The sequence below is a fragment of the Hippopotamus amphibius genome, chromosome 16 (genome assembly GCF_030028045.1).
Source record: "Hippopotamus amphibius kiboko isolate mHipAmp2 chromosome 16, mHipAmp2.hap2, whole genome shotgun sequence".
In the NCBI taxonomy this organism is placed as follows: Eukaryota; Metazoa; Chordata; class Mammalia; order Artiodactyla; family Hippopotamidae; genus Hippopotamus; species Hippopotamus amphibius.
In genome coordinates this window covers 59,043,684-59,174,438 of record NC_080201.1, presented here as the reverse complement: position 1 = coordinate 59,174,438, position 130,755 = coordinate 59,043,684, and the positions used below count along the sequence as shown (strand labels likewise).

At 57.2% G+C, this 130,755-nt stretch overlaps 10 protein-coding genes across 19 annotated transcripts; 5 read left to right on the top strand and 5 right to left on the bottom strand.

Annotated features, from left to right (window-relative positions):
* The first annotated feature begins 5,636 nt into the window (after nucleotides 1-5,636).
* Nucleotides 5,637-29,806, top strand: LRRC4B (leucine rich repeat containing 4B). The gene is made up of 3 exons (XM_057712783.1): nucleotides 5,637-5,746; nucleotides 7,892-8,223; nucleotides 27,876-29,806. Exons 2-3 carry the CDS (start codon nucleotides 7,927-7,929, stop codon nucleotides 29,721-29,723), a joined length of 2,145 nt encoding a protein of 714 aa, XP_057568766.1. The 5' UTR covers nucleotides 5,637-5,746; nucleotides 7,892-7,926; the 3' UTR covers nucleotides 29,724-29,806.
* Nucleotides 29,807-33,046: 3,240 nt separating this feature from the next.
* On the top strand, nucleotides 33,047-35,633 carry ASPDH (aspartate dehydrogenase domain containing). Of its 3 annotated transcripts, XM_057712641.1 has the most exons (7): nucleotides 33,047-33,170; nucleotides 33,511-33,655; nucleotides 33,910-33,994; nucleotides 34,087-34,236; nucleotides 34,319-34,539; nucleotides 34,609-34,763; nucleotides 35,212-35,336. In XM_057712641.1, exons 1-7 carry the CDS (start codon nucleotides 33,116-33,118, stop codon nucleotides 35,253-35,255), a joined length of 855 nt encoding a protein of 284 aa, XP_057568624.1. In that variant the 5' UTR covers nucleotides 33,047-33,115; the 3' UTR covers nucleotides 35,256-35,336. The 3 variants fall into 3 exon arrangements, with proteins under 3 accessions (XP_057568624.1, XP_057568625.1, XP_057568627.1); XM_057712642.1 differs by lacking the exon at nucleotides 34,609-34,763 and having other exon boundaries at nucleotides 35,212-35,633; XM_057712644.1 differs by lacking the exon at nucleotides 34,087-34,236.
* A 116-nt stretch (nucleotides 35,634-35,749) lies between these two features.
* Nucleotides 35,750-39,667, top strand: JOSD2 (Josephin domain containing 2). Of its 2 annotated transcripts, none has more exons than XM_057712259.1 (5): nucleotides 35,750-35,878; nucleotides 36,484-36,643; nucleotides 38,162-38,287; nucleotides 39,071-39,265; nucleotides 39,376-39,667. In XM_057712259.1, the coding sequence occupies exons 2-5, from the start codon at nucleotides 36,498-36,500 to the stop codon at nucleotides 39,473-39,475; spliced, it is 567 nt and encodes a 188-aa protein (XP_057568242.1). In that variant the 5' UTR covers nucleotides 35,750-35,878; nucleotides 36,484-36,497; the 3' UTR covers nucleotides 39,476-39,667. The 2 variants fall into 2 exon arrangements, with proteins under 2 accessions (XP_057568242.1, XP_057568241.1); XM_057712258.1 differs by having other exon boundaries at nucleotides 35,785-35,920.
* A 7,544-nt stretch (nucleotides 39,668-47,211) lies between these two features.
* LOC130839292 (proline-rich protein 36-like) lies at nucleotides 47,212-51,455 on the top strand. Its single transcript, XM_057713420.1, has 2 exons — nucleotides 47,212-50,857; nucleotides 51,026-51,455. Exon 1 carries the CDS (start codon nucleotides 49,067-49,069, stop codon nucleotides 50,147-50,149), a length of 1,083 nt encoding a protein of 360 aa, XP_057569403.1. The 5' UTR covers nucleotides 47,212-49,066; the 3' UTR covers nucleotides 50,150-50,857; nucleotides 51,026-51,455.
* Nucleotides 51,456-54,482: 3,027 nt separating this feature from the next.
* EMC10 (ER membrane protein complex subunit 10) lies at nucleotides 54,483-60,899 on the bottom strand. Of its 2 annotated transcripts, none has more exons than XM_057712793.1 (7): nucleotides 60,742-60,899; nucleotides 59,695-59,767; nucleotides 58,686-58,795; nucleotides 57,661-57,765; nucleotides 57,112-57,293; nucleotides 56,853-56,946; nucleotides 54,483-55,623 (listed from the first exon to the last, which is right to left on the bottom strand). In XM_057712793.1, the coding sequence occupies exons 1-7, from the start codon at nucleotides 60,853-60,855 to the stop codon at nucleotides 55,513-55,515; spliced, it is 789 nt and encodes a 262-aa protein (XP_057568776.1). In that variant the 5' UTR covers nucleotides 60,856-60,899; the 3' UTR covers nucleotides 54,483-55,512. The 2 variants fall into 2 exon arrangements, with proteins under 2 accessions (XP_057568776.1, XP_057568777.1); XM_057712794.1 differs by lacking the exon at nucleotides 54,483-55,623 and adding an exon at nucleotides 55,828-55,929.
* Nucleotides 60,899-66,138, top strand: GARIN5A (golgi associated RAB2 interactor 5A). Its single transcript, XM_057712795.1, has 5 exons — nucleotides 60,899-61,264; nucleotides 61,440-61,560; nucleotides 61,900-62,030; nucleotides 65,069-65,336; nucleotides 65,974-66,138. Exons 1-5 carry the CDS (start codon nucleotides 61,197-61,199, stop codon nucleotides 66,028-66,030), a joined length of 645 nt encoding a protein of 214 aa, XP_057568778.1. The 5' UTR covers nucleotides 60,899-61,196; the 3' UTR covers nucleotides 66,031-66,138.
* A 497-nt stretch (nucleotides 66,139-66,635) lies between these two features.
* On the bottom strand, nucleotides 66,636-89,712 carry MYBPC2 (myosin binding protein C2). Of its 2 annotated transcripts, none has more exons than XM_057713009.1 (28): nucleotides 89,621-89,712; nucleotides 88,503-88,592; nucleotides 87,906-87,992; nucleotides 87,608-87,756; nucleotides 87,173-87,290; nucleotides 86,322-86,370; nucleotides 86,076-86,135; nucleotides 83,702-83,895; nucleotides 83,324-83,456; nucleotides 80,884-81,008; nucleotides 80,687-80,792; nucleotides 79,395-79,567; nucleotides 78,167-78,332; nucleotides 77,015-77,121; nucleotides 76,706-76,735; nucleotides 76,371-76,510; nucleotides 75,245-75,404; nucleotides 75,050-75,154; nucleotides 74,422-74,610; nucleotides 73,838-73,972; nucleotides 72,502-72,669; nucleotides 72,268-72,356; nucleotides 71,972-72,167; nucleotides 71,521-71,660; nucleotides 70,321-70,480; nucleotides 69,778-69,914; nucleotides 68,088-68,274; nucleotides 66,636-66,759 (listed from the first exon to the last, which is right to left on the bottom strand). In XM_057713009.1, exons 1-28 carry the CDS (start codon nucleotides 89,637-89,639, stop codon nucleotides 66,749-66,751), a joined length of 3,423 nt encoding a protein of 1,140 aa, XP_057568992.1. In that variant the 5' UTR covers nucleotides 89,640-89,712; the 3' UTR covers nucleotides 66,636-66,748. The 2 variants fall into 2 exon arrangements, with proteins under 2 accessions (XP_057568992.1, XP_057568993.1); XM_057713010.1 differs by having other exon boundaries at nucleotides 68,157-68,274.
* Nucleotides 89,713-91,306: 1,594 nt separating this feature from the next.
* SPIB (Spi-B transcription factor) lies at nucleotides 91,307-98,344 on the bottom strand. Its single transcript, XM_057712931.1, has 6 exons — nucleotides 98,322-98,344; nucleotides 97,230-97,257; nucleotides 95,579-95,651; nucleotides 95,081-95,292; nucleotides 94,525-94,675; nucleotides 91,307-93,297 (listed from the first exon to the last, which is right to left on the bottom strand). The coding sequence occupies exons 1-6, from the start codon at nucleotides 98,342-98,344 to the stop codon at nucleotides 92,999-93,001; spliced, it is 786 nt and encodes a 261-aa protein (XP_057568914.1). The 3' UTR covers nucleotides 91,307-92,998.
* Nucleotides 98,345-99,210: 866 nt separating this feature from the next.
* On the bottom strand, nucleotides 99,211-122,028 carry POLD1 (DNA polymerase delta 1, catalytic subunit). 5 transcript variants are annotated; one of them, XM_057712928.1, is made up of 27 exons: nucleotides 121,984-122,028; nucleotides 114,499-114,701; nucleotides 114,027-114,140; nucleotides 111,917-112,063; nucleotides 111,706-111,831; nucleotides 111,452-111,620; nucleotides 111,285-111,366; nucleotides 111,054-111,183; nucleotides 110,369-110,535; nucleotides 110,007-110,111; nucleotides 108,557-108,697; nucleotides 108,367-108,477; nucleotides 107,838-108,029; nucleotides 107,652-107,740; nucleotides 107,456-107,572; nucleotides 107,166-107,279; nucleotides 106,695-106,842; nucleotides 103,972-104,067; nucleotides 103,719-103,856; nucleotides 102,441-102,616; nucleotides 101,986-102,138; nucleotides 101,744-101,846; nucleotides 100,774-100,906; nucleotides 100,574-100,687; nucleotides 100,163-100,215; nucleotides 99,982-100,079; nucleotides 99,211-99,394 (listed from the first exon to the last, which is right to left on the bottom strand). In XM_057712928.1, the coding sequence occupies exons 2-27, from the start codon at nucleotides 114,698-114,700 to the stop codon at nucleotides 99,289-99,291; spliced, it is 3,324 nt and encodes a 1,107-aa protein (XP_057568911.1). In that variant the 5' UTR covers nucleotide 114,701; nucleotides 121,984-122,028; the 3' UTR covers nucleotides 99,211-99,288. The 5 variants fall into 5 exon arrangements, 4 of the variants coding, with proteins under 4 accessions (XP_057568911.1, XP_057568910.1, XP_057568912.1 ...); XM_057712927.1 differs by lacking the exon at nucleotides 121,984-122,028 and adding an exon at nucleotides 121,095-121,364 and having other exon boundaries at nucleotides 99,222-99,394; XM_057712929.1 differs by lacking the exon at nucleotides 121,984-122,028 and adding an exon at nucleotides 121,095-121,364 and having other exon boundaries at nucleotides 99,222-99,394; nucleotides 110,405-110,535.
* A 2,224-nt stretch (nucleotides 122,029-124,252) lies between these two features.
* On the bottom strand, nucleotides 124,253-130,292 carry NR1H2 (nuclear receptor subfamily 1 group H member 2). Its single transcript, XM_057712964.1, has 10 exons — nucleotides 130,149-130,292; nucleotides 129,890-130,023; nucleotides 129,283-129,344; nucleotides 129,079-129,201; nucleotides 128,472-128,762; nucleotides 128,127-128,389; nucleotides 127,734-127,913; nucleotides 127,211-127,310; nucleotides 125,103-125,311; nucleotides 124,253-124,807 (listed from the first exon to the last, which is right to left on the bottom strand). The coding sequence occupies exons 3-10, from the start codon at nucleotides 129,323-129,325 to the stop codon at nucleotides 124,661-124,663; spliced, it is 1,356 nt and encodes a 451-aa protein (XP_057568947.1). The 5' UTR covers nucleotides 129,326-129,344; nucleotides 129,890-130,023; nucleotides 130,149-130,292; the 3' UTR covers nucleotides 124,253-124,660.
* Between the last annotated feature and the right edge of the window lie 463 nt (nucleotides 130,293-130,755).

The following is a 130,755-nucleotide window of genomic DNA, read 5'->3' as shown; positions in this document are numbered from 1 at the left end:
ACCAGACTGCAGGTCCCTCCGCCACTGCTCCCCGCGGCGTCTGGGGTGCTGGCTCGAGGGGGTTCCCCACCCACAAGCAAAGATTGGGGTTGGTGGGGAGTCCTGTGTCCAGGGACGGCTCTGTTCTCCTCCCCCCAACCTCCTTCCCTGCCCTCTTCCCTTTCCTGGCTTTGAGAATTTGACCCCCAGATCTATAAGAACGTGGCCCCTCCCGCTCTGCCTCATCTCCGAGTTCTGACACTTTTGCACATTTGCGGTGTCTTTTCATTCTTTTCCTCCTCTTCACCCCTGTGGCCCAGGCCCCAGCCTCATCCTCTCCCCCTGGACCTTTGGCCCAGTTCTTGCCCGACCTCCAGTCTCTCCCAAGAATCCACTCAGAGGGATCTTTCCAACCCAGAGCTGCCCCTGCCCCTCCCCTGTCACAGCCCCCCACCCCCAGCGTCCAGCACCCCGCCTCACAGCCCGCTGTGGAGGCAGGACCTCCTTGTTACTGAGCTGGACTCTGCCAGTCCCCCACCCGCACCTGCCTCTCTGGCCCCCAGGCTTTTACACACAGGGGTCCCTCTGCCCGACGCGCCCTGTTTCACCCGCGTGCCTCACGCTGGTCCTTCCGCTCTCAGCTTTGCCATCACCTCCTCCCGACCGGGGACGGTGCCCCTCGGAGACGGTCCAGGGCCTCCACCCTGCGTTCACCCTCCGGCTCAGCCTTTGTACGTCTCCCCTCTGGACCACTGACTCCCTAAAGACAAAAGCAGGTGTCTACCCCTGAGCCCCCGGCGCCCGCAGGGAACCCGGCGGTAGGGGGCGCGCGTTCGCTCCTTCTTTCCGCGAGTATTAACGAGGCTCTGTAGGCGCCCGGAGGGTCCTGGACACCAGAGATGCAGCCAGACAAACTCCCTGCCTGAGGCGCTCACCTTCTAGTGGGGAGGCAGACAACAAGCAGAACCAGTCGTTCTCCATCAGATAACGTCGGGCCGGCTGATGAGAGTTGTGAAGGAAGGGAAGGGAAGTGTAAGGAATGGCCTGGGGGTCGGGGGGCAAAGGACCCCCCCCCCAGAGGTGGCATTGGAAAAGGGACCAGAATGGAGACAGAGAGAGCCACTCAGACCCAAGGAGGACCGCTCCAGGCAGAGGCAACAGCAGGCGCAAAGGCCCTGAGGTGGGAACGTGCCTGGTATGTGGGCGGAGCCTCGGTGTGGTGAAGCCACTCAGTAAATATTTGCTGCATGAACACGTGAAAGACCAAATCAATGACCCGTCAGTGCTTCTCTGTGGGGAGTTGGGAGAAGACAGCCCCCTTCACCAAGTCAGCCCTCCCTAGCCCACCCCTGCCTCGGGAAGCCTGCGCAAGTCGTGAGCTGAGCCCCCAACTGCGTTTCCTCCGCAGCAGCTATGAGGGGCCTGGGCGGCCCTTTTCCCAGGGTGGTTCTGTCTCAAAAGTTAGGGGACTGTCAATGCTCGGGGCTTTGGGGTTGCTTTTATTTTAAAAGCGTTCGGGACACGGACTGGCTCAGAGGGACACACGTGTGAAGTTGTTTCATCCATCCCTGAAGCCTATGCCGCCCACACCCTCCCCCTCCATCCCTACCCCCCCACCTTAACAGCGCCTGGCCTTGCCTGTATGACAGACATCCAGAGAGAGAAGTGTTCATCTCTCCCTGGCTTTGATGTCTCTCCACCCTCCTGGCTCCAGGCTCCACTTCCGCCCCAGTCCCTCACAGTCGGGAAGTGCTTCTTCAGATCTAACCTCCATCCCTCTTGCTGCGACGGCAGTTAATTTCCTATCTTTTCTCTCACCTCCTGAACTTCCCCCAGAAAAAATGAGTACGCCTGACAAGAATGTTCCCTGCCTCCCTTTTCTCCTTGCCCCGCCTCTCCTGGGTCCCTGAGTTTCCGATCTGCCATCTGCCTGAATTCTCTCAGGCATGATGCCCGAGAACTCTCAGAACTTGGGGAGGATGGCGAAGCTTGTGAAGCCTCGGCCCCACCCCCAAGCACCTGGGTCTCCAGGCCTCCGCCTTCCCCTGGATCTCAGCTAGCTCTCTAGCTTCCTCTGTTCCCCCTTAAAGCCTGTCTCCCTTTTTCCTGCCACCTCACGGGGCTCCCGTTGGCCTCTGTCTCTGGTTCTCTCCTTCGCTCTGTCTCTGCCCCTTTATGCCTTTCACACCTCTTCTCTCTGGAGCCTTTCGCTCTGGAGCCTGTGTCTGCTTGGTCCCTTGCACCAGATGGGGGCGGCGGACCCTCGCGTTGAGGCTTCTCACAGGGCACTGGGGTGAGCGAGGCAGCGTGGTGACCTGGCCCAGGGCTGGGCCTTGGGTTCCAATCCCAGCTGCCCCGCATCCAGTCTGTGTGACCCTCGGCCAGTGCCTTCAGCCCTCAGGATCTGCTTCTCCATCTGGAAAATGGATACAGCGACCGTGCCCTCCTAGGGCCACAGGGAGAAGCCAGCAGCTTGAGGCGAGGGCAGCACTAAGCATTGCACTGGGCCCATAGTGAACGCTCAACAGAGCTTCCCGTCATGATCGGGGTGCGCTGTGGCCATTGAGGGGGTCACGGAAGGCAGGTCATAGTTCAACAGGCCCCCGAGGAGACCTCCAAGGAAACTGTCCCTGCTCTCATGACAAGCTTGAGGGTCTATGGGGCCCCTCGGCTCTAGGGAGACTGACCGGGGAGGGGCCCCTTCCCAGCTGTGTATTTGGCCTTGAGCAAGTGACTTTGCCCCTCTGGGCCTCAGCTTCCCTGTCTGTGCAGTGGGAGTAAGAGCAGTCCCCTGTCAGAGGGCCAGTGGGAGAACTACAGTTAATGCAAGTCCAACTCCCAGAACGGTTACCCAGTCGTTGCCAGGTAAATGGTGGACATTACCATTACTGGTGGTGGCATTATTCAAGGAGTTGGGATGAGTTAGGTGTGTACACAGTCCCTGGCTTTGAGAACGTGCTCAGAAGAGAATGGTTAGCCAACACCCCTGTGAGCTGTGTTGGAGGGGGTGTATCTGGGGCCAGGCATCCCCTCGGCACACCGGCATATCCAGAATACAGCCCACACAGGTGGCACCTGAGGTGCGGCTCCCCTCAAAGCCTGCATTTAGTGGGGTGCTTGCAGCTGCCCTGGGGACCTGAGGTATAGTATCCGGGACCCATCCAGCCAGGTGGCGCCATGCTGTAGGTGCAGAAATTGAGGGGAAGGCAGTTGTGTTTGTGGCCTATGGATGTGCTGCCTCCACCAGGCTGGCCTCCTGGGATGGAAGGGGACGTCTGGGGGGTGAGCCTGAGATGTGCAGCTGGGAGAGTGTGTCCTGCACTGGATGTGCAGAAAGGGGCATGTGGCTGAGTGGGTGCATCTCTGTGTGACTGCAGGAGGGAAGGCAGGGGAGCTGGGGAGGGATCTATATGATGGTGCTGATAAGGTATCGCTAACGCCTCCACCCAATGTTCGTTGAGCACCTACCTTGTGCCAGGCACCATCGTAGGTGCCGGGAGCCAAACCGTGCACAAAACAGACACAGTCCCTGCCCTCGGGGAGCTTACACTCAAGTGTGTGGGCTTGTAAGAGGTCCAATGTGACACAGACAAAGCAGAGAAGGTTCTGCTGTGGGACGGGGGTGCTGTGTGAAGCAAGGTTGTCAGGATGGGCTTGCTGAAAAGGTGACCTCTGGGCAAAAACCTGAGGGAGGACACAGGCGCTTGAGGATGTGTGGTCCAGGCAGAGGGACGAGCACATGCAAAGGCCCTGAGGCAGGACTGCTCCAGAAACAGCAAAGAGACCAGAGTGGCCTGAGGTGGATGAGTGAGCAGGGGAGGAGCAGCCCAGCCTGGGGAGAGGGGTCTGCTAAACCTCAGTGAAGTCTCTGCCTTTACACCCAGAGAGAGGGAGCACAAGGGTTATTGAGTGGAAGAGGGGCTGGATCTGACTTGGAAGCTGTCAGGACCCCTCGGGCTGCCTGTGGGAACAGTCTGGGAGGGAGGGCGAAGGTCAAAGTGGGGAGACCAGTGAGGAGTCGACTCTGATCACCCAGGGGAGATGGTGACGGGGATGAGAAGTGGTCAGATCTGCATTTATTGTATAGAGAGAGCCATTTACTGAGCCAGTCAGTCCCCCAGGGGCCCCATGAGGTAGATACTATTATTACCCCTGTTTCACAACATTTTTATGCAGCTCAGAAAAATGAAGTCACTGGCCCGAGGTCACACAGCAAACCAACAGCAGATCCGGGACTCAAACCCAGGCCCCCTGGAGCTTGATCCATGTGCTCTACTATTGCTACTTATCTTTTGGGGCCTGTGGATGTCGGGTTTGGAGGGTGGAGAAGCCTCCGGGCATTTGTCAGCCTCTACACCAGTGTCTGCACATAGTAGGGACGCGGAAAATACTTGTTGGATGGATGGATGGATTTATCGCTCGATTGATGAATAGAACGAATGGGAGAGGCTGCCCTGCCCATTTTGCAGAAGTGTATCAGGAGGTGGATGCAGGATATGGCTGAGGTCCAGGGGAGAGGGCTGAATCTGGGGGTGGGTTTCTTTGTGGCATGAGCAAGGAGGGGACCTCTGCTGAAGGAACTAGGGTGAGAGTGACGTGGGCCCAGGTTGGCTGGTATATCAGGGGTGGAGGTCAGAGTACATGGCTGTGCAGTGTGGTTGGGGGCTTTGGGGAGCTCCTGGGGTCCTGGAGGGAGCGCCTGCCTGCAGAGGAGCCCTCACTAGGTTGTCTGCCCTCAGGCTGGGGGGCAAGTGGGGAGGGGTGGTGTGGCCAGTGTTAGGGGCGGGGGGGGGGGGGTGGTCAGCGCTGGCCGGGCCTGGTTATGCAGTCGATGAGGTTGTCTGTGCCACGAGGCCAGGCTTGGCACAGCCCAGACCCCCCCTTTTCCCTGGGCAGCCCAGCCTTCAACCTTCCTCCCCCGCTTCTCCGACCTTCCCCGGCTGTCCAGAACCAATGGGTTAATTAGATAACAGAGCCTTTGATTAGCGGGGGAGGGGGAAGCCTCCGGGCGCAAGGAAGGGGGGGCCGAGGAGGAGGGAGGAGAAGCGCCCTCCCCGCTCAGGAGGCGAGAAAGAAGGAGGGAGGGGGGTGGGGCGGGAGAGAGCCGAGGCTCAGCTTGGCTCTGCACTGCCGTGTGACTAGAAATTGTAATCGCGGAGAGAGAGAGAGACAGAGCCCCGCCAAGGGAGACCGAGACAGACGGACAGACAGACAGACAGAGAATCTGACCGAGACGGGCTCCCCGACCTACCTACCAGAGGGTGATGGGGACGGACCGAGAGTGAGGAGGAGATGGAGGAGAAGGAGAGGGGGGCCTGGCGGTCCCAAGGGCAGTGAGACAGTGGGGGGGGGGGGGGGCCTGAGGAGGGGGTTGAGGCCTGAGGTGGTGGGCGGGGACCAGAGGCAGAGCGGCAGGGAGCGGGCAGGGGGCTGGGGTCAACCGGGGTAGAGAGAAGGCTGGCGGTGGGGGGAGAGTGGAGGTAGCGGTGGGGGTGGGGGCAGGAGACCAGAGGAGGCGAGCTGGGAGGGGAGGAGGAGACGGTTGCTGCAGTGGCCTAGACGGGTCTCCCCGGGGGGGTGGGAAGGGCGACAGGCGAGGAGGGGGGGGCGCGGGGAGACCCAAGAAGCCCCTGCGCCCCCCCCCCCCAGCACAACCTCGACGGGAAACCCTGGAGAACTGGGGAGGCAGAGCTCCCGGCGGCTGGAGGCATGTGGAGGGGGGGGCCTGGGGCGCAGGGAGAGGCCCAGCGGAAGCGGAGCCACTGGGGTGAGTGTCCCTCGCTGTGGGGGGAGCCAAGGACGGAGATGGCTGAGGGCGAGAAGGGAAGGGGAGGGAGGCCCAGGCGCTGCAGAAGCCGTCCTGGGGGTGGGGGGGGGGGGGCGGGGAGGGATGCGGGCTGGCAGCCGGCGAGATGGGGACCAAGGCGCTGGGAGAGACACAGCGGCAGCGGGTCTGGACCTGGGGCGGGCGCTGCGGGCTCCCACCGCCGGAGGGGCATCCTGGTCTGTGGGTCCTTCCCCCCGCCTCAAATCCTGGCCTCCTTGGGCTGTGGGGTCCCCTTGGCTCCGAGGTTGTGGGCTGGCTTATCAGTCTCACGAGAGGTGGGAACGGGACAAGGACAGAGAGTAGCACTCCCTGTCACACACAGGGATGCAAAGACCCCACCGCTCTCACAGGACACAGAGATAGAGGCGCTTGCAGCGCCCAGCCCTTCAGGCAGAAAAATGAGACCGCGGTGTAGACACAGGACCAACCCTCCCCCCATCCCACCCCCAACTCTCTCTGTCTCTGTCTCTCTCTGTGCCTGTCTCTCCGTCTAGCTGTTGCTCTTCCCCTCACACACGCGTTCAGGCACACGGACACACGCACACGTCTTTTTATCTGAGTCAAAACGATGCTGGAAACCGCGGGCAGGGAGCGCGTGGGCGCGTGCGCGTGCGGGGGCGGGCGGCCCCGTGTCCGTGGGTCTGGGAGCGCGAGGGCGCGCCCCTGTCACCGCTGTTGCTGTGCGTGTTTGTGCAGACGGCTCCTCTTTCCCCCCGTCCTCCCCGCTCGTGGGGAACTCTTGGGTCAGCCGCGTTGGAGCAGAGCTCGCGGGCGTGGGCGCGTTTGTGTGCACTCGAGGCGGAGACGCTGCGTGGCACGGAGGCTTGGGAGCCGGAGGGGTAAACCCAGGACCACAGTCCCCGTCTGCCGCTACCCAGCCAGCTCCGTGCTCCTCGGTGGCCGCATCTTTCAACTGGGCATCCTAACAGCTTCCTCCTGGGGCTCCCAGGAAGCTTAAACGAGCGTGTACAGGGTCTGGCGCAGAGAAGGGGCTGACACGCAGTTTCGGCGCTACTATTATTACTGCTGTTACCACCGCTACTGTCGTAACTAGCTCATCCCGCCCCTCCTCATCCTATGGCAATGGGGGTGGGAGGACCTGACCCCACACTGCCCACTCCCCTCCCAGAGCTCAGGCTCAGGGTCCCCGGCCCCCCAGACCCTTCCCCAGCGGCAGGCCCCCTCTCGGTCCTGCGGCAGCTGCTGGCGCAGACCCACCAGCCGCCACGTAGCCGCCAGCACCTGCCAGCCTCGGCCTCCTCCTCCCCCATCACCCATCACCGCCTCCGTCTCCTCCCTCCCAGCCTCACCTGCCCACGCCCAGCACCTCCCCACTTTTCTTGTCTGGCACCTCACCTTCCCCTTCAAGGTCCCCCTTTGAGTCTAACTCAAATCCCTCCAGCTGCTGCGGGCGCTGGAGACGCACGGGGCCTGGACAACGTCAGGGAGACAGGAGTCCCTGGGTGATGGCAGGGAGTCCGGGTTGCTGGGAAACTTGGCCTCTGCAAACACTCCCTGGAGGGTGAAGTGAGGTGAGGGGGGTCCAGGAGGCCGGTCCCCTCCCAGAGGTGTGTGCAGGTGGCGAGGGGACTCCGGTGGCTGCTGGGACTTCCCTGCTTGCTTTTTCACCTTTTCTCTGTCGCGTATATCTTGTCTGTCTCTCACTCCGTCTCGACCTATTCATGTCCCTTTTTGAAATCATGCAAAGAATCAAGTGTTTAACCTGTCTGACATCTCCGCTTGCCAGCCAAGTGCCCCTAGGCGAGCGCCTCTCTCCCCCAGGCTCAGTTTTCTGTTCTGTGAAATGGGCATAAAGTCCTCCCAGCACAGAGAGGGTGAGATGAGTGTAGGATGCGCAACCAGCCCTGCTCTCTGCCTCCCTCGGCCTGCTGGGCCCTCATCATCTGAGATGTCCTCTCCCCCCACAGGCGGGCTGTGGGAGGCTTGCCCCTTTGGGTCCTGAGCCTGGGAAGGGAAGTGATAGTGGTGGCAGCAGCGGCAGAGAGCTGCCTGGGTGTCGGGGAGGAGCTGGGCCCCTCAGGGTCCCCATCCCTCACTGAGCACCTCCCTCTCTCTCCCCAACAGCCCCCCGGCGCCCACGCAGAGCATGAACATTGAGGATGGCACGCGCCCACGGCTCCCCGTGCCCCCCACTGCCGCCCGGTAGGATGTCCTGGCCCCATGGGGCCCTGCTCTTCCTCTGGCTCTTCTCCCCACCCCTGGGGGCCGGTGGGGGCGGCGTGGCCGTGACATCTGCCGCCGGAGGGGGCTCCCCGCCAGCCACCTCCTGCCCCGCGGCCTGCTCCTGCAGTAACCAGGCCAGCCGGGTGATCTGCACGAGGAGGGAGCTGGCTGAGGTCCCGGCCAGCATCCCCGTCAACACTCGGTACCTGAACCTGCAAGAGAACGGCATCCAGGTGAGCCGGGCTAGCAGCCCGTTGTTGGGGGGCACGGGGGAGGCACAAGTGGCCCTGGCAGAGGGGCACAGGGGGTGGCCGGTGCCTCCTCCCTGAGCTGGCAAAGGCCTCCTGGGGGTCCCCACCAGCTCTTCACGCCTGCACTTATGGGATGCTGTTTGCATCCTAGTCACTTGAGCCGAGGCTGTCTGGGTTTTCTCGGCACGAGGCTCTCTGTGTCTGTGCCAGCACGCTGGGGCCCTGGGGCAGCACCACCTGCCCGCCCCCCACAGCACAGGACAGATGAGCCCTTGGCCCGGCCCTGGAGCCACAGGTCGTGCTGGGAAGGACCCTTCCCTGAGGCCCCCATGCCACCTGCGCCGCCACCCCCGCTGCGTGGTGTTGGACACACATGATACAAGACTCTGCACCTCCGTTTCTTCATCTGGAAAATGGGGGTTGGTGCAGCCCTGAGGGGGTGGTGCAAGGACGGATGGGCGTCAGACTTGTCAAGGATTGAGAGTTGCTCTGCGCTCATTTGCTGTGCAGGATGGGGCTCGCGTCCCCGCGTCCTGGAGTTGGTGTGAGAACGGAGTGCTCCAGTACCTGGCTGGCACTCAGATGGGGCGATTGCCCTCTGGTTATTATTGTGATTAAGATGGGCCGTAATGACGCTTGGGGGCAGAGCTGTGCTATTTTGAAGCAGGGCCTCTCCCCCTCTGCTCTGTTGATTTGGGGGCTGGATCACCCTTGACTGGGGTGGGGGTGCGTCCTGTGTGCCGTGGGATGTGGAGCAGCGTCCCAGGCCACTAGATGCCGGTAGCATCCTGCCCCCCAGTTCCAAACATATCTCCAGATGTTGCAGATAGCCCTTGGGGAGGGAGGGAATCCCCCTTGATTGAGAACCACTCTTTATTTGTTCTTTGTAACCCGGGTCACTGCAGTGAAAGCACCCAGTCCGCACCACTGGACCACCAGGGACTTCCCCTGACCTCTGCGTCTTTAAGGCTGCAGCTGGCAACCCCTCCTCCTACAGCCACCATCCGCTTCCCCCATCCAGTTCCTTTCCCCACGGCCCTTACCTTTTAACCAAACGCCCCTTTACATCTAGACAGAGGCCTGGAATGTGGGATCAGGGAGGGCACCTCTGGGTGTCACCTTTATTCACTGATGTGTCCCAAGTGCCTAGACTACAGCCTCCCACGTGGAAGAGAACCGAGAGATACTGAACAGACGGAAGCGTTAGGGGAAGGACAGGGATGTTGGGGGCTGTGGGCCCGGAGTGGAAGATGGTGAGGGGAGGCTCGCCTGCGGGACCCCAGGGCCTGAGAGAGGCATATTCAGGCAAAGGGATGGTCTGAGCAGCTCCTCAGGGCTGGGAGAGCAACTGGTTGTCACAGAAGAGCCTGGACTTCATTCCACAGAGTCCAGGGGCCTCTGGAGGGTTTTAGGCAGGAGGCACCATCAGGCTTGTGTGGTGGCCCCTGGCAGGATGGGTTGAGTGTATGGAGTTAGGAGCTGGCGGACCTGGGGCACTGGTGTTGCTTGGTCACTGTCACATGTCAGTGCCCTGCACTGGACAGGGGCGGGGGCGCCTAGTGCAGGGCCGGGGGCACTCAGCAGCTACTGGTGGGACTGAATTGTTCCTTGAGCTCCCCAAAGAGAAAGCGATCCAGTTCCACCAAAGGGATGCTGCTGGCGGCGTGAATTCAGCGGCTCCTGTCGCAGACGCAATCCCTGATGTTCTAACCTCGCCACTTCCAGCTCCCACTTCCCAGTTATCCCAGCCTGACATGCCATCCTGTTTGTGGGCTGATTGCTTCTTCCCTTCTAGAACATAAGCCGCCCAGGGGCAGGGAAGGGCTTTGCGGGTCTTTGGCCCAGAGCTGGTGCTGGCAGCATCATCTGTGAACCGTCACATGAATACCCGAAGGACAGATGGAGTACAGGGAACAAGGGGGCAGGTGTATGGTGAGAATGAAGGGAGGCTGTCGCCCCCTAAAGGGAGACACGGACAGAGCAGCTGAGACTGTACCTTGATGTGTATAAGGCAGACTCAAAGCGCAGGAGTAGAAAAAGTAGCCTCTTGGTGGAGGTGGCTGATGAGGTGGGCCTGGAGCCTAGGGACACAGTCCGGCTGGGGCAGGGGTAGGGGGATGTGACCCAACCCTGGCTTCAGTGGTGCTTTCCCCACGGCCATCCAGGAAGGCACACCCTTGCCTTTGGCAGTCCTCTTGCCACTGACCCCCTAAGAGGTCCCCTCTCTGCCCCAGCAGAGGGAGGCCCTGGTCCCCGGCTGTCCAGGACAGTCAGATGGGGGCCCTGAGCCCTTCCCCTTCCCCAGGATCAGACCAGGATGTGCAGTGGAGGAGGCTACATTTAGCTCTGAGTCCTCTTCTCTCCTGGCTCTACGGGCTGGGATAGGAGAGGCCTGCATGGGGACAAGGGATTGACCAAACGCCTTTAAAACAGTGGTCCTCTGGGAAATCCTTGGTGGTCCAGTGGTTAGGACCCAGCATTCTCACTGCCAGGGGCCCGGGTTCCATCCCTGGTCAGGGAAGTAAGATCTGGCAAGCCATGAGGCTTAGCCAAAAATAAATAAATAAGGCACGGAGGTCAGGGTGGCCTCGTGGAGAAGGTGACATTTGAGCAAATGTTTGGAGGAGGTGATGGTGGGCACCTTGTGGGACATTCCAGGAGGGGGGCAGCAGATGCAAAAGTCCTGGGGTAGAGCCTGCCTGGTGTGTAGGAGGAATAACCACAAGCCTGGCGTGGCCGGCACAGAGTGAGCCAGGGCAGAGGGCACGGGAGTGAGGACAGAGAGGGGACAAAGGGGCCTCCTGGTCACGGTGAGGACTTGGGCTCTTCTCTGCATGAGACAGGAGCCAGGGGAGGCTCTGAGCAGAGGACAGATGGGCTCTGACTTGGGTCTCACTCTTGCCAAAGTGTGGGGACCGTAGGGGCAAGGGTGACAGTGGGGAGGCCTGTTCGGAGGCTGGTGCAGAGCTCAGGAGAGAGATGCTGGTGGCCCTGCTCAGCCCGGGCTGCTTGCGGTGGAGGTGGTGAGAGGCGGACAGATTCTGGGTCTGTTTTGAACTTGGAGACCACAGGATTTTCCAGCAAAGTGGATATGGGAAAAGGAGAGAAGATGACTCTGTAGGTCTGAGTGGACCCCTTGGTTGGACGATCTGCTGGTGTGTCTCTTACCCCATCTCCCAGGTCACTGGCCTCCAAACCATGTGACCCACACTCCCATCAGAATATATATATATATGAATTTATTACTAAAGTCATGTAAAGGTCTACAGCACCCATGGATCATGTATATTATAAAGCTTACCCAAAAATGACCATCGTCAAAGGATGGCAAGCATGTTTTGAAATCCTAACACTTTTGTTTCTCATCCTTGGGGTTTCTTGCGCCCCTGACTCTGCAGACCACTGACCCCCACACACTGCACGTACCCTGAGGCCAGGGAATGTCCAGTCCACAAAAGTGGACGATTCTCAACGTTCAGTGGAATCTTCCTCCCTCGGCGAACACTCACAGATGGCGGGAGGAGTAAGGCCACCATTAGAGGTGTCTTACGAAATAACTTTTTAATTATCCAGATAAAAAATGAACAAACTCACCCCTAGCCCCACTACCTAGATATACATAGCTACTGTTTACACTTCGTTTTAAAGCCTTGCTGGCTTTTTTCTGTACTTAGGTAAACGTGGTTTAAAATTATTTATTATAGAATGAATACAAATTAATTTAGAAAAACTAGAAAAGATACCTAAGTAAGAACACAGGGACGAAAGCCAAGTGTAATCCAACAACCACAGGTAACTCCCGTTAACACGTGGCGTCTTTTCATTCAAAGACTCTGCACGCAAACCTCTATGTGCACGACAGGCTTGGGTCTCTAAATGGGTATTTTGCGTTTTTTTTTTTAAAGAAAAAATGGAATCACCCCATTTCATACTGGTTGGCAACTGGCTTTTCGCACCTAAGAGTTTAACCATGAATGTCTTTCTCCCTGATTCTGATACTTGTCTGTTATGTGGACTTTCATGACTGCATCAGATTCCAATGCATGGGCATCCCGTTAATGAACTAGTCCCGTCTTATTTCCAATGTTTTAATTGATATAAGCAACACTGCAGTGAACAGCCTCAGTGCTTGCTCTTTGTACTATTCTGGATTCTGTCCTTGGTATAAATTCCTAGAAGTGGGATTGTGGGGTCGGAGGCTGTGACCGCCCCAAACACACTTGCACGTGCGCGAGACCTGGCACCAGAGCTCCGCAGAAGTGCCCTGAGTTGTGGAGATTTGAACGCAACCCCGCCCCCCAGGTCCATGGTCCCCTGCTTGTCATCTGACTCCCGCACAGTCACCTCCACGAGGGTAGGGACTTCGCCCTGCTCCCTGTTGCATCCCCAGCACCTAGACCAGAGCCGGGTGCACAGCAGGTGCTCGGCAGGTATATGAGAATGGAAGGCCAGCCCCAGGGAACCCAGCAGAGACCCGGGGACCCTCCGTGAGCGGGAGCAGTAGGCAGTTGCTGCAGCGCCCGCCCTGAGAACTGGGGGCAGCCCTGAGGTTCTGTCACCTGTTCCCACTCGCCCCTGGCCTGTGGTCCAGCAGCGTGAGGACCACACGGGGAGCTCAGGGACTCTAAGTGCATGTGGCCAAGTGGCCTCAGGGACAGAGGCCGAGCCTGCGGAGACGCCTTCTAGGTAAAGCCCTGGGGACTCGCCTTCCCTCTGCCCTGCAGGCCCGATGCCACTCAGGCCGGGCACATGCATCCTCCAGGCAGGCCCAGGGATACCCCTGTTCCCTGGTGTCCTCTGGGTCCCTGCTGTGCCCTTGGGCTGGGCTCAGAAGCTCACCTCACCTCAGCCAGGCAGGGGTCCTCCCCAGACCTGCTTCCTTGGTCACAGCCTCGTCTCCTTGTCCCCACTCTGCTCCACTCCCCCCCACCGAGTCAACCATCCTCATGTGTTTACTCTGGATCTTTCTGCGTGTGTGTTCTTGCAAAATGCTTATTGTTGCTTTGTGCGCGTGTATTTTTAATTTATGTAAATGAAGCTGCGTTATAGATGGCTTTCTTTGTCTCACTGTTTTCACTCAGCCTGGGTTGTTAAGAGCTATCCACGTTGGTCTGTGTGGTGTGGTGTGTGTGTGTGTGTGTGAGTGAGAGTGTGTGTGAGTGTGTGTGTACTCCGTTGTGTTAACTGCTGCAGAATCCCCCTTGATGGGCGCTCCCCGCCTTCTGCGCTACCCCACCCCCAGGAGGCTTCGAGCTGCCCCCACCAAAAATCCTCCTTTAGGAGCCCTTTGGGGGCTGCGGCACGATAATGTCTTTGGAACGTACACCAGGGGGATTGCTGGGTCAGAGGACATGATGTACTTAACCTCACAAAGTACGCTGACCCAGCCAGGCTTTTAAGGGGCTGCCTTGGTCCCTCTGGGGGTCTACCATGAGGTCCTGTGGGCAATGTGTGTGGAGTTACTTGACAAGGAAATATGCTTCCGTCCTAAGAAACAGATCAACCCATCCTAAGGAGATACTCAGAGGTGCTCAGAGAGTTGTGTTGAAGGCTGGAGGGCCCTGCAGCCAACACGTAGAAGCAGCCTCGGCTCCTGATGGTCGGGGCACTGGTTCAGTGAATCACTGCACATCCTTAGGACAGAATATCATGCAGCTATTTAAAATGGAATTTCGAAGACTATTGAAGAACACAGGGAAACGCTTAGATCACACGGAGCTTTTCAAAGGATGCAAGGAGTATGTCCAATGTGTCTTTAAAATTTAATTAAAAAAAAAAATTCAGGGACAACCCAGACACGTTAACAGTGCCTTTTTAAAATTAGATTTATGTATTTATGTATTTATTATTTTTGGCTGTGTTGGGTCTTCGTGATGTGTGCAGGCTTCCTCTAGTGTGGCGAACGGGGGCTACTCTTTGTTGCAGTGTGTGGGCTTCTCATTGCGGTGGCTTCTCTTGTGGAGCATGGGCTCTAGGCACACGGTCTTCAGTAGTTGCGGTGCGTGGGCTCAGTAATTGTGGCTCATGGGCTTAGTTGCTCCACAGCATGTGGGATCTTCCTGGACCAGGGATGGAACCCATGTCTCCTGCATTGGCAGGCGGATTCTTAACCACTGTGCCACCAGGGAAGTCCCAACAGTGCCTTTTTTTTTTCCTTACCTTTTTTTATTTTTTGACCGCGATGCACAGCTTGTGGGATCTTAGTTCCCCAACCAGGGATGGAACCCAGGCCCTTGGCAGCGAAAGCCCCAACTCTCAACCTCTGGACCACCAGGGAATTCCCTTAATTTCTTCTTTATGTTTTCTTTATTCTCTAAATTTTCTTCCGTGAGGGCACTTAATACCTTTTGTAACCGGGGGAAATTAAACTTAAAAATAACAAGTACAAAATGTTACATGAGCTGAAGAAAAAAAGTCTACGGTGGGATTTGCTCACTTTCCCTGGAGAAGGGAGAAGAAGCGACAGTTTGTGGAGGATTTGCCCTGACTCGTTTGTTCCTGGGACGGCGGGATCGCTCGCATTTGACGGATGTGTTAACAGAGGCACAGGTGGCTGGTTCACCTGCTTGTCCAAGGTCGCCCAGATGGCAGGGACCCCGATGGCTTGCCCAGGGCCCCAGGAGCCAGCGAGGAGAAGCAAGGCCCTGCCAGCCAGGGTGCAATTTCAGGAAGTCAATCTGTTGCAAAGAAGAACCTACCATAGTGCACGACCAAGGCAAACACCAGAAACGGCTTTTCAGTTACGCACTAGTTTGCAGTTTATCCAGATCGCTGATCCCATCAGCCTCAGGAAATACAGGAAGTTTTTGACCGGATGGACTTTTCCCAGCCAGAGCCTTTGAAGGAAGGGAACAGTGGACTGAGGGGTGCGGAAGGGTCCTCTGGAAGTCAACAAGGGCAGCCCCACCTGCAGACCAGTGGACTCCCCAGGTCACCTGGGCAGGAAGGAACAGCCAGCCTCAGGGCCACACCCAGACCTCCAGGACTGGATGCCTAACTCGACCTGTCCAGCTTCCATCCTGACTCTGATTTCCTCCTTCCTTCCCTTGGAAGCACCCACCCCCCAGAACCCTAGATCGTCCCATCACCCCCTCTGGCACTCAGTTTCCACACCTGTCAGGTGGGACTCCGGATGCCTTGTCGGTTTCTTCCTGACTTATTTTTATTACGACATGTAACACACACGCAGAAGAACCTGGATGTGATTGTCCAACTCAAAAGATCATCAGAAAGAGAAGCGCCACGTAAATGCCGCCAGGGCAAGAAATGGAACCTAAAGAGCCCCTGAAGCCCCCGTGTTCCCCCTCATTGCCTCCCCCTTCTCCCCAGAGACAACCCTTCCCTGAGTCCTCACTCCAGGCAAACAGAATCAGGCGCCTACGCTCTTGCACGTCTTCTGCTCCGCAAGCTACTAAGACGCATCCTTGGTGTTTCCTGTGGCCGTGGCTTTTCCCCTTTTTCCTTTTGTATTGTTGGATTATACTCTATCTGATGCAGATACCGCGATTCCTTTACGCATTTCTGTTGACGGGCATTCGGATTGTCTCCAGTTTGGGGCTCTCACGCTGCCTGGTTTTAGATTGTTTTCTCGAGCCGGAGATGTGGGTGGAGCCCCTCCCCCGTTAATTCCATGAGCGTGGCCTGCCTGCCTTGGGCTGGGGCGGAAGGGAGGGGGTGGCACCAAGGCCGCCTCAGACTCTGTTGGTGAGCAAGCTCAGGAAAGCATGCTACACGCCTCATGCCTCACACCTCACGGGGCGAGTCCAGTGCCAGCGAGCTGGTCCGCTTCTTTGAACATCAGACCCCCAGGTGTTCCCTCCGGTACCTACCCTGATGCAGGCTGAGTCCTTCAGGATGTGGCCCCATCCCTCCCCACTCCAGTCTCCTGCATCCCAGGCGTCACACTAGCCCCTTCCACCCCCTCCTAGCTCAGGGCCTTCACACGTGCTTTTCCCTCTTTTTTGGAACGCTCTTCCACTCTCCCCCTCACCTAGGTAACACCAGCACTTAGGATTGTAGCGGGCCACTGAAGTTTGACTCACAACTCCTTGGACATATTATGGAACCCATCTGGGCCTCGGTTTTGTCATCAGTTAAATGGGGATAATGGTCCTTCCATCTTAGGGCAGCCGAGAAATTCCATGTCTTTAACCTTTGGACCAGCATGTACTGAGTGCCACTGCATACCAGGCAGTCTTGGGGGCCCTAGGCACTCAGGGGTCCCAGCAGCTCAGATGAGGGAGGAGGGGTTGTTGAGTGATCAGCTCCTGAGAGGCCCGGTGAGTGTTGATAGTGAGGCCGTCATCAGGGTCGGTCACCGTCATCAGGGTGGGTCACCGTCATCTTTCTTGACTCAGAAAAACATCTCAGGCTCAGAGGCGTCTTCTCTGAGCCCCCAGCCCGGTCCAGCCCACAGGTTCCTCTGGCACCTAAATCTTTTGATCACCCTTGTGGTTGCTGCTGGTGCCAGCACTGGGCATGGAGCCTGACAGACTATAGGTCCCAAAACACAACTGTTAAGTTAATGAATCAGAGAACCGCTTGCTGTCTTACAAGAGCTGTGTGGCCTCAGAACCTCACAACGGGCCCAGATTTCACCCCCACTTCTCAGTTGAGCCCTCTGGGGACCTCAGAGGCAGAAAGTGGGGAATGATGCATGTGGCCCCAGCGCTGCTCCAAGCCTTTCCCATGGCGACCCCATGAGCAGGGCCAGTTCTTATCCCCATTGTACAGATGAGCAAACTGAGGTGCAGGAGTAAGTCTTTGGTGCAAGAAGCCACAGTGAGTGGAACTGAGACTTAGCCCAGGCAGGCAGGCTGCAGGAGTGGATTTCTTCAGCACCATTCCTTTGATCTATATTTCTGTTTTTGTGCCAGTACCATACTGTTTTGATTACTGTAGCTTTGTAGTACAGTCTGAAGTCAGGGAGCCTGATTCCTCCAGCTCTGTTTTTCTTTCTCAAGATTGTTTTGGCTCTTCAGGGTCTTTTGTGTCTCCATAAAAATTTTAAGATTTTTTTTTTGCTCTAGTTCAGTGAAAAATGCCATTGGTAACATGATAGGGATTGCATTGAACTGTAGACTGCCTTAGGTTCTTCAGTGCCATTCCCGACGCTTCCTAATTTGTAGCTACTGGGCTCTTCGCCCCGGCGGCCCCAATAACAGAACACTAATCAAGTCCCGACTCCATGTCCGCACAGCCCATCCCTGCTCTGACCTGACCTTGCCCATCAGGACACTCCCCCCAGCTTCCTCTTGGCCACCTGGCCACAGTCTGTCCCCCCATCTCCATCCAGAGTCACCACATCATCCCTGGGCTTTCAAATGGCCCATGTTCCCCCAAGGGAAGACCCTTCTCAAGCTGGGTGTCCCCGTCCTATCCACACCTCACTCTAGGGTGCCCCCTCCTGGGCTCAGACACCCTTCCTGCCCTTTGGAAAAAACCCTGTCCCTGAGTAGCCAAAGTCACTTTCTGTGCTTGCCCACTCCTGGCCCAGGTCTGATCCTCATGATGGCACTGTGGGGTCTCCCCCTAGAAACAGGCTCCAAGTGGGGAGCCCAGCTGAGACTCATGCGTCCCTCTCCCTACACTGCCCGTCCCTCCCATTTCTGACCGGCCCTGGCTAGTCCATCGCCCATTTCATATACCTGATTCATTTATTAAGCACCTACTGTGTGCCAGGAGCTGCTGTAGGCACAGTGAGCAGGACAGACTCACGTCCCTGACCTGGTGAAGCTGGGTGGAGACAGGGACAGCGCAGGAGGCACACAGCTCAATGCCGTTGTTTTTGGCCATGCCACCTGGCATGTGGGATCTTAGTTCCCCAACCAGGGATAGAACCATGCCTGCTGCAGTGGAAGCACAGAGTCCTAACCACTGGACCACCAGGGAATTCCAATGCTGGTGTGTTTTATTTTATTTATTTATTTTTTAAATAAATAAATTTATTTATCTATTTATTTTTATTTATTGGCTGCGTTGGGTCTTTTTTTTTTAATTTATTTATTTTATTGGCTGTGTTGGGTCTTTTTTGCTGTGCGTGGGCTTTCTTTTAGTTGCGGTGAGTGGGGGCTACTCTTTGTTGTGGTGCGCAGGCTCCTCATTGCCGTGGCTTCTCTTGTTGTGGAGCACGGGATCTAGGCGCATGGGCTTCAGTAGTTGCAGCATATGGGCTCAATAGTTGTGGCTCATGGGCTCTAAAGTGCAGGCTCAATTGTTGTGGCACACGGGCTTAGTTGCTCCATAGCATGTGGGATCTTCCCGGGGCAGGGATCGAACCTGTGTCCCCTGCATTGGCAGGCGGATTCTTAACCACTGTGCCACCTAGGAAGCCCTGCGTTGGTCTTCATTGCTGCATGCGGTCTTTCTCTGGTTGTAGAGAGTGGGGGCTACTCTTCCTTATTGTGCGTGGGCTTCTCAGTTCTGTGGCTTCTCTTGTTGCAGAGCACAGTCTCTAGGTGTGCAGGCTTCAGTAGTTGTGGCACATGGGCTCAACAGTTGTGGCGCACAGGCTCAGTTGCTCTGCGGCATGTGGGATCTTCTCTGACCAGGGATCGAACCCATGTCCCCTGAATTGGCAGGCAGATTCTTAACCACTGCACCACCAGGGAAGTCCCAGTGCTGGTGTGTTTTAGATGGAGATGAGCTGAGTTAAACAGTCAAGCAGGAGAGGGAGGTGCTAGTAGGGGAGAGGGCAGGGCCTGAGCCTTCGCCTAACCCCACTTCCCCACTTCCCATACCCACCACCTTAGGCAAAACTGGGGTGCACTTAGCAGCTGGCACCCCCCTCTTGTACAGAGCTCACCCCTGCATTATCTGCACCCAGGTTTAGACACCCATCTGGGCTCCTGGGTTGAGGGGGTAAGGGCATCCACTCATGAATCCTAGGAGGTAGATCTTATAAGCCCCATTGTACAGATGGGGAAGCGGCCCCAGGAGGTCTAACATTTGCCCCAAGTCACAGAAGCAGTAAAGGGCAGTGTGGATCAGGACTCCGGCTGTCTGACCCCAGAGCTTTAAGCACCAGGCCTGCAAGGACAGCCAGGAAGGGTTGGGGGACGGACGGGGACGAAACAGGTCTGTCTGAGCACAGTAGTTGTGTGGGGAGCTGAGGACCCTTGGAGGTCAGGCTCTCGCCTCTCTCACTCTGGCCAGAGCCCTCCCTGCCAGCCATGTGTAGCCGAAGAGGGTCGGCCCTCCCGTGGTAGAGGCTGAGAGGTTGGTTCCAGCCACCCTTGTCCAGGATGGCTGCTGGGGTGGGGCATGGAGACTCTAAGACCACTCCTCCCCTGTTGGGGGGGTGCCTGGCATGGCCTGGAACCTCCTAGCAGGGACAGATTAGGACTTGTTGTTGGCGGTGAGGGGGTGACGGCAGTGATGGATTGGACGCTGCATTCTGAGTGGCCACCCTGCCCTCAGGCTGGGCCGTGTTGTCGTGGTACATGCTTGTTCTCACTTAGTCCTCAGGGCCCCTGTCCCCACATTACAGAGGAGACTGAGGCCCCAAGAGGCCAGGTCTAGGCCTGGGGGTGCTCAGTGAGCAAGGCAAAGGCTCACACTGGTCCCCACGCTTGCCTGGCTTTGGCCACATTCTGGCGGTCAGAGAAATCCCTACTGAAAAGTGATGTACAAGTCCCTGATCTCAGAGAAGGAAGAAGTATGAGGAGTTGTCATAAAAGCAGTTGGTATGGGAAAAACAAACAAACAAACCAAAACAATGTCTTAAATTATGAAAGTAAAATAATTAACGAGAAAAAAAAACCAACAGTATTAAGCTTACTAAACTTTTGTTATCGGTTCATTACATTCAAAACCTATAAAAACAATTTATCTTAATAGTGTTAAGATGAACAGTTCACTTCATCATTTTCCAACCACAGTTAAATTTTTAATAAGGGATTTCCTGACAGTTTATTTTCTTTAAAATCCCAACAGAACACAGTGGATTTTTTTTTTCAGCATTAGTAGCATTTACCTGCCACAGCTGAAGTGGGAAGTCCCCTAAACAATAGGCCAAGTTATAGGACGGAAAGAGAGGGGAGAAGCCCCCGTTGGGGGTGGGAGGTGGTCATTGATGGGACCACATTCCCTTGCCTGACTGGTGTCTTCATCCTTGACAATCAGCACAGAGCCAGGCATACAGGTTGGGGAGGGCTTAACAAACGTGGGCTTAAGGAGGGAAGAGACTTGGGGACTCGGGTGGTTAGGACCCCAGGTCCAGCTCATCCTGCATCACAGGATTCACCGTCTCATGAAGCCAAAGATGTCAGGCTGGGAGGGCAGGGGGATTTGCCTGCTCCAAGAACCAGTCCCCACCTTGTCCATCCCACTCTGTGTCAGTGGCCACAAGGGTGAGGCGGCCCTTGGCATCAGAGAGGGTTTGAGATGACCTGGTCTAGGGGGTTTCAAATTGTGCTGTGAAGGGGCCACAGGCCTGCCTCTCCCCGTGCAACCAGGGCAGTTCCCAAGATCTGTTTACACCACTGCCACTTAAATGATCATTTGCATAATAATATGTTTAGTGTCTCTCTTCCCCTCTCAAGTTCAGGCTCTGGGAAGCTGGCTGTGGCTGTCTTATCCACGCTGGATCCCCAGAGCCTGGCATGATGCTTGACACAGAGCAGGCACTCAAAGAATATCTGTCAAATGAGCAAATCGCCGCATGGGTAATGTTTGAATAACGAAAGGGTGCTGCAACTCAAAACAAAATCGAAACCCACAGACAGCCAAACCCTCTCGGTATAGGTGGGTGAGCTTGGTGGAGACTTGGTGTTTAGATTCAGGAGAACAAGACTTTGAGTCCTAGTTCTGCTACTTTGGAGCTCTGAGACTGAGGAGCAAATGACTTTACCTCCACAAATCTCCATTACCTCGGCTGTAAACCATCATATAAAGAGGGAAGGTAGGCACATGTGGTTGATAATCTCCATGTGACAGGATTTCTACAAGGATTAAAAGAGATCATGACCTCAGAGTGTTTAGCACAGGGTCTGGTGAATACTAGGCACTTAACAAATACTGGCTCCCCCCCTTTTGCCTTATTAGGAACCTGCCCTGGATGGCACTTTGTCAGAGTCAGAGATCAGCCTTGTATTGTTTGGAAGAAGAGGAGAGGAGTGATTGGCTTTGGTCTTTAGGTATGCATGTTAAATGTTAAGGGTAACCACTAAAAGAAGAGAAAAATACAAAAATTCTAAGATGGTAAATGGGGGAAATGGAATAAGAAGCTTGATCTTTGCAAAAGGTGATAGGAAAGGGGAAAGAATAGGCTGCAAAAAAAAATCAGGACAAATAGAAATCATGAAAAAAGATAGGGAGAATAATTCCAAATAGATTAGGAATTGCAATAAATGTAAACAAACTAAACTTCCTGTCAAAAGACAAAGATTTTCAGACTGAATTAAAAACAAAATCCAAGAAACATAAAGACAGAAGGGAGGAAAGCAAAAGTGATGGCAAACACTAACCTAAGGAAAGCTGATGTGTCTTTAATAATATCACACACATAGATTTTAAAGCAAAAAGAAGAATAAGTTGGAACCAGAACCAAAACCAGAATGCTGGTGCTCTTTCAGCTCCCAAGTCCTGTCACTGAGGGTTTCAACATTTGGGGTGCTGTCACCCAGGCCAAAACCCATGCAGGCACGTTGACTCACACAGTGGGTGTTCTCCAAATGTGAACCTTGTCCATTCTGAAGTCTACCACGAACTAGGCCTTGACCTGAGTGCAGGGAACATGGAAGTGATTCAGATGGAGTCTCTATTCATGAAGACTCACAGCCTAGATGAGGAGACAGATGCACTGAACCAGTGTGATAAGGGTCTGATAAGAGAATGCCTGTGATGAGTCAGTGAGCAGGAGGCCAAAGAGACCCTCCTGGCAGAAGGCGCTTGGAATGTCCCAGAGAACTAGGAGGAAGATGGCATTCCAGGCAGAGCGCACAGCCTGGATTGCAGAGGCAGAGAGGCTGAGCAGAGCGTGGCAAGTGTGTAGAACCCCACACGTCTCCCTGTGGCTGCAATACAGGAGAGGCCAGTGGGGCAGGTCCTGCCGAACCTCTGATACCATGGGAGGGCCGTGAGCAGGGATGTGGCAGGGTCTGAACTGCATTTTAGTCAATTCTGACAGCTGATGTAGAGGAAAGAGGCTGGGGAGGAACCTGGAAGCCCAGAGGCAGGACAGTTGTTAAAGGCCACCATCAGCTACATCAGCAATTCTAAGGTGCGTACAACGGCCGGCCTGCCGAGTCCCAAGCACTCACTGTCTGGTCCAAGCCTCACAACAGCCCCGCAGGACCTGCAAGGAAAGTGGGCTCAGGGACGTTAGGATACTTGGCCAAGCTCACGCAGCTGGTCAGCAGCAAAGCCGTGACTCACACCCAGCCCTGACTCCCCCCTCCCCAACGACTAGGCTGCTCCCCAGGCACTCTGCAGAGAGGAGGAGGGAGAAAAGACTGGAATCTTGTTAAAAATAAAGGGACTCACTATTTAAAGCAACCCTACAGCACATCCTCAATAAAACCAGGCTTCCCTTCTCAGCAACACCCCCAGCCTGCTTATTCCCAAGTGCATCATTAAAGTGACTGGCGGGGGGACCCCACCCACTTTGGGATGCCCCTGCATCTCCCTTCACACACCCCCTTCCCATCGCAACTGGGACAAAGCACGCGGGGCAGGAGCAGCCACAGCCTCGGGCTGTGCCGGGACGCACGTTATGGATGTGATGCAGTTTCAGTTGTTTCGTCCAGAGGACCAGGGAGACCTGGGCTCGACTCCTAGCTGGGTGCGTCCAGTTCTCACAGGCACAGTGAGCAGCCTTGCTCAGTCGCTTGACCTCGCTGAGCCTCGGTTCCTGGTCTCTGAAACGGGGCAGGATGCTCGCCTGTGCACTGCCCAGGTTCAAACCCCTCATCGCAGCACCTCGCTGAGGTTCCTTCTGTGAAAGTGAACTAATGACACCTGCCAGGGGGCGAGGGGGAGGGGGACAAGCTGAGCTGAAGGATGAGGATGCCCAGCCCAGAGCCTGGCATTCATCCTGCAGCTCTGATGCCACCTGCGAGAGCCAAGCCTTATACTGAGCAAATCTCACCGATTACCTCTCATCCTCGCAACAGCTCTGCGGGTCTGGTGTTGTGGTGCCCTTGCATGCAGAATGGTCCTCTTCCACTTGCCCCTTCAGAACTGCTTTATCCCAGTTCAGTAAATAAGCAAAGGATGGATGGATGAATGAGAGATATGTGGGCTGGGTCCCAGAGGGTGAGCAGAGATTTTCCAGGCAGATGAAAAGGGAAGGGCATTCTGAACAGGGGGAACAGCGTATACAAAGATAGAGTGCTTCTGAGACAGTTCCAGAAGTTGATACTGGCTGAAATGTAGCTGGAGTGAGGGCTGCAGATGTGGAGGCCTACAGGCCAGGCCAAGCAGGGCTTCCAAGCCAGGCTGAATTTCCTTGGAGTGCACTGGGGAGCCACTGAGGGCTCTAGAGGAAGGGTCAGCTCTGGGTATAGCAAGGCCCTGGAGATGAACTTGAGGGGAGAGACTGGAGGCCGGGCAGGTTGAAGACCAAGCTGGGCCATAGGGACAGAGAGAAGATGGCTGTGAGCCATTCAAAAGGGACAGAAGCGCAGGCTTGCTGGCCAACCCACCCTAACAAGGGGAGGCCGTGGATGGTGTGGGGGTTCAAGGCTGCAGGCCCGCTTTCGACTGGGAAGGTGGGCCGGAGGGGCTGTGCTGAGAACAGGGATGCCGGTGGGGGGGACGGGAGGGGCAAGAGGGGGCATGCAGATGGGTTTGCTGGGAAGTGGGGAGGCCCCCAGGACTACGTGTGACTCAGATGGGGGGAAAGGGCGACTCCCAGGAGTTCTCACCAGCCCCTGGGCCAGCAGCCCCTTTGTTCTCAGTTTCTAACGTCCAAACCCTCAATCAAGTCTGACCTTTGAAGAGTCCACCTCATTCTCTCCCTAGTGATTAGCGATTAGTAACCAGATCTTATTATTATTATTACCGCTATTATTACTATTACTATTATTAATAGAAACAGCCTCTAAAGGCTTGCTGGGTGCCCTGCCAGCATTTCCCGGGGAGATGATAAAAGGCAGCCTGTGAGAAGGGTTCTGTGGTTATCACATTTGGGAAACTCAAGAGGCGAGCAAAGCAAAGGCGCCAGACTGTTTGATCGGGAAAGCTTTTCGTTGTGTTGTTGTGTAGAACTTCATGGGATGGGCGGGCAGCAAGAGAACAGGGTGGGAGGCGAGGGGCTGGGCTCCTCCTGGGATCCCTCAGAGGAAGAAACCGAGGCTCCAGCAGCCCACGCCACAGAGCCGGGGCTCCAGGGCCCGAGGGCTGTCAGGCCAAGGCCCCCCTTCTTCTCACCCCCGGCCTCATGCACAGACATGGCCACACCATTGGCGGGCTGCAGAGACCCCAGGCCAACCTTCGTGATCCTCGTCCAGTTCTAAAGGTTAGCCGTGCTCGCTGCAGGAAGTGAGAGGAGGCAGGAGCGTATTAAGGAAAATAAAAAATTGACCTTGTCAGTTCCATCTCAACATCTGAAAGCAGGTATAGCCCTGGGAAAGGATTCTAGGTGGCCACAGAAGTCAGGTTTTAGAAGCATATTCATGATGTGGGAAAATGCTTATGATATACTATTACTGAGGGGAAATGCAGGACGGGGCTGCCGAGGGCGTGAACTGTGAAACACACATTGGACCTCAAAGACTTAGTGTGAAAAGAGTGTAAAATATCCACCTGTAAGTTTTCTTCTTGATTACATGTTGAAACCATAATATTTTGGACCTATGGAGCTAATCAATTATAAAAATTGATTTCATCTGTCTTGTCTCTGTTTTTGTTTTTGTTTTTAAAGTGGCCTCTAGGAAATTTACAACTCAACAGGTAGTTGGTGTCATATTTCTGTTGGATCGCACTGGTTGTTGTTTTCTGATGATAACTGTACCAGGAATAATATTATTGTTTCTTATGCTGGGTGCCTCCCAGGTAGAGGTGTTTTCTTTTAAAGTTTTTAAAGTGTTTTGCTACTTAAAAGTAATTTGGGGGACTTCCCTGGCGGTCCAGCGGTTAAGACTCTGCACTTCCACTGTAGGGGCTTAAGGTTCAATCCCTAGTCAGGGAACTAGGATCCCATGTGCTGAGCAGCGCAGCCAAAAAAAAAAAGCAATTTTTGTTCATTACAGAAAAAAAAAAACTTACAAATTAAAATTGCCTATAATCCCCAACAGCTGGAGATCTGGAGTTCACCACTAAGAAGTGGTTAGGGTATTTCCTTGCAGTCTTTTCTTGGTGCATGTATGCAGATACCTAATTTCTCAGCTGCTTTATTCAGTTCTATCAATTCACAAGCACACAGCATGCTATTTAGAGTTCTCCATTACCCACTTCATATTACAATGCAAGCGTTTCCATGGCATTAACTAGGCTTCAGAAACGCTATCTGATGACTGCATGGTCTCCTGTGCCTCAGTGTACCCAGCAAGTGATTGATGAAGATAATCTGGAAAGATTCTGCCTTCCATGCCCAGCCCAGCACTGCCACTTCCGTGCTCCATCAACCGCAGCCCCTGAGAGGTGGCAGCCAAGTTCAGGGATTAAGAGCCATGACTCTGGAGCCAGACAACCTCGGTCCAATCCCAGATCTGCCAGCCCTTCCTGTGCATGCCTGGGCAAATCACTGCACCTCTCTGTGCCTCCATTTCCTCTGGCTTAGATGGACATAATTCGTAATCCCTCATGTGAAACCCTTGAGGCTAGATGTGTTTGGGCATCGGATATTACAAAGGTATTAATGTACAGCATAGATTTTTATAGCAACCCAGTGGATCTTATACCCCTTGTCAAATCTGGGTATGTTTCTAGAGTGAAATGTTTGAATAGTCACATGAGCGGGATCAATAAAAGCTTTAAACAGCTTCACATGAGTTCTGATCGGGTTTTGCTACCAAACGGGATTTGGTGCCAAAGTTATGAGAAATCTGGTTTTCAGAGCTCTGTGGATTTCAGAGTTGCAGGTATTGAATAAGTACCTATCTCCCAGGGCATTCCGGCGGATTAACTGAGTTGTTGGCTATAAAGCATTTAGAACAGCGCCTGGCACCCAAGAAGTGCCCCATGCATGTTAGCTGCTGGCAAAACTATTTTTAAGGTTTTTCTTTTTGGCTGAGCCACGTGGCTTGTGGGATTTTAGTTCCCCAACCAGGCATCAAACCCGGGCCCTCAGCAGTGAGAGTGCAGAGTCCTAACTGCTGGACCACCAGGGAGTTCCCTATTTTTAATCTTTTTGATTGAGGTGCAATTTACATAGAATAAAATGCCTCCCATGTTATGGGTACAGTTTGGGGAGCTTTGACAGTTGCAATCACGCTTGTAGGCACCACCCCAACTAGGGACACTTCTATCAGCCCAGAAAGTTCCCTCATGCCCCTTCCTAGACTGTCCTCCCCCAGCCCCAACACACACACACACACACGTGCACGCCTGTGGAATGCACAGGGTCTTACATGCTCCTTTGCCCATGAGATCCATCCAAGTCGTTGCGTCGGAAGTTCGTTCCCAGGACTTCCCTGGTGGCTCAGTGGTTAAGAGCCCACCTGCCAGTGTAGGGGACACAGGTTCGATCCCTGGTCTGGGAAGATCCCACATGCCACGGAGCAACTAAGCCCGTGCGCCACAACTACTGAGCCTGCGCTCTAGAACCCTCGAGCCACAACTACTGAAGCCCACATGCCACAACTACTGAAGGCCGGGCTCCTAGATCCCGTGCTCCACAACAAAAGAAGCCACTGCAATGAGAAGCCCTCGCACCGCAACAAAGAGTAGCCCCCACTCTCCGCAACTAGAGAAAGCCCGTGGGCAGCAACACAGCCAAAAATAAATAAATAAATAAATAAATTGAGAAAAAAAAAGTTCATTCCTTTTCATTGCTGAGCCATAGTGTTCCGTCCTACAGACACAGAGCATGCTGCCGGACACTGGGCCATTTCTGGCTCAGGTTGTAATGAACACAGAGGGAGCGAGCACCTGCCACAGGCCTTTGGATGGACATCCGCTGTCATTTCTCTTGGGGAAATACTCGGGAGTAGAATGGCAGGGTCCTATGTAACTAAATCTCTGTTTAACTTTATAAGAAACCATCAACCTGCTTTGCACAGTGACCTCATGGTCTTACAGCAAAGATGGAGAGGCGGGGCATCTCGGTGCCCTCACCAGCACTCAGAACGCTTTGATCCAGACATAGAGAACAGAAGCGTGGTTGACAAGGGATGGGGGAGCAGGGAGGGAATGGATTGGGAGTTTGGAATGAGCAGATGCAAATAATTATACATGGAATGGATAAACAGCAAGGTCCTACTGTATAGCACAGGGAACTATATTCAGTATCCTGTGATAAATCATCATGGAAAAGAATGTGTACATATATATTCTTTCTCAAATATATTAATATATATGAATATATACATAGAGTTTGGATATAAATATAAGTGAATCACTTTGCTCTACAGCAGAAATTAACATTAAATCAACTATACTTCAATAAACTAAACTAAAAAAAAAGAAAAACCTCTGTGGTCGACCCGGTTCATATCAGTATCACTGATGGTGTCGCCCCTCCCCCACCCCAGGTGATCCGGACGGATACATTCAAGCACCTGCGGCACCTGGAGATCCTGCAGTTGAGTAAGAACCTGGTGCGCAAGATCGAGGTGGGCGCCTTCAATGGGCTGCCGAGCCTCAACACCCTGGAGCTGTTCGATAACCGGCTGACGACGGTGCCCACGCAGGCCTTCGAGTACCTGTCCAAGCTGCGGGAGCTCTGGCTGCGGAACAACCCCATTGAGAGCATCCCGTCCTACGCCTTCAACCGCGTGCCCTCGCTGCGCCGCCTCGACCTGGGCGAGCTCAAGCGACTGGAGTACATCTCGGAGGCGGCCTTCGAGGGTCTGGTGAACCTGCGCTACCTCAACCTGGGCATGTGCAACCTCAAGGACATCCCCAACCTGACGGCCCTGGTGCGCCTGGAGGAGCTGGAGCTGTCGGGCAACCGACTGGACCTGATCCGCCCGGGCTCCTTCCAGGGCCTGACCAGCCTGCGCAAGTTGTGGCTGATGCACGCCCAGGTGGCCACCATCGAGCGCAACGCCTTCGATGACCTCAAGTCGCTGGAGGAGCTCAACCTGTCCCACAACAACCTGATGTCGCTGCCCCACGACCTCTTCACGCCCCTGCACCGCCTCGAGCGGGTGCACCTCAACCACAACCCCTGGCACTGCAACTGCGACGTGCTCTGGCTGAGCTGGTGGCTCAAGGAGACGGTGCCCAGCAACACGACGTGCTGCGCGCGCTGCCACGCGCCCGCGGGCCTCAAGGGGCGCTACATCGGCGAGCTGGACCAGTCGCACTTCACCTGCTATGCGCCCGTCATCGTGGAGCCGCCCACGGACCTCAATGTCACCGAGGGCATGGCCGCCGAGCTCAAGTGCCGCACGGGCACGTCCATGACCTCCGTCAACTGGCTGACGCCCAACGGCACCCTCATGACCCACGGCTCCTACCGCGTGCGCATCTCCGTCCTGCACGACGGCACGCTCAACTTCACCAACGTCACCGTGCAGGACACGGGCCAGTACACCTGCATGGTGACGAACTCGGCCGGCAACACCACCGCCTCGGCCACGCTCAACGTCTCGGCCGTGGACCCCGTGGCGGCCGGAGGTGCCGGTGGCGGCGGGGGCGGCCCCGGGGGCGGCGCTGGGGGCGGCGGCGGGGGCAGCGGTGGCTACACCTACTTCACCACGGTGACGGTGGAGACCCTGGAGACGCAGCCCGGAGAGGAGGCCCTGCAGCCGCGGGGGACGGAGAAGGAGCCACCGGGGCCCACGACGGACGGCGTCTGGGGCGGGGGCCGGCCCGGGGAGGCGGCCGGCCCGGCCTCGTCGTCCACCACGGCGCCCGCCCCGCGCTCCTCGCGCCCCACAGAGAAGGCGTTCACGGTGCCCATCACGGACGTGACGGAGAACGCCCTCAAGGACCTGGACGACGTTATGAAGACCACCAAGATCATCATAGGCTGCTTCGTGGCCATCACGTTCATGGCCGCGGTGATGCTCGTGGCCTTCTACAAGCTGCGCAAGCAGCACCAGCTCCACAAGCACCACGGGCCCACGCGCACGGTGGAGATCATCAACGTGGAGGACGAGCTGCCCGCCGCCTCCGCCGTGTCCGTGGCCGCCGCCACCGCCGTGGCCGGTGGGGGCGGCGTGGGCGGGGACAGCCACCTGGCCCTGCCCGCCCTGGAGCGCGACCACCTCAACCACCACCACTACGTGGCGGCCGCCTTCAAGGCGCACTACAGCAGCAACCCCAGCGGCGGGGGCTGCGGGGGCAAGGGCCCGCCCGGCCTCAACTCCATCCACGAACCTCTGCTCTTCAAGAGCGGCTCCAAGGAGAACGTGCAAGAGACGCAGATCTGAAGCCGCCTGCCTGTTGGGCGGGGGGGGCCCCCCCGGGGCTGGGGCTGGACCGGGATCCTCCCCACCGCCCCAGCCCCGCACAGGGAAGGTCGGGGCAGGCAGCTCGGAGCCCCACCCGCGTCCGGACCCCAGGGCGGCTGGCCCCAGCGAGGACAGGGTGGGGCTCCGGGAATGGAGCCCCCGGGGTTCCGGCCTCGCCTCCTCCCCGGCGACGGGAGGGGACGCAGGACGGGAGTGGCCGGAACCCTCTGCTTTTCCTCCTCGCGCTCCCTACCAATTGCTCCTGGCCCTCCGCCTTCCAGGGGAGAGAGGAGCTTTTTTGAGGGGTGACCTCTCCCCTCACCCCCAACAGCCCTCCTTTTACGGTTCATTTTTTGCAGTTTGACGCCTGTCCCCACCCTTCCCATCCCTCCGCCCTCAAAACAGAAGAGACAGCCACGTCGTCAGAGCCTCCCAACACCCTGGCCCTGCCCTGGGGGAGTCCACTCCTGGCCCCTGACCCCCGTTGGCCGGGGGTGGGGTGGCCTCAGCCCACCACCCACCGTCTCCCTCGGCCCTCTCCTGCCCCACAGACTCTTTTGATACTGAAGGGAGGTTTGCGTCAACGACTACCTGCTCTGTAATTACTTTAAAAAAAAAAAAAAAAACACGGAAAAAGCAAAAAACTATTTTTTTATTTTGGTTATCAAAGCATGGAGGAGAGAGGAACGGAAGGGAACATAGGTGGGCAGTAGAATGAGAAGATGGAAAACTCCAGGCCCCAGCTGGAAGCTCAGCGGGGCAGCAGCCGCCTCTGCCTGGCCTTAGGCCCCTCCCCTTTCACCTCAGAGGCCCCAGAGAGAGGCTTGGTCACCCAGCACATCTGGCCTTTGTGTTTAATCTCCCTACACATCTTTTGAGGCATGTACTGGGGTCCTCTCCCCCCACCTCCCACCTCACAGCAGAAATCCAGGGGGCCTGTTTCCTGGGGCTGCCGTCACAAGGTATCACAGGCTGGGTGGCTTAGAACGACAGAAATTTAGTGTCACAGTTCTGGAGTCCAAGGTCAAGGTGTTGGCAGGACTGTGCTCCCTCTGAAACCTGTAGGGGAGGGTCCTTCTTGGCCTCTTCCAGCTTCTGGTCACCCCAGATGTTCCTTGGCTGGTGCTAGTGTCACCTTAATCTCCACATGGCCTTCCTTCTGTCTCCACATCCCCTTCCCTCTGTGCATGTCTGTCTCTGTGTCCAAATTTTCCCTTTTTATAAGGACACCAGTCATATTGGATTGGGGACCACCCTACTCCAGCCCGACCCTATTTCCAAATAAGATCACATTCACAGGTTGTGGAGGTGAGGATACAATTCAGCCCATCACAGAGCCAAACCAGAGAGGGTCTGTCTCCACTGCAAACCCATTCAAGACACTGCCTCTGAGAAAGCGGGTCACGTTGAAGGGGAAGGAAGGAGTGAGCTGGGTGGGCCCAGGCAGGAGGGGTGCTCAAGGTGCAGCTGGGGCCTGCAGGGCACAAGGGCGCTGCACTTCGGTCTTGTTAACTCAGAGGCAGGAGGCAGAGTCCAGGCCCAGGGAGTCAGCGGGGGGACTACGCTGTAGCTCAGGAGGGCGGGGGCCGCATGCAGAGCCCTCGGACAAGAGCCAGCGAGTGGGATCAAAGGCCAGGGGTCGGCCAGGCCAGCAGGCAGATGCTGGTGGGGCTGGGGGAGCCCAAGGTGCCAGCATTTCAGCCTCCAGAAGGCCAGGGTCCCCCGGGGCTGCCATTTCATGCTGTCTAGGCAGGCAGAGGCCAATGGAAGCAGGATGGGACACTGCTCTGGGCAGACGTGGCTGTGGACACACAGGGCTGTGCCCCCAAGGGCAGCGCAGGTCTCAGTCCCCTTTCTCCCCTCGGCCCAGGCTGGCCCGTGTACAGGGCACACACAGGACAGCCAGGCCCGGTTAGAGTCCACAGCTGAAGGTGGGGCAGGCAGAAAGCCCCCACGACCCCACCCAGGCCCTGTGTTCTCCGAGAGGACCTGGACCGGGTCCATGCATCTGGCCCCGCGCCTCCTCTCTGCTTATTTCTGCCCCACAGCGTCTTATCTCTCCCCCACCTGGGGCTCTTAAAGCTAATTCTTCCCTTATCACTGGGGCAGCTGCCTCTGCTGTGACGTGTCTGGGGTCCCTGGCCCTATCTGTCTGGCCTGTCTGCTTGGGACTCTCCTCTCAAGAGAGGCCTGACTCCCCCTCACTCCCTCTTTCATGCTCTCTCTGTCCTCTTTCAGGGCCAGATCCTGGTTGCCATGGCAACACTGCAGCGGGTACCAGGTGGTGGTTGGGGGCAGGGAGCCGACACTGCCGCAGCCTCCGCCATTTCCGATGCCAGGCACCCGCGAGGCGCAGTGGCTGGGGCTCATTTGGGTGGGGGGGGGCCATACTCAGGGCCTCTCCAGGCCTCGAAGGCTTCTCCTTGGCTGTGGGAGGTGGGGAGAGAGGGAGAACAGGTATGGGAGTGAGAATATAAGGGGGGGAGGGTCGGGGGGGCTGGTGGCATCGTAAGAAGGGAGGATAAAAGGTGAGAAGTCAAGGTGAAAAGAAGGATGATCAGACTGGAGGAAGGGAGGTTCAAAGAGGCGCCGGACTTCAGCTCCTGCAGTCTTGTGGGGAGACAGGCATGACCAGGCCAGGCCTCCCTCAGACCTTGGGGGAGATGAGGGCTTGGTGGGGGACAGAATGGCAGCCAGCCCAGAGGAGGCAGCGGGGTGGGGAGCTGAAGGGATGAAGCTCTGGGAAAAGGTGGAGAGAAGGCGAAAGGAGTAGAGAGATCTGAGATGGAGACAGAACCAAGGTAGGAACACACAGAGGAGGAATGCTGAGAAGAAACACAGGGGCCAAGGCATGGGGGTGGGGGGTGGGGGGGGGCGGGGCGTGTGACTGCAAGGGTGGGGACTGGAAACACAGGAGCAAGCGGACAGACAGAGCCCAGAGTCCCCCGTCACCATCTCCTCTCCCTTGCTCCCAACCCTCTCTACCCCCAACCCAAGCAGGATGCAGTTTCCATGACAACCTGGCCAGCCAGGGGGGCGGGGGACTGCAGAGGAAATTTTCCACATCAGCAGGAAAAAAGGAGGATGTGATGCAGAGAAGGAATGGGCTGGATATTGGGGGGGGGCACCCAGGGCCCTGGAACCCCAAACCATCTTGCCCACTGCCCCCCCAGGATTCTCATCCTGCCCCCATGCGGCACCCCCACACCCCTACCTCTGGGCCACTGCAGGGAAGCGGGAAGGTTCCAGAGAAGCTCAAGGGTCAAATGTCCAAAGATCAGCCACTGCCCAAACCTCATGTGTGGAGTGGGGGTGGGGGCGAGCAGTTAGCAGCCAAGGAGCTCAGACCACAGACCACCACACTGAAGGGCATGGCCCTCCACCCTGTCCCGAGGAAGGTGGGGATCGTGGGCTACGGCCGCCTCGGTGAGTCCTTGACTGTCTGGGGCCTGTTCCCCAGGCCCCTTTCTGGAGCCTCAAAAGCCCCTGTGTCCTCCACAAACATTCCTTTCAAATATGACTTTACCTGTGGCCTGGCTGACCCTGTCTGCCTAAGCGTCTTCTACTCCCCACCGCGGGGCTTCGGCCTCTCGGGGTCTCTGTCCTCCCCTTTCTGATTCTGTGCCCCCTGACCTGAGTTTTTGTGTACCCCAACTCTGGGTCAATGTACTCCCTCCCTCACCTCTGTCGTTCCCTCTCTGAGTCTCTGTCCCTCTCTCTCTGGGTCTCTGTGCCCTTCTCTCTGAGTCTCTTTCCCTCTCCCCAGGACAGTCCCTGGTCTCCCACTTGCTGACTCAGGGACCAGAACTGGGCCTAGAACTTGTTTTTGTCTGGAATCGTGACCCAGGACGAATGGTGGGGAACGTGCCCCCTTCCCTACAGCTCCAGAATCTCGCCGCCCTTGGGGAGAGGTCAGTGACCTCACCATGAGAGCGTGGGACTCTCTGAAGCTCCTGTTCTGGCCTCCCTTAGACGCTGTGTGTTCTCAGGCGAGTCTGTTACCCTCTCTGGACCTTGGTTCGCCCAAATGTGAAATAGGGCAGGCCTCCATCCCATTTCCCCTCCCAGGCCAGGGTGGAGAGTGACAGGCCTCCTAGACTCAGGGGACCTGGGGGGGAGGCCTAATACCTCTTCAAGTCCCTCGCCCCTCTCTCCCCTCTCCCAGGCACCCTGACGTTGTGGTGGAAGTGGCTCATCCCAAAATAATCCACGAATCTGGGGCAGATATCCTGCGCTATGCCAATCTCCTGGTGAGCCCTGCCTCCTCTGTCTTGGCATCACCCCACCTTAAAGTGGGATCCGTCCCCTGACTTCAGCCCCTCCCCACCTTCATCTGAGCCAGGTGGGGTCCCCCTCAGCTCTGGCTGACCAGGCCACAGAGCAGCAGCTCTTGGAGGCCTCGCATCGCTGGGGCCATGCTGTGTTTGTGGCCCGGGGGGCCCTCTGGGGCACTGAGGACATCGCCCGATTGGACGAAGCCGGGGGCCTCCAGGTGAGGGCCTGCTGGGCTCCCAAGAACTGGAGGGGGCCAACAGAGACCCTCAGTTCCCCCAGACCCCGGCTTTCACTTCCAGAGCCTCCGTGTCACCATGGCCACACACCCCGACGGCTTCCGGCTCGAGGGACCCCTGGCTACAGCGCACTGCACCGGGCCTCGAACTGTGCTCTATGAAGGCCCTGTCCGCAGGCTCTGTCCCTTTGCCCCCCGAAACTCCAACACCATGGCAGCCGCTGCCCTGGCCGCCCGCAGCCTGGGCTTCGACCGAGTGATTGGGGTGCTTGTGGCCGATTTCAGGTGAGTGAAGCTGAGCGGGGGTCTGGTCTGCGGCCAGGCCAGCCAGACTGACCACCCTGCTTGCCCCAGCCTCAAGGACATGCATGTGGTGGATGTGGAGCTGAGCGGACCCCCAGGCCCCACAGGCCGAAGCTTTGCTGTGCACACCCACAGAGAGAACCCCGCCCAGCCAGGCGCTGTCACCGGCTCTGCCACTGTCACCACTTTCTGGCACAGCCTCCTGGGTGCGGCCAGACTTCTCCCCCGCGCTAGCGGCCCCTCTCCCCAAGCCCTGGGCTCTTGTGCTCTGCAGAGCTTGGGTCTCAGGCTCCCTGAGTCTGCAATTCCGATTCTGTCTCTATCGATTGATCTTTATTTCTGAGTCTCCTTAACCTTCTACTCCACGACACTGAATCTCTATAGACCTCTATCTCTGCCCAAGTCTCCTCTCTCTGAACCTCTGTGTCCCCCTCTCTCTGGGACTCTAGCATGTGAGTCTCTGCCCACCCCCCAGGTCTCTGTCGCTGTGTCTCTGGGATTTGGTTCCTCTCTCTGGGTTTCTGCCCCCCTCTAGGTCTCAGTCCCTCCCTCTAGGTCTTCCTCCATCCCCACCTTGGTCTGTCCCTTCTTCCAGGTGTCTGTCACTCCTCATCTCTCTGTCTCAGCCTTTCATTCCCCGTATCTCCCCCGCAGGCTGCTGCCAGCTCCCCTCCAAGCCGGGGATCCATCTCTGCTGAGAAGCGTCCTCCTTCCCAAGGGGACATCCTCATCTCATTATTTACCTCCCACCACCACCACCGTCCCGCTGCTGCCCTGGCCTCAGTGTCCCCACACCTCCCTCCTGTCTCAGTAAATACTGGAGGCTCTTCTCCCTGAGTGGTCTGGTGTCTGATCACTTGTTTGCCTTCTTTGATGTCACGCTTTGTTTTCACACCAGGCACGACGCCACCACAGGCAGAGGGCATACAGGGGAGCAACACCCCTGAAAACTATCGCGAGAACCTACTCACTACATTTCCCAGCATCTTTCGAGGAGCAGGGGGGCGTGGAAGTGTGCGAAAGAGAGGGCCGCCTCAGGGCACATTCCCGGGACTCACCGCAGGGGCCGACGGAAGTTGTAGTTCCGCGTTCTCGGGGCGAGAGCGGACTTCCGGGCCACGGTGCCCGGAAGTTCCGTGCGGAGCAAGCGCTCTCGCGAGGGTCGCCGGGAGTCGTAGTCCGGCTCGCGGGGGCCGCCGGAAGCTGTAGTCCTTCCCGCCTGCTCAGTCAGCGCGGCTGCCCGCCCTGTTCTCGGAGCCCAGAGCCGCTGCCCAGGGGGATGCGGGAGCCCCCGGTTCGGGGGAACAGAGAGGCAGGCGGGGTGAGGGGCGTTGCCAGGCAACGCGTGAGCGCCGCGGTTGGGGTACGGGTCGGGGAAAGGGCTCTGTTACTCGGTGTCCGGGGAGGGGGCCCTGTTGCCAGGTGACGGGAGGAGAGAACTCTGTTGGTTAGTGACAGGGGAGGGGAGTCTTCTGTTGCCAGGCGACCAGAAGAGACCCTGTTACCTAGAGACAGGGGAGGAGGCTTCCTCTATTGCTAAGTAACCAGAGGCGAGACTGGTTACCTAGTGGGGTGGGGGGTCCTCTGTTGCTAGGTAACCAAAGAGGAAGCCTGTTACCTAGGGACCGGGGAGGGGGGCTCTCTGTTGCTAGGTGACTACCATAGGGACCCTTTCACTTTGGGATGTGGTGGGAGTGGTCCTCTGTTGCTAAGTGAGCCCTAGAGAGAGCTTTTTTCCTAGAAATAGGGGATGCAAGTATTCTGTTGCCAGGAGAGTACCAGCAGAGCAGAGTCAGTGGCCCAGTGGCCCCTCAGGCTACCTGAGCCCCCACTCAAGGACGGTGCCCCCAGGGCCTGCTGGCAGGTTGAGCTTCCAGACCCCAGGCCCCTGAGCACCTTCTCCCCCGACCCCCCCCCCCCAAGCAGGAGCCGAGGACGGCATGTCCCAGGCCCCAGGAGCTCAGCCAAGCCCGCCCTCCGTGTACCACGAACGGCAACGCCTGGAGCTCTGTGCCGTCCACGCCCTCAACAACGTCCTGCAGCAGCAGCTCTTCAGCCAGGAGGCTGCCGATGAAATCTGCAAGAGGTGACCATCACCCACCCCACCCCTGGAGAAGCAGGGCTCACAGAGTCAGGGCAACCCACTCGGAGCAAGGCAGGGGCAGAGCCCCAGGGCTTTTTGCTGCCTGGTCCCCTGCCTGGGCTGGACTCTGGGACTCAAGGTGGAGATGTTGCCTCGTGCACCTGCTCAGCCCCTGGCCTCAGCCCCAGATCAGGCCTCATCCTTTTATCTGGGCCTTCATCCCCCACTCTCCTCTGGCCTCCCAGCTTCCGGTTCAGTCCAGGCTACACGGAGCTCCTGCGCTGACCCTGCCCCTCCTGTGCTCCCAGCCCTCCCATGGCTCCCCAGCACCCCTGGCAGAAGTCCCAAGCTCCACAGTCTGATAACCCAAACTCTGTGTGCTGTGATCCCACCCATCTCCGTAGCTTCATATGTCACTGCTCCCCTCCAGCAAATTCCTCTCCAGTCCCTGGAGCCCCGCCATGGTGCCCCTGGGCCTTTGCACGGGCTCTTCTTTCTGCCTGGCACAGCTTTCTCCTCTTGGCGGCCTGGAATGTTCCTCCTCACTATTCAAGACATCACTCCTTTGTTGTCTCTCTGCCTGATCCTCTCCTCTCTGCCCCCACAGCTCTGGCCCCATCGTCTCCTGGACCCTCCCCTCAGCCTCCAGTCTCTCCTCTCCAGTCAGTCCCCAGCACGATCCTACAGCCAGAGATCACCCTTTCTCCCTGTCGCTTGCTCACGGCCTTCCTGTGCGCCCACCCCAGCATCCTCAGGCAGAGTCCCAGCCCCTCAGACTGGTTATTTTAGAATGTATTCATCTCCTCTGTCATTCAAAACAGGGGTCAATCAACTCTTTCACAGCAAGGCCAGGCTGGAGCCCCAGAGATGAGTCTGCTGTGAGCCCTGCCCTGAGGGAAGCCAGGGAAACAGATACACAGAAAAAGAATACACAACTTTCCCCTCTCCCGCCCCTCCCCCTCCCCTGTCCACCAAAGGACCAGAGACAGAACAAAGGTGTCATTGTCCAGAGGAGGCAGAACCCAAAGACATAAGTGGCTGCGGGTGGGCCTCCTGGGCTGGGGACAGCTGGAGGAAAGGCTGGGGGCAGGAGTATGGGAGATGTGATTGGGAACAGGTGGCTACAAAGGGTGGGACGGGCCTGAAACCAGGCGGCCAGCCAGGGCCAAATCATGCCAGGGAGGGCTGGGAGCAGGGGCGAAGCAGAGGCAGCGCTGGGTGTAGCAAGGGCTCCCAGGAGGGGGGAGATTTGAAGCTGGGTGAGAGTCCAGGTGGAGGAGGGCAAGGCCTGAGCAGAGAGATGTGGGCGGGGGACAGGGCCCGTGTCCTCGAGGCCAGGGCAGAGAGAGTCGGGGGGCAGGAGGAACAGGGCTTCAAGCTGATGAGTCACAGGGGTTGAAGAGAGGGAAGCATCCCAAGGCTAGGTGACTCGCAGACCCTGGGACTCTTTGGCTTTGTGGGGGAGGGGGAGGCCTTTCCAGGGACCCCCAACTCAGGAGGCCCTGACCACCTCCCTACCAGGTTGGCCCCAGACTCCCGGCTGAACCCCCACCGCAGCCTCCTGGGCACCGGCAACTATGATGTCAACGTGATCATGGCCGCCTTGCAGGGGCAGGGCCTGGCCGCCGTGTGGTGGGACAGAAGGAGGTACGACCCAAAGCGCCACCTCACGTGTGCTGAGCTGGGTGCCGTGGGTGCGGTGTGATGGTGGTCAGTGTCGGATGAAGCAGGAGGGGATGGGTGGACAGGCGGGAGGGAGGAAGAGGCGGGTGGGTGGATGGATGTATGGTTGAATGGATGGATGGATGGATGGATGGATGGATGGATGGATGGATGGGTGGATGGATGAGTGGATGAATGGATGAGTGGATGGAAAGAATGGATGAAGAGTTGGGTGGATGGTGGAGAAGTTGTTGGGCTGCTGGCTGGCTGCTGGTTGATTGCATCAGTGCGTGGATGATAACTGGGTGACGTATCGATGGGCAGCTGGATGGCGGGTGATTGTTAGATGGCTGGGAGGCTTGGTCGGCTGGGTGGGTGGGTGGGTGGTGGATAATGGGTGGATAAGGCGTAGAATCAGCGGTAGGTGCTTCAGGAGTGAGGTGGGTGGTGGAGTTGCTGGGTGGGTGGTGGCTGGGGGCTTGGATGGATGGGTAGGTGGGTGCATATGGATAGCTAATGAATGGACAGGCGGACGGTGGGTGGTGAAGGGCGCGTTGGTGGCTGGGTGGGTGGCTGGCTGGGAGTGTGGGGGTGGGGGAGCAGGGGAGTGGAAGGAAGCCAAGGGTGTGCCCGTGGAGAAGAGTCCCTGGGTGAGCTCCGGCAGCCAGGCCGTCGCCAGCCTGGGCCCCACACACCCAGCGAGGTCGGGCTGGCAGGCGCACGAGGAGGGCTGGGCCCTGACCATGGCATCCCTGCCCCGCGGCACAGGCCCCTGTCCCAGCTGGCGCTGCCACAGGTGCTGGGGCTGATCCTGAACCTGCCCTCGCCCGTGTCACTGGGGCTGCTGTCCCTGCCGCTGCGCCGGCGGCACTGGGTGGCCCTGCGCCAGGTGGACGGCGTCTACTACAACCTGGACTCCAAGCTGCGGGCGCCCGAGGTCCTGGGCGACGAGGATGGCGTCAGGTGAGGGGGGGGGACAGTGACTCTGGGGCCTGGCGCCAGACCCTCCCCTCCCCAGGAGGCAACGCTGGCTCCCCGCCCCCAGGCCTCAGTCTCCCCATATCTCCACCCAGGGCCTTCCTGGCAGCCGTGCTGGCTCAGGGCCTGTGCGAGGTGCTGCTGGTGGTGACCAAGGAGGTGGAGGAGAAGGGCTCCTGGCTGCGGACAGACTGACCCCGAGGAGGAGGGGATCACGGCCGCCCGCCCGCCCACCTGCATGGGGTAGACCCCGCGCCTCCACATCTGGCTCCCGAGTGCCAGGGAAGGACCAGGCCCTGCACCTTGTGGACCCAGTGGAGGCCCCAGCCCCTTCCCTGCACCCCTCCCCCACCCTACATGCCACTGCTGCCTCAGTAAACCTGATGATTTGCTCCCAGCCTCTCCCTCCTCTCGCTGGGGACCCCTTTCCTGCAGTTACGCTGGTGTCTCAGAGAGGCCCGGGTGGGCCTGGCCAGGATCCGGACTCTCTGCCACCTCCCCGCTTGGCCACCTCCTGCAAGTCACTCACCTCTCGGGGCCTCCGTTTCCTCATTCGGGGGTGGGGGGGTGGGGACACAGGAGAAAACAGTGCAAATCCCTACCCTCTCGAGGTGCCGGGGAGAGACCAGAAGTGAACAAATAGGTGCAGCCCAGAGTGTTTAGGGAGATAAACCCCAAGGATAAGGCGAGGCTTCACTTCTCGACTCTCAATTCGTCTACCAGCTGCAGTCATGGCCCCAAAAGATGTCCACGTCCTCATCCCTGGACCCTGCGAATATGTACAGAGGCATGGCAAAGGGGAACGAAGGTTGCTGATCTGATGGCCTTAAAAATGGGACATTATCCTGCATTGTCTGAGTTGGCCCCATGTAATCCTGAGGGCCCTTAAAAGTGAAGCAGGCACGGGACTTCCCTGGTGGTCCCGGGGTTAAGACTCCAAGATCCCTGGTGGGGGAACTAAGATCCCGCAGGCCGCTCAGTGCAGCCAAAAAAAAGGGAAGGAGGCAGGAAAGGAGAATCTGAGACAAGATCAAGGGAGAAGCATCCGAGAGATGCTACATGAGGGGCGGGGCGGTGGGGGGGCTTTGAAAACAAGAGGAGGTCACAAGCCAGGAAAGGCAGGCAGCTTGTAGGAGCTGAAACACACAAGGAAACAGATCCCCCCCCACCAACACCCGGAGAAGGAACCAGCCCTGCCCACACCTTGACTCTAACCCAGTGAGACTCATTTCGGACTTCTGACCTCCAGAACTGTAAGAGAATCAATGTGTGTTGTTATAAGCCACTGCGTTTGTTAGAAGGGGAGCAGCCTGGGGAGAGAAACACAGCATTAGAATTCCTCAGGGCAGGGGCTTCCCTGGTGGCGCAGTGGTTAAGAATCCGCCTGCCAATGCAGGGGACACGCATTCCATCCCTGGGCCGAGAAGATGCCACATGCCACTGAGCAACTAAGCCTGTGCACCACAATTATTGAGCCTGTGCTCTAGAGTCCATGAGCCACAACTATTGAACCACGTGCCCAGAGAAGCTCTGCAACAAGAGAAGCCACCGCACTGAGAAGCCCGAGCACCACAATGAAGAGTAGACCCCACTCTCCACAACTAGAGAAAGCCCGCGGAAGGTGTCGCTGAGGTGTTTGAGCAAAGACTGGAAGAAGGGGAGGGAGGGAGGCACGGGGAGGTCTGCAGGAAAAGCATTCCAGGTAGAGAACAGCCAGTGCAAAGGCCCTGAGGCAGGCCCATGTGGCTGGAGCTGAGGGAGCAAGGGAGAGAGAGAGGGCGGAGAGGTGACAGAGGGGGAAGATGGTACCTGGTGGGATTTGAGCAGAGGAAGGACAGGCTCCCATTGGGTGTCTTCTCTCCACAGTGTCCCCTGAGCAGCACCCCTTCCTGTCCCATACCCTTCCCCCAGAGCCCCCTGTCCCTCGGGGTCTGGCCTTTGCAGCCAGATGCTTGCCCTCCCCAGCTCTCAGGCTGGGAGGAAGACACAAGGGGATGGGTGTAAAGATCCCCAGTCCCAGTGGTGGGGGGTTTTAACAGGGGTCCCATGGGACAAAGTGGGGGCCATAGGAAGGTGGGGTGTCCTGGGGGGGCTGGCTCTAGAAGGCTGAGAGGGGCTCTCCAGGGAGCCAGTGGGAGGGGAGGGAGAGGCCATTCCAGAATTAGAAACAGCCCAGATTGAGACCCGGAATGTTGAGGGACACGATTTCTCCAGTCGCTGTTTGAGGAGGCGATAAGAGATAAGAGTGGATCCTGACAGGTCCACGGCCCACAGCGCCTCCAAGAGCAGCTGAGGGGCTGGACCTGGTCCAGGGCAATGCACGGGGCTGTTGTGGGGGGGGAGGGGCGAGGAGTGGGGCAGGTTAGTCCTGGGTGCAGAAAGACCCCTCTGGGGCCACATAGGGGCAGGCTGGAGGCTGGGAGGCCCAGGAGGAGGCTGATGGGAGAGGATGAGGCCTGAGCCAGGACCCTGGGGGCAGAGTGCAAGTGACAAGAGAGTCAGACCACCCTGGGCATGGCAGACTCTGGGGGTGAAAGGGGCAGGGAAAGAGGTACCTGGGGTCTGGCCCTGGGACCTGGGGACAATGGGGCCACCCCAACAGATGGGACCCTGGGAGGAGCAATGGGTGTGGGAGACACACTGAGCTCAGTGGGACGTAAGGGGCATGACAGGCTGGGTGACATCAGGGGAGGAGGACCAGGGTCAGGGACTCAGGAGACGGCTTTAGGGGTCACCAGGGGCCCCCATTAGGTGCCAACAGAAATGGGGGACCCAGAGACAAAAGGAGGCTGTGGGCAGGGTCCCAGCTCAGGGTATGTCCCCAACCCCACCTCAGGCTGCACTCCATCCCGATATTGAATTCATCTCAGGGGGACACGGAAGAGAAGGTGGGCAGCAGGTGCTGGCAGGACGCACTGACCTGTGGTGATGGGGGGGCCTGGGCTTGGTGGGCTCTGGTTCCCCAGACTTCAGAGGTCAAAAGCAACTTGCGGACTTCCCTGGTGGCACAGTGGTTAAGAATCCGCCTGCCAAAGCCGGGGACACGGGTTTGATCCCTGGGCCGGGAAGATCCCACACGCCGCGGAGCAACTAAGCCTGTGCGCCACCACTATTGAGCCTGTGTGCTGCAACTACTGGAGCCTGTGTGCCTACAGCCCGTGCTCCGCAACAAGAGAAGCCACCACACTGAGAAGCCTGTACACTGCAATGCCACAACTAGAGAAAGCCCGTGTGCAGCAAGGGAAGCCCAAGGCAGCCAAAAAATAATACATACATACATACATATGTACATACACAAAGTTCTCTTTTAAAAAAAGGCAACTTATAAAGTGAAAAGTCAGGGACTTCCCTGGTGGTCCAGTGGTTAGGACTCCATGCTTCCACTGCCAGGCCCGAGTTTGATCCCTGGTCTGAGAATTAAGATCCCACAAGCCATGCAGTGCAGCCAGTAAATAAATAAGTAAAGCGAAGAGTCAAGCAGCACATGAGGGGAAATGCTGCGGTCCAGCCCCAGGCTCTGACTCCGTCTGTCCCTCCCGTTGCGCCCCTCTCTCGGGCTCTCTTTCTGGGGGTTTCTCTCTGTTTCTCCACGTCACTCTCAGCTTCTGGGGCCCCCTCCTAGCCCTGTGCCTGTCGCCTGTCTCATCCGGCCCCAGACAGCCTGGCGGGGCTCCTGAGTGTTTCTATTCCTGGGCCTGAGTGGCCTCCCCAGGTGCCTTCTCAGCTGTGGCCTAATATGGTCGGATTCGGAGCAGGAGACACAGGGCGAGGGTGGGACCTGGGGAGGGGGGTGTGGGGGTCCTGGCAGCCTCCCTCCTCCTGCTCCCAGCAACCACCCCCCCAAGACGCTAACCCCTGCTGCTCTGCACAAGCTGGAGCACCAGCAGGCCAGGCCAGCGCACAGACTGAGCACTTACTGTTTGCCCCTTACAGTGGGTGCAGCCCTGCCAGGGCAGCCTTGCTGGTCCCCACCTGCCCCCACTTCTCACAAGCCTGAGTCACGGCGCCCAGCCAGGCTGCTCCCAGAGCTTCAGGTGGTGGGAGGCCCCTGAGGATCCCCGGTGATCCTTTGGGGGCGCCCCAGGCAGACCCACGGGGGTCTCTCAGAGCCCGCCTGATTGCAGGAGGGGAGGAGGGGGAGGCCGCGGTCACGCGGCAGGTGCAGAGGGAGGTGACAGCTGTCCCGTGCCCCCCGGGTGCCGACAGCTGAGGCCAGATTTAGCTCGCAGAGCCCGGGTCTGGCCAGATAAGGCGGTGGGGGGGTGCAGCCCCGCCCCCGAGGTGCCCCTTAAATCACCCGGCTGGGCCCAGGGGGGCGACCGTCGGCGATGCCAGGTGAGAGGGGCCGCGCTCCTTCCTGACTCCCCGCGCCCGCCCGCACAGCGCTGCCCCTCTCTCTCCGGCTCTCTGGCTCTCCTCCTCTCTCTCTGTCGCCATCTCTCTCCCTCTCATCTCCCTAACTGTCTTTCAGTCTCTTCCCATCTCCAACCCTCCCTCTCTCCATTTCTCCCCATCCCATTCCTAACTCTGCCCCTGTCCTTCTCTCTTTCTCTGTCTTCCCCCATCATCCCTCTCTTTTCTCTGTCTTCCCATATCTCTCTCATCTCTCTTCATCTCTTTCTGTGTATGTCTCCTATTTCTTTCCTTCCATTTCTTTGTCTCCCTGTCTCTGTCTCTCTCCCCATCTCTGACCCTTCTGCCCGTCTCTTTCCCTTCTCCTGTGTGTGTGTGTGTGTGTGTGTGTGTGTGTGTGTGTGTGTGTGTTTGTGTGTGTGTGTCCTCACTTCTCTCTTGGTCTCTCTCAGTCTCTCCCCTTCTCTCCCTCCCACCCCTTCTCCTTGTCTCTCTCTGATCCTACTTCTCCAGCACCCTGGATGGAGGCCGCCCCGGGCCTCTGCTGCAGTTTCTGCTGAATAAAGCTGTTTCTGTCCTCACCTCTCTGCTCCTCTCGCCTCCTTTCCTTTCTCACCCCTCTGCCTCTGAGCTCAGCATCCCCTGTCCTGAGCCTGGGTGGGTGGGGGGTGGGAACCCAGGGCTGATGTCGGGGTTGGGGTTCCTCTCTCCCAGAGACCACAAGAAACAGAGGCTGAGAGGCAGATGAAGGAGATGGGGAGAAAGACAGAGAGATGGACACAGAGGGCGACCCAGAGACAGCAAGAGACTGGGACTCAGAGACAGAGAGGCAGACCTGGATGTGGGCCACAGACTCAGGGATGGGAGAGCCAGTGGGACAGCAGGACCTAGAGACACAGAGAAACACAGAGAGTGAGACGGGGTGACACCTCTATCTCAGACATGGGAGATGCAGGGACACGGAAAGAGACTCAGAGGCCAAGAGACAGATCAGGCAGTGCCCACATCCCCCCAGACACAACAGACCAGGCTGGGCAGTCCCCTCCCCCTCCTGCCAAGCGGTGCCAGGCCCCAGACAACAGGCCCTTGTCCTGACTCTGTCAGGGCAGCTGGGGGGTGGGCTGGGCCCCAGAGGGGAGGGGCAGCCACCAAAAGCCTGGCCTTGGCCTCCACCCTCAGACTTGCCCTCCTCCCTCGACCTCCTCCTTCTGGTCTCCCTTCCTGGGTCTCTGCCTGCTCCCAGCCTGCTTTCTTCTCTGTGGGAAAAGGGGACAGGCATTTATGGAGCCCTTGCTGGATGTACCTGAAATGCCACCGTGCCTCTCCTGACACCTTCTTGTCTCCTCTGTCCCTTCCTCTGTGCCCTCTGCTTGGTCTTCCTGGGTTTCTGGCCCCCTTCCTCAGAAGAGATGGGCATTTATTAAGTTCCTAGTGTTTGCCAGGCAATTTCTATACATTGTCTCTGCACCTTATATTCTTTTTGCTCTCCTGTCCCTTACACCCTGTTTCCTTTCCCTTCTTCCTGATCTGCCTGGTCTCTCCTGTGAGGAAATGGGCATTTATTGAGCACCCACTGTGTGCTAGGGAATTTACAAACCCTGTCTCCTCTCTCATTACATTCTTTTCTTCCCCAATTCCTTTCTTCCCTCTCTAGCCATTTCCTCTCCTTTCTGACTCTGCTCCCTCCTCGGGGAGGGAATGAACATATATTGAGCACCTACTGTGTGCCAGGCATTTTACACAACTTCTCTCCCTTCTTCACACCCTCTTCCTTCCCTGTCTCTCCTCTGCCCTCTCCTTGTCTTTCTGGGATCTCTGCTCTCTGCCAAGGCAAGGAAAACACATTTATTAAGCACCTATGGTATACCAAGCAATTGCTTGTGCTATCTCTCCTCTCCTCTTGCCCTCTAATCTCCACTGACCCGTGGTCTCTGCTGTCCTCTGCTTCTTTCTGCTTCCTGCCAGGAGAGGAAATGGGCATTTATGGAGCACCTATTGTGTGTCTGGCAATTTCCTTCCACTCCCCCTCTCCCTCAATTCTCCCTGTTCCTTCATCTCTGACTTCTTTTTTCTGCTTTGTCTGCCCTTTTTGTGGGGAAGAAAATAAGCAATTATGGAGCACCTACTGTATACCAGGCAATTAACACCCCCACCTCATCTACTCTTGCCTCTTTCTCCCTGTCCCTTTCATTCTGCCAGCTTCTCCCTTCCTGTGTTCTTTGGGCCTTCTTTGGGGAAGGAAACAAGCATTAATTGAGCGCCTCCTGTGTGCCCCACGATTTGCCTGCACTGCCTCCTCTGCCATTACCTCCTCCCTTCTGCTCTGTGCTATCATCTCCTTGGCCAAACTTCCTCTTCCTCTTCTTCTCTCTCTCCTCCAGGGAAGACAGTGTGCACTCATTGAGCACCTCCTGTGTGCCTCACCTGCACACTCGCAGTCTCTTCCTCATCTCCTCTCTTCCCCCTGGCTCCTGCTCTCCTCCAGCTTCTCCCCTTCCTCCCTGCTCTGCCAGCTTTCTCCTGGGGGAGGAACTAGGCATATATTGAGTGCCTGCTGTGTGCTACTCCTCCTATCCGCTATCTGTCCCAGCTTGCCTCACAAGCCCTATTCTCCCTTCTCTCTCCCTCTCTGCTTGATTTCCTTCTCCTGGCTGCCCCCTCTGTGCTCGCTGCCAGGGAGGGGAACAAGCATTTATTAAGTGCCTACTGTATGCCCACTGCTTTACCTATACCGTCTCCTTCCATCACAGCTTCTCCTGTTCATTCTCTCTGCTGGAGTTTCCCCTCCCTTCTCCTTTTCTGCTTGTCTTCTTTCTCCTGGGAAGACAACTAACATTTAAGAGCATGTACTGTATGCCTGGCTCTTTCCACCCCTGGCCCTCTCTCCTTAGGCTGTCCTTCCTCCCCTGTTTTTCCTCTGTGGTGGTGTCTTCACTTCCTTTCTGACTTGGCTCCTCTCTCCTGAAGAAGGAAATGAATGCGCATTGATTGAGCACCAACTGGGTGCCAGCCTCTTCATAAGCCCAGCGTCCCTTCCTCACACTCTCTCCTCCCCCCTTTCCCTGCCTCTCTGCCACCTCTTCTCTCCCTTCTGCTCCGCACGCTCTCCGCCAGGAAAGGGAAGGGGCACTTAATTGAGCACCAACTGTGTGCTGGGCGGTTCACACACACGGATGCCTCTGCTTAGACCCCATGTTCTCCCCTGCCCCCTGCTCTCCTCCTCCTCTTCCTTCTCTGCACTGGAAGCTCTCAATTTTCCAGACAGAAGCAGTGTAGGTGGGCATCTCAGTTGCCACTGCTGTAGAAGGGGCCCATCATCCTCACCTCCCGGTGCTGGGCCCAGTGAGAGCTGATGCTCGATAAGGACTCCAACTGGATTTCCTCACTGGGGGAAAAAATGTGCATTCTAATAGCCACTCCCTAGGGTGGGGGAGGGAGGGGGACTGAAGGAGACCCGGAGGGAAAGTAGAATAGAAAGTGCTAGCTCAGCGCCCACAGGAGGAGGCGCTGATTCTGCTTCTAGTTAAGTCCCGCGTTGTTGCCCTCCTGGCCCCTCCCCCACCTCCCTGCGAGCTCCGCTCCTCGCCCCCCCCCCCACCCCGCCTCCGCCCCAGAGAAGCCGCTGAGGAAACTGAGGCTCAGAAGCGGAAGAGAATTACCCACCACTTGGCTCCCTGTGTCTCCCACCTCCTTGAGTCTCGGCGCCCTCTCTCCCCCGTTTTCTGACTCTCTGATTCCCAATCTCTCCTTACCGCTTTGCCTAGTTCCCTCTCTCTCTCATTCCCAGTCTCTCTCCCTCTCTCTCTCTCTGATTCCCAGTCTCTATCCCTCTCTGTCTCTCTCCCTCTCTGTCTCTCTCCCTCTCTGATTCCCAGTCTCTCTCTCTCACTAGTTCTCTCTCTCCCCGTCTCTCTGTCTCTCTATCTTTGTCTCTCTCTCTCTCTCTCCTCCCTCCCACTCTCTGGATCTCATTCTCCCTGCATCTCTCTCTCTCCATCTTTTTTCTCTGTCTCCCCTGCTTCTCTGTCTCACGCACACTTCCTCTGCCGCATCAGTTTCTCTGACACACGCATCGTCCTCCCTGCACGGATTTCCCTCACACTGTGTTCTAGTTTCCTTCATTCACACTTTCTTGATCAGGTCCTTCTTTTCATTCTCTCTTCCTGCTGGTCCTCCTCCTCTTCCTTCTCCTCCCCCCACTTCTGATCTGTCTCCATCTTCTGTCCATTTTCCCGTCTCTCCACACCTACCCGCTCACAGGTTTTCTTCCTTTCACCCTTGTCTTTCACCCTGATCCTCATAGTTTCTTACTCTTTAATACACACACACGCGCGCGCGCGCGCGCGCGCGCTCCTCCCCTACCCCATTTCTCTTCCTTAAACCGCATTTTATCCTTCTTTCACACCTGCCTCCGCCCCAACCCCAGCTCGACTCCCCTGCCCTGTGGCTCTCAGCCTCTCCGAGAGCCTGTCTGCTTTTCCTTCTGCTAACGCCTCCCCCTCCCTTCTTGGCTCCCACCCCGACCATCCTCCCGTCTCTGATGGGGACGGGTGTGGAGTCCCCAGTCCTGGGCTTCCCGTTCTGGGCCTTGGCTCTCGGGTCTGCCTTCCGCTCCCCGCTCCCGGCTGCTGCTCTGGGTGTCGCCTCTCTCCACCCCGTCCCCTTCGCCGAATTGCTATCCCTCACATTTACATCTCACACCAGGCTCTCCTGCGCGTCCCATCTCCCCCCGCGGGGGCTCCTACTTCCTTCCCCTCCTATCCTAGCTCTCACTTGGTTTCCCCTGCATCTTCTTTCATTGGTTTTGTACTCCTGGCTCTTTCCTCCTCCATCTTCTCTCCCCCTCCCCGCCCCCCTCCCGGCGCTGCCCTTCCCGCCACCCCGTCCTCACGCCCTCCCTTCCCTAGGGTGAGGGCCCAACTCCCCCCTCGTTCCTCACCGCTTCCGTCTCTGTCTCTCTGTCTCTCAAGGTCTCTCCCTCCCCCACCCTCCCCGTCCCTGTCCCCCTGTCCCCTGTCCCTGTCTGACTCCCGCAGCTGGGGAGGCCCCTCTGGTAACTGACGGGGTGGGGACGGGTGTCTCCACGTGCTGGTGGTATTTTTATCCTGTCTCGGAACAGACGGTCCTGTGATTAATGTTTCACAGTTTACGGAATTCATTTCATGTCCTGCCAGGTCCTGGGACCATCAGCTGCACATTTTTGTCCGTCTGCAGCGCATCGTTAACTGGGACACGGGGACACTGTCCTGTGACTTGGTGCAGTGAAACTCGGGAGGTGGCAAACCTTCCCTTGCCTCTCTCCCTGCCTTCTCCTTTTCCGAGCCCCGTTCCTTCTCTCCCTCCTTTATTCACCTGGCTCTTTCCTGTCACACCTTGGGCTTTGTTCTGTCTCTGTTTCCCAGCTGCCACTCTTTTCTCTCCCTCAGTCACCACATGTCCTTGGGGTGGCTGCCCAGGCTTCAAGGAGGGAGACAGGTCCTCTGTGGGCCGGGCTGGGGTCCGAGGAGCCGCCGCTCACCCCTCGCAGCGTCTCCTGGCCTCGCGCTGTCGCCTAGTCTTGCCTCCCTTTCCGCTCTTCTCATTCCCTCCATGTTCCCCGCTCCCTTCTTTCCACCACATTCCTCCCGGCTGGCCTCCATCCACCCTCTCCACAGCCTGGACCTCCCCTCCCTCTGCCCCTCCCCTTGGCCTCCAAGAGTGTGTGTGTGGCCCTGGCAGGATCCCTCTTTCCCTGCTTCTGTGTTTGCACCTCTCTCTCCCCTTCCCTCCTCCTCTCCCCGCTCCCTCCATCTTTTTCTCTCCCCTTTCCTCCTCTCCCACTCTCGTCTGCCTCTCTCCATCCCTCTCCAAGCCCATCTCTCCCACATCCATTGTCTCTCTCTCTCTCTCTCACACCCACAAACACACACACTCACTCATTCACTCACTCCCTCACTCTCTCTTCTCATCTTCTGCCATCTCCCTGCCATCCTTCTCTCTCCCCCCGGGTCTCTCCTCCCCTTCTGTCTCCCCAACTCCCCATCTCTCCCTCTTTCCTCCCCAGATGTCTCTGAGTCTCTCCTCGTCTCCTCCCCTCCCTCTCAGGTCTGTCTCCGGCGTGGTTCTCGCCCCTCTTCGGCCCATCTCTTCTCTCCTCCAGCCTCCCTCTTTTCTTTCCCCCCCTCCCATATCTCTGCCCCTGGCTTTCTCTCCTCTCCTCTCTCCCTTCTCCTACTTTATCTTGTTTTCTCTCCTTTCTCCTCTGCATCTTTCCTTTCTTCTACTTGTTCCCTTCCACCCTGCCCCCTGCCAGTTTGCCCCTTTTTTCTCTCTTCTTTCAAAAGCACTTCCTCTCCTCCGTCGCTTCCTCTTGTCTCAACGCCTCCTCCTCCTCCCTCTCTGCCTTCCGTTTCCTCTTCTGTCTTCTCATCCTCCTACTCCTCCCTCTGTGCCCCCTGCCTGTCCCATCTCAGTCTCTCCACTCCCTCTGTCCCCTTCCTCTCCCTTCTTTCCTTCTTTCTCCTCCCCTCTCTCTGACCCTCTCCCTTCTCGTCCCTCCCTGTCCCTCCATGGCACTTGGCCCACCTGCCTTTTCCTCCTCTCTCTCCTCTCTGCCCACTTCTCTCAGGGCCTCCCTCCATCTCTGTTCATCCCATTTTTCTGCCTATTCTCCCCTCTGAGTGGCCCTCTCTCTCCTCCTTCTAGTTTCCCTGCCCTTCCTCTCCCCTCCTCTCTTCCTTTCTCCCATCCATCTCTTCTCTCTCCTCTCCTCGCTTAATGTCCTTTCCTTCTCCTCGCCCCTCCTCTTTCCCACTCTCTCCAGTTTCTTTTCTAGCCCCTCCCACCTTCTTTCCATCTCTCTCCCTCTTTTCTTTCTCTCCTCTCCCAATCTGTCATCTCATCTCCTCTCTCTCTCTGTCTCGGGAGGTCCCTGCCCTGAGCGGCACCCCCCTCCCCCGCGTCCTCACCCTGAGGGCTCCATGGGCTCCTCTCGCGCCCTTGGGGCTCTGAGGTTTCCAAGTTCTGAGCTTATGGTGGAGTGGACCCAAGGATCCCAGGGCTGGGCCGTCAAGCCAGAGTCCCCAAGGTGGTAGGAACTTTGTGACATCCATTTTCTCTCTCTTTTCTGTCTGCCCTGGACTCTGGACACTGCCTGGAGGAATCAGGCCAGCCTCAGGCCCAGGAAGGAGGAAACAAGGAACAGGCTCAGAGGCAGGGAGCAAGTTGCCTGAAGACACACAGCACGTAAGTGGCAGGGCCAGGGACAGGGCGGGCCGCCCTGCAGTTGGCCGGGGAATCGGCTCTTTCTTGACTCTACTGGGCCCTGGACTCTGGCCTGAGCTTGCTGAGAAGGGGGCTGCCTCCCTTCCGCTCCGTTCCCCTCCCCAACCCTCCACCATTTCTCTTCCTCAGGCAGCATGAAGCACAGCAGCAGCTGGAAGGACCTCACCTGACCCCACTTCACAGATGAGAAAATAGGCGCCCAGTGTTCCTGAAGACCAGCTTCTGCTGGGACACAGACCTCACGGGAACCCCAACCTTTCTTTCCAAAGGACCGACAGCACCCCCTCTAGGGCCCTCCTCTCCGCTGAGACAGACCAGATGGGTCAACATGACGCCTGACCTCTCCCAGCACCACCTGAGAGGCATTCTCAGACTGGGTGTGATCTTCCATCGCCACCTACTGGCAAAGGACAAAATTGCAACCCAGCTCTAATAGCCACTGGGAGTGACCCTGACAACAAAAGACAGTGCCTGGGGGTGGGGGGAGAGGCAAGGGAGAATTTGCAAAATTCTGTAAAAATTAAAAACTTTACTCCTAACCAATATATAAACATCATACTCAGCAAGCTTCTTGGTATGCAGACTTAAATCTCCAGACGTGTGTGTTTTCAAGTCATGCTATAGGTGGGTTCTCTCCTGTGTTGCTATGGAATGCACGTGTCACTGCTTTGGGAAAAGGAGGAGAGTGGGGTTTGGTTTACACAACTCGCTGGGGAGCGTTTTTCTAGGAATTGGGCCAAACTGAGTTTGTTTCCTCTGCAATGGCCTTGCTGAATGGAAGGTGGGTGCAAACAAAGGTGAACAGCTAGCTGACAGCCAAAGAGGCCCCAATCCCTGGTCCCTGATCCTCACCTGGAGTCTCTCTGATGGGCTAAAGAAACCTCTAGAATTGTTTCCAGAAGCTACCTGCTACAATGCATAATTTGGGGTGGCAAAGATTCTTTAAAAATAACTAAAATTAGTCCTATATGGGTTTTAAAAGGTTGCTTGCCAAACAACTGTTTTAAATACGTCCAAATGACAATATGGAAGCCTAGGCTGGGAGAGAAGTTTCCTCAGTGCCAGGGAACAGGTGACATTTTGTGGGGCAGAGAAGGGCATCCAAGGGGTGAGGCAGGAAGTTGGGGGGGGGCATTCCCTTCACTGAGCACTCACCCTGCAGATGCTCCCCTGTCTTAGACTGGAGGTCAGGAGGCTGGGGTCAAGGAGCAGAAGGGCAGAGTGAGGGCTGAGCTCCGTGGGGACAAAGGAAGGAACGTTGCAGGAAGTGGAGGGGTAGGGCTGTAGGGGGTGGAGGAGGGAGAACAGTGCCTGCAATCTGACCTGGTGGCATCTAATTGAATCATCAGTTGAGGCTGGGGGTGGTAATTCAATGAGGCTCCGGAAGAGGAAGAGATAAGAAACTAATAGGCCTCAAAGTCCAGGCTGATGGGCTGGACTTTGTCCTGAGGGCACTGGGCAGCCATGGGAGGGCTGGGAGCAGAGCAGAAGTGGGGGCAGCTCTGGTGTCAGAAAGCCCTCCATGAGGGGGATGGACTGGAGGGGGCACACGGGAGGCCGGGGAAGAGATCCAGGTGGGAGAGGATGAGGCCAGGGCTGGGGCCATGGGGACAGAAGTGAAGGGACAAGGCAGGGAGGAACAACGGGTAGGGCAGACCAACACTCTGGTCTGTGAGGCCGGGTAGGTGGTGGCACCACTCATGGGATAAGGATTCCTGGGGGGCACCAACTTCCCCAGGGGTCCCTGAGGCACATCCTGGGGAGGGAGCCTTGGGTCTGGAGAACCTGGAGGGGAGTATGGGCTGGAGAGAGGCTTGGGAACCGTCAGGGACGAAGGGCTGTTCAGAACCTCCGGTGGGGATGGGTGGCAGCTGAGACCGTTTCCCAGGAGGCCCGTCTGGGTGTGTGTCGACACACACACATGGGGAATAATGCAGGTACGTGGGGATTCCTGCAGCACCGCTCGAAACCCAAAGGTCCATCAACAGGGGACCAATGAAATGCACTCTGAGCCAGCCACGTGGTGGAACAAGGATGCACTCTGTATCAGACGGAAGCCTCTCCAACTTATGTCAAGTGGTGGGGTGGGGGTGAAGAGCTAGGGCAACATATTTTTGTAAAAACTACGTACACACACATGTGCTTGTTTCTGGAGGGAGTATCTCCAGAGCGAGGCACAGGAGGCTGAAAGCTCAGGTGGCCCCCAGTGAGGGGAACAGATGTCAGGCTGGGGTGAACGAAAGGCTCTCTGCTTTAGATCCTACGGTACCTTTTGCTTTTCATGCTATATCCCCAGATACCCCGATCAATAAAAAGAAACAGTGACTGAGCTCTCCAGGGATGGGCAAAAATTAGAAGAGAAATTTAATCAGAACAGAGCCCCAGGGAGCCTACACCAGCTCAGACATTGACTAAAATATGCCACAGAGTAACTCTGCTGGCTTGAGAGCAGTCGAAAAAGTCTAAGAAGGAAAGACTGTAATCAGATAAAGGCCTCAAATCTCAAGCCACTAAAAGATAACAAAATGGTCCAGCAAATGACTGTCAGATCACACCTGCAAATTAAACAAAGAGTTAAGAGCTCCAAGTCCTGCATGCTGTCCATGAAAGCGTCAGTAAACATCTCTGGAGTAATCTAGGAAAACAAAGCAACAGAATTCACGAGGAACAGACAGGAAAAAAAGCGGGCAGTGTCTCCTACTGCTGGAGAAAGAAATGCAAGTTAGAACAACTTGGGGACACTGTTTAATCTCTTAAAGCTACAAAAAACGGGTAAAACAATAACCCCCAATGCTGGCAGGTGTGCAACACAAGCACACTCAAAAATACCGAGCCAATGTGAACCGGTGGGAGGCTTTGGGGCTGTCAGGCCGCTTGTCACCGTGCAGCGTGGAGGGGCGTGGCTGGTGGGGGGGAGGGGGGTGCGTGGGCTCTGAGCCCCCACGGGGCTGCAGGGAGAAAGCCACAGCAGGACCAGACTCCAAGGGCATCAGAGGGGGCACACGGAAGTCTCAGCAGCATCAGCTGAATCACAAGAGGAATTCAAAAACGTAAATACCGCCATGGCGTAAAGGACAAGAGCAGTTCGCAGTAAACACCAAGAGCGCCGCCAAGCTCCACAGCCGTGTGTGCATTGCGTGAGAAAGTTAGTTGCCCTAGGGCGGGCTGAATGAGCTCAACGTCCGTCTCTGGTGGCACGCGAAGGAGGAGGCCACTCTGGGCACGGCCAAGGACAGGACTGCAGAAGATACGTGGCGCAGGCGCAAAGCGGCACGTGTGGGACAGGGCACCATCTCAAACCCGCTACTTCTGTTACAAAGAGCGGGAAAGAAGGGGCGGTCCTGTTCGCTGGTGCCTGCACAGCCGCTCTGGGAAGGACTAAAGTGATCGAGTGATCAGGGAGAGAAGACTCCACCGTGCACCTTCCGTGGCTGTTTTGTCTGTTCACAGAAATGTCTCTCATCTGCCACGGTAATTCTACTTCGAGTCATGCGTCTGCGGGAAATCATTCAAACTCACACCGGAGACACATCCGCGATAGCGCTCAAGTCGCGCTATTTATAAACACATAAAGCAGGAGGCACAATGAACGCTAAACATTTGGGGGACAGTTTAATAAACTGCTACACAGACACTGTGGGGCCTGATGCGGCCGTTACCATGACAACGGCGGCCATTTTTTGGTGTTTCTGAATAACCCACAGGGACCAGCGGAACTCAGTAGTGCCTGTACATCCTGACAGCCTCTTAGCTGAGTCAACAGTTACCTTGGGCTGTTGCAAGCTGTACCTCTCCAAAACGTTCAAGCTATTTCAATATATTGCCTTGTCAAAGTTTTCAAACAGACAAGAGGAGGAGGGGAGCTAAATGGCAAGGACCCAGCAAAGTCCCAGGGAAGACGCCCAGGCCAGGGAAGCGGCTCTGTTTACATCATCCGGTCCCTGCCTCCACCACGTTTGTTTTGTTTTGACTTTGAACATCATTTCTTCAAGCCCAGAAGCCTATGGAGGGCCTGGCATCCCGATGGCAGGAATTCTCCACTCCCACCGTGGGCAGCTACAGGCCAGATCGGGGGACAGGGCTGTGCAGAGGGGTGGAAGAGGGGGTGCGCATGCCCAGCCCACCCCTGCCCTGTGCCAGCTCTGGGCTGCCAGGAGCCCCAGGGCGCCCTCAAGGGCGGGCAGGCAGGAGGCTGGCGTCCCAACCCAGTGCCAGATAAGTCAGGGGGATCATCTAGCCCGGCCAGGCGGGGCGAGACCACGACAAAGGCACAGAGGCTGGAGAGAACTAGGCATGTTCCCAAACTGCAGGGCTTGGGGGGGCAGGGTGGGGGGATCCAGACGTGCGGTCGGAGCTGGACCAGCAGCTTGGGCTCTAACCTGTGGCAAAGGGAAGCCTCTGGGGCTACAGCAGGGCCCAGAACAAAGCCACCCCTCCCACCAACAGTAAAACCAAGGCCCAGAGGGAAGGGACTCCTGGGGAGCGGGAGCCCTCCTACCCCCACAGGACAGAGAGAGGGGAGGAGCTGGTGAAGCCTTCCTAGGACGACCAAGGACACAGGCATGCTGGGCAGGAAGCTGTCCCCCGGGTGAGGGGATGGGGCGCTCACGGGCCCCTCACCGGCCACTCCCTCCACCACCACCCCCGCCACCACCTCCACCCTGGCCCCCGGCATCCGGTGCTCCCGACATCATGAGGAACAGGACGACGGGAATGATGTACATCCACTGTGAGCCAGATGGGATGGTGGAAGGACGGACGGACACACAGAGAGACAAAGAGAAGAGAGGTGAGAATAAGCAGCGTCCCACCCAGGGTGGGGGAGGTGGGGGCCGGCGTGAGGGGGGCAGTGAGGGAAGGGGGCCCAGGTCCCCTACGTCACTACGGGGTGGGGGGGGGCTGGTGCGGTGCAGGGAGCGGGAGGCGGGAGGGGGCTCGGTCCTCACTCAGGCCTCGTGCGGCGGCGGTGTGGGCCCGGGGGCAGCAGGACGCAGGGCTGTGAGCAACACGGCCCCCCCCAGGATGAGGTGCCACTGAGGAGGGAGGGGGGGCAGGTCAGGGCCAGCGATGGCCGCGGCGTCCTGCAGCCAGCAGGGAGGGCAGAGCCGGGGCGGGCGCGCTCTCGGCCTCTCCGGGCCTCAGTTTCCCCGCAGCTCGGCGGTTAGGCTCTCCTGACATCAGGAGCTATGGGCACACTAACCGAGGCCCCAGAGACTTGGCGCTCAGCGCAGTCGGTCTCAGCATCTTTCCATCGGAGGCCCCGAGGCAGCAGCCACACTGGCTCCCACGGTGCCCTGCCCCTGCCTGGGGTGGGACCACCACTTCCAGCCCCAGCACCCCCAGTGTCAAGGGCCCTCAACAGCTGCTCTGGTAGCACAGGGGCATCCTCTCCTCAGCTCCCAGTCACCTCCCACCAGAGCCCTGCCACGCCCCTCCCCAGCCAGGCCAAAGGACCCCACCCACTCCCTCCTTTCCAAACCTCCTTGTTCCTTTGAGATCTCTGCCATGTGCCCCCCACCCCCCAGACTCGCAGCCCAGCTCGGGTCTCGTCCTCTCCCCCAGACCTCGATCCCAGCCTCCTCCAAGCACAGACCCCGCCCATCCCATGACCATCCCGTGACCACAGCCTCCTCACTGCACTCCCTCCTCACAAGCCTCCATTCAAGACTGACACGACCCATGCTCTGTCTGCCCCCAGCCCTGGCGCCTGGGGGGCTGTCCCCAGTTCCCCTCGCTGCCCAGCTCCAGGCCGGCTGCTTGCTGAAACTGGATGCGCCGTGACCACCGCCATGAGCTGTCACGGGCAGGGGAAGGGGGCATGCACAGAGACCCCGGAGAAGCCAAGCAGGCCCAACATACGTGAGGGCTGTGGGTGAGGCGAGCAGGGCAGGGGGGCTCAGGACAGGAGGGGGGGGCCGGCTGCAAAGGGGCTGTGGGTGCCCAGAACCCTACTCACATATTTGGCGAAAAAGGACTTCTGCTCCTGGGGGTTCTTGGCCTTCTGGGCCTGCTCCATCTCCAGGCGCTCGATGAAGGCTGCTGTCTCAGGCCTGGGGGTGGGGGCAAAGGAGGAGATGCAATGAGGGGCCGGGAGACCCCAAGGCAGCCCGGAAGGGGTGGGGGGAGGGAGGGACAGGGCCGGAGTGAGAGGCAGTGGGAGACCGGCCCGGCGGGGACAGGTCTGGCTCTGGTGCCGCCCGGTACCCGCTCCTCACCCCGGCGCCGGGACCGGCGGCTGCAGCTGCACGGAGGTGTTGAACAGCTCCAGGTCCACGTCCTCCACCTCGTGGCCCCGGCAGCCCCCGGGGTACGTCACCACCGACACCCCCACCACGTTGCCGGCCACGTCCACGTGCAGGATCAGCTGGTCTGAGAGGTGCGACTCTACCAGGGAGCACTGGGGAAGCAAGGGGGGGTGAGAGGAGGGGGGCCGGCAGGGGCTGCTGTCCAGGCCTCGCCCACACCAGCACTCCCTCGAGCCTCCTTCCCCATCCCATGGGGCCCCTGAAGCATCTTTCAAAGCCCTCCATGGCCCCCTGCCAACCTCAGGGAGAAGCAACAGCCTCCCCAGGGCCCTGTGCTGCCCCATCGACGCACCCAGCCCTGTCCCTCTCCAGCCCGGGAGACCCTCGAGGGCAAGGCCGGGTCCGAGTCTTCCCCATCCTTAATTGCTATGGCACGAACAGTGGAGGCCGAAGGGCAGAACCCAGCCTGGAAGGGGTGGGTGAAGCAAAGACGCGGGCTGGACCCCACCACTGACTCACCGCGGGGACAAAGGAAGAGACATAGCCACTGGCTTCTGGGTCATCAGGGGCCCCAGGCCGCCGCGGGACCCGGACACGGTACAGGCCGTTCAGCGCCGCCACATCCTGCAGGCAGGGGGGGGTGGCAGTGAGGGGGACAGTGCCCGGCCCCCACCTGGCCTGGACCTCCACTGGGCCCACAGCCAAGAAGGCCCTTCCCCAGTCTCGCCCAGTCAGCATCCCCCACTCCCTGGCCCGGCCAAGCCCAAGACGCTTCCCACTGGGTGCCCCACCTGGGAGGGGGTGAGGGGAGACCACCACGAGGAGCACAGAGCCCAGCCCAGCCATGGAGTAAGTCCCAAGGACACACCCCCCAGGTCTGGGTCCAGCCCCACACCAGGACTCCCCAGTTACATGAGCAGCAAACGCTGGGGGCGGCTGTGACAGGAATCGCGTGGGCACCACACAGGAAGGCTGGTCGGGGCGGGCCTCAACCTGCTATCTCCCACAGGGAGGGCACCCACGGGCCCGCAGCCGCCCAGAACGAAGCCTGTGTCCCCAGCTTCCCTTGCCGCTCCATCTGGCCAAAGCGATGGAGTGGAGGTGGATTGTGGCAGCTTTTTCAAGCTTCCCCCCAAAGTCATCTGTTCCCTCTGCCTCTCCTTCTTCTCTTCCTCTACCCTGCTGTCTGGAGCCCCACCCGAGCCTCGAACCTCCCTGCACCATCCCTAGGGAGGACCCAGGAACATGTGGGAGGAGCCCAGCCCCCGAGGAGGCCATGGAGCAGGGCGACAGGAGAAGCCATGTGCTCCTGCCTAACTATGGCTGGTGTGGGAATCCCTTTCTCCTCACAAGCAAATCTGATGCTGAGTGTGAAGCATCTGGGCTGAATCTGGAAGGGTGAGAGGGGCTGACTGTGTGACAGCTGCGGGGAAGAGGCCATGCTGCACAGAGTAAACAGCTTGGGCCAAGGCCCCAAAGTACGCACGCTGCGCTCCGCGCCACGTGCCCCCCACCCCCAGCAGAGCCGGGGGTCCCCTCCTCACCCGGAGCCGGCCCCGCTCCTCCTCGTTGAGCTGCCGCTGCGACAGAGACAAGGTGCCATCTTGCTGGTTCCAGAGCAGCGAGCCCCGCTTCCGGAAGTGGGCACTGTCATCTGTGGGGGGGGGGGGGCCTGGACTCAGCGACCTCCCCGCCACCATGCCCATCAGCCCTCGCAGTGACTAGGTCACGTCCCCATCCAAAGCCCCCATTTCCCCCCCTAAAAACTGGGGACACCCCCACCATGTCCTGCCCTCCCAGCTCCCAGGGCAACGCATGGCATACTCCTGGCCCCCACAGCTCCGAAGCCCTGCCTCTGCCTTGCCTGGTGCCCCAGGGTCGCTCACATGACTTCAGTGAGCCTCAGTTTCCCCAGCTGCAGAATACAGGGGCTGCAGAGCTCGGGAGCTCCCAACTGCTGTGCTTTCTTGGGCAGATATCAGGGTCTGATTGGGGAGGTCGGCAGAGGGTCCAGCTTCAGTGTTTGTAACGAGTGCCCCCCCCCCCCCCCAGAGTGTGGGGCCTTAGACGCAATTATAAACCCCTGGGCCGCACTGACAGCTATCCTCGGGGCTTTAGAGGAGGTCCCAGTTCTGCCACTCACTTGTAAAAGGACCTTGTCTGGTGTCCCTCTAAGCCTTGCTTCCCTCTTCTGGAAAATGGGGCTACCCCTAACGCCCCCTACTTTGCATGACTATTCTGAGGATGTCTGAGTTAACACAAATGTTTGAGTTAATACATCTGACCACTAAAGCAGGGCAGGGGACAAATGGTCAAAGTCTGCTCCGGGGTTATCACTGCCATGTTGAACTTTCTGACAGGTATGGGAGGGTTCAAAGGCAGAACTGCTATTCTCCACCCCCCCACCCCCCCACCCCCACTGTGTAATGCAAACACACTCCCAATGCAAAGCTGTAAGTGAAAGGATGGCGTATCTCACACTGAGTGGCACCGGAGTTCCTGAGTTCACGGGGCACTGGCTAAGTGTCCAGGTCAGCACGTTGCTGGACTCACCGATCTCAAATGAGTGCTCCAGCAGCAGCCCCACGGTGCCGCAGCCCTCACCCTCTCGACCTTCCGCCCCGGCCTGCAGGTGATAGAGAGGGCCTCACGTAAGGACCACCAGAGCCCTCAGTCCAGCAGGACAGACAGACCGGCAGGAAGGAGGAGACTTATTTTCATACCCATATCCAAACACTGACGCTTGCCCACGGTGCCACCGGAAACCGCCCATTTCATGAAAATTCATGATCTGGGCGGGCCCGAGAAAACCAGAGCCTGCAAACCAGTGGAAACTCGTTTCCAAGGCAACAATCTCCAGGTCACTTTCACGCCTGGCATCATAAATATTCAAGAGTTAAAGGACATCCTTCCCAAGCTAATATTCAAGTAACCCCGCTTTCACTTTCAAAGCCCCAACAGCCTACGATGCCGCCCGAGTTCCACCCCTCTCAAGCACATTCAAGATTCCATGCCTTCCTCTTCTCCAACTCTCCTCCTTTCTCCTACCTCTGCATCCTCCTCTCTAGACTCTCAAGCCTGCGCTACCTCGTTCCAGAGTTTAATCCGCGAGCTCAAGATCCCGCCCTCCTCAAGCATATATTAGGGAGGCGGAACCTCCCCGCCCCCGCCATGCTCCTGAGAGCCCCCCGCCTCTTTCACTTTAGCCACCCCGACGTCGGATGTGCCAAGATACCACCCGGGCCACACCTCCTGAAGCATAATCATGACTGCGGACGCCTAGCGCCCGAACGTTAAAGAAATTCTTGCCCCAACCTTCTCTGCCGGTACAGCCTTGTTTGCCCAGGTGCCAAAACTCCCACCCGAGCCCCGCCCCCTTATGCATATTCACGAGCTAGAGCCCTCCTAACTATCCTCTCGCTTTCTCTCTGTGGTGCGGCCTCGTGCATGCGCAGGACTGTAGCTTTGCTTTCCACAGTTCCCTCGCCTAGTCTTCCCTCTCGACCCTGCGCAGCCTCGTTCCCACCTTAACCGACCCAAAGGCCCAAGACCCACGATTTCCGTCAACCCCCCCTCCGTGCAGAGCGAATAAGCACTCACCCCCCGCACAGCGGCCCCGGACCGGCAGCCACTACCCCGCGACCGGCTGGGGGCTGCTGCCGCCATCAGCAAGAGCAGGAGCAGCCGAGTCGCCCCAGCTCCGGGCGCGACCATTTCTGCCCCTTCCCACCAGCCAAGAGGCTGGAGTGAGTCAAACGCCGCGGAGCACGCCGGGAGGAACAGCCCGCCTCCCGTCGCCCGTGCGCCTGCGCCGGCTCCTTGCGTCTGCGCACTAGCGCCCGCCCGCTCTCGGGTCCTGACGTCACGAGGCGACCGCCGCTCCATCCGGGTCTCCGGGCACCGCCCCCTCGGGTGACGCCACAATCGCGGTCGTCTCCTCCGTGACGCAGTCAAACCCGGTCCGTCGCGTTGTGACGTCACCGAGCCCGGGCCCCGCCCTCCCGTTTTCTCCCCGGGCACCTCCCTCGGCTTCCCCCAAGGGGCGGGGCATTACCATGAAGCGGGGGCAAGAGCCTAAGCCGGCCCCTGGTGGAGCAGGTGAGGCGGGACCAGGTGGGATGGCAGGTGAGAGGCGGAGCCGGGCCTGGAGGGGTTGGACCAGGTGAGGGAACCAGGTGAGGGATGGGGCCTGCGATGCGGAGACCCATAGCCGGGAACCCCCCACCCTCAGCGCGGGGCTGCCCAGAGCACCGCGGCCCAGCCTCCCGGAATAGACCTGAGAACTTCGCCGCCCCTGTGGAATGCCCCCTGGTTCCAGCTTGTCCCACGGGCCGGCCCGGACGGCTCCAACGCCATCTCCTGAGCGGCGAGTTCGACCAGCTGCGAGACTTCCCCATCTTTGAGAGCAACTTCGTGCAGGTGTGGAGCTGCAGGACCCTCCGAGCCCAAGTCTGAACCCCGACCTCCTGACTTGGGGAGCCTCTGCTCACCCTATTTCTGATCACTCTCCCTAACGCCCGTCTCCAGACCTTTTAGCTTTCCTATGAACCCTGGCCTTTGGTTCCCTGGGTCCATTTCCCCTGACTTCATACCCATATGACTCTTGACATTTGACCCCAGGATATCTGATCCCCATCTTGGTGGTTAACTTATTTGGTTCATGACCGTTAACCCTGCCAAAATTCCTGATCTCTGATTCCCTCCCCAATCCTGCCCCCCAATCTATCTGGCTTCTAACCTCTCACCCCCCGGCCCCAGGTGACCCGGTTAGGAGAAGTTGCCAACAAGGTCACCATGGGGGTGGCAGCCTCCAGTCCAGCCCTGGAACTCCCAGACTTGTTGCTTCTGGCGGGCCCTGCCAAGGAGAACGGACGCCTGCAGCTCTTCGGGTGACTGCCCCCACCCCACCCTAGACCTCCTTCCTCCCCAGCTCTGGGCATCTTAGGCCCCCTGCAGCACCTCCTTTCACCAAGATGACCCCCAGGGCCAGGAGCTATGGATGGCTGCCAGCCCTCTCTGGGCTGCTGTCCACCCAGGACAACAAGGGCAGAGCCATCCACAGGGGTCAGGAATCAGGGGTAGACAGACATGAGGGGGACAGTCCTCAGCCACACCCTGGCAGGGGTCAGGAGGGTGACCATGTATGCAGCACCTGCTGAGTGCCAGGCGTCCCCTGGACCATGCACAGCATCTCACCTCTGACCTCATATTCTCATACGGTAGGGCCCCTTAGGTCCATCCTCCAAAAAGAAAAACTGAGGCCCAGAGAGGGGAGCTACTTGCCCAGGGTCCCACAGTGGGTCAGGGGCGGGCTGGGCTGGGAACCTCAGGCTCCTCTGGATTGCCAACCTCACGATTCTGGAGCTCCTGGGCCACACTCCACACTGCCCCTTCAGCTCTTTGTTTTTTTCATTGAAAAAGTAAGGCAAATATACTCCAAGTTACAAAACACACATAGCACAAGATACACCTTTCTTCCATCGTACCCTCCTGTCTCCAACTCCAGCTGCAAATACCAATATACCAATACATTTACATGCGTATATTTCCAGAAACGTTCTGCCAGAGGCTTTCACTCTTTTGACTACGTCTCATAGTTGATGAAAGAAAGGGGGGCAGGGGAAGGGAGGGAGGGAAGGAAGGAAGGAAGGAAGGAAGGAAGGAAGGAAGGAAGGAAGGAAGGAAGGAAGGAAGGAAGGAAGGAAGGAAGGAAGGAGGGAAGGATGAAGTCACACTGTCACAGACACGGACACACACAAATCCTTTGTCTGCAATTTTGGATGTAACTCACTGGGTGGTAGAATCTGATTGACCTGAACAAACTTGAGGCTACTTACATCCTTTATTTATCCCCCCTGTGTAAGTTTAAAATATTTCACAAAGCAGTACTCTGATGTCAGAACCACGTACTGGGACATTCTCTACCATCTTCCTTTTCCTTTCAATGCTAATTGTATCCCACCATATAAGTCACGACCTGCAGTTGGAAGGACGCTAAGGATGGTGCTGGGAAGGGGGGCTTTGACCCTCATAATCTTCTTCAGCACTCTCCCCTCCCCTCCGAGAAACCATACCATCGAAGTAAAATCACTGAGCTTGCTCTGCCAACTCAGCCTCAAGACTCATTCCCCCAGCCCCTCACTTCTAACCAACTTCCAGCCCTGAGTGATCCTGTGCCAGTGTGGACAGACCCTCTTTTGGACACACACAATTCAACAGACACCGTCCCCTTGGATGCCACGCCTGCATCCAATCCAGCCTTTTGCTGTGATGACGTAATAGGGAATGTCCTTGAAGAAATGGCTGCCTTCAGATGGCCTGGCCTCAAATCCTTGCTTCACCTCTTCTTCACTGTCTTTGGCCAAGTTTCCTACCCATCTGGGCCTCAGTTTTCTCATCTGCAATGTGAGGATAAGTGGAGAGCCTTCCTTCCAGGGCTGTCGGGATAAACTGAACAAATGTTTGTAAAATGCTTGGAACAGCACCTGACACAAGAGTATGCAGTCTGGAAATGTCAGCTGTTATTCTTCCATTTGGGGAACATAATAATAGATCGAGTCGCCTACTGAGGGACACCGATGTGTCTTGTGCCTTGGAGTGACAGCCAGTGTGGCTGGCAGGGGACATCCCTGTGCACAGCTGTGAGGGTGTCTGTAAGATCAGGTCTAGAGGGGGGTGTTGTGTGGCTACCCAGTGTTGTTAAGAACATGGGTAAGACTTGGGTTCAGATCCCTGCTGTGTGATATGGGCCAAGTTCCCCACCCAGTCTGGATTGTTTCCTCCGCTGCCTTGTTGGGCCCTGAATCACGCTGGGGGCCAGAGCAAATCCTTTATTCAAATGCTCCACAAGCATTCATTGAGCACTGACCATGGGTCAGCTCTGGGTACTAGGGAAGCAGCAGTGAACAGAATTGGACCAAAAATCTCTGCCCTCAAGCTGACCTTCTGCTAGGAAGGCAGACAAAATGGATGTCAATTTGTCCAATGGGTGAGGTCTGTGGAGAAATATCAGTCAGGGGTAGGGTGGGCATGGGGAAGTCTGCAAGGGCGGATGTGGTTGTAAATAGGCCAGAGACTGTAAACAGATCTTCTCCAAGACATGAGAGAGAGGAAGGGGCCAAGCCATGGTGATGGGTGGAGGAAGACGGAGGGAACAGCCTGTGCAAAGGTCCTGTGGTAGGACCAAGCCTGGACGGTATTTATGGGATAGTGAGACCCGTATGTCTGGAGCCGAGTAAGCGAGGAGAGTGGACGGGAGGGGAAGGCTGAGAGGGAACAAAGGGGTCAGATCCCGCAGGGCCTCGTGGTCAAGGCGAGGACTCTGCTTTTACTCTGAGCCGCGGGAAGGACTTGAACTAACGCGGGTGTTGATTGGCGCCCTCTGGCGGCCTTATGGGAACAGACTGGAGTGAAGGCGGGAGGGAAATAACGGTGGCTGGACGGCGTGGGTCGGGGGCGGCTGGTGGAGGGTCTTAGAAATGGTCGGATTGTGACTACATTTTAACGGTGAAGCCATCAGAATTTGGTAGGATTGGCTAAGAATGTGAAAACGTCGACTCCCGCGGTTTCTGACTGAGCAAGTGAGAGGATGTAGTTAAGGTGGGGAAGACGACGAAGAGCAGGTCTGGGGTTGGGGGGAGGTCAGGAATTTGGCTGTTGGACATTTTATGTGTCCGATGTCGATCTAATCGATCTAATATCCAAATGGAAATTTCAACTAAGCAGCTAGCCCAGTCTCGCATTTAGGAGGGAGGACCAGCGGGAGACACAGATGGGCTCTGTGTCTGGAAGAATGTTGGGGATGGATAAAATGCAAGAGGCAGAGAAAGTGGGAAAGGACTCCTTCCGGGCGGGGAGGCGGCACTGGGGTGGGCGCTGCGGAACCAGGGAGGGTCAGACGCTGAGGCCGCCCCTTCCGTCCGCCCAGGCTGTTCCCCTTGCAGTTTGTCCAGCTCTTCGTCCACGACGAAAGCCGCTGGCAACTCAAGGTCAAGTTCCGCACCGGCCGCGCCTTCTACCTGCAGCTGCGGGCCGCGCCGGAGACCCGCGACCGCGAGTTCGGCCAGTGGGTGCGGCTGCTCTACCGCCTGCGCTTCCATTCGGCCCAGGGAGCCGTGCCCTTCACGCAGGACTACTCGGCGCTGGAGGACGACGAGGACGATGATGAGGACGAGGATCTGACGGAGCAGGAGGAGGTGAGGGGGGGAGGGGCGGGGCTGCAAGGAGGCGGGAGGTGGGACATGGGCGGGGCTGGGGGGTCCGGGACTCCTGGGTCCGAGGGAGTTGGGGGCTGGGGGCCGGGACTCCTGGGTCCGAGGGAGTTGGGGGCTGGGGGCCGGGACTCCTGGGTCCGAGGGAGGAGGGGCTGGGGCATGGATGCCTGTGGTCTGAGAGTGGAGGTGACCAGGAGCGCAGACTCCTGAGTCCTGAAAGGGTGTGACATCTGCGCTTAGAGGACAAGAGGCTGTCAAAGCAGGGCCAGGTCTGCAGGGTCGTGGCGCACCAGCAAAGGTGGCGATGGTTGCCTAATTGGGCATCCCCCCACCCCAGCCTTCCTCCCCGTGACCTAGCGTGGTGGGATCTGGAGACGGAATGCCCAGGCCCTGAAGGAGCGGGGTCAGCCAGGCCAGATGCCAGGTCCCTGGAAGGCCTGGGGAGGGAAAAGGCACCAGTCCTTGAAGGTGGGGACACTGGAACCTATGGGGCATCTTCCCCTCGAGACCCCCTGCTCCCCAGGCCTTCCCAGGAAGTACAGAGTGCCTACTCACCCACCCCCAAAAGCAGATACCTCCGCAGTCAAGGCCTCTGAGCCACACTCTCTCTTGTACTCAGCTTCAAGCCATGGAAGCCAGACTGGACCCACAGACCTCTGAACTCTGGGGACTCTGATTCCCCCAACATTCTTTGAGGTCACCAAAAGACCAGAGATCAAAGTGTCCCCTACCTCAGGGCCGGACAGATGAATTATTAAAGTTAATAAAGAACGGCCACTTAAGAACCAACAACCCTGTCACGAGCAGTTTCCTCATCGTCACTGATTCAACATGGCAGAAGTAGGTCTTCCAGTAAGGCTCTCTCAGCGCGGTCTTCAGTTCATGGTGTCTGGCTCCTCGGGCCACCACTGAGGCCCAGTGCCCACCATTCCATCATGGCTACGTCACTAGAGTAGCCCTCCCAGTCTGGCCTTTGGTTCATCTTTGACCCACTGTGGCAGCCACCGCAGCCTCCTCCCTGCTCACAGTAGCTCACCTAAGAGGGCTGCCTCCACAGGGTCCTGGGTTCACCTGTGATTCTGTAGTTGCCATGGCAACATGGTAGCCTTGCCAATGTAGCGGGTCCAAGATGGTGGCCTCAACATGGTCTGTTTCATCAGGGCTGCCTCACTGTGGTTGTCATTTCAACCTGGCTGTCTCCATCACCCACCCCCAGGTGACTAAGCCCTGTAGGCGGAGGAAGGCGGGGCTACAGACTCAAGAAGGACAGGCACATGGGAGTCCAAGACAAGACTATTATCTTCTCACTGATAACTTGGGAAAGGGAAACATGTTCAGGGAGGTCCGGGTTAGGACTCAGCAGCCAGTTATCTTGGCAGGTGGAAGAGAGAGCTTCACTGAGGCACTGTAGGAGGAAAGCGAGAAGGGTGGTAAAAATGCCTGCCCTGCCCGCTGGATTCACTTGACCAGCAGTGGGAACAAGTTTTCCCTTCACCACCTAGCTTGGCACCAGGTCAACCCAACTTCATGGAGCCCTTGATTCCTGTAGTTTTTAACCCCAAACTGAGACTTCCGAGCAGCTGCTGGAGACCAGCTGTCACTGGAATCCCGAAGTAGGCATGTTTCTGAGCAGATTCCATGGTTGATAAAGGGGACAGCAGAACACTAGGAATTGGGTCCACCTGACAGAGCAGTGCTTTAGGATGACAGGCAGGAGGTGCTTGGAGAGTGGTCCCTCTGGGCCCTTTGCTAAAGGTCTGCAGCCCCTTCTGTCCACGGGGCTGTCATCAGAGCCAGGGGAGTCAGAGCCGGGCAGGGACTCTGGAAGCCCATAGGAATGTCAGCTGCCTCGGAGGGACTTGGTTACCAGCCTCCTCACCAAGTCTTGACTGGTGGATGCTTATTGGACTGAAGCCCAAGGCAGAGGAGGCAAGGAAGAGCACGCTGGGTAGAGGGAACAGCATGTGCAAAGTCCCAGGGGCAGGAGAAAGCACAACCAGTTTGTCCAACCGCCAGCTGCTCGGTGTGGCTGGAAAATGGGGGGTACTTGAGGCTGGAGAGGGGCTGGAGATGGCAGATGCAGGACCATGACACCAGGCTGAAGGGTTCCAGGGCTGCTGGGAGCCCTGGGAGGGCTGTGAGCAGCTCAACTGTGGGCATGGAGTGCCCTCTAGGGCCAGTAGGTGGAACTGGAGGCCTGGGAGGAGGCTCCCCCGAATTCAGGAGGAAGAGGACAAATGAGGCTGGGGCTGTGGGGCAGAGAGGTAGGGACAGGAGGGACAGAGCTTGGGGACAGGCTGTGAAGGGGGGTAATCTGGGGGCCTCCCACAGCCCCCTGTCCTCTGCCACTACCCGTGTTGGTTTCAAAGCTGTGTCCACACACCTCCCCAGGCACACTGGAAGCCTTAGCGATCATTTCCTAAGTTCTTCTCATCCTCATTCACCTCTTATTTGTCCTTCAGCTCCTTTGGGAAACCTGAGACTCCTGCCCAGGCTGGGTCAGTGCTCCCCCTCCGCCACCCCCACAATTCCCTGTGCTGCCTTCCCTCCCCCATGTGGCACCCTGCAACGTCCCCGCTGGGGCCTGAGCCGGCTTCCCAGTCGTACTCCTAGAGGGCCGGGCCTGCCTAGGCTCGGGTCTCAGCACTGCTCAGCACCAGCCTTCCGTTAGCTTTGGAAAGGGCGCGGATGAGGGTCAGGCAGGCGGAAAGCTGGGGGCGGCCCCACGCTCACCTCGGACTTCCAGCTTGCACTCAGCCAGGGCCTCCCCCAGCTCGTTGACGGCCCGACACGAGTACGTGCCTGAGTCGAAGGGGGACGGGCGGCGGATGTTCAGCGTCAGGACCCCCTGGTGGTTGGTCATCAGGTACTTGGGATCTTCGACAATTTCCATTTTGTTCTTCATCCAGACCACCTTGGGCTGTTGAGTAGAGTGGGAGAGAAAGCCACGTGACAGAGGGTCCCCTGGGTGATGGCAGAATGGGCCATGGAAGGCAGATTTGGGTTCTCCTTTTGGCTGTACCACCTCCTAATTTTGACTGGCTGACCTTGGTTGAGTCCCTTCTCTCTGACTCTCAGTCTCCTCTTCTGTAAGAGGAAGAGCTCACTCCCTGTCGTGGCCCACAGGGCCCTATGTGATTTGGCCCCATTACTCCACTGCCCTCACCTCCTTCTTCTCCAACCACACGGGCTGCCTCACCGTCCCTCAAACAGACCAGACAGGCTCCCACCTCAGGACCTTGGCACTGGCTGTTCCCTCTTCCCATACCACTCTTCCCTCTTCACCTAATCAGCGCCTGTCTATCTTTCGGGTCTCAGCTCCCAAGTCACTTCCTGGGCCCTAGACTGGAACAGGAATGCCCACTTTACGCTCTCACAACTGCCTGCATTTCCCTAGCACTGTTGCCACCCTTTATAATTTTATAGTCATTTGTGTGACTTCAGATGAATGGTGGTCTCCCCCAACACGCAGGAACACCTTGTTCAATTCACCAGAACATACAGAGCCTCTGAAAACCGTGTGTTGAAAGAATGAATGAATGAATGATGTGAATAAGCAAACGAGGCGAATGAATGAACTGAATACATGAATGGACTGGTAGGGAGATAAGTGAGTGGAATAAATGAATGGGTGGAGGTAGTGAAGAAAGCAGTAGACAGCAGTGATGGAGGAGCGGAGGGAAAGAATCCACAGGACGCCTACGGGGGCTGACGCTAAATATTGGAGTTAGGCCAGAAATCAGCAAAATGTGTCTGTAAAGGGCCAGGCATTCAATGTTTTAGGCTTTGGGGACTCTCTGGTCTCTGGGTCATGGACCACACACAAAGCAGTAGCATGAAAGCAAAATAGCAAAAAAGAAAAAAAAATTTTTTTTTAATTCTTATTTATTCCCTGGTGGTCCAGTGGTTAGGACTTGGCCGTTTCACTGTCAGGGCCCGGGTTCAATCCCTGGTCAGGGAACTAAGATCCCGCAAGCCGGCCGGCACAGCCAAAAAAAAAAATCTTATTTAGAGAAACTGGTGGCAGGCGGATTTGGCCCGAGGGCCACAGTGTGCCAGCCCCTGGTCCAGGTGGGTCCTTGGAGTTCAAGGTTGCACGTGTCCACATTCCCAGATAGCAGTCTGGAAACCAGATGGGGCAGGAAGACACCGGGGAGCCCTGCAGGTTTAGACCCCCTCCGCCCCAAAGGTTTCTGTTTTTGAGGGAAGTCACAGAGTGTCACGAGCTAGAACTTGGGCTCTGATTAGAGGAGAGACAGGAAGTGCGTTAAAAGTAAACAAATCCCACAAGCAGAGACCAGAGAACTCAGGGAGGAAGAGCCCGCGTGGCAGGCAGGCAAGGGGGCTTCACCTTGGTTTAGATTTCCCTCCAGGGTTACAAACCCCCCCCCCCCCCACACACACACACACACACACACGGCACCTTCGGGTGGCCTCTGACGGCACAGTTGAGAGCTGCAGCGTAACCAGCCACAACCACCCGGTCGAGTAGAGGCGTCAGGAACTTGGGAGCCGTTCGGAAGTCATGCTCCTTGTACTCGGGCAGTTTGAAGGTGATACCTGGGGGAGGGGAGAGGCGCCTGTAAGGGGACGGATCCTGACTGTCCCCGGACTGCCTCTCTCCAGCACCAGGTGCTATCAGCTTTGAGTCCAGGGAGGGGATGATCAGAGGAGCCAAGTTCAAACCCCAGAGAGACTATATATAAAATAGATAACCAGCAAGGACCTGCTGTATATATAGCACAGGGAACTCTACTCAGTATTCTGTAACAACGTACATGGGAAAAACATCTGAAAAAGAGTGGATATATGTATATGTATAACTGAATCACTTTGCTGTACACCACACTGTAAATCAACTATACTCCAACAACACACACACACACACACACACACACACACAAAAGAAACAGAGAGATAGGCAGGACTGGGACTGGCCCCCGTGGAGGGGGGGTTGTGGCCATACCTGTCTTGAGGATCCGGGCCGTGTTCTTGGAGACACCAGGTGAATCGCTGAGCCCACAGATGTTCTCGCTATAAACGCGGAAATAGTATTCATTGCCCACGATGAGGTCGGACACAGTGCAGGAGGTGTGTCGGTTGTGTTCATAGACGGTGAACCACTCCTGTAGCGTGGGGGATGGGGAGGGGCAGGGAGAGTCAGGGACATGAACCCAAGAAGGGCCAGGGGTGAGGAAAGCACCCCCAAACTGTTGGCTCCCTCACAAAACCCGCCGTTCCCAGCAGCGCTGTTCACGATGGCCAGAAGCTGAGAACAAGCCAGGTGCCCATCGGTGGGTGGATGGACAAGCAAAACGTGGTCCATTCAAACCAGGGACAAGCAGGGGACTTCCTGGTGGTCCAGTGGTTAGGACTCCGCGCTTCCACTGCAGGGGGCACACTTTCCATTCCTGGTTGGGGAACTAAGATCCCGCAAGCTGCACTGTGCAGCCAAAAAACAAACAGACACAGAAAACAAAAAACCATAGTACTCAGCCATGAAAAGGACTGAAGCACAGATATCGGCTACAATGTGGATAAGCCTGGAAAACACAATGCTGAGTGAAAGAAGCCAGACACGAGGGTGTGAGTGGATCCGTAGGAAATGTCCAGGCTCGGCTAGCCGCCAGGGACAGGAAGCAGATGGGGGGTTGCCAGGGACTGGGTGGGAGGGAAAGGGCAGTGACTGCTTCACGGACATGGGGTTTCCTTTCAAGGTGATGGAAATGTCTCGGAACTAAATAGACAGGGTGGCTGCAGAACACTGGGACGGTATGAAATGCCACTTGACAATGGTTAATGCTAAATTTGGTTAGGTGAAGTCTACCTCAATTTAAAAAAAAAAAAGAAAAAGGAAACCTATTAAAAGGTTCCCTGGTGGGCTTGTGGTTAGGATTCCAGGCTTTCACTACTGGGCCTGGGTTCAATCCCTGGTCAGGGAAATGAGATCCCACAAGCCACTCGGCACCGCCAAAAAAAAAAAAATCTATCATGCACGAAATCTCAGCCAAAGGCTTTCCTCCCAGCCCTGGCCCATTCCTCCCAAATCTCTCGGTGCCTCAGTTTTCCCAGCTGGGAAATGGGAACAGCACAGCTGCTCTGACCATCTGGCCAGCTTTTCTCCCCGCAACGCCCACCCCACGCCCAGGCCCTTCTAGTCTCTCACCATGGTTTTCTTGTCCGCTTTCTGGACCAAATAGCTGGTGACCTCACTGTTGCCGTCATCCCTGGGGGTCTTCCACTCCACCAGTGCATTGGTGCCCCACACCTCCTTCACCGTCACGTTCTCCGGTGGCCCTGCCTTTTCTGGAAGGAAGTGGCGGGGGGGGGGGGGGGGGGGGGGTGGGGGTGGGGGTGGGGGAGGGGCGGTTGTTATCAGTCAGCCAAAGCATAACTAAATGTCCCCCGCCTCACCTCCTCTTCCGGCCCATCCCCATCCCCTCTGACCTCTCTTGGGCTTTTTGCCATTCCCATTTCCTCCCCTTCTGCCCCAGCGCCACCTCACACCCTCCCCGGTTCCAGTCTCTCCCCTTTCCCCGTCCTTGGGTGGTCCTCATCTCCTTGCCTCCCCCTCATCGCCGCCTCCTCCATCCCCTCCCGGCCCGCGGGCCGCGCACCCACGACCCGGATGCTGACGGTGGCCGTGTCCTTCATGTTCTCGATCTGCACGCTGAGCTCGTACTCCCCGGAGTCGGAGCGGGCCGCCTGGCGCACGAAGAACACCGTGTCGAAGTCGCTGGTGCGCACATGCACGCGGGAGGTGTCTATGGGCGCCCCGCCCTTCGTCCACACCACCTGCGGCCTCGGCTTGCCCTGCGCGGGGAGGTGGGTGGGGAGCAGGCGAGGTTAGGCCAGGTCTCACCCGCAGGAGCTGACCCCTCACCCCTGCACTCGCGATCCCAGCTCGACGCACCTGGAAGGGGATGACGAGGTTGAGCTGCTCCCCCACTTTGCGGACGTAACTCTGGCGGAGGTGGCGGGGCAGCCGGATCTTGGGTTGCTCTGAGGGCACAAACCCAGGGAGGGGCTCAGGGCCGGGCCAGGGGACACTGGTCGCAGGGACAGAGAGACCAGGGGCGATGAGGCCCTAATGATGACACCAACTTGGTCTTTAGGAGAGAAGCCTCGGGCGTCAGGAGTCGCTCACCCACAATCTCCCGGATGGTGACCGGCTGGGCCAGGGTGGCCGGCTGGCTGCGCCCGGCGATGTTGACCCCGACGACGCGGAAGGTGATTCTGGCTCCTGTGGGGAGATTCTTGACGGTGAAGCCACAGCGCTCCACGGGTTCCGTGTTAGCAGGGATCCACTCATCAGCTACAAGAGAGGAGTGAGGCCGGAGACCTTCCTTCAAGACCTCCCTAGGAGCCCCGCCCCCGGCGCCACGGCAATGAATAGCTGCAACTGACATTTCTTGAGCATTTCTTATGACCAGGTTGGAGCTAATTAATGTTAGCTCGTTAACGCCTGCCTCCATCCTGTTATCCCCATTTTAGAGATGAGGAAACAGAGGCTCAGGGAGGGTAAGGAACTGGGGGTGGTCATTAGAGACAGCTCCTCGGATTTCCTGCCTGTGTGACGAGTGCCTTTCCATCTTGGTTTTCTTGCCGTGGGTTGGTGAACCAGTGTGGGTCAGGCTAACAAGCAACAGGGGGAACTCGTCACAGAAGTAGTTTCTATGGAGGGGGGGAGTCGAGGGAGGGAGGGCATACGGGGCTATGTGTATAAAAACAGATGACTGAACCTGGTGTAGCCCCAAAAAGTAATAAATAAATAAATAAAATAAAAAATAAAGTAGTTTCTAAAACACAAATTGGGGAGGGGTGGGCAAGGGTAGGAATTGGGTAAAGAGCACTGGGAAGAGAAAGGGAAGAAACTGACCAGATTCCAACCATCTATCATTTACATGCATTCCCAAATGCAGTCATGGATGGATAGTTAGATGATCCAAACAATTTTTAGATGGATAGAGAGATGGTTGAATAGATGACAGGGTGGGCAAGTGGAAGGAAAGAAGGAAGGAGGGAAGGAAAGAAGGCAGGGAGGGAGAGAAAGAAAGGAGGGAGGGAGAAATAAAAGGGGAAAAGGAAGGAAGGAGGGAAAGAGGGAGGGATGGATGGATGGATGAAAGAAAGATTGGTTGGATGGGGTGATGAATGGATAAATAGAGTAGAGGAAGAGCAACATAGGTAGTAGATAAATACTTGGAAGGATGGATACAAAGATATCACTGTATAAAGGATGGGTGTAGGGGATGGAGGAAGGGAGTAGGTAGGGAGAGAAGGAGGGAGAGAGGACAAGCTGGTCATTGGGGGCCTGGCTTGACCCCTCCCATCCCAGAGATTCATGCAAGTACAGACAGAGGGCAGCTCACTGTGCCAGAGATCTGTCCCTGCACGGCCCTATTTGCAGTCCCCTGGACTGGACACCCACGGGGGCTCTGTGTGTACCACTGCCCCCCACCAGGCCAGACGCGGTGACTCACAGCCCTCCACGCAGTACTCCACCAGGTACCCATCGATGCCACCTGCCCCAATCCTATCTGGGGGCCGCCACTTGAGGGTGGTGGTGGTGTCTGTCACATCCTCCACCGTCAGGTGCTGGGGTTCACTTGTGGGTGCTGTAAGAATCCAGGGAAAGGGGGAGGGGTAAATGAGGGCTCAGGGGTCAGAGTTGGAGTCACTGGTCAGGAAAGGGAATGATATGGTAGGCCAGGGGTCAGTGAGCAAGGATGTAGCCTCATGGGTCATTAAAACAAGATATCAAGAGACCGTGAGGTCTCCAAGGGCAAGGATAGGAATTAGCGTTGTAAGTCAGAGGTCAATGACATATTCAGGAGACAGCACAGAGCCTCGAATCATAGAGGTCAGTGACTGATGTACTGGGTCGGGAAGAGGTCAGTAGGGTTGGTGGGGCCGGGGGTCAATGTCTTGAGTTGTTAGATGAGAGGGGACAGAAGTCAGCAGAGCCGAGGGAGTCAAAGGCCAGGGTGTAGGGTCAGAGATCAGTGACGGACAAGGCCTGGGTCAGAGGTGGATGGGGCTCAGCAAGGACGCAGAGGGGCATCACCGATAGGCATGAAGGGCTTGGTGTTGACGCTGGGCTGGGAGACCCCGATGCGGTTGACAGCAAAGACCCGCATCTCGTAGAGGATGCCCTCGATCATATTGGTGGACTCGTAGGTTGTCTCTGTGAAGACCTCGAAGTTCAGCTTCATCCAGCGCTGAGAGCCCTTCTTCTTCCGCTCCAGGAGGTACCCTGGCAGCCCCCCACGCAGAGAGAAGTGGCCAGTCACGGGGAGGCCTGGGGTCGCAGGTCAGTTGGGGGGTGGTCAAAAGGTCACATGACCCAGAGAGGTCTGAGGCCATGAATCTTGAGTGGATCTCAGGGTCACAGAGCCGTCAGAGGTCACCCATCATGGGGTCAGAGATCAAGAAGGGCCACAGGTCATGAATCAGGGAGTCAGGAGTCACAGAAAATCCTAGGCTGTTAGCCAAAGTGAGGATTCCCAGGTCGCTGGGGAGTAAAGAATGATGGGGAAGGCAAAAGGGATTGTGAGATATCAAGGACAGAAAACTGAGTCTCTGAGGGCGGTCATCGCAGATGCTAAGGACTCATCAAGGATGCTAAGGTCAAGGAGAAGTCAGGGGGCAGGGGAGGACAGAGGTCATGGGCACTCTGGCACATGGACACTCACCAGTGACTGGATGTCCCCCGTCGTACTTGGGTGGCTCCCAGACCAGGATGGCCCAGTCTTCTCCAACTGATGTGACACGCACAGCCTCCGGGGGGTCTGGGACATCTGGAGAGGGGGAGGCAGGATGGTCAGAGGACCCCGCACAGCCTCAGGGAACCACCCCCTGGCTCAGCCCCCTTGGCTCCGTCTGCTCACCCACAACCCGCAAGAAGATGGTGGCCACGTCCTCGCCGGCGGGGTTGGTGACCTTGATGGTGTAGCGGCCCTCATCACCTCGTTCTGCACTCTCGATCACAAAGCTGCTGGTGTCCGCCCGCTTCTCGATGCGGACCCTGCCTTCGGTGCCCGAGAACACCTGAACACAGCCACCATATGGCCCTTTGCTACCTCTCTCCAAACCCAGACCGGTCTCTGCCCCTCCCCTGCTCAACAGTCCCCAGCAGCTCCACATGACCACACCACACACGGGCCGTGGACCCAGCGCAAGTCCTGGGTCTGCCCCTGGCCTCATCACCCCCCCACCCTACTGCCTTCCTCGCCCTCCAAACACCACCCTTCATTAAAGACACCAAAATAATAAATAAATTAAAATTAAAAAAAAAAGACACCAGACTGTCTCATCCCCAAGATTTTGCAAAGCTGATCCCCATGGCATGCAATGCCCTGACCTGCTTCTCTAGACGCTATACCCATCCTTTAGAACCCACCCAGAAGTCGCCTCTTCCAGGAAGCACTCCTGGATGCTCTCAGCTGAAAGTGACAGCCCCAGCCCTGAATCCTCTTAGCTTCCGGTACCTCCCTTTCTCTCAGCTCGGATCACCCTGGGCTCTGACTGTTTGGGCAAGTGTCTGCCTCTCTCCAAAAGTGAAGGCTCCGGGAAGGCAGGGGCTGCATCTGATTCATGATTCTGTCCTCAGTGCCCGGGCACAGAGCCTGGCATAGAAGAAACCTCAGGGGGTGTTTGCTGAGTGAAGGAATGAATGAAAACTGAGTCAAGTCTATCCATTTTACAGAAAAGGACACTGAAGCCCAGAGAAGAGAAGAAAAATTGAACTGTCCCAGGGCCTGGAACATACAAAATGAAAATATCTGTTGGATGGATGGATGGATGGATGGATGGGGCACCCGTCATGTGCTAGGCCAGAACCATGTGATGAACAAATATAATCTCCAATCTTCAAAACAACCCTCTGAAGAAGGAATCATAATCCTCATTTTACAGACAATGAAACTGAAACTCAGAGAGGGACACCAACTTGCCTAAAGTCACCCAGCAGAGCTGAGAGGGAGAAGTCAGGGCACAGGGGAAGCCCCACCATACCTCATCCTCCTTCATCCAGGTGGCAACAGGAGGGGGCTCCCCTGTGATGGACACGTCCAGCCTCAGCTTGTTTCCCGCCACGACCACAACTGCATTTTCCGAGGTCTTCCCCGAGCAGTCCAGGTGGATCTTTGGTGGCTCTGGTGTCAGAGGAAAGATTCTGGGGAACTTGGGAGCGAGCAGTTGGGCCTTCCCAATCCCCTCCAGAGGATCTCCTGAGAGGCTGGGTTCCAACAGCCACGGAGAACCAGCGGTCCAGGTCCCCTGCCCCTCCACCCTCAGACCCAGGAGTCCAGGCCTCCAGCTTAAGGACCACAGCAGCCTCTGGTCCTTACCTTGCTTGGGGACGTACTCCACCTTGATTTCTGGAGAACAAAGAAGACCAGATGGTTGGGTCTACATCCATGGGCCCCCTTTCCCACCCTCACACCCTGGTGGCAGAGGGAGGGGCTGGTATCCCCCTGGGACCTCGGGGCTTGGGAGGTGGATTCAGGCCCATGACTGTCCCTCCTCCCACAAGCACCTGCTGTCACCCCCAATGTACAGTTAGGGAAACTTAATCCCGAAGGGAGGCATCCACACCCCTGGGGTCTGGAAGGGTAAATGCTACGGCACCAGGGGGGGAAACAAAGAGGTATCCTCACCCAGGAAGTTGAGCTTGGCCGAGAGGGACAGGGCATAGCCGTCGGGCACAAACGTGTAGTCTCCCTCATCCTCTGGGCGGACGTCATCAATCACCAGTTTGTGGAACCTGAGGGGGCGAGAGGAGCAGGGCAGAGGTCAGGCCAGGTCTCCCTGGGGACCACCCTGGAGAAACAGGCTCCTCAGTGCAACCCCACGTACTCAATGCAATGCTAGTGCTGTGTGACCTTGGGTAAGTCACTTAACCTCTCTGTGCCTCCGTTTCTTCATCTGTAAAATAGGGGTAATGTTCACAATCTATAAGGGGGGTGTTGGAAAGCATTTGGAAGACTCCCTGGCACATGGTAAGTGCCCTGTAAGCATTAGGATTGGTTCCTGGCATCATTGACACCACCAGCAGGCAGGGTCCTTACACAGAACCCGGAAAAAGTCTATGTCTGCCAAGAGCTATTGCCAGGAAACCCACAGGGCACGATGTTCCGCTGGTGTCACGGTGGCTCTTGGCATTCTGCAGATTACTGGGTGTTTATCTCAGGCGTCCACGTGCTACCCTTTGAATTGCAACTCCCTGTTTCCCTAGCTAGATGCCCTCCCCGCCACAGTTGACTGCAAATATGGCCATGGATTTCCCTCCCTGAAGCGGTGACCCTTGCAAAGGGACCTTGCAGCCTGTGATCTCTTTTTGTCCCACAGGATATGGTGGAAGCGACACAGGGACAGTGCCCAGCCCAGCTCTCAGAGGCCCTGTTCACTTCTGCTCTCTCTCGGGACACCTGCATCAGCCACGTGAATACGCCAGGACCAGCTTCCTGGGGGATGAGAGGTCCCACGGACCAGAGTGGAGGCAGCCCGGTTAACCCAGCCGAGGGCCTGAGCGAGCCCAGGAAGGTGGCCATCAGAGATCAGCCAGCCTCAACCACCTCTGAGACTCACGATGCAATAAACTCTTGTGGGTTTTTTGTTTGTTTATTTGTTTGTTTTGTTTTGCTTTTTTGGCTGTCCCCTGTGATTTGCGGGATCTTAGTTCCCCAACCTGGGATTAAACCCCGGGCAGCGATGGCAGTGAAAGTGCCGAGTCCTAACCACTGCACCACCAGGGAATTCCCCAAACCCTTATTCTTTTAAACCACGAAGTCTGTGGGCCAGGTCCATACCTCCCCACGTGGGAGATGGTGATCCGCTTGCTGGGCCGCACCTCGACCCCGTTCTTATACCACTTGCCCGTGACCTTCTCATCGGACACCTCACACTTGAACACGGCCTGTTCCGAGGCCTTCACCGTCAGATCGGCGATGTCCTGCAGGACCTCCAGCTGTTTCTCTGGATGGGGAAGGAAGGTGATGGGGCCATCAAACTGCAGTCAGTCCACAGAGATGGGCGAACACCCACTATAGGCCAAGCATTGCTGCAGGCTCTGGGGTTCTAGCCACAAGACAACCCAGAAATAATCTGCGGGCCTCATGAGCTCACGTTCTAGTGGGGAGACACACAGTGAATGGGAAACACATAAACTAATAACTAGAAGGAGTGATGAGGCCTGAGGGAAGGCAGAGAGGCTGCAGAAGGCCCCCAGGTAGAGGGCATAGCATGTGCAAAGGCCCTGCACAGGAAAGCAGGCTTGTTGGTTTGGGAAACAGCCACCAGGCTGGTGGGGAGTGAGCAAGGCAGACGTGGGAGATGACACAGGCAGGGACAGACCCCGTGGGTTACAGAGAGGACTTTGTGTTGACTCTGAAAGAGGCAGAAACAGCTGGAGTGTATTGGGAAGATGGCTGGGATCTGACTTACATTTTTTTTATTTTACATTTTTAAATAAAACAATGCATTTGCATGGCTTAAAAATAAAATAAGAAGAAGATGTAGCTATACAGGGGGAAAATCTCTCACCCACTCACTTCTAATCATATAGGTCTCAATCCCTTCTCCAAGGACACTATAGCCAGTTCATAGCCATAAAAGCAAAGATGTACATATAGTTTCTTTCTCTCTTTTCTTTCTTTCTTTTTCTTTCTTTCTTCCTTCCTTTCTTTCTTTCCTCTGTTCTTTCTTCCTTCCTTCCTTCCTCTTCCTTCCTTCCTTTCCTTCTTTCTTTTCTTCCCTTCCTCCCTCCCTCCCTCCCCTCTCTCATTCCCTCTTTCCTTCCTTCCTTCCCTGTTTCCTTCCTTCCTTCCTCCAGGTAAGGGCAATGGAGGTGGAGAGAAGTGATGAGATTCAGGATATCCTTTGAAGGTGGAGCCACCAGGATGTACTGGTGAATCGAATGTAGGGTATGAGGCAAAGAAGGAGTCAGGGACAGCTCCAAGATTCGGGGCTTGGGTAACCTTGAGTGGCGTGTTGAAGCACACACAGTGCAGCCCCCTGCCCCACTGGGAGGCCCTGTACCTTCTACAATGAGCTCTGCCTCACACTGGCCGCCATTGGTCATGACCTGGTAGTGACCACTGTCCTCCAGCGCCACTTCCGAGTAGATGAGGATGTGACGCTTCCCATCCTTCTTGAAGCGGTACTTGGCCTTGAAGGAATCCTCCCGCGTCAGTTCCACACCGTCTTTCAACCTGGATGGAGGGGACGGGAAGCGGGGAAGTGAGGGGTCCAATTAGCCCAGAGTCTAGATGTCAGAGGTGAGTCGGGGGCCAGACAGAGAGTCCTGAGCAGGAATCAGGAGTTGGAAGGGAGATCACAAGAGAGAGGAGAGATGAAAGTGAACAGAGGTGTCTAAAGTGGACGGATCACAGGTGGGAGTCAGGGGAGAAAAAGTGGAAGAAGAGGTCACAGGCCACGGGTCTCAGTTGGAAGTCAGGGGAAACAAAAAGGGGTCAGAGGGAGAGGTCAGAGCATGGAGGAAGTTCAGGGTCACAGAGAGATGTCAAATATTGTGGCCTCAGTAAATGGTGCTTCCCTTTCCGGGGCACTCCACTTCACTTCTACTTCCTCATCATTCAAATCTCAGCTCAGTTGTCACCTCCTCCAGGAAGCCTTCCCTGACCTCCTGAGTCCCTTTCTCCTATTAAAAAGTGGTTACAACATCACTTACTGCTCCTCTGAAATATCAATACTTGTCAAAATAGAACTTTGATGTTTATTTGTGTGATGATTTGATTAGTGCCTATCTCTGTCCCCAACACACACGGGCGTGCACACGCAGCCCGCCCCAGCAATTTGCCAGATCATAAACTCCATAAAGGCAGGTGCTATGTTAATACATATTGTCCCCATTGTCTCTCCAACACATAGAAGAGTGCCACACACACAACAGGTGCTCAATAAATACTTTTTGGATGGGGGAATAGATGTACGAATAGATAAATGGATGAGTGGATGGATGGATGGATGGATGGATGGATGGATGGATGGATGGATAGATGGATGGATGGATGGATACATGAGTGAATGGACCAAAGGATGGATAATTGGTTGAATGGGTAAATAAATAACTTAAAGAATCAGAAATAGCAGAGATCAGGAAAAAGGCCTGCAAGAGGATGGGACGGGGAGAGGTCAGAAGTTTCAGTAAGAGGTCATGGGTGAAGATCAGAATTTATAGAGAAAGATGGAGATCTCAGGGAAACTACTGGGTAAAGGTCTAAAATCTTCAAGAGAGGTCCCAAAGCTCAAGGCTGAGACAAAGACGCCGTGGGCATCTGTACGGAGATCAGGGATCAAGAGTCACTTACCACATGACTTGGGCACCCTCTTCTGACACCTCCACTGCCATTTCTACCCGGTCACCCACAAAGACCTGCTGGTCCTCGAGGGGTGTGACAATCAAGACTGGGGGTTCTGTGGGGCGCAGGGAGACAGGAGGTCAGTAGTTTCAGGACCCCCCTCCAGACCCCCACTCCCCAAGCTCACGCCCAAGTTCCAGCCTCACCTTTGACGAAGAGCTCAGTGAAACACTTCTCATCTTTGACAACGACCTCATAAGCAGCGTCATCCGCCAGCGTGCACTTGTTGATGGTGAGAATTCTCTTCTTACCAACATTCTCAAACACGTATCTGGCGCAAAAGTCTCAGCTCAACCCAGGGCAGGGAGGAGATTCTGTATCCACCCATCTATTCTCAGGACAAGCCACTCCCTCTCAGAGCCAAATTGTGTGGGAGGGGATCGATGGTCCAATTTCTAGTAGTTAAATAACCACAACGGAGATACTAACTGTCCACGCATATCCATCTCCTTCTTCCCTTTAGCAGTGGCACACAGCAACCCCACCTAGAGAACTACATTTCCCAGCCTCCTTTGCAGCTGGGATGGCCACACCCCTGAGCTTGGACCAGCGGAACATGAATGGATGTGATAGGCATAACTGCTAGGTCATCCCCAATTCTGAGATGTTTGTTCTAGACTTCTCTCTTTCCCTCCTCCTGTCCGATAGACATAGATGCGCCCTGACCCAGCTTCAATCATGCAGATGAGTGTGGATGAGATCTCCACGGACAACGCCACAAGAAATGGTGTAGCCAAGAATATGGAACCTGGGTCTAGCTCGGTCAGCTAGAAATATCATTCCATGTAAATTAATGCGTTCTGGGGACTCTTTGTTACAGCAACTGAACCTGTATCTTAATTAACATATTTTTTATCTTATCCAAAATGCGCATGAGGAGACATTTAGAAAACACAGCCAAGGGAAAAATAATAAAAATAGAACCCTAGAGGGCCAGGATAGGGAGGGTGGGAGGGAGACGCAGGAGGGTTGGGGATATGGGTATAAATACAGCTGATTCACTTTGGTGTACCTCAAAAATCGGCACAGCAGTGTAAAGCAATTATATTCCAACAAAGAGCTTACATTTTTAAAAAAATACATAGATGAGATGTCATGGCGGTTCCAATTAAGAAAGATTGGGGTGGGGGTGAGAGGTTTGTATGTTTGCGTATTCAAGAATCACTCTAATTTGGAAAAGCATTTCTGCATTGTCTTCAATATCCTAAGAGCTATAATCTATTTGATGTTTAATATGTAGCAAGCATGTACAAGGTAATATACTAATAAATACATTTTATTTAAAAAAATAAAAATAAAAATAGAACCCATCCACAATTGTTCCTCCAAGAGATAACTGCTACAAATGTTTTGGCCTCTGTCTTTCCCATCTTTTTATATCTAATTAATATGGAGATCAACATTTTTTGTGAAGCAGAGATGAGCACTATGGTTCTGCACGTAGCACTAATCTTGAACAGCTTCCCATGTTAGTATAAATTTTAGAATATCTTTTTTAGTGACTGCACAGCACCTTAGTATGGAATTGTATGTTTTGGTTGTTTTCCATTTTTTGCTACAGCAGCAAATGCTCCAGTGAACACCCTTGCAGCTAAATATGCATAGCCATGATCTTGCCCTTACAATAAATACCTAGAATTGCATAATCTAAAGGTTTTGGGGGGACTTCCCTGGTGGTCCAGTGGGTAAGACACCACGCTCCCAATGCAGGGGGCCCGGGTTTGATCCCTGGTCAGTGAACTAGATCCCACATGCATGCTGCAACTAAGACCCAGCACAGCCGAAATAAATAAATATTTAAAAAACAAATAAATAAATAAAGGCTTTTGAATACACCGCCCTTTTGGAGATTTGCCAACTTACATTCTCACCAACAGCATTTGTGGACCCATTTTCCTATGTCTTCTCCAGCACTAGGTTTTATCCTTTGTGTGTGTGTGTGTGTGTGGTTGTTTTTCTTTTTGTTTTTTTTTTGGCTGTGCCAGGCATACACCACACAGGGATCTTAGTTCCCCAATCAGGGATCGAACCCATGCCCCTTGCAGTGCATGTGCAGAGTCTTAACCACTGGACCTCCAGGGAAGTCCAGGTTTTATCATTTTGGAAAGTCTTGCCCATTTGGAGAGCAGAAGGACCATTGGTGGGTTTTGTTTGTTTGTTTTTTAATATTTATTTATTTGGCTGCGCCAGGTCTTAGTTGCGGCAGGCAGGATCCTAGTTCCCTGCTCAGGGATCAAACCCGTGCCCCCCACCCCGCCCCCGGGCATTGGGAGCGCAGAGTCTTAACCACTGGACCACCAGGGAAGTCCCAAGTCCCTTGTTTGGATTTGGGTTATTATTATTGATGGCGGTGGTTGTGTTTACAAGGCTGGATATGTACTTTGTGTCTTGGCCGTTTGGGTTTCTTCCGAATTCCCATTCCTCATTGTCTTTGTCTATTTTTCTCCTGAGGTATCTGCATGCTTCATATGGATGAGGGAGCGCCCTTTCTGGGTTGAGAGTGGCCAGCCTTATTTCTGGACTCTCTCTCTCTGGCACTTGGATGTGCCCCGCCGCTCCCACCCGGAGACTGCTCCTCGCACATACTTGCTACTTGGTTTGATTTCCTGGCCATTCTTGAACCACTTGAGGGGAAGGTCTGGGTCACTGATCTCTACCACCAACTTGATCTTGTTGCCTCTGTCCACTTGGTAGGCTGGATCCAGCTTCTTCGTGAAGGCTGGAGATTGAGGGATGCAACAGGATGGAGCTGAGAGGTTCTCACTGCCCTGAGCTGCCAAGTCTCCCTCCCCAGACCACCAAGGCCAGAAAGCCTCCTGTGAACTTGGAGGCCTCTGAGAACAGGGCTCTCTATGACTCCTCAGATTGGGACCTCCAAAAATGAAGCCCAGGGTCCAAACATGGGATACCCACGGTGCTGCCGTCCCTATAGGTGGGGCCATCTCCCCTCAGATCAGCACTGACCTGCACTCTTCTTGACCTCGACCTTGGCCTTCTTGAGCCGCTTCAGCATGCCCCGGAGGTCAGTGATACCATACTGGAAGGCGATCTTCTCATACTCGCTCTTCTTTGCCCCTTTCAGGAGCTCCCAAATCTCGGGTGGGATGCCTAGGTCATCGTCATCTTTCTTCTTTTTCTTCTCCTCCTCAACCACCTGCCTGAAGGTGGGTAGAACAGGCCACGGCCACCAGGAAGTGAGGAGGGAGGGTCTCCCTCTGCCTTCTCCACCCACATGCTGTGTCACTTTCTCTCTCTGGGTCTGTTATGCCTTATCCCGACCTACCTGCACCATCGCCCCAGCCTCCTCCCTGGTCTCTTGACCTCATCCCATCTCTTCCCCACCAATCGGTTCCCCACTTGGCCCCAGAGGGCTATTTCTGACCCCCACATCAGATGCCATCCCTCCTCTGCTCAAAACTCCTCCATGGCTCCCCATTGCCCTCAGGAGGAAACCCCAGCAACCCAGCCTGGCAATCACAACCTCACCCTCTGTCCCATCACCACTCCCACAACTATCCAAACCACCCTACTTGCCTTTTCCTGAATACTTTGGGCTCGTTCCTGCCTCCCAGCCTTTGCCCAAAATGTTTCCCTTCCTGAATGACCTCTCTTCACCTGCTCTTCATCCTACAAGACCTAGTGCCAAAGTTCTCTCCTCCATGAAGCACTCCCTGTCCTCCCAGGCAATGAGTTGCCCTCACTCTGGGCTCTCACAAGGCCCTCGTGGGACCTTCTCTATGACCACACTAAACAGTCTTGGTCTGTGCCTGTGTCTGTTGGACCAGACCCATCTTCCCAAGGCAATGAGCAACTCAACGTCAGGGAATCAGTCAAACCTCTCTGTCCCCTGATCTCAGCTCAGGGCCTGGTAGACAGGAGGCCTCAGAAGATGTTTGATGAGTGAGAGAGTGAGTGGATCTCTGGAAAGAAGGAAGGAAGGGAAGGGAACAAAGGAAGGATAGATGAGTGGGTGAATCTGGGGGACACATGAATATCCGGATTGATGTACATCAGGTGGGGAACTGGTAAATGGGTGGAGGGGTCCATGGATAGCTAGGTTGATGGATGAATGGGTGAATGGATGGGTGGGTTGGTAGGGGATGGGTGGCATTAAGATAGCTGGATGAGTTGATGGAGGATGGCTGGGTGAGTGGGTGGTTTGATGAGTTGGTGGCAGACGGTTGGGTAAGTGGTTGGGTGAACATGTTGATGGAAGATGGCTGGGAAGATGGTTGGCTGGGTAAAGCCACACAGATGAACCTATTAGTAAATGGAGTTATTGGGGATTTGGTTATGGGGATAGATGAGTGAGTAGAAGGATGGACACAGCAGATAATGAATAACTGAGTAACAACTGGACAAGCATTATGTTGAACAAAACAAAGCTGCCAATATCCAATCACTTTTTTACCTACAGAATAGCAATTTCACATAGGTGAGTCTAAGAGAGGACTATCTGGGTGGATGGGTGTGCCACTGAAGAGGTAAACGGTTGATAGAGGAATACCTGGCTAGATGGGTGGGTGGGTGAGTAGATGGGTGGGTAGGATGTTGGGCTCAGTTGAAAGAGAGATGCAGGTGCAGATGGATACACAGGTGGGAAGGTGGATGCATGGTAGAGAGATGGGTGGTGGAAAGGTGGATAGATGGGTGCCTCAGTAGGTGGGGAAGTGGATGATGGAGTAGGTGGGTGAAGGATGAACGAATGGGTTAACGAGTGGGTGGCATGGATGGACAGGTGGGAAGATGGTGTGTAGATGAATGGATATGTGGGCAGATGAATGGGCAATGGGCTGGTAGGTGGATGGGTGGATTTGTAGATGGATAAATAGGTAGCTGGTTGGGTGAATAGATGAGTGGGCAGACTGATGAGTGGGTGGGTTGATTAGTAGATAGATAAATAGGTAGACGGATGGATGGATGGATGGATGGATGGATGGATGGATGGATGGATGAGTGGACGGACTGGTGGGTGGCTGAGTGGACAAGTGGGTGGATGGATGGATGGATGGATGGATGGTTAGGGAATAGGTGGATGAGTAGGTGAACTGCAGCCTGAGTGGACAGGATGGTGGATGTGAGGATGAGGGGTTAAAGGGTGGGTAGGTAGGAGAATTGATGGGCAGATGGTTCGTTGGGTGGGGTTGTGCGTAGGGGTGTGGGTGAATGGGTGGATGGGTGAATGGACAGGTGGCTGGGTGGGCAGGGAATGGGCAGAAGGAGGGGTGGTGGAGTCCCAGGATGGCAGTGGAGAAGCAAGGGGGGAGGGGGAACCTCACCCACCATTCTCCTCCTGAGCCCTCATCTCCCCTTTCTGTACCAGGTGGGGTGGACTCACCTCTTCTTCAACAGGCTGCTGAAATCCAGCTCACCCACGTTTTCCGACCTTCCTTCACCCCTGTGGCCATTGAGAGGAAGCATGAGCCTCACTGAGGTCCCAACCCTCAGACTCACCCGGGGTCCCACTCCTTGCCTTCCCTGATCCTCCCCTTCTCCCACAGCTGCCCCTCCGAAGGGAGACCCTCCCATGGTCCTTGGCACCAGGACACATCCCCGCCCCTCCCCAGGGTCCAGGGTCACTTACGAACGCTTGAAGCTTTCTAGACTCTGCCCAGCGGAGTCCTGCCGGGGCGCTGGGGAGAGACGATTGGGGAAGGGAAGGTGAGCTTGGAGGCAAGGCCTGATCTAAGACCAAAAGTGCCCCCTCCCAGGCCTGCACCACCTGTCCCCCCGGACCCTCTTTCCTCCATCTCTTGGGCCAGCACATCCTCTCACTTGGGCCTGGACACCCTCTGCTTATAGACTGATTTCCCCGGCTGCCATGCACTCTCAGCAGCCCATATCCCCCAACGCCAGCTGGCCCTCCTCTGCAGGCCTGGACAACCTCATTCCCTGGGCCCTCTATGTTTAAGCCCCCACACACCCTGGGCTACAGACTCCCCCAAACCTGTAAACCCTCAGAGCTCCGTACACATGCCCCCAAATCTGTGTAACCCTTCCATCAATCCTGTACACCCTCACCCTAAACCCGTCCGCCCTTAGACTCACCTGAAATAAACAATAGACAGTAAAATGGAAATTATACTTAAAAACAACAACAACAACAACTTGGGACCTCCTCACTTCCAAAGCCCTTACTGCCACTTTCTCAAGCCTGCATGCGATGACCCTGGAACCCACATAACTCCCCTCCTAAGCCTCACATGCACACCCCAAATCCTGAACTTTTCCACCCCTAAATGTACACTCCTCACCCTCTAAGCCAGTAGACTGTCTCCCCAGTTTTGAATACCCTGATCCCTGCCTCTGGGCTCCATCCTCCAAAAACCTGTGCCCGCCTCACCCCCACATCTGTACACTCTCCCCACACCTGGCTGGCAAACCTGTGCCCCCACCCAGACCCAAGACCCTTGGCCCCCACCACCAGCAGCGTACACTCCACATCGATGCTGAAGGCACAGCTGTCGCAGACGTCCTTGGCTTTGACCTCGAGGCGGTAATCCCCACGGTCCCCCAGCACCACCTTCCCGATGTGCAGCTCCAAGGTGTACACCTGGTGGCCAGGCCAGGGGTATGGGTGCACATGACCGACCCCCAGTGCCACCCTACATCCCCCAGAGCCCACCTCACAACTCTCTCTGAGTCCCCCAGGAAGGGCCAGCTGTCTCTTCCCATGCCTGGACCATCTTGACCTCTGGGGGCCGGCATCCCTGACCCTAAGAGCTCTCTCGGCATGCACACACCATGCCCAAATCCACCCCACCCTGACCCAAACATTCTCCCCTCCTGCCCTGCACAGCCTCTACCGAGCAACCCCGCACAACCTCCAGTCCTGGCCCGCACACCCTCGCATCCCCACGGGGTCCTCACATTGCTGGCCGAGTCGTGGGACTCCTTGAAGGAGAATCGGGTCCCGCTCTTGATGCCCAGCTCCAGCCACTTCCCCTTGAACCACTTGAAGTCTGGTTTGGCTGGCAGCTCTTTCCCGTTCACCTTGGCCACGATCAGAGTATCCTTTCCTGGGTGGGGGTGGAGGGGTGGGAGGGAGTGGCTGGGCAGGAACCATGAGACTCTACAGAGAGGACTGGGAAGCTGGGGGACCCCAGCATCCCCTCCCTCAGACCCAGGAGCCCAGACCCCACCGTCTCCTCCCCTAGGCGCCCCTCACCAGTCTCCACCGACACAGAGTCTGGCTTCTTCAGGAAAATGCCGGTGGGCTCCTCAGCGGTGGGGGACTGGTCCTCAGGTGGGGCTTCTGCTCAGGAGACAGGATTAGGGAGTCTGAGGTGGGCCAGGGAGGGGGCCACTTTAGGGGCAGGGTTTAGAATGAATGAGGGACCCTTTGCTCAGCTCAAAGACCTTGGGGGCAAAATGGCTTTTCCTGACCTGGGACAGATCACATGTCATCCAGGTGGCTGTGTGACCAGGCTCTGCCACCCCTTTGGGCCTCAGTTTCCCCATCTGTGAACTGGACGGTCTTAAATGGGGCTTGGGGTAGGAGAGGACAGACTGGGGTGTTCAGAGCTGTGCAGGACTTGGTGATGCATGAGCCAGCTGCTGGGGGCTTAAGGCCAGGCTGAGAGGCTAGGCTCTGTCCTGGAGGCACTGGGGAGCCACGGAGGGCTGTGAGCAGGGGAAGGCAGTCAGCACTGGAGCTGTGAGGAGTTCAGACTAAAGGAGAGAGAGCAGGGAGGTGCAGAGGTGCCAGAGGAGCCTGGGGGATAAGGTGCTAGGTTCTGCCCAGCCCTCTGGGACGTCGTCTCACCTTTGGGGGGCTCTGCAGGAGCCCCTTGAGGGGGGGCTTCCTTGGGAGCTGGTTTGGCGGCATCTTTGCCTGCGGGGGCCTTTTTGGCCGCTGTGAGGCAGAAGATATTCACAGTTGAGCCACGCGCTCAGCGTTCTACTCTTCCAGAACCCAGGAGTGCAGGTCCCCGGGCCCCTCCTCCTTCAGAACCTGGAGTCCAGCCGTCCAGGTGTAAATTTATCTCTAATCCGAGAGTCTGTGTGATCCGGTTACTCCTTGCCCTGGGCAGGCCATGCCCCATCCACCCAGGCCACCAGGCTCTGACCTTTTAGGTCTTGGCGGTATAATTAGCTCTTCCCCGGGCTGGAAATTGGACACGTGTGCTGACCACAGCATCTTTCACCTGCCTTGTCTGCTGGCACCCGGCCCGCCAGGGCCCCAGCTGCAGTGATGGGCTGGAACCCCACCCCTCAGCCTTGTTGGCCTGGTGCCAGTGGACTGGACACCCCAGGAGGAGGGGTCCTCCCTGTGTCTCCTCTGTTCAGTGCTTCATAGAGAGAACGTCCCATCCCCAACAAAAGAAATGCCTCCCGGTCCCATTCAGAGAAGGGCTCCCAAACTGCATATAAAGAAATGCTCTTCAGCCTCTATATGGAGGAGTTCCCCTAATTCCTACATGGGGAAGCCCCAATTCCCATTGAAAGGATGTCCCCTCAACCTTGTACAGAGAAGAGCTCTCCTCGCCATGCAGACAGGAACCCCTAATATTTAGACACACAAGGACCTCATTCCCCTGCAGAGAACGGCCCCAATCCTTGCTCAGAGAAGTGACCCTGGTCCCTTTCCCGAGGACCCCATCCCCAAATGTAGTGGACATCAATGGCCCTGCAAAGACTTCACAGTCTACAACCACAGGACTCCCAACCCCAACGAGAAAAAGGGACGCAAATTCATAATCAGAGAATCTCCATCTGCCCCCACAGATAAACCCCCTACTCCCTACAGAGAAAGGAACCCCCACCACCACACAGGGAAGGGGAACCCCCCCACCTAACACAGGTATGGGACCCTCCCTCCCCCAATCCCCATTCAGAAAACAGAACCGCATCTCCACATAGGGAGGGAGTCCCCAAAGCCACCTGGTTTTGCCTCAGGCATGTCGGCGGACGTCCTCCCCCTCCTCTGACGGCAGCTGTGTTCCAACGGGCCGTAGGGAGGACAGGTGGACCCCCAGGAGGAGCCCTTTAAGGAGTCCAGAGACTCCCAGGAGGCTCTGGGAGGCATCAGACGCACCTCCCCACCCTCCCCTGCCGCCCCACATTCCGCCCGTATGTTCTAAAGGGCGAGAAATAACAGCTGGACAAGGAGAGACGGCTGAATGCCAGGCCCCCAGGGAGAAGGGGGCTGGGGTTCCGACACCTGGGTCTGAAGGAGGATGCGCGGGAGGCGGGGACTCCCGGGTCCCATTGCAGAAGGAACCTGGAGTCCAGATTCTTGGGTCCCAGAGAAAGGAGAAGGATGAGGGCCTGGACTCTTGGGTCCTAGGAGGAGCAACAGGAAAGGACTGGGGTCTGAAGTGGTTGTGGGCTCTGAGCCACAACTCCGGCATTGGGGGGAGGGGGGGCGGTGAAAATGGTGGGGAAGACAGGGTCTAGAAAGCCATTCTTAGTATCTGCAAGTCAGGAGTTTTCGGGAAACCAGAGCCGAGAGGGAGGGTCCGGTTTCCCAGCGTAGGCAGGATGACCGCGGGGGAGGCGGGGGGAGGTCTCTGTGCCCGCAGGGAGGGCACTGAGGCTCGGGGACTCTGGAGTCCCACCCCAAGGCGTACGCATACACGAAGGCTTGGGGCCCCGGCCACCTGGGGCCCCGAACTGGCCGCGGCCCCTCCTGGGACCGTGCCCTGCAGGCTCCCCGCGATGGTTCCCGGAGCGGGCAGGGCGGGCACCGGACGCGGGGGAGGGGGCGGCTGCCCCAGCGGGGGCGGGTGGGGAGACCGGGAAGGCCCTGGAGGGCTGCCCGGACGTTGGCGCCCTTCCCGGCAGGGGGACCTGTGGCTTTCTGAATGAGGGTAGTGGTGGCTGGACGCCGGGTGGGGGGAGGTGAAGGAGATGAGGGGATTGCGGGAGGAGAGGGTCTTGGGGACACCAGGTGTTCTGGGGAGGAGGGCGAGGTGGGTGTGAGAGAGAGAGGAAGGGTAACGGGGGCTCGGGGTTGGGGCGGAAGATGAGAGGGGAAGTAACGCCGGGTGAAGCACCCGGAGTGACTGAAGACAAGTCCCTCGGTTTTCTTCCTGCCCATCTTCAATCCGGCCCTCCCCAATCCTTTCCCAAAACCCCCTAAGAGCCGGAAACTTCCCCGCCTTCACGGAGCGCCGAGCCAACCCGGAGGCAACCTCTATGTGACGTCACGGGTTGCCGGGCAGACTGCTACGCGGCTCCTGCGGGTCCAGCCTGTGGGTGGAGCGCCGGGAGCCTGGCCACCCCTCCGCCTGCTGGAAGGCTGTATCCAGCGCGAGGGGACAGAAATCCAGAGAAGGAGGGCAGAAATTCAGAAAGTGGGGACAGAGACTCAGACGGAAAGGGAAGCAGGGAGAGGGTGGGGAAGAACTCCAATCGTCGAGAAGAGATGAAGACAAACATTGAATCGAACCTCAGCCTGGTTTGGCTCTAACTGCCTCTTGCATCTCCTCTCTTATCTCCCCCCTCGCCGTCCCAGTGTCTCTGAGGTCCAGCAGGCCCGGGTGCATGGACAGCATTGCGGTCCCTGACAAAGGGTCCTAAAAGTTCTGTCTACCTTGATTTATTTTATTTTATTCCACACTTGGGGTAATGATAATAGTTTTTGCAAAAGGTACCTCATTTGCAAGAGGAGGCCCCCCAAAGACACTTTGTCCCTGGCACGCACCTCCCACCCGGCGGCACCTCTGACCCCCACCAGGGAGGGGGTGTGTGTGCTGTCCTCTTGAGGGCAGGTCCCAGCCTGGGCTCTGCTACCAGCCGCTGTGTGCCCTCTTCAAGGACCTCTTCCTTCTCTGGGTCCTTGCTGCTCCTTCCTTCTGGCCATCAACGGGTGGATGGGTGGATTTCAGGAGATGTATCAAAGGCTTGACAGGGCTGCAAGGGACTTCCGAGATCTCTCTCCTCCTCTTCTCCCCCTTCACAGAAGAGCCAAACTGGCCCAGAAGCAGCAAGTCTTTCACTCTAGTTCCCCCAGCCACCCAGGCTCAAGAACTTGGGACTCTGGCTTCTCAGCCCACAGCCTCTGACACCCTCGTGGGTTCCAATCAGAGCTCCTACAGATCATCCATCTGGACTTCATCTCAGGTTGGATTCACACGAAAATGGTTGGGGCCAACGGACAAGTGAGAGAAGCCACTGGGGTATGACAGCCAGGGGCGACAGGGACTTGAGCAGATTGGAAAACAGATTCCCCTTTAGGAGTGGCGGCCACCCTGCTCCAGCCTCTCCCCACAAAATCCTGGCCCACCGTTGCCGGACTGCACAAAGTCTCTGGTTAGAGCTGACATGGGAAGGGCTGCCAAGGTCACCCAGAAATCAGTTGAGTGGCCAGAATGATCCCCAGCATGGCCCGAGGAGGGCATTTCAGGAGGGGGAGGGTCCCCATGAGAACTCAGGGCGGTTGGTGGGGTCCCCAAAGGGGCATTTCCGATGAGGACCCCAGAGGGGCCTCAGATGTGATTGGAGGGTCCCACACAAACAAGGGCCTCCCAGCGGTGGCCCAGACACAGCAAGGTTCACTGAGGTCCACCCCCCAGACCTGACAAGGGTGTTTTCAGACATGACAAAAGGATCCCAGAGGCACCCTAGATGTGATTGGAGAATTCCAGACATCAACAAGTGATAGCAGGGTGGTTCCAGAGAATTAGGGGATCTCAAAGATGACAAAGGGATCTGGGGGGACAGACAGAATAAGAGAGTCACAGATGGGCACAGAGACAAGTATGCAAAGGGTTCCCAGAGGGACCCAGACGTAACTAGGAGATCTCAGATCTGACAGGGGACTCAGACATGAGAAGGGGATCCCAGAGAGACCCTGGACAGGGCTTAGGGTTGCTGGCAGAGCCCCCTCCTGGTGTGACGATCTGTAGGCTCACCCTCCTCTAGATGAGACTGAGGGATCGCAGACACCCAAGGGATCTCAGAGAGGTCCTGGGATCGCAGACATCACGAGGGGTCCCCAGAGAAGCTCTTGGGATTCTGGAAGCACTGCCCTACCCCGCCCCTCCACACAGACACATAGTATAGTCGTCTCTGGTCCTTTGACCCAAGACGTGCAGATCTTGGGGGCCCCCGCACATGACAAGGGAATCCCAAAGGGGTCTCAGACACGTTTGGGGGGGATCCCAGAGGGACCCTAGGCAGGGCTTAGGGACTGTGGCAGCGCCCCGCCCCCGCCACGAGAGTGGGGGATCCGTGGGTCCTATGACCTAGGGTGTGGGGACACCCACGTGACACAGGCGTGGAGCCCCTGAGAGCCCCCGAGAGGCCACCCCGGGCTCAGGCCCGGCGGGCGGCGGGCAGCAGCGCACTGTCAAACTGGTAGGTGAGCTTGCGCTTGACCTTGCGGATCTCGCCGGTCTTGGCGTAGTTGCGCAGGGCGCGCGCCAGCTTCTGGTAGGTCATGCGCTTGCGGTTGCCCTTCTGCTGGCCCCAGCGGCGCGCCAGGAGCTCCTTGTGCTTGGAGGAGAACTGGAAGACCCCGGCGCCCGGCTCCACCCACCACACGCACTCGCGCATGTCTCCGCGCGTCAGCAGCCCGAGCAGGAACTGGTACAGGCGCAGCTTCTTGCGGGCCCCTGTGGCGGGTGCGGGGTGCGTTAGCAGAAGCAGCCTTCGGGCCCCGCCCCACGCCCTCCCCGCTTCACCCCGCCCCGGAACCGCCTAGCCTCTGTCTCCCCATCCAGAGATTTGGGGTGGGGAAGGTGGCTGCTAGGTACACTTGCCTGGCTCCGTCTGTGTCACACCCCCATCCGGGGCAAGTGGCCCCTCTTCCCTGAAGGTGTCACCCCAGAACCCCCATCTCCCATCCCTGCTTTATTTTTCAGGATGTGTGTCTGTCCTGTGTCTGCTCGGTGGCCAACACATATCTGTTGAGCGCATGGATGAATCTGTGAAATGGGTTGGCAGTGTTCCTCAAAGGCTTATAACAGAGCTGACTTGTGGTGAAGAGATTTGGAGTGGGTTTGAATCTGGCCATTTCTCCAGCTCCGGGTCTCTCAGCATGTCAGCTCCAGGGGGACTGGGGCCCTGCAAGAGGCCAAGGGGTCTGACTTCCGGGCTCCTATAAGCAGCAAGGGCCCCACAGAGTTGCGGGGTTCATAGCAGGCATTGGATACAAGAACCCCACCTCTGCCATTTTCCAGCTGTGTCACGTTGGGGTGGTGACTTAACCTCTCTGAGCTGGTGTTTCCTCAGCTATAAATGAGGCTTGTGTGTGTGTTTTACTTTTACCAATCTTTGTGAAGCTCTTAGGACCAGGTGCTGCACGAGGCACTGTACAATTATGGGCTCATTTAATCTTAATCATAACCCCACAAGATGGGGATGAAGAGAACAGTGCCCATTTTACAGGTGGGAAACGGAGGCCCAGATAGGGAAAGTAACTAATAATTCCAACTTCGGGCGGTTGAGTAATGGAGGTCGGGCACAGGGGCAGAAGCAGGGGTAGGGTAGCTGGGAGTTGCTATAATGATGATTTCTGTTGCTATTGTGTCCATAATGATGGTGAAGATTGACTGAGTGCTTACTGTGTGCCAGGCACTGCTGTCTCACTGACACGTATGACCCCCCCCAATCCTCCCAGCCACCAGCAGTAGACAGTATTACTGTCGTCCCCACTGTACAGATAGGAGACCAAGGCACAGAGAGGTAGAGACAGCTGCCCAAGGCAACACAGCCAGCAGATGGCAGATCTGGGAACTGCCCTCAGCGCTGGGGTATATGTAGTGGTTGCTTGGGAAGATATGGTTCCTTTAACCCCCCACCCCCATCTCCAGTTGGAGTCCCCCCCTCCCTCCACGTACCTGCCTCAGATCCCCTCCCATCGGGGCCAGCCACGAGGGCCTCATCCGACTCGCTGTCCGAGACCTCCAGGGCAGGACTGTCCAGCAGGAGGTCCTCCTCCTCTGACAGCACGGGGCTGGGATATGGGGCGTACGCCGGGGGGCCCAGGGTCTGTGGAAGGTCACGGTTACCTGCAATCCCAGGGTGGGGGCCCGCTTCTCTTCCTCCCTCTGCTTTCATCCCTTGGCCTCCTCCCGGGCCCTGGCTGTGGCCCTCCCCGCTCTTCCCACAGCCTGCACTCTGGCCTCGGTTCAGATCTCCATGGCGTGTCCAGGGCACGCCCGGGCCACCTCCACGAGAGCCCGCCCCACACAGATACGGGCCATTGTGCTGCCCCTTGACCCAGGTCTGTGCTTCGTCGGCTGGATAGTGCAATGGAGTAATAAGGCTGCTTAAGCTCAGAAGGTCATCAGAGGGGTAAAGGGGTTCCTGTGTGCACAGGTTTTGACCCAGTGCCTAGCACCTAGGAAACCTCTATCAAATGATGGCAGTTTTCATGGTTGCCCTGGCCCTCACCTGGCTCGTGAAGTCCTCTGCGGGGTACGCTGGGAAGCCGGGCCCCGGGGCCTCCAGGCTGGGGGCCGGGTCCAAGCTCCCCACAGGGCTGTAGGTTGAGGGTCCGTAACAGAGCTGGACACCCTGGGTGTGGCCGAAGGTGGCCACAGCCGGGTCAAAGGTTTCATAGGAGGCGGCTGGGACAGCTGGACTGAGGCCGTAGCTCCAGAGGTCTGGGGGGAAGGGCGCTGAATCAGAAGCCGGGAGGTCTGACCTCGGCCCCCTCCGCCTCGAAGCCCCCGCCAGCACAGAGGGGCCATTGTGGGCTGTGCAAATCTCTGACCCCAGGATTTGCATGGGCGAGCGAGTGAGTGGGAGAGGAAAGGGGAGGAGGTCTGGAGGCCTGGGCTAACCTTGTCCTGTTGTGCCAGGTGACAGCCTCCCTTGGGCCTCAGCTCTCCCATCTGTGAAATGGGCCCAAGGGGCAGGTAGGGAGGGGGCTGGGCCAGGGTCACTCACCAGGAGCCCCCTCTGAGTCGGGGTAGGTGGAGTGCTTGCAGCTGTCCAGGTCGTAGAAGACTCCATCTGGGTACTGATAGGGGTGGGGGAGGAAAAGGGGTCATCCCAGGCTGCAGGGAGACCCCACCCCACCCTGGACCAGCGGAGAGACTCCAGCAGGCTGGGAGAGGGAGAGAAAGAGAGATACAGAGACTAGGCACCAGAGATGGGGCAAAGAGAGAGACATCCAGAGATACAGAGACGGGAGGTATTTACAACACAATGGAAACAGACACACACACACACACACACACACACACACACAGAATGAGAGACACAGGCAGAGACATATAAAAACACAGAGACCAGGGTCTTGCAGAGGGACACAGCAACCACCTCCCACTAAGACTGTGTGTTCCCAGGAAGCCCAGCACCCCACCGATACACAGCTGGGACATCGGAGTAGCTGGGGAAGCTGTAGATGAGTTGCCCCAGTCTTGCCTGCCTCAGGGCGGGGCGGGGGGTGGGGGTGGTGAAGGGTAAACGGCACAGAAGTGTTCTTAACATGGGCAAAGAAGCTCTCCTTGCTTCTTTTATTCACCTCCATATTGCTTCAATTTGTCCCCAAGAGTCAAGTGTTGCTTTAGCAATTAAAGGCTAAAACTAGATATATGCCATCCTGAGAAACTAGTGATCACATCGCTAGGTATTTACCCACGAGAACTGAAAACGTATGTCCACGAAATAGCCTTATTCAAGAATAACCAGAGCAGCTTTAGTAACATCCCCAAATGCGAAACAGCCCAAGTGCCCACGGACAGGAGAACGGACACACGAACTGTGGTGTGGTCCTAGGACGGACTACTACACAGCAAGGAAAAAGGATCAACATCTGACACACACTTGATGCCTCGTGAAGGAAGCCAGACCCAAAAGGGGTCACCCTGCATAATTCACTTTATATAAAACTCAAAACCAAGCAAAATCAATCCACAGTGGAAAATATCAGAGGAGGGTATTGATTGGGAAGGGACGTCAGGGAATCTTCTGGAGTCATGGTTATATTCTATATCACGGTCTGGTTCGTGGTTACACAGGTGTGTGCCTACGTTAAAACTTCATAGAGCTATACACAAGACTGGTCACTTTCCAGACTTGTAAGGCAAACCTCAATTTTTTTTTTTAAAGCAAAACTCTTCAAGTTGGAGAAGGGTGGATGTGCTGGGGAAGGGGCGCCCATAGGGCATCTCTCTCCGGCACATGAGTGGGGTTTTATTTCTTGGACTGGGCTGTGAGTTTATGGGGTGGGGTAGAGTATTCTACATATCTGAAATCGTCCAGACTCAACTTCTGAAGATACAAAGTAAAGCAGATAAGGGAAGAAGGAATATGTAGAATTTACTGAATGTGGGATGGCCGGAGAAAGAGACACAAAGTCAAAGACCCACCCCTCCCCATTCAAGGACGTGAACCAGCGTCTGAGAGAAGGAAAGAGATGTTAGAAGAACGTCTGTGATGAAGGGGACAGGAAGGGGGAGCTTGGAGATACCGAGGAAAAGTCAGAAAGACGAAGAGACTGGAAGGAGCGGAGGGGGAAACTGAGGCAGGGAGGTCTCGATGGGCCACGTGGGTCACCCCGCACCCCTCCCAGACCCCCAGGGCCCAGACTCACCAGACAGCTGAAGTGTGGCCCGTCGAGCCTGGAGGGGGAGAGACACAGGGGCATGTCAGGGGCGTCTTCCGCCTCCTGAGTCTTGAAGGGGCTGGGCAGATGGGGGACAGGCGGCTGCAGCTGTGACCACCGCGGCTCGAACCGCAGCTCCTCCGCTGCTGCGTGTCTCTGTGTGAGACCAGCCCCACCGCACTCACCCCCACTCTCCCACCAGGACAGGAAGTGGGGGGTGGGGGCCAGGCAAATGTGCCCCCCTCCCCTGGGATTTGCATAGACAGAGGCTGGGCGGGGGCAGGGAAAGTGAGGGAGAGAAAGTCCCCGGAGAGAAGATGTGGGCGCCGGAGGGCGGGTGGGGGCGGGGAGGGGGCCTCGGTGAGCCAGTCGGTTAAATGGGTCCATCTTGGACCGGAGGAGAGAGATGGAGAGACGGGGGCGTCTGGGTAGAGATGGGAAAACACGGAAGAGGCTCAGCAGAGGGGAGGAGAGGACAGGAGGGAAGGGAGAAAGGTGTGGAGAGTCACGTCACATGCAATGGGATGCAGGAAGTATTTATTAAGGCCCAGAGATAGATGGGGTGGGGGACAGATAGATGAGGGATAGAAGGAGAGATGAGATGGACAGAGAGAAAAACGGGAGAGGCAGAGAAAGACACAGAGACAGGGAGAAAGAGGCAGAGAACAGAGACCCAGAAACAGAAAAGATGTGGCAAGAAGCACAGTGAGCAGGCCCAGTGAGTGAATCAGGGATGCAGTGAGACTCCGAGGGAGATGGGGTCAGAGACGGAGATGGAGGTCTGCTTGGGAGAGGACAGCAGGGCGGAGAGGAGCAAGTGTCCCAAGGAAAAGAGATCTTTGGGGGTCCGGGGGAGACAGGGATGGGATGGAGGAAGGAATCGAGGTGGCAGGAGGAAAAAAAAAGAGATCCAGAAGGGGCAAGAGACTGTGCGGGCCTCCCTCCGCTCCCACCCACCTGCCCCCTGGGTGGGGCAGAGACCACCGCCCCTGGGGGAGGCCCCACAGAGGGGTCAAAGGTGAGGTGCAGGGCAGGGGGGGTCAGGATCCTGAGCGCCGGTTTTGGGTGGCCCCCACTTACTGTGCAGCCTCTAGGGTGAGCATGATGGTGCCGGGCTGGGCTTGCTGCTGCCTGCAGCCACCACCCCTATTTATACCTTGGCCCAGCCCCCGGGGGGGGGGGGGCAGGGGTGCTGGCCGGCTGTGAGCTCAGCCCTCCTCGAAAATCCCCTCAGGGAGGGGGTCAGGGGAGGGGGCTGGATTGCACAACCCCTTGGTCACGTGGCGGGGAGGGTGGGCCCGGGGGCTGTCTGGATGTGGGGATCCCCGGGGTTGGGGTGGGTTGACCCTGATGGGAGATGGGAGAGGAGCTGGATCTGGGGGGGACCATGACAAAGTAAAGGAGGGCTCAAGGGGTCCTGTGGCCAGTGGAGGGGGGCTCTGGACCCAGAAGCCAGAGGGGAGTGGGTTGCTGGGGGCCGGGGGCCGTGCCGGGGGGCACGGACAGTGGGCGAGAGCACTGGGGGTGGGGGGGCGGCTCTCCGTGGGTGTGTGTTGGGCAGGGGTCCCTGAGAAAAACCCAGGCCAAAGCCAGTGGGGACCCCAAGGTGGAAACATTGTGGGTGTGTGACACGGGAGGGGGGTCCCCCTGGTCGTTCCGGAGAGAGGGAGCCTCCTCGTCAGGGGCTGCCCCAGGCCTGGAGGAAACAGGTCAGCACCTGGAGGGCGGGGCAGCCGGGCCGAGAGGAGCTTGTGACCGTAGATGCTCTGCTCACCGGAGCCTCGAGGGAGGCCTCACGGTGATGGTGGGGGGACCCAGCCCAGGGGTCTCGCAGGGAGAGTGAAGAGGTCCGGTGGGGGCTTCCTGGGGGTCAGGGGATCCCACTGAGTGGAGCTCACCCACCCGGGCAGGGCTTATGACAGTGGGCCATGACCCAGCCCCCTCCCCGAGACCATGAAGCACCAGGTAACAAAAGGCCTAAACTTTATTAATTCTCCACCCGTCCCATCCCCCAAGGCCCTCGCGGGAAGTCGGCCGAGGTCAGAGGTCACCAAGCCTCCGGGCCAGGGGGCCCAAAGCGCCTCAGAAGCTGTTCCTGGTCCTCCAGGTCCTTCCGCACCTTCTTGCGCATGTAGAAGATGGGGCAGTCCCGACTGCAGGCGAGGGCGGGGGTCAGGGCCGCGGCCGCTGCCCGCGCCGCCTCGCAGTCCCGCTGCCCAGCCCAGTGGTGGGGCAGGGGCCGTTCCCAGGACTTTGGCCCCTGGGTGCTGCCCACCCAATCCCTCCTCCCACGATGGGCTGTTTGCTCAGCGGGCATGCGGGGAGCCGGTAACAGCGGGTGCTCGCTCAGGCGCTGGGCCACCAGCCGTATATCACCTGGCACCTGGCGTGGGAACCCGCCCCGCCCACCCGTTCCCTGGGGAAAGCCCCGCCCCGCCCTGGGGGAGGGGGCCAGAACCCTGTGTGTGTGTGTGGGGGGCATTTCCCAGGCAGATACTGGGTGCCCGGCCCTCCCCACTCCGCAGCCCCCCACCCCCACCCCCAGAAGGCTGGGATGGGCACCGGCCCGTTTTGCAGGCCAGGACACACAGGGTCAGTGAGACCCCACAGCCAGAGGGAGACGTGGCGGGGGCAGAGGTGCTCGAGCCTGAGAACCCGGAGCCAGGGGCTTCTGTCCACAGGCTGCAGTGGCCGGGAGGGACCTGGGCAGCTGGCGCTGCGGGCCGACAGGCGTGCCCACCTGGTGCAGATGACGTCCTCGTGCAGGCTGCCCTGACAGCGCTGGCACTGGGTCCAGAGGCGTGAGAAGCGCTCCTCCAGGGCGTTCAGGTGGGACACCTGGGGACGGCAGGGCTGAGTGGGCGGGCCTGCTCCCCACAGCGGCCCCTCCCCGCCCCCCCCCCCCCCCCCCGACCCCTCACCTCCTTCTGATACAGCTCAGACTCCCGGGGTTGGCAGAACTTGCACACGGCTCCTGGGGTGGGGGAGGGGGGCAGGTCAGCACAGGGGAGCTGGGGCCGAGCCAGGTCCTGGGCCGCCCCTTCCCTGCCCCTTCCCCGCCCACTGCCCATCCCGGCTTCTGAAAGTCCCCATCAAGGAGAGAACAAGGGAGCAAGTGTGTGGAGAAAACTCCCTGGGGAACTCCTGGGGTGGGGGGCCCAGGACCCTCGTAGGGGTGCCGGCAGACGGGAGCCCCCCACCCAGGGGCCGGGGCTGTCAGCCTGGGTAGCCACGGTCATGCAGCCATGCCAGCTTGTGGGGCTGGTGCCGGGGATCTCGGGTGATGGCAGACGTGGGAGGGCCGGGGGCCCGGGGTCGGGGACCGTGCTCACCCTGGTGGCTGAGGACCGTGCGGCAGCCGATGCAACAGTTTCGGCGTTTGGCGAAGGCCAGGAGGCCGCCCACCTTGCCGGTGAGCACCGTCTTGCAGCGTGTGTGGTCCCCGCCTGCAGGTGAGGGCAGGCGGTGGACCTGGTGCCCTCCCCCGACCCTCCCCCCCGGTCCCCCCCGCCCACCCGGGCTGCCCTCGTACGCAGCAGCACAGCCTCCGCGCGGCCCTCGCCCAGGATGGGCTCGAAGATGCGCAGGAGCGGCTTGGCGAGCTGCTGCTCCAGGTAGTACTGCGTGTCGATGGGCAGGCTGTGCTCCAGCACGAAGAGGGGGTCCTGCGGGCAGAGCGGCCAGAACGGTCCCGTCAGCGGGGCAGAGTGGAGCCACACACGGGGGCCCAGGAGGGGAGGAGGGGCCGCGGTCCCTGCCAGGCAGGGGGCAGGGGCTGTGGTCAACAGCAGGCAGCTGGAGTGAAGGGCGCTGGGAGCTGCGAGGGGTCCTGCAGTCACCAGTGAGGGCAAGGGTGGGGGACAGTCACTGGGCCCAGACTGGGATGGGGTCAGAGATCATGGGGGTCCCTGGCCATGGGCTCTATGATCCATGCTGGGGTCCACAGGTAGGAGCCCTCAGGTCACCAGGGAAGGGTCAGAGTTCACAGTGAGGACGGAAGGCACGGAGGTGAATGTGAACTGGAGTTGAAGGCTGGAAGCCCAGATAAGAGGTGGTGGGACAGGAACTGGGGACTGAGGAAGGGGTGGTGGGGGTCCGAGGTCACTAGACATCCAAGTAGGATGGGAGGAGATGTGAATCCAAGGGAATGACAAGTTGAAGAGCCAGGACCAAGGACCCAGAAAGAGACACAGAAACAGAGGTAGTGAGACAGACACTCTCACTTTGTGCAGCGAGGCTGGGCCCCTTCTGCAGAAGGGGTCAGAATGGGGCGGGGGGGTGGGGGGGGCCGGGGAGCGGGCTGGGTTGGGAGGCCTCTCCAGAGGGCACTGGGAGGCCCGGGAGCAAAGCATCATGGAGCCAACTCCCCGGGGTGTGTTGGGGGGCGGTTCTCAAGGCCCCATGGGGCCCACAGAGAGAAACACCCTCCCCGCCCGGCCTGGAAAGCAGAAGTGAGAGCAGAGGAGAGCTGGGCGGGAGCGGGCAGCCCAGGTGGGCCTGACCTCGGACTTCATGTAGGCGGCCACGCCCTTGGCGGCACCGATGATCACGTAGGGGACACGGTCGCCCAGGCTGGGCGCGCTCCCGGGGTCCCGCTTCCTCATCCTGCGGGGAGACCGGGCGGCGGGCCGGGTGAGGGCAGGTGGGACGGTGGGGCTGGGCTAGGGGGTAGGAAGTGGTGGGCCCAGCTGGCGGGAGAAGGTCTATTTCTAGCCGGTCCCGCCCCCTCCCGCGCTGGGCGGACCTCTCGGCCAGCTCCACGTGGGCCTGCTTGCCGGCGTAGTCTGCAGCCGCGCGGGTTAGCTCCTTGGTGATGACCAGCTGGGAGATGTCGATGCGGTTACACAGCAGGTCGGAGATGACCTCCTGCGCATGCGCCACGGCTCCCGCGGGGTCTCTGCAGGGGGCGGACCAGTGGCTGCGATGGGGCCCGGCTGGCACCTCCACCGCCCCGAGGCTGGGGGACCAGGATGCGCTCCAGGGGCGGGGAGGGGCCCTGCCAGCCCGCAGGCTGCCAAGTGGCAGAGGCAGGGCCGGAACCCACAGCTGTCCGACCCCACTCTCTTTCCGCAGCTCCGCCACCGACGAAGGGCTGGGCCTGACACCTGTGTCCCCAAGGGAGGAGGGGCTGGGGGCCGGGCTCCTGGGCCTGAGGGAGGAGGGGACGGGCTCCAGGTCCGCCTGGGGGGTTCCACACACCGGTGGATGAGCAGGCGGCGCAAAGAGGCGGTGACGAGGTTGGCCACTAGGGGGCAATTGTCCCTTCGCACGGCCTCCAGGCCCTTGCAGTCCATGCGGTCATGGGCGTCAGGCCGGGAGGAGAAGAGCAGGCCCGCGTACCGCTTCTTGCTGATGAGCAGGTACGGGAAGTAGACCTGGGGAGAATCCGCGGCTGAGACCCCCGAGGCTGTGGAGGCCAGTGCCCCATCCTGAGGCTTCCCCAGAAACTGACAGGGACAGACGGGGATGGTTGCCGAGACGCGGGTTTGGTAACACTTGGGAAGATGGACCCTAAGGCCCCAGCACCTCAGCTCAGAGGGACACCCTCAGCATTTCAGGGACCCCGAACCGGAAATGGACTGGGATAAACCTAGACTCTAAAACCCAAGATCCAGACACTGGGGTGAAGTCTGGAGAGCCCCAAATGGGGGCCCGAAACAGACCTGAAGCAGACCGGGAAGACCAGGCAGCACCCCCTCAAGCAGAGGAGACTAAGGGCAGGGAGTGAGCCCTGAGGCAGAGACCTCCCCAAACCGACAGGCACCAAATCTGAGAGCAGGTGTACCCCAAGGCCTGACCCCAGCTCTGAACGCTGGGGATGAATTCGACGTGAGGGCTGCCAGACCCAAGCCTGTCACACACTGGGAAGCGGGGAGCCCTGGACAGTGGCGCCCCGATCCAGGAATCACCCCATCAGGGCCCTCTCACACCTAAAAACACAGAGACGCTCCAAGACGGACAGGGTCTTCAGGAAACAGACACTGTCCTGCATAGCAAAGCCCAAGGCTTTTGGAGGTTTCCAAAACCAAGGTCCCTGAATTCAGGAGGATCCAGGCAGCAACACACCTCAGAAAACTGGGGCTTATGAAAAATCTTTTGAATACATAAATAAGTAAAAATAAGGGACTTCCATGATGGTCCAGTGGTTAAGACTCCACACGTCCACTGCAGGGGGCGCGGGTTCAATCCCTGGTTGGGGAACTAAGATCTGGCATGCTGCGTGGCGCGGCCAAATATTTTTAAAAAGTAAATAAAACTGGGGCTTATGAACTCAAAGAATGAGATACCCAGGGCACCCAGATCAGCGCACTCCGAAATGGAGACCTGAGCAACATCAGGGGTTCCCAGAAGCTGACACAGCAGGAGAACCCCACACAAATGCGTTCTTAAACTTTGCAGGCACCCTGAGAATCAGACCCCCCAAAACTGGCAAGACCCACATCTGCCCACTCCAAGTACTGGGCAGCCACCACTTACTTTCTCAAACTCTAGCCGGATGGGTGAGGGGAAGTGGCTGGACACCCAGTCCGCGGCCTCCCGTCCCAGGGCCATCGCCTCAGCCACAGAGGAGACGCCGAATCGGCACATGACAGAGTCAGTGTCACCATACACCACCTGGGGAGGGGCACATGTGAGCCGGAGGGGCGGGGAGATGCTGGTGGCCCTTGCACTTCCCTCACTAGCCCCAGGCCTGTCTCAGGCAGCAGTGGGCAGGCAGGAGGACCCTGACCTTGGCAGTGGTGCTGTAGCCGTTCTCCACCGTGTACTTGGACTCCACCAGCTGCTTTGTTTTCTCAATCATCTGGCGCCCGAACCCGGTAACACTCTGTCAGGGAGAGAATCACACTGAGTGAGGGCCCAGGGGCCATCTGCAGGAAACACGGGCTCAGGGTCCCACCTCTGCTGCTTCCTGCAGGTTTGAGCATGGGTGAGCCACTGCCCCTCTGGGCCTCCATTTCCAAATCTGCAAAATGGGGCTACTGAGCTGCTCCTTAACGGCCTGTTGGAAAGAAGTGGGTCCCTGGCCCAGAGCTCTGGGCACAGAGGAGGAACTGACTGCAGCAAATTGTGGTAGAAAGGCTCGAACCAGAAGAGGCCACAAGCTCAGTGTTTCCCTCCACGGAGGTGCTGAGAAACCTGCAGACACTGTGGGCAGCTCTCTGTGGTGTAGGACCAATGACATTTCTGGTCCCATCCCCTCATCCTTGGGCAATCAGAAACGCCCTCCCAAAGGTAGGGGGCTGTACCAGGGCCATGGAATGACCACTCCTTTCTAAATAAGGACACTGAGGCTGAGGGAGGAGGAGGAACACACTAAGGAAAAATGAGTGTGATCCTTCTTTTTGTTTGGATCCAGGCAGAAAACCTTTCTCTTTAACTAGAGCATTTAGGCCACTTATGTTTAGTGTAATTACTAATTATATATGAGCTTAAATCTACTATAGAACTAACTGTCTTCTATTTGTTCCACCTGTTCTATGTTCCTTTTTCTTTCTAACTTTTTTCTGGAATGACTCAGTAATTTTTTTTTTTTTAATTCCACCCTGCTGCCCCTATAAACTTGAGAGACAGAAATAGGGAAAGAGGCTAAGAAACAGAGACATAACAGAGACAGAGGGAAGGGGCTGAGGGAAATGACAGAGACAAGTCAGAAAGCAGCAGCCACGATGAGGGAGCCCCAGAAGCAAAGCCACACCCTAACCCTCCCCTTGGGGGCTGGAACCTGACAGCCAGTTATCCACTTCTTTCCACCAAGGAGGATGGGGGAGGCCACCAGGAATTATGAAGGGCCTGTAAGAGTGGCAAAGGTGGCCTACGGTAAGAGATTAACCTCGCCCAAAGAAAGGCCTGACTCTTGGCTGGCTCCTGGGAGGGACTCTCTAAGCCCTTGATGTGTCCTGCCTGACAAATGTCTTTGTTCATCTGGGACTTTGGGTCATACCACGTGATCTATGCTAACATGATTTACAGTAGGGGCCTTGGGCCACACGGTATCAGCTTGACCTCTGGAGGGACTGGAGACTGAGGTACTGAGGTCAGTCACAAGGTGCTCCATGCATCTAACCCCCAATAAAAACCCAGGATGCCACGGCTCAGGTGAGCTTCCCTGACGGGCAGTACCGCGTGCACAGTCACGCATCAGCGCTGGGAGGAATAAGTGCTATCTGCAGGACTGCCCTGGGAGAGGCGACTGGACGCCTCCACCTGGTCTCCCCTGGACTCTGCCCCATTTGCCTTTCCCTTGGTTGGTTTTCATCCCTATCCTTTCACTGTAATAAATCATAACCATGAGTATAAGAGCTTTTCTGAGTTCACTGAATCCTTCTAGTGAATCACTGGATCTGAGGGTGAGCTTGGGGGCCCCTGAACTGCAAGTGGGTGTGTGTGTGTGTGCACAGGCCCCTCCCAGCATAAGGCCCACCCACTGCCACGTCTTCCAAGCCTTCCACCCAGAGCCATGTGAGGACTGACACAATGTTCAGGGAGGGAGTTCCCCGTGACTGGAGGTAACCAAGTCTAGAATGTGCAGGGACCCAAACCCCAGGGGAAAGGGCTAGACAGAAGACCTTTCTAAGAATCTCTCAGGCCATAAGCTGAAGCACTGATCCCAGCTTGGCAGAACCTCAGAGACTCTGGCCCTCTGTGGTCTTGCTGTGGGTCTGTCTTTTGTCTAAGAGGCAGAGTAAACAGGCCTAGGATGCTGCTATGGGTGGGGAGGGAGGCAGTGGGCTTTTCTGCCCACATTTCCTCTTGGAGCAGAGCACTGTCCTGGCACCAGCCAAGTGTCCTCACTGGGGTCCTCACACAGGGACAGGACGGGGGCCCCTTGTGCCGACTGTTCTGACAGTGACTGAGGACACACAGCAAATCAAGTGCCAGAGCCTGACCATGCTGTTGGGTGACCCCCGGCCCCCTGACAGAGACATGGCCCTGTTCTCCCATCAGGAGGAGGGAAGGAACCTGCTCTCTGCTCCCCCACCCTCATGTGGACCAGAGGAAGAGGTGGGCTGGGGTGGAGACTGCCAGGGACATAGGGCTGTCAGGTGACTGTGTGACAGGTGGAAAGAACGGGCAAAACTGCTTCCCTCCCTCAGTCCCTCGGCCTCTGCCTTTCCCGCCCCGCCCCACCCCTCCCCAACTTTATTTGTCTACAGAGCGCCAATTGCTTTCCTATACACATTTATTGCTATGGCCATCTGTGTCCCCGCGAGGCTGGGCATAAGAGCAGCAACTCTCGTCCCCTATGTCACCTGCTGGACCCACAGGGCACAAAGCCCAACCTACAGTGAATGGTCAGCAAGTGTTTGCTGAACTAACAAATGAACCAATCACGCCAGCATCTGCTCTCCAAAAGGCCAGCGGGTTGAGGTGACCTGGGCCCTGACCTCTACCACACTAAGCACTGGTTCTCCGCAAGGGGGGTTGTCTGTCCCCCCGCCACTGTGCACTCACCTGTGAGATCTCCAGGCATGGCAGCTTGCCCACCTGGGCACCCGTGAAGCCGTACACAGAGTTGGCGCTCACTTTTAGCGCCAGCTGCCGCCCGTCCAAGACCTGCCGCCGTAGGGGGTCTGTCTCTTTGGCCAGCTCGGCCTTGGCCCTGGGAGAAGGAGGGGAGGGGGGAGCAAAGGCCACTCAGGTGGCATCTCAGGCCTTACGGGGAGATGAGAGGCCTGGGCCTAGGCACTGGTCAGGGTACCTCTCCGGACAGGGGTGCCACGTACAGTTGTGCAGGCTGCACACTGCCCAGAGGTGCCCAGCAGAGGGGCTGGACGGAGCTGCCTGCAGGGGGTACCTTGTTCTAATTCAGGCACAGCTGCAGTTAAGTGCACCCACGAGGGACAGGGATTGCAGGCCACCTCAGCAAGTCTGAGATCTGAGCAGGGGTGGGGGTGGGAGGGGGCGAGGGGCTCAAGAGCCCACCTCTTCCGGGCGCTGAGGAGGTTCTCCAGGATCTGGGGCAGCAGCCCCTTCCGCACTGATGTCTTCACAAACTCGTCCCCTGTGGGCGTCTTGATGAACTGATCCTCAGTCAGCCTGGGTTGGAGATGGTGGGGGTAGTGTCTGGCCTCCCCAGATCCTCCTCCTCCATCCCCTCAGGACCCCCCCCGCCGCCAGTCCCCTCCCCTTCCCACTAGCTCTGGGTCCCCAGCCCCACCGGGGCCTGCCCCCGGGTGGTCTCAGGGTACACGTGGCGAGGGAGGCCTCCATACCCCAGTTTCTGGGCGGCCCCAGGCCGTAGGAGTGTGGTGTAGCACAGATTGTGGGCCATCATGATGGACGGGTACAGCGAGGAGAAGTCCAGGGTGGCGATGGGGACGTCGTAGTACCTGGGGGGGCGGGGAGGAGTCAGGGCCAGGAGCCCCCCCCCCCCCACCCCTGCCTGCTGCCCCCACCGTCGGGCCTCACCCTTTCAGGGGCTCGATGACCGTGGCCCCCGTGTAGTCCTCACCACCCTCCGTCTTCACCACAGGCATCAGCAGCCCCTGGCGCATGGCCTGGGAGAGGAGAAGGCGAGGCGCAAGGTGGGCGCGGGCAGGGCCCCTCGGCGGGGAGCGTGGTGGCCGGGGCCCGCCCTGGGCTCTGCCCGCTGACCTGCCGCAACAGCTGGGACACGACTTTGACCTGCTGGCCACGGCTGAGCAGGTAGCCGAGGGGCACGCCGGTGACGCGCGCCATCTCCATGGCGTTCACCAGCACCATGAGGCGCTCCAGCAGCCGCAGCGGCAGGAAGGCATCCTTGAGGCAGTACACGGCCAGGCGGCGGCGTGTCTGGTCGTTCCCGTTCTGGGGACGGGGATGGAGGTCAGCGGTCAGGGAGGCGACGGCGTGGGAGGACGGAGGGGAGCAGGGCACCGTCTGGGGGCCTAGTGTGGACGAGAGGTCGGGGCAGGGCAGCAGAAGAGAGGTCGCCACGCCAGAGACCACGGGAGTGGGGAGGGATGTGTGCCCCATCTGCAGCGTGGAGTCAGAGGTTGAAGGCAGGAGGTGAAGGGGAACGTCAGGAGAACAGGTGGGAGGTGGACGTCCAAGGCCGGGAAGGTAGGTGGGCAGCTGAGGGCCAAGGTCGGGAGGGTGGGGAGAGATGAGGGCGGCGAGAGACGAGGTCGGAGGGCGCGGGCACCTGCAGGTCGGTGATGATGCTGTGCTGCACGTCCTCCTTCTGCTCACCCAGGAAGTGGAAGCTCACAGCATTGAGCGTGTAGGACCGGAGCTTGTACTCCCGCAGCAGCACCTGCGGCGGGCGCGGCGGAGTGGGTGGCGGCCCCGGGGAAGCGGCGCCCGAGGGCGGCCCCCGGCCGGGGCAGTCGTACCTGCAGCATGTCCATCTGCACGCGGCCCACCATGCTCACCACCTTGCTGTCCCGCCGGCCCGTCTGCCTGGACTGGAAGGACGAGTCCCGGATGTTGGAGCGGAGGCCGGACACGCGGCCCAGAAAGGGGAAGCCCTGCACCTGGAGGCACAGCACACGGGGAGGATGGAGGCTGGCCAGTGGCTCTGCAGGGCCAAGCCACAGAAACAGTGACCAGACCACCCACGACACGGGCTACGGTGCCGGCCTCCTCCTGCTGAGAGCCCTCGGGCCAGGGGCAGCTCTGGGGCAGAAGGACCCTCTGAGGCTGGGCAGGGATGGACTGCAGAGAGACGGGGGGAGAGAGAGAGTCAGGGCTGTGGGGGTGAAGGACGGTGCCCAGGGGCTGAGAGCTGCGCCTAGGTGGGGAACTGGAGGAGGAGCAGACTTGGGGATGGTGCTGAGCTTGAGGGGGCAGCAGTGGGTGCACAGGGTGGGGGGCCTGGGGGACGGCCGGGGGGGGAGCACAAGCAGGGGACAGCGTGGAGAGCTAGGTCTGTGCTGGAGACGGCGAACTGGGGGGACCAGGCATAGAGGAGAGGCCCGAGCTGGGATGGGAGCAGTGAGGCTGGGGGTGGAGGGGAGCAGAGGCCCAAGCATGAAAGGCTGACAGGGGTGGGCCTCTCCCTGGAGCTGCTGGGGGCCTTAAAGTGTAGTTATTTGATTTTTCCATTATGAAACTGGCCAAACATAGAGAAGAGGAAGAAAATAATACAATATATCCCGTTAGGAGTTGAACTGTGTCTTCCTAAAAGATGCTAAAGTCCTAACTCTTGCACCTCGAAATGTGACCTCATTTGGAAACTGGTCGTTGCAGGTGAAAAAGTTAAGATTAAGTCCTTAGAGTGGCCCTGATCCAATATGACTGTGTCCTAAGAAAAAGAGGACATTGGAGCACAGAGACATGCACAGTGGGGAGAGTCAGGGAGAGCACCACGTACACACCAGCCACGTCTGAGGCGACCAGCAGCTAGGAGAGAACTCAGAAGGAACCAACCCTGCGACACCTTGACTGGCCTTCCAGCCTCCAGACTGAGAGACGACATACGACCGTGGGGCTTTGTTACGGCCGCCCCCACAAACGCGCACGCACCCCACGCCCACACCAGATTCAAGCATCAAGATTTCGCTACCTACTTCAAAGAACCGCCCCTTTCTTCCCTTATATTTTGTTGACATGTTTTGAAGCCTAGGGAACAAGGCACTGCACCCCTGCCCACTCCAGTCCGCCCCTCCAAATACACAAGCCTTTTCTTACTTAACCACAAATGCTTCCTTGTCTCTGCAAAAGCCACGGGAACCTTCTGCGCTTTGAGCGGGGCAGGGACGGGGCCAGAGCCGGGGTTTTTGGGGAGGCCTCTGGAGCTGCCGGGCAGCCACCACACCCTGAGCCCCCACCCGCCTGCCGTACCTTGAGGTTCTGGGCCCGGGAGATGAGGTACGGAAGGTCGAAGTTCTGGATGTTGTAGCCAGTGATCACGTCGGGGTCCATGATGCGGATGAAGGTCGACCAGGCCTGAGGCGGGAGCACACAGGGTCACCCAGGCTGTCATCCCGCTCAACCCCCTGCCACGGATCCTCCCCACTCCCGGAATGTTCTGGAGGCCCTCAAGAGCAGCCCTAGAGCCCTCCCACCCACGGAAGACTGGGCAGGTTCTTCTGAGAACAATAAATCAAGAGGGGAAACAGCTCAGAAAATGACCTCGTGCCTGGGAGGTGCGGTGTGGGGTACTGAGGAAAATGGGGGGCAGGGAGGTGTGGAACGAGAGCCACCTGGAGTAGGTCCTCCTCCCGCTCGTAGCTCTGCACCTTGGCGCCCAGGATGGGGGCGCAGGGCCGTAGGGTGAGCGCCAGGCGCAGGAAGGGCTCTGGCTCGCCCCAGCGCAGGCCCACCGAGCAGATTTGGATCACGGGGTCCCGCTCGGGCTCCGGAAAGATGCCTGCACAGGGAGGGAGCAGGGGTAGGCAGGGGACCTGACTTCTGATGCGCCCTCGTGGCACGTCAGGTGGGTGCACCTCTAAATCTCACCCAGCCTGTCCACTCCTTTCTGTCCCCACTGCCTGCAGACCCTGCATGATCCCCCTCGGACCCTCCACTGCCTGCATCTCCAGGCCTTCTCCTCCTCCCTCACAGACTGGGCCAGTCCTGCCCCAGGGCCTTTGCACTTGCCGCTCTCTCTGCTGGGAATGCTCTTTACCCCATACCCCTGCCCATCCCTCTTCACAAGGCTTGTCCCCTCACCCCTGAGGTCTCCCCTGCCCACCTGTCTGAAGCAGCCCAGTCCCTCTCCACCACCTCCCTCCTTTGCACTGCGAGTCTTATAATAACCCATCTGCTTGTGTGTTTACTCCCTGCTCCCTTAGAGAGCTCAAGAAGCACAGGACTTCCGGGGCAAGACGGGCACATCGTTAACACCCGGAAGGAGGGAGCGAGGATCCCCAGGCCCCGGGGACAGACCTTTGCGGCCAGCACACTCAATGTCGAAGCTGAGCACACGCAGAGGTGCGATTCGCTGCCACTGCCCTTCTGGCGGGTGACTGACCACATCTGACCACAGCACATCCGCTTCCAGCTGACACTGCGTGGCCTGCGGGGATGATGTGGGTCAGCGGATGCAGGGTCCTGGCTTCGTGCCCACCCACCCCCCCACCCCCCCACCCCCCCACCCCGCGCTGGGGATCCCCACACCTTCCCCTCCGGCCTCAGGATGTATTTCCCTGCCGGGAGTTCCAGCCAGTTGCAGCCGACAATGTCTGTGTCCACCATGAACCTGCAGGGGGATGAGGGTCAGTGGGCGGAGGCTGGCTGGGGAAGGGGAGGGGGCGAAGGTTGGAGAAACGACGCAGGGGCCATACCGGATCTCAAAGTCAACGTTGGCCTCATAGGGCGCGAAGCTGGGGGTGCCCAGGCCGGCCACGCGGATGCCCTGCTCCAGGAGGCGGCGCGCAGGGGCCATGAGGCGGGGCAGTGCCAGGGTGATGCGCAGAAACGGGGAGGGGCCGTGGCCGTGGTACCCAAACATGCCTGTGGACAGAAGAGGCTGGCACTGGCCCAGAGGGACCCCCACCCAGCCAGCCCGCCAGCCCGCCCGCCCCGGGGCAGCGCTCACTCTCCCGGGAGCACAGCTCCGTGGACAGCACGGCCGGCCCTGTGAGCTCTTTGCCCCCGCGCTGGTCCCGGCTGATGGCCGCGTTCAGCTCCCGCTGCAAGTCACTCAGGTGCTCGGGCCCGAAACCTGGGTGTGGGAGGGCCGGTCAGAAGTGCAGGGGGCCTCTGGGAGGCCAGGGTGAGGAGGGGTCTTCACGGTCGGGGCCACTCACCAGGGGGCGCCGGGGTGTAGAAGTAGGGCGCAAAGCCGTGAATGTGGCAGCAGACGGAGACGCCCTCGTCGGTGACCCCAAAGGCACGGAGCACTGGCACGGGGCCCTGGGATGGCGGGGGCGCCCCAGGCAGGGGCCGCGCTGGGCCTGGGGGTGTCACAGGGTAAGGCAGAGGCTGCCCCCTTGGACTCCACAAAGGTGTGCCTGCCTCCCTCCTGGTTTCCGTGCCCACCCTTGTCCTCTTCCAGTCCTTTGCCTGCCGCACAGCTAGAGGCAGCACCCATCTTTTTGTGCAGATCAAAAATTTTCTTTTCAAAAGCAGAATCAACTTTGTGGGGGCAGCGTTAAGGAGTTTTAACACAGGGACAGATTCGAGCTTTAACGCAGGGACAGATTCATGTGACCACCGCCAAAACTGGGGTACAAGACAGTCCCGTCACTGCAAACAGCTCCACAGAGCTGCCTCTTTGTAATCACACCCGCTTCCACCCTACCCCCAGCACTGCCAGTCTGTTCTCCGTCATCCTGATTTTGTCTTTTTGAGACCATCTATAGAGTGGAGTCAAACAGAACGTAACCCTCTGGGTCTGGCTTCTCGCCATAAGCTTGGCATCTCTCGTATCCATCCGTGACACTGCGTGTGTCAACAGTTTGTTTCCTTTCATTGTGGAGAAGCACTGTGTGGTGTGGTATCCATTCACCCGCCGCAGGACGTGTGAGCTGTTCCCAGGTCTGGGTGGCTGCGAACAGAGCTATCAACGTGGTTTTTGTCTGAACGTGGGTGTCTGTCTCTCTAGGGTAAATACCCGGGGTGGACCTGCCAGGTTCTATGCGAAGAGTAGCTTTAACTCTCACATCTCAATAAAGCTTGGGGGAAAAACTAAAAATTCAATTGCCTCCAGAAAAATTTTAAAAAGAGTAAGTTGAACTCTGTAAGAAACTGCCAGGCTGTTTCCCAGAGAGGCCACATCAAACTGTGGCCCCACCGAGCACATGGAGTTCCCGGCGCCCTGAGTCCTTGCCCAGGCTTGGCGTTGTCCGTATATGTTACTTTAGCCTTTTTCGCTGGTGTGTGTTTGTGTCTCACGGGGGCTGTCACTTGTTTCCCTGATAGTTCATCACACAGAGCATCATCTCATGTGCTTATTAGCCGCTGCAGATCCTCTAGCGAATGGTCCAAGTTCCCTGTCCACTTTCAAACTGGACTGTTCTCTTTCTGTTGAGATCTGAATGTTCTTTACTCGCAGCACTGGTCCTTTGTCAGATCTGTGGACTGCAAATGTTTTCTCTCCACCTGTCGCCTGTCTTTTCACCCTCGTGCAGGGGAGTCTTCGAAACGCAAGCTGGAGCTCGAAGGGGGTCTCTCCATCGCCAGAGACTCGCCAGCACGCTCAGAACCGAGCCCTGAGGTTCTTGCTGGGCCAACAGGATCTCATGTAACCTCCCAGCTTCATCTTTGCCCCTCACTCCTGCCTCACTGGTCTCTTGGCTGTTCCTTAAAACGTACCAGACCTGCTCCCTCCTCAGGACACTCTGTCGGGAATCCCACTTTCCCAGACATCCCTATAGCTCCTCATCACCTCCTCAGAGGGGCCTTCCCAGACATCCAAGATGCAAGGTCCAGCACCCCCACACGACCTGATGCTCCTCCATTACCCTCACCACCACCTGATACTCCACTTCCACTTCCTCTTCCTTTCTGGGTTTTTTTTTTTGTTTTTGGCCATGCCAGTGCAGCATGCAGAATCTCAGTTTCCAGGCCAGGAAACAAACCCGCACCCCTTGCAGTGGAAGCGTGGAGTCTTAACTGCTGGACCACTTCGTTTCTTATTCTGCCTCTCCTAGAACGTGAGCCTCTGAGAGCAGGCACCTGGTCTGTGCGGATGCTCAGTTGTTCCCAACTAACTGGATGGATGACTGGATATCATACCACACACCTCTCTCCTCTGAGAGGAGCCAGCTCCTTCAGCCCTCAGTTAGAAGATTCCCTCCCTCTTACAACCCTGGTCACCTGGGTGGGAACTGTCTGTGTCCATCTCCTCCCACAGAGCCAGAGGGGCTGACGCGGCCCCCTCCTCCCACCCACCAGGCCTCTATCCCCCAAACTCACCCACGTAATGGTCGATCTCCAGCTGCTGGAAGATGAGGGGCTCTGCCTGCGGATCCAGGTGGGGAGGGGAGGGCCGAAGCCAGCGGGCATCTGTGGCTGCCGGGGAGAACTGCCCTGGATGGGGGCGAGGGAAGCAGGGCTCCATGGAGTCATGGTCCTGCTTTGGAAATAAGTAACTGCCTTCCCAGCCCCACCCGTGATCCCTCAGGTGGCATCCAATCTGGGAAGGAAAGTCAGGTGGAGGTCGTGGTCTGGATCAGGCAGGAAACTCCAAAGAGATTGAGGAGTCAAGGATCAAGGTCAGAAAAGAAGCGGCAGGAAACAGAGGTGGTCTATGGACGTGGGGTCAAAGGTCCGTCCCTTGTGAAGCTCAAAGTGAGCCAGGGCCTGGCAGTGAGAAGTTACAGGTCCGCTCCATGGTTCAGACGCACGACAGGCATGGGATGTGCGGGGCTCCTGCTCCAAGTCTCACCGTCCACAGCCCCCTCGAGGGCCGAATGCAGCTCCTCCTCCTCTTGCTCCTGCAGCCTGTGCTCGGCCTCCATCTCCTCCATCAGCGCCAGCTCCTCCTCGAACTGCGACGGCCGATACGTATCATCCTCATCCCAGAGGCCCCCACGAGCCCGCTTCGGGGGCACCCCAGGCCCCGGGCCCGGTCGCCGCTTACCATCCATCCTGTGGGGCAAGTCGGGGTGGAGTGAGGGTTCCTGTCCTCTCCACGGCCTCCCGTGCACCCACCATGATCAGGAGCCTTTTAAAATCTCTGGAGTGGGGAATTCCTTGGTGGTCCAGTGGTTAGGACTCTGCATTTTCACTGCCAAGGGTGTGGGTTCAACCCCTAGTCCGGGAATTAAGATCCCACAAGCCGTGCGGCCAAAAAATAAATAAGTATCACAAAAAATAAATCAATACCTCTGGGATGCCTGAAGCATAACATGACTCTCCTTCCCCCCACAAACACTCCCCCCACCACACCCCCTTGCAAGGTCAGGGGGTGCTGGCACCTTCCAGATGCTCAACCATCAGCAGGCAATGCCCAGCTCAGTTCACTCTTTTCCTCACATGCTCAAGCCCTCCACATCCTTTCTGCCCCTGCTTGCTTGTTCCTTGCCAACCCCACAGCACCTGCCCTGCACGACTTCCTCCCTCATTCCCCATCACAGTCTGGGTTCTCAGCGCATCCCTTTCCTTCCCACGAGCCTCTGTCGTCAATGCCCTCGCCTGCCCCTCTCCCCCTTGGCCCAGGTCTTCCTTCAACAAACAGCTGGGAAGTGCCTCCTTCGGGCCTGAACGTGTGAAATTATTAAAAAAGAAAAATAAGTTTTAATTAATTATTTATTTAGAAAAATAAGTTTTAAAAAAGTATACCTCTCCCAGCATCAGGCCAGGACACAGGGGATTATGGGAACTAAGAGCAGACCCAGACCCAGCTGGGAGGGGGTGGGGGAGGGGACAGGTCACCTGCCCTGGGTTCAAGTGGACACCTCTGGATCTTATAACTATCCCCCCACATCCAATCTCCCCTTAGTCCTTTCTGCAACAGACCCCTTGCCTTGGAGCTGTCACAGGCAGCCCAGCCTGAGACTACATTTCCCAAGATGCACTGTGTGTGTGTGGGTGGGGGGGGGAGTCACATGATCTCGTTCCTTCTCATGGACCGAGGGTGACAGTGAGGTGTGCAGCTTCTGGGGCAGCCTGAAAAGGAAGCCTACCTTCCAGCCTTTTCCTCCTTCCCCATGGCTGGAGCGTGGACATGGTGACAGTGAACCAACTTGACCACGGGGACAAGGACAACACTGAAGGGAACGCAGAGCTCCAAGATGGAAGGAATCTGGGCCCTTGATCACCTTCTGGAGCAGAGCTGCCTACCTTTGGATGGTTATGGGGAAAAATAAACTTGCATCTTGCCTGGGCTACTGCGTTTGGGTGTTTCTTTGTTACAGCAGCTTAGCCTAGACCTTAACAAACGCAGCATGAAAAAATTCTGAACTGATTGTGGATGTGTTATGGCAAACGCTGGTGGTATACATGGCACACCTCTCGGCATTAAAAAGGAGGTGGCTGCTGATATACACACAAGATGATCGAATTTCAAAAACATGCATAAAAGAAGCCAGACACGAGCACATGCTGGGGAAATGGGGAGTGACTTTGGGGTGATGAAAAAGTTCTGAAACTAGACAGAGGCAGTGGCTGCACAAGACTGTAAACGTGCACTAAATGTCACTGACTATACACTTTAAAATGGTTAATTTCACCTCAATTTAAGAAAAGAGCGTATATGTTATATGAAGCCATCTACATAAAGTTATAGAATAAACTATGCTCGTCTATGGCACTAGAAATCAGGCTGGTGCTGCTTCTGCGGGGGAGAGACTAACTGGGAAGGCACATGAGGTTGTTTTGTGGGCTGATGGAAATGAACCACACATCCAACTGTATGCCTGAGACCTGTGCATTTCACCATGTGTAAATTGCACCTCAAGTAAAAGCATCAAAGTGGGGAGGCTGCAATTCCACATCTAGGGGTTATGTTACAGATAGACTCTCACGTAACGAAAAACTGCATCTACAAGGTTATTTCCGGCAGCATTGTTTGCAGTCCCAAAAGACTGGAAACCACCTAAATGTCCTCCCCTGGGGGACTGTTTAAATAAGTTACATGAATTCTGTTCCACGGAATATTATGCAGCTCTATAAAGGAATGAGGAAGCTCTCTATGTACTGAGATAGAGGACTCTCAAAGGCCCATTGTTAGGCAGAGAAAGCAAAGTGCAGAATGGCGTACTTAAGAGAACTTTTGTACTTAAAAAAAAAAAGATGTCTAAGAAAATGTTTACCCTGATTCTAATCACTAGGAAACAATCAAACCAAAGTAAAGACTGGCCTGCAAGATGGAATCTTCAAAAAATGTCAAAGTCATATAGAGGGGAAAAAAGGCCAGGAAACTGTTCTCGATTAAAGGAGAGACTACGTAGGCATGACAACTAAATGCAAGATAAAGCAAATGAGGCAGCACATTCATGACGGGCAAATCCAGGCAAAGGGTTCATGGGTGTTCACTGTACTTGTCTTGGGGACATCTCTGCAGGCTTGGAATTTTTCAAAATTAAAAGACGGAGGGAAACACATAACATAAAAATAACATTTTCACAAGGTGGGTGGGAGAATATATCTAAAGATGTTGGCTTTTCATGCATAATTCTGACAGGACAGGTAATACACTGGCAACACTGGTTCCCTGGGGGCCTGGGTGGGGAGATAGTTTGGCCAAGATCTAACTCATATACCATACGATTCATGCATTTCAAGTGTACAGTTCAATGGTTTTCAGTATATTCAGAACTTGTGCAACCATCACCAGTCTTTTTTAGAATACCTTCATCGCTCCAAAAAGAGACCCTCCCAATTCAGCCCACACCCCATCCCACCCCCGGCAAAAGCACCACTGACCCACTTTGTCTAGATGGATTTGCTATTCTGGGGCATTTCTAGAAATGGAATCTCGTGTCTGGCTTCTTTCTCTGTGGATGCTGTTTTCAAGGTCCACCCACGATGTAGCACAGATCACTGCTTCGTTCCTTTTTATGCCTGAATATTTCCCCACCACGTGGCTATCTCACATTGCGTTCATCCGTGAGAGTTTCTGCACCTTTGGGCTCTTGTGTATAATGCTGCTATGACCGTGCAAATGCAGGTTTTGTACAAGGAGGGAGAATCTGAACAACTCCTCTTCTGCGTCCTCTAAATGAAACTGTGCACATGCATGGTTGATCTCAGAGGAAGGAAAGAGCTTGGAGGCCTTTACTCCAGCCACACAAGTAGCCAGAGAGATGCAGAGAGTTAGGACCTAGGGGAGAGACCCGGGTGAGGCAGAGGAAGCAGAGGGGTTTCCAGGAGCCCTGACGAGTGGCCAGACCTGGCCTGGCAGAGGGAGGCAGAAGAGGGCCCCCGACTGGCTGCCCTAGGTCACTGGGCTGTGGCCAGTGGGTATGATGGGAGGGCAGTTGTCACTGGAGCAAAATCCAGGGTCCTGGACTAGTTCCCTATCTCAGGCACCATCCTTAGCACAGTCAGGCAAGGCAGCATGAGAAGGGAGGCGGCCCCTGGGTGAACCCCTCGGCGGTCCCGGCACAGGGCAGGGGCTTGGCAAAGGCTGTACTTCTCCCTTTCTCGATGCTTCAGTAGCAAATGCTGAACAGTGAGCAAACCCAGCAGTAACACAGTGATGAGTGCCTGTTCCGGGTCAGAGGCCAGTTTCTCTGTGACACGCGCTCCCTCGAGGTTGTCATCCCATCCCACCCAACCTCACGGCTTTCAATGCCACCTCTATGCTTTTGTGTCTCCAGCCCAGACCTCAGCCCGGGCTCCAGGCTCACAGATCCAAGTGCCCACCGTGAGCATGTCTCTCAGGCACCCTAGACTCCAAAGCCAGGCTCCTGCTCTCCCCTCCCCAAACCTGCCCCTCACACCCCACAGTCTCCCCCGACTCAGTAAGCGGCAGCTGCCATCAAGCCAACAACCTTGGAGTCACCCCAACTTCTCTCTTCCCCTCAGATCACACGCTCACTTCATCTGTAAATCCCATCAGTTCTGCCATCCAATGGATGGGAGTCCCACCGCTTCCTGGCCCCTGCACGGCCCCCAGCCTGGTCCCTCTGGCTCCCTAAGATGCTTGGCCTCTTTATTTTGCACATTGCTGCTTGTCTGGCTCCCCCTGCTGGAAGATGACTGGGACTGGGATGCAGTTTCCTTCACTGAAGTACCACCAGTGTCAATAACAGTGTCTGGCCCTTAGAGGGCACCAGAGAAATATCTGTTGAATGAATGAATAGCCTTGCCCGCCCACCCCCCATCTTCCTCCTTTCACCCCGCCCCTCTCAGTGTTTTCTCTGCTTAGCAACCAAAAGGATCCTGTACAAATATGTCACATCATCCTGCCCTTGCACTGCTCAGAGCCGGTGTCTGGCTCTTGTCTCATGCACAGTTAAAGCGAAGTTCTCATCTTGGCCCACAAGCCCCTGAACAACTGCCCCTGCCTTCTCTTTCAGGGACACCACCTCTGCCCTCTCTCCCTTGCTCACTCCAGCCACTTGCCTCCTCTCTGTTCCTTAAACACTCCAGGCTTGGCCCTACCCCAGGACCTTTGCACAAGCTGTCCCCGCTGCTCGGCCAAATGTTCTTTCCCAGACGTCCCTCCTCCCCTCCAGGTCTTTGCTCAAATGCCAATTTCTCAATGAGGCCTGCTTAAAAATACAGCTGTGCTGCCCCATCCCGATACTCTCCAACCCCTTCCCTTGTTTTATTTTTCTTGCTGGCCTTTGTCACCGTCTGGTGCACTATATCAGGTCTTAAAGTTCTCAGGTGCCCTGCACCTGCAGCTTGAGCTTCTGGCGGGAACACATCAGAACGCTAATTGTCAGGCCCCACCCCAGGCCTACTGAACCAGGGCCTCTGGGGGTGAGGCCCAGCAACCCGTGTGGTATCAAGCCCTCCAGGGACCCTGATGCTTCTCAAGTCTGAGAACCACTGCTTATTTATTTTGTTTACTGTCTGTTCCCCAAGAGGAGAATGCAAATGCTGTGAGAACAGGGATTTCGTCTTTTGCTTCCTGCTAAACCTCACGTCCCCAGGAGAGAGCCTGGGACTGAGTACGTGCCCCACAAGCATTTTTCGAATGCAGAAGGAACTCACAGAATTTTCACCAAAACTTCTGAAGTAGGTGCTGCTATTAACCCTCCAAAACAACGACCGGAACTGAGGCCCAGAGAGACAAAGTCACCTGCCCGAGGCAGCACAGCTAGCTCAGAGGGGCAGAGCCAGGGTTCAAACCCAAGCAGGCTGGCTCCAGAGCCCCACTGGTAACCAGCACTCCAGACTGTGCCAAGAAAGATACGGGGCTGAACTGCCCTCAGCCCTGCGGGGGAGACAGAATGAGGACAGGCTCACCCCCGTACCCCGGCTCACGCACACCTGCCCAGGGATCGATTAAATATTTTGAAATGTACCTATTCACTCCTGCCCCCCCAGAAAACTACACTTTTCATGCTTTGGCCTTGTCCCTCCTCTGGGCCTCCCTGACTTCTGCTGCCCTTGTCACGGGCTGGGGACCATGTGGGCTTGTGTCTGACTCCCTCAGCAGACAAGGAACCTTCGAGAGCAGGCAGGGCTGCTGCTATTTTGGGTCCCCAGCACCATTCAACACGGGGCCTGATCTTGGGATGTGTTTGCTGGATGAAATTCTCCTTTTTCTTGGCCACCTAACTCCTCTGCATCCTCCGAGACTCAGCTCTGCTTCAGCTCCTCCACGCTGATCAGTGGACCCTTGGGGCTCCCACAGCGCCTTGGAGCACTCCTGTTATTTCACGAGCCATGATGGCTTCAGGCTGGGAGGTCCTCACAAACAGGTGTCAGCAGCTGGCTCCAGTCCGGGTCCCCAGAATCACCCAGCACAGTGCCTGGAACGTAGGTCACTTCAAGTTGGGTCAGTTTAGACTCCTCTCCAGTGTCACCCACTCCATGAGTCCGCCCTGAGCCCCTGCCTTCTTCTCTTGGCTCCCAAATACCAGTGCTGCCTGAGTGCTCTGGCGTGAGATTTCCTGTCTTTCCCCAAACTGAAGTATCACTAGTTCCCCAGGGCCCAGCAAAGGCCCTGCCACAAAAGCAGCTGGCTGAAGGAGTGAAGAGCAGGAACAGCACTGCGGGAGGAGGGAAGGGCGAGGCAAAGGCCCTGAGTACGGCAGGAACCTAAGGGGCCTGGGTGGGGAAGTGCAGGAAGGAGAGGGAAAAAAGGCAACAAGGGGTTCCTGGAGTGGGTGTGGCCGTGAACCTGAGACACTAACATCACCCTGCCCACTCACTCCACCTAAGCTCTGCCCTCAGGGTGGCACCCTCTCAGCCTTCCCTCTACAGCCTGCTGCTCAAACCACAAACCCCAGTCATCCTGGGCCCCGCTTCCCTACACTATCCCATCGTGTGGTCTCAAACCCCAAAGACAACCTACACCTAATGGATTCTCCCCACCTGCACCGCCAGCAGAGCCATCTACGATCCCCTCTTGCCTCCTACCTGGCCTCCCTCCTTCCACTCTTGCTCCTGCTACAATCCCATCTTCAATCAGCAGCCAGAGAGTTTTTTTAAACGCAGGGGAGGGTCATGTTGCTGTGATGTTCGAAACCTCCCCTGGCTTCCTATTGAACAGAGAATAAAAGCTAAGCCGCATACCGAGATTTACAAGCCACTACAGGATCTGGTTCCCTATCCTGTTTCCAGCCTCACTTGTTCCCTCCAGCTACAAACACGCCAAGCTCCTTCCTACTTCGAGGCCTTTGCACTGGACGATCCCCCTGCCCGGATCTTTCTTTCCGTGGTTGACTTCTCTCTCAGATCAGAGAGGATTCCTGATCACTCTAGTTAAAGAAGCAGGCTACTCTGATTTACTTCGCTTGGGATAACGTATCACAGGCTTGAAAGCATTGCTTTACCGTTATTACTTATACTTGTCTGCTGTCTGTCTGCCCCCGAGACAGGGACCTTTTCTGACCTGCTCCGGTTGTAGCCCCTGCTTCTAGAACACTGCCTGGCACAGAATACTCAATATTTAGTGAGTAAAAGATGACGCTATGCCCCCACGTGCACCATTCAGTCCCCAATGCTTCGGGTCTTCCCAAAGACCCTCCAGGATGAGTCCCCGGAGCCCAGCGCCCAGCGCATGCGCCCCCCGCACGCCGAGGGGGCACCCCCACCCTCGTCATCGTCCCCGCGCGTCCCCCCGCACGCGCCCACGACAACAGGCCCCTGCCCCTCCTCCGCGCGCCCCTGAACCTGGGGGGGCCCTCCCGCTGACACGCCCCACGCGACCGCTCGCAACCCTCTCTCAGACCCAAGTGCCCGGCTCCTCAAGGCCCCTTCCCTGCCAGGCCGAACCCCACGCAATTTCCCTTCCCCCGTAACTCACCCGCTTCGAACAGCGTTTCCCGCCACAGCCCACGCCACCTTGACCCCTGACCCCGGCGCGCGCAGGCCCAGAACCGCGGCGCGCCAGGCCGGACCACGCCCCTCCCGCCCAAATAAGGGAAAGCCACGCCCCGTTCCCCCGCGCCTCTGGGGCGCAGGCCACGCCCCCTCTTTCCGATCTGGGCTGTGGTTCACTCCCCTTGCTGAGAAACTCCCACCAAACCACGCTCCTTATGACGTATGAGGCTCAAAGCCACGCCCCCTCCTTGCCGCCGCCTGGGGACCCAGTGCTAACTGCGCGCGCCCAGCGGCCCTGGGCACACCTTCCCCCACGACTCCGCCAGCTCTACGGTACTGAGCGCGCTCCCTCTGCTTTCCCACCTGCCTCCTGGCCGAGGCCTTGTGGGGAGCACCACCTGGGCACAGTTCCTCCTTCAGCTTGTGCATCCTGACCTTTTCCCTCCCCGTAGAGGCTGCCCTGTCGGCGCTCAGCTCCTGGCCTGGCCGGTTCTCCTGTCTCACGGCCAGTTTCCGCATCTGTAAACTGGACTCAGCACAAGGCGGGAACACCTGTAGGGCGGGATGCACACTGCTTGGGATGGGACGGTCACTACTCTCACTTCTGCTGTTCCCTTTCCCTCTTCTAAAAAAATAAACTAATATTTTTCAGTACCCAACCCATCCCTCCAACCAACACCCTCTTCACCCTTGACCGGGATGCAGCTCAGCTCGGAGTCCCCTCAAGGCGTGGCGCAGGAGAAGGAGAAGTTAGGAGAACTCCACTGCCCTTCCTTACTTTGAACTCCTCTGGGCCTCTTGTGAAGCCTTGCCTGACTTCCTCCACCTCCCACGTCGCCCCTTGCTGCCCCCATTAAAGCCCCTATTCCATTACCTTCTAGTGTCCTTGCTCAGCTCCCCCACTACCAGCTCTGACTAGTGGATAACTCCAAGGAGGGACTTGATCTTTTTATTTATTATTTTTATTTTATTTATTTATTTTTCAAGTCTTCATTGAATTTGTTGCAGTATTGCTTCTGTTTTATGTTTTGGCCTTTTGGCCCTGAGGCATGTGGGACCCTATCTCCCCGACCAGGGATCGAACCCACACCTCCTGCATTGGAAAGCAAAGCCCCAACCACTGGACCGCCAGGGACGTCTCTTATGTTTTTAATTTTATTTTATTTTTGGCTGTGCTGCCCAGCTTGCAAGATCTTAGTTCCCTGACCAGAAAGGAACCCGGGCCCCGGAAGTGAAAGCTCAGAGTCCTAACCACTGGAGAGCCAAGGAATTCCCTAATACACATTTTAAAGTTTACTTATTTACAATTATTGCAAAATATCAGCTATATTCCCCGTGTTGTAGAACACATCCTTGAGCCTGTCTTACACCGATGCGGCCCCTCCCCTCTACTATTAACTACTAGTTTGTTCTCCGTGAGTCTGCGTTCTCTTATTTCGCTTAGCATGATGCCCTCCAAGTCCATCCATGTTGTGGCAAATTGCAAATTTTCATTCTTTTTTATGGCTGAGTAGTATCCCACTGTGTATATATAGGCCACATCTTCTTTATCCATTCATCTGTTGATGGACACTTAGGTTACTTCCACATCTTGACAATTGTAAATAATACCGCTGTGAACATTGCGGTGCACGTATCTTTTCGAATTAGTGTTTTGTTTTTTTGGATATATACGCAGGAGTGGGATTGCTGGGTTCGGTGACAGAATTCTAGTTTTAGTTTTGCTTTTTTGTTTTTGTTTTGGCTGCGCCGCGTGGCTTGAGGGATCTTTGAACCTGGGCCCTCAGAGTCCTAACCACTAGACGGCCAGGGAGTTCCCATGGTTTTCTGAGAAATCGCCACACTGTTTTCCACAGTGGCTGCAAGGAGAGACTTTTTGTTCACTGATGTTTCCAGTGCCTAATATTGTGTTTGGCACATAGTAAATGCTCTATACGTACTTTTTGAGTGAATGACATCTGTGTCCCCAGGATGGCCAGTACAGTGCCTGCCCACAAGCGGCCTCAGCCAATACTTGTCGATTGAATGAAAGCTCCATCCCCTCATCCAATTAAATTCTCCTTGTCCTTCAGGCACGGGCTCCAGCCACCAGGAGGTGACCCTGAGGTTGTCAGGGGCCTCTCCTGGGCACCCATAGGGCCTAGTCACATAACCCTGAACCCTCCCCAGCTCAGCACCACGTCCAGCAGGTCGGTGTCCATGAAAAGCCTGGCAGCCCATCCCCACCTCAGACTCACTCTGACTCAGGGCAGGTTTCTATTCATACTTTATTTTCCTGTTTTTGTTTTTTTTAGTTTTTATTAAATAAAAGGAGCGGGGGGGGGGCCTGTGGTCTCTCGGGCTGTGGGGGAGCCAGAGGCCCTCCCCCGCCTCTGTTCAAGGTGCACTGCGTGGTAGGCTTGAGGTGTAAGCTGGGCAGGGAGGGCAGCTGGGAGAGGTCAGAGGTGGGGACCTGTGAGCCATCTACCCCTCCCAGGAAGACTCAGTGGGCAGGGAGGGAGGCTCCTGGACCTCGACTGCAGCTCATCCTGAGGGCTGAGGGCTGGTGGGGCCAGGCTCAGCTCCAAGCCACGAGGCAGGACCCCAGGCCCAGTCCAGCCCCTCCCCACCCGTGTCCATTCATTGGAGGGTGCAGGGTGGTGCACAGGGTGGTCGGACCCTCACTCGTGGACGTCCCAGATCTCGGAGAGCAAGGGCGGCAGCTTCTTGTCCTGGAGCCGCAAGGCGAAGACCTGCTCCGAGTGCACAGAGCTGAGTGTGCGCAGGCTCACCAGCTTCATCAGCATGCGGGGGAAGCGCAGCTGGTCCTGCAGGCGGGGAGGCAGGGGCACAGGTCAGCCCGCCCAGACCACCCAGGGGGCCCCTCCCCAGGCCGAGCCAGGGGGGACGGCGTGGGGCTCCTGGTATGGACCAGGTCTGGCTCCTTGATGAGGGGACAGGGGCCTGAGGACAGACTCTGCTGAGAGGATGTTGACCAGAGCTCAGAGCACTGCCAGGGGCGCCAGGGGTGGTGACAGAGCTGGCGCTGGGACTGGGAACCCTGACTGGGAACGTCTGGACTTCCTGTCCCTCCCTGGGCCAGGAGGGGCCGGGCTCTGGTACCTGTGGCCTCTTGATGCGGGTGTAGGACAGCAGCGCGTCCACATAGGGCTGCTGCAGGGCCTCCACTCGGCTCGGCTCCTGCACGTTGGGCCGGTCGGCCGAGAAGATGTTGATGGCGATGAGGAGGGCGTACTCGGCATCGTCCAGGCCCAGGCGCCTCATGGCCCGCGAGAACTCGAAAATGGGGTTGATGAATTCCACCTGCAGGCCTGCAGAGGCGGGAGGCCCAGCCCGATGAACTCCCCCACCCTGAAACTGGCCCCCACACCTCCCCTGGGCGCTGCCCACCGACAGCAGGGTGAGGGAAGCGGCAGCAGACAGACAGTGCTGGTCCCCCTGTAACCCCACTGCCTGGCGGGGTGCCTGGCACCCTGAATGAAGGGATGGGCGTGAACATTTATTTAGAATTTCCTACCATCCCATCACCCCCTTCACTTCCTTCCTGCCTTCCCGGCTCCTCTCCTCAGGAAGTGGAAAGATGTTCAATCCTAGGTCACATTATGTGACCCTGCGGTGGCTTCCGCTGCTCTCCAGTGAAGCCTGAACTCACTCCCAGGTGTGACTCATTCACTCATCAAACTTCACTGGGTACCTGCTGCATGCCAGGCCCCGGGGTAGGGACGGCTAGAGACAAAGCCCCCTGCTCCTGTGGAACTTACGTTTGGGGCTGGAGGGGACAGATAGCAGACAGACGTGTAAGTAAACCATCCACCCCGTGAGATGATTGAGTTCTCTGGATCAAGGCAACACGACAAAGGGTAATGGGGGCCGATGAGAATCACGTCGACATCTCAGACAAGACAGTCACCGTAGGGTGACACGTAGGAAGGCCTTGCTCGCTGCAGAATGTCCGACCCAAAAGGGGGAGGGAGCGAGTTATGAGGATATGTGAGTGTCTCAAGTAGGGCACCACCCATCTGTCTTGTCTGGGACGAGGCTTCCTGGGCCCTGAGACTTTCCGTATTAAAGCTGAGAAGGTCCCAGGTAAACTGGGACGAGTTCGTCACCCTAGTTCTGGGCAGACAGACCAGCAAGGACTCTGGCTTTTCTCCCAGTGAGATGGGTGCCATGGATGGTTCTGAGCTTGGGAGGGACATGAGCTAACGCGGCTGTTAATAGGGTTTTTCTCATGACTGTGTGAGCAAACACACTGGGCTGGGGTGAAGGTAGAAGCCCAGTGAGGGGCCCCTGCAATGTTCCAGGGAGAGCCAACCGAGACCCGGACTGTGGCAATGGCAGAGGTTGGGAGTGGTGGGAGTGGTGGGAACCAACCTCCTCTCCAGCCCCATCTCCCCGTGCTCCAGTTGCCCAAGCCTCTTTGTGGTTCCTTAAAAGCGCCCGGCTCTTCCCCACCTCAGGACCTTTGCACATGCTGACCCCCCTGCCAGAAACACTCCTCCATCTCCCAGTGCTCCCCTGCCAAGCTTATACTCAAAGGGTTACTGGGGCTGTCCTGGGTGCTGGGAGGGCCAGGAGTTAGAGAAAGGGAAGATGGGGTTAGGAGCAAATGTCCAAGAGTACAGAGAGGTGCCCCAGGGAGAGATGATGGGAGAGAAAAAGACTCACTGAGAAAGCCCAGAGGCCAAGGGAGCAAGGCCTTTGCACATGCATTCCCTGGTGGCTAATGCGACTCCCCACCTCCCTTTTCCGAGGTGCTGTTTCTCACTCCTTTGGCCTCTGTTCAACTATACTTTCTCCAGAAGTCCATCACCTAGGTTACATCCCCAAGGAAGTGCTCTTGGAGGGCAGGGACCAGGGCTGCCCCGTACGGTTGAGGAGGTTGCACATTTCCCAATGGGCTGAGATCCAGCCTCCCTCATGAGACCAGGCTTGGGGAGGAGGGAGTGTCTTCTCTTAATTCCTACCAAAGTGCCCTATGTGACAGCAGAGACCCCTCTGTCTCATCCTGCACTATGTCCCACTGTGCGGTCTGTGCTCAGTAAACATGCTCTTGCTTCACTGCCAGGTGGGCTGAACCCTCACCCCACTTGGGAGACAAAGAAACGGAGGCTGAGACAGGGATGACAGGGCCTCGTGTCTCCCAGCCTGCAGAGACCCAGCAGGGGCACCGCCTGTGCCCCCACTGCCCAGCCTGCGCTTGGCCATACCCGCGCGGTGGAAGTCATCCTTGCTGTAGGTGAAGTCCTTCAGGAACGTGATGCACTCAGTCTCGTGGTTGTAGCGTCTGGCTGTCTCCAGCAGCATGATCTGAGGGCGGTGGGGAGAGGGGTGGGCAGGGACAGGGGCTTGAGAAGGCCGATGACGCTTTAGCCACTGTCCTTCCTTTCCTGGCATACACTAGCCACTCAATACTTGCTCGTGTCGGTTCAGATGTCAACTCTGAACTTTAAATAAGCCTTTTCAGCACATTCCCTGAAGGGTGTCCCTCTGGCCCAATCCACAATTATTCTCAGCCTCAGGCCCTGTTTCCTTTCTCTCCCTGCCTCACGGGAGGCTCTGACGACTTGTTTACTATTTTGACGCTATCCTGTAGGAAACCATCCCCATCAGGGCAAGGACTGGAGTCTGGCTTGTCTCTATGCTCCCAGCATGTGTCCTGGGGCTTATCTCTGGGGTTCCTTGAGGGCAGGATGGAAGGGCCTCGCTGTGGCTGGGCGGGCTGATCATTACCTCAATGGTAGATGCCTTCAGGAGGGCAATCTGGTCCTCACGACCTAGCTGCAGGAAGCCGGGCACCTGCTTGGCGAAGTCCACAATCTCCTGGACCGAGATGATGGCCAGCTCCGTGAAGTGGGCAAAACGCTGCTGGCGAGCATCGCGGGACTGGGGGTCTGCGCCCAAGGGCCAGGGCTGGGGACGTGGGGGGCCAGGTTACTCTCAGGACTTCTCCCACGAGCCCAAGGCTGTGGGAGCCCCTCGAGGCAAAACCTACACCCTAGGAGACCCCTGTCTCAAAGCCCCTGCCCTCTGGAGCCCCATTCTCTCCCTGTGCCCTGGACTGCGGCCGTGTTGGCTTGACCCTGCTGAGCCCATCGCCCCTCAACGCTGGGGAAGGGGCCATACCGTGACTTTGGGCTGGTCAGAGAAGGAGCGTTTATTGCACTGCAGCTGGGCCGCCACCAACTGCTGGATCATTAGTTCTTGAGCGGCTGTTAACTGGACACCCTCGCCTTCCCCGGAGCCCTGGCCACCCTCTTCAGACCCTCCAGGGGAAGCCCCAGGCCCAGAGGCTGAGGAGCTGCTGACTCCCGGCCCTATGGGTGACTGCTGTTCCTGCTGCTGCTTCCGAATCTTCTTCTTCCGGATCTGCTCTTTGGAGAGGACACCTGTTGGGGAGACATAGGCCTCAGCAGAGGCCCCAGGCCTGGGCAGGAGCCAGGCTGGCACCACTCCCTCCCCAGCACTCACACTGCTCCCGCATCCCGGCCTCCTTGCATTTTCGCAGCCGGCATTGCTGGCACTTGCGCCGCATGAAGGCATCCATCTGGCAGGTTCCACCGCCCCGGCAGGCATAGCGCCCGGCCCCGCCTCGGATCACACTTCGCCGGAAGAAGCCCTTGCAGCCTTCGCAGCTGAGCACGTTGTAGTGGAAGCCGGAGGCCGTGTCCCCACACACCTGGCAGAGCTCGTCGCCCAGCATCTTTGGAGCCGGGCCCTTCTTTCGCTTGCGCTCCGGCTCCTCCGCTGTGTCTAGGATGACTGGCGGGGGTGGACAGAAGCCATGAGAGACAGAGCTATGAGATAAACCGCAGCCAAAGAGACAGGTCCACAAGAAATCGGAGACAAAGAGTCAGAGTGTGGAGAGTGACCCAGGGAGAAGGAAATTCGGAGGGAAAGACGTGTATGTCACTGAATCCCAAAGAATAGGTCAAAATAAGAGGTGTTAAGGACTCACAGAAGAAAAAAACTCAACAAGAAACTGGGGCTTCCCATCACCATTTCTGATCTTTCCTTCTAGATCCCTCCCTGAGTCTCCATACCAACTCCCAGCCCGTGTCCCTGGACCTGGTCTCACCCACGACAGAGGCTGAGTCGGCCCCATCAGTGCCCGGGACATCAGCATCCGTCCCTCCAGGGCACGGCTCAGCGCCATCCTCCTTTCCATCCGGTGAAGAAGAGGGGGTGCTGGGGCCATTTCCTGGGAGAGGGAGACACAGTGAGTTTCTCTTGACAATAATCTGACTGGGGGGGTGGCTAGGTTGGGAAGAGGGGCACTCACCAGGCAAAGGGGTGTCCAGGGAACTCGTGGTGGGGGTGGACATGGTGGGGTCACGGAAAAGCCTGCAGAATACAGGAGAACTGAGATCCTTGTGGTGCTAGGGAGGGTCTGATTAGGCCAGCCACAGGTTTTGTAGGGGGTACCTCTCTTTCCTCCATCTCTCAGACTCTTCCCCTAATGCATACAGACCCCACCCCCAGTTCCTGCCAGCCTAAATACCCACCCACCCAGTTCAAATAGGGCCCGCTCCCTTCTGCTCCAGGACAGCCTTGGCGGGGTCTCAAGCCCCGCCCTCCCCTAGACTCTGCCCCTCCTTTAGGCTGCATTCCAAATCCCACTCACTGGCTTTTTCCAGATACCATCCCTTCTGCTTCAAGGGCTCCGCCCTCACTTCCTCTTTCCCCTCCAATTTCACCCCACCTACTCTTACTCAGACTTCACCCCACCTCCGCCAAGGAAGAACCCCCACCTCTCACTTTGACCCCACCTCCTCCTATTATGCTCCGCCCACACCTTTTCCTTCCCTCCCCATCCCTCCCAGGTCCCGCCCCATCTCCTCCCATCACGCCCCGCCTCCACCTCCTCCCATTATGCTCCGCCCCCACACCTCTCTCCAGGTCCCGCCCCTCTCCGAACACCAGTGGGGGGCGGGGCTCATGGCTGCACGCGAGGGTCTCGTGGGCCGCCTCTCTTGGGGTCCCCTACTCCCGTTGCCCTGGAAACAGCCGGGGGCGGCGCGAGCTATGGAGGGGAGAGGAAGCAAGGGGAGAAGGGGGCTGAGCCAAGCAGCGCGGGGAACGCCGGGAAGCCCCAGGCCCAGGGCTCTTCCCGGGTCTCCCCACCCTCCAGTGCACCTGCTTTCGTACCCTTTCTCTGCTAATCTTCCTCCTCTTCTGTATCCCCTGGCACGCCGCCGCGACTCGAGTCCCCTCAAAAGTAACTTCGCCACTTCTTCCGGCAACCCCACCGTGCGTCACTTCCGGGAGTGGGCTGGGAGTCAGGGTGACGGAATTCCGGTCCGCACAGGGCTAGCCTAATCGGCTGCCCCGCACGGAAGTCGTGTACCCACCGGAAGTCTACCTTTCCGGGTAGCACCAATGAGGGCCGGCAGAATAGTTCCGATCCCATTCAATCAAATGTTGAGCAAGAGAGCAGTGTGGCGCGCCCCAAACCTTCCCGCCCCGCCCTGTGTGGCCTTCAACTCTGTCCTGTGCTTCCATGCGCTTGCGGGTGAAAGATTTACTCGGCATCATCTCCACGGCTACAGCTCCTTTTCGCACACAGCTGATTAAAAGCATGTCTGTCCTTTTTTGGCTGTTATAAGTTTTCCGATTTGGGAGGTGCGCCGCTTACCGGTTTTAAATCAGTTAAATTACAGACCTAGACCTAGAAAAAAACTAGGAAAATGTACTTTAAAAACAACTTGGTGGGGCTTCTTAGGTGGTGCAGTGGTTAAGAATCCACCTGCCAATG

Excerpts from the sequence above, each read along its gene's own strand:
- LRRC4B (XM_057712783.1), top strand. The coding sequence starts at position 7,927 with ATGGCACGCGCCCACGGCTCCCCGTGCCCCCCACTGCCGCCCGGTAGG. Across the intron at positions 8,224-27,875 it reads TGCAAGAGAACGGCATCCAG|GTGATCCGGACGGATACATT; the intron begins GTGAGCCGGGCT and ends CCCCCACCCCAG.
- ASPDH (XM_057712641.1), top strand. The coding sequence starts at position 33,116 with ATGGCCCTCCACCCTGTCCCGAGGAAGGTGGGGATCGTGGGCTACGGC. Across the intron at positions 33,171-33,510 it reads CGTGGGCTACGGCCGCCTCG|GACAGTCCCTGGTCTCCCAC; the intron begins GTGAGTCCTTGA and ends CCCTCTCCCCAG. Across the intron at positions 34,764-35,211 it reads TTTCTGGCACAGCCTCCTGG|GCTGCTGCCAGCTCCCCTCC; the intron begins GTGCGGCCAGAC and ends TCTCCCCCGCAG.
- JOSD2 (XM_057712259.1), top strand. The coding sequence starts at position 36,498 with ATGTCCCAGGCCCCAGGAGCTCAGCCAAGCCCGCCCTCCGTGTACCAC. Across the intron at positions 38,288-39,070 it reads GTGTGGTGGGACAGAAGGAG|GCCCCTGTCCCAGCTGGCGC; the intron begins GTACGACCCAAA and ends CCCGCGGCACAG. Across the intron at positions 39,266-39,375 it reads GGCGACGAGGATGGCGTCAG|GGCCTTCCTGGCAGCCGTGC; the intron begins GTGAGGGGGGGG and ends ATCTCCACCCAG.
- LOC130839292 (XM_057713420.1), top strand. The coding sequence starts at position 49,067 with ATGTCCTTGGGGTGGCTGCCCAGGCTTCAAGGAGGGAGACAGGTCCTC.
- EMC10 (XM_057712793.1), bottom strand. The coding sequence starts at position 60,855 with ATGGTCGCGCCCGGAGCTGGGGCGACTCGGCTGCTCCTGCTCTTGCTG. Across the intron at positions 57,294-57,660 it reads TCTCTTCCTTTGTCCCCGCG|TGCTCCCTGGTAGAGTCGCA; the intron begins GTGAGTCAGTGG and ends TTGCTTCCCCAG. Across the intron at positions 55,624-56,852 it reads AGTCCTTTTTCGCCAAATAT|TGGATGTACATCATTCCCGT; the intron begins GTGAGTAGGGTT and ends TCTGGCTCACAG.
- GARIN5A (XM_057712795.1), top strand. The coding sequence starts at position 61,197 with ATGAAGCGGGGGCAAGAGCCTAAGCCGGCCCCTGGTGGAGCAGGTGAG. Across the intron at positions 61,265-61,439 it reads GCGGGACCAGGTGGGATGGC|GGAATGCCCCCTGGTTCCAG; the intron begins AGGTGAGAGGCG and ends CGCCGCCCCTGT. Across the intron at positions 62,031-65,068 it reads GGACGCCTGCAGCTCTTCGG|GCTGTTCCCCTTGCAGTTTG; the intron begins GTGACTGCCCCC and ends CCGTCCGCCCAG.
- MYBPC2 (XM_057713009.1), bottom strand. Across the intron at positions 74,611-75,049 it reads CGGGGGACATCCAGTCACTG|GGTACCTCCTGGAGCGGAAG; the intron begins GTGAGTGTCCAT and ends GGGGGCTGCCAG. Across the intron at positions 72,670-73,837 it reads GGAGTACTGCGTGGAGGGCT|CTGATGAGTGGATCCCTGCT; the intron begins GTGAGTCACCGC and ends CCTCTCTTGTAG.
- SPIB (XM_057712931.1), bottom strand. The coding sequence starts at position 98,344 with ATGCTCACCCTAGAGGCTGCACA. Across the intron at positions 95,652-97,229 it reads GGCCACACTTCAGCTGTCTG|TACCCAGATGGAGTCTTCTA; the intron begins GTGAGTCTGGGC and ends CACCCCTATCAG. Across the intron at positions 93,298-94,524 it reads TGGGAGGGGATCTGAGGCAG|GGGCCCGCAAGAAGCTGCGC; the intron begins GTACGTGGAGGG and ends CACCCGCCACAG.
- POLD1 (XM_057712928.1), bottom strand. The coding sequence starts at position 114,700 with ATGGATGGTAAGCGGCGACCGGGCCCGGGGCCTGGGGTGCCCCCGAAG. Across the intron at positions 111,832-111,916 it reads CTACACCCCGGCGCCCCCTG|GTTTCGGGCCCGAGCACCTG; the intron begins GTGAGTGGCCCC and ends TCCCACACCCAG. Across the intron at positions 111,621-111,705 it reads GGAGCTGTGCTCCCGGGAGA|GCATGTTTGGGTACCACGGC; the intron begins GTGAGCGCTGCC and ends TTCTGTCCACAG.
- NR1H2 (XM_057712964.1), bottom strand. The coding sequence starts at position 129,325 with ATGTCCACCCCCACCACGAGTTCCCTGGACACCCCTTTGCCTG. Across the intron at positions 128,390-128,471 it reads GGCCGGGATGCGGGAGCAGT|GTGTCCTCTCCAAAGAGCAG; the intron begins GTGAGTGCTGGG and ends TCTCCCCAACAG. Across the intron at positions 127,311-127,733 it reads TGAAGGCATCTACCATTGAG|ATCATGCTGCTGGAGACAGC; the intron begins GTAATGATCAGC and ends CACCGCCCTCAG.